The sequence below is a fragment of the Crassostrea angulata genome, chromosome 7, assembly GCF_025612915.1.
Source record: "Crassostrea angulata isolate pt1a10 chromosome 7, ASM2561291v2, whole genome shotgun sequence".
NCBI classification, from domain to species: domain Eukaryota; kingdom Metazoa; phylum Mollusca; class Bivalvia; order Ostreida; family Ostreidae; genus Magallana; species Magallana angulata.
In genome coordinates this window covers 29,993,927-30,118,292 of record NC_069117.1, presented here as the reverse complement: position 1 = coordinate 30,118,292, position 124,366 = coordinate 29,993,927, and the positions used below count along the sequence as shown (strand labels likewise).

Sequence of the window (124,366 nt, the reverse complement as noted above, 5' to 3'; positions counted from 1 at the left end):
AGTAATGTTCACTGCTCAGGCTGTCCCTAGCCTAGTGAGCGGTGTTCACTGATCTGGCTGTCCCTAGCCTAGTGAGTAATGTTCACTGATCAGGCTGTCCCTAGCCTAGTGAGTAATGTTCACTGATCAGGCTGCCTTAGCCTAGTAAGTAATGTTCACTGATCAGGCTGTCCCTAGCCCAGTGAGCGGTGTTCACTGATCTGGCTGTCCCTAGCCTAGTGAGTAATGTTCACTGATCAGGCTGTCCCTAGCCTAGTGAGTAATGTTCACTGATCAGGCTGTCCCTAGCCTAGTGAGTAATGTTCACTGATCAAGCTGTCCCTAGTCTAGTGAGTAATGTTCACTGATCAGGCTCTCCCTAGCCTAGCGAGCAGTGTTCATATCTGGATGTCTCTAGCCTAATGAGTAGTGTTTACCGATCGGGCTGTCCCTAGCCTAGTGAATAGTATTCACTGATTGGGATATCCATAACCTAGAAAATAGTGTTCACCAATTGGGTCTGCCTGGCCTATGTGGGTGTCCCTAGCCTATAGAAAGTAGTGTTTAACAATCGACTGTCAAAAGCTACCGGTAAATGACTTTCAACAAGTTGACAGATACTAGCGGGCGTTGATTGGTCAAATAACTTTTTATTAACATTGGTCATTGAAAAGGACCAGTGAAATCATTCGTGTTATATCATACTTTTGAAGGTGCCAGAAGAAAAATTTTGTATACCGCTCACTTGAATTAAGTAATTTTAAATATACTTGCATGAGAAAAAAAAACAATAAAAGGCTGTTGGTTTGAACATATTTTATTGCATACACATATACAAATGGTTCGAACACAAGTTCTAACAACTTACGAGGTTCTTACCAAGTATAACAATTTACAACCGTGTAGTAGTTTAGAATGGAGAGTACATTGGTATATTACTAAAGAGCTTAAATTATTGAACAAACGTACATGCATTTATCAACAGTTGTGTTTGAATTTGGTCTAGGCAGTAGGACTGAAATTTCGAGAATCTGCCACAATCTCCGATAAGTTTTTGAACAGCTAATAAAATGTTATAATAAGTAGGATTTTTAATTGACTTAGTTAAGCTGAGTTATATATCATAATATTTCTAAATGAAATTTTTACTTGTTAATTATTTACACGCAACCAAACTTTAATGAAAAAAAAAAAATTATGGGCCCAGACTACAGAGACAGGGAAATAATCTGGACCATTGAAAATAAACTATTTTATATACTCTATGCATTAACTAACAAAAAAAACCCGGATGGATGTAGTTATTATCTAAATCAACCTGATTAAAATCGGATCCTTGAAGCTCCTGTTTTAATGATATGTCGCTAAGTATATCATTAAAGCGGGAGAATCGAAAATCTGATTTTAATCAGATTGTATTTTAATAAAAATGATGTCGTCTTTTTTAGTACACGTGCATGCATGTATCCGTGTATAAACAATAAAGAAGTTGTAACTGGATATTAATCTTATACTTTTCATGACGCCTGAAACATTCAATAGCGCTTTAGCCTTATCACCGCTAAAAATCTACTGTTTATCAATTGAGTGTGAAAAGTGCTAGTGCGAGTTTGATATTACTGTTGTAAGGTAAATTGAAGGTGAGGTGTTGCCCTCATGTAATCATTATTAATGAAGGAAAATCAATACATACGAGTACATACGGGGGTGGGGTCCGAGGGGTTATATTTTGTTTGCGAGATGATGGTTATACCTTTTGCCGCGATTTTGTACGTATTTGCTCATTGAGTTTGATATTTCCACGGGGTATGAGGATCTGGACCCCCTCCCCTTCTAGATCTGCGAATGTGACTTACCGGTGTTATCTGTCGACTGATCTTTTTAGCAATTTGAAAGGTTTAAGTAATATTTTTTTATTCATCTTTGGCTACGTGTGATAAATATCCAGATATAAAATTGGTTCACCATGAAATTCTGCACGCATTCTAAAAAAGCATATCGTCGTATGGCTTGTATACATATAGATGTATACATGTAAAGACTCGGTCCACTTTGACCAAAACAAAATGAATACAGCACGATAAGACATGCATACATGATGTACCTATGTGGATGGTTATGATTATTCGACAATAGAAAGTAATAATTTCGATGTATTTAGCTTTGTGACAATTACGGTACATTTGATTATTTTTGCGTTGATCTAATTTTTTTGGTTTCTTTGCGATTTTTAAATTATTATTATGAACTTATGTATTAGACAGGACGGACACACAAACGGTCCTTGAACAAAATGTGACGAAAAGGTTCATTTGAACTTTCAGCTCATGTGAGCCAAAATGGCTTTCATTGTTTATGTAACATGAACCAAACGATACGATACGATATGAATGAATGATACGATAGGAATAATTTCCCATGTCAAAACATTCGGGATGAATTGTTTAGTTTATTCCCACTTAGCCACTTTTTCAAAATGTTGGCCAAGTGGGAAGACACCAATTGTTTTGTTTCATTTTCACGGGGATTCTCAGGTGAGACATTGCATAACAAGTGTTAATTAATTAAGAAGATATCCTCAAACACCTGGCAAATCTTTTGCAGTGATTGGATAAGAAACGACCGTATCACAAGATGCAAAACCGTGGTTCTTTTTTTCCCTCTACATGATGGATAAAGACCAATCCCTTGTCTCAAATCCTAAGACCTACGCAGACTTATATCTACGCATCGTAACACCTTATATCCTGCTAAGCTATTTTACGAGTATAATCTTCGGGATTTTCTTTTTTAAAAGTGGACATTTGCGTCATTTTTAATTTCATAAACTACATGTCCGTCAAAACACACCATCGCAAGCGTAGCCAAGAGTTGACGATATCCTCTTCTTCTCTAGAACAGGAGCAGAATGGATCGTAAACTCTTGGCTACCGAAGATGGTCAAAATAATGAGAGACGTATTTTGGAAAAATCTTTCACACATTTTGTTGGTGTACTGGTAAAGGAGCAAAAATTATACGAGCCGGGAAAAGCAATAATCTGTTTTTTTGTACAAGTTGGTACCCCCCCCCCCCAAAAAAAAAAAATTAAAAAATGATCAGATATGGATATGAGTAGGCGACAAGTAAATATGGAATTTGTAACTGCATGCATTTTAAACTAATTAGCTTGTTCATGATGATAAAAAAAACACAACTTTAAAATCTTAAAAATAGTCTCGATATAATTATGTTGCGGAATTGCGTGCTTAAGTCTATCCATATTTAGAAAAAAAATATCTTTTAAAACATGTAATTTAAATTTTTTTTACGACGATCAATAATAATCTTAATGATAAGTCTAATGAATTGAAATTATTGTGAATTGCAATATTCTTTTTGTTTCTTAGGGAACTGGAAACGTATTATATAAAATAGCGTGTACTATGTTTTGCGGAAAATGAATTTTAACAGTTTAGCATGGATAAAATATAGCGCATTTCTGAATAAACCTATTGATCATTACCTCTGGAACCCATTCTCCAAGTAGTGAGCGGCCAGCGCGTTAACCACTCGACCATCTAGGCATTAGCCCAAAATATCCGACGATTTTGACGATTTCAAAATTTACTTGCCAGTAAAACGTCAGAACCGGCGCCATTACGAAAACTGGAAATCCCCCTCCCCCCCCCCCCAAATCCATCTGGAATCGGCATTCTAGGCTCGAATTTAAAAAGATATGCAATAAACTTAATAGCAAAGATTAAAATTTAATTTTACTGAACATTTTGATAACACCGATAAACAATAATTTTGTTGACCTATTCTCTCGCGAGATATCAAAAACGGAAATCTCAACTGTTCGAGACCTAGAATGTGTTCAATAGTCTGTTTATCGGATGTAACCTGGACACATAAAAGCGATATTAGTGAGCAGTAAAACCATCTATTTATTAATTAGTTGTGATGAAACATTTGATTAAACTCGTAAATATTTAAAATTGAGCCGAGTTTATGCCGCCCCCAACTGTAGTTTTCGTTATAGCGCCGGTTCAGACATTTTCCTGGCATGTAAAATATCAAAATCATTAAAATGGTAAGAAAAACGTCAGACATTTCGGACTATCTAGGCAATTAAAATCTTTATAATACATGTAGTCCTTTAATTACAGTATGACTGTCCATGTGTATGATAAATATACTAGAACGCAATTGTGGCGTTAAACTTCATAATTTTATCAATGTTACTCATATTGCTCTTAGAATTTTAACTTGCTTGGCTACGAAGGCAGAAATCAATACCTTCTTTGATAAAAAAGTTCTTCTGCATTAATACCAACCTTAAAAAACTTTATATTACCATTAACAAATCCTCAAGAAAATTGCAATATTTAATATTTGACTCACTTTTAATAGTCGTAAGATTGTAACAAAAATTAAAAAAAAAAAAACCCACAAAAAACTGCATAATTTGGGGTACCAAACGTTTCAGCTGAATGCAAATAAAGGAGACTACTTGATTAAATTATATAACCTTTAACACTCCTTCATCCATAGTTTTAAAACAAGGGTACATGCACTGCATTTACTATTTTTAGTAAAAAAGATATTTGAGCAGAACGGTCTCTTGATTCAATCAAAATGCTACGGTAGAATAAATTAATACACATATTTTATAAATGAACAAAATGAAAAAGGAAATCGTTATGCATGCCGTTTTAGAGTGATTATTTTCTTTGATGAATGATATCAATATGTATACAATCTTTCCAAGCAAGCTTTTAAGTACGTTGTGAGAATGGCGAACATGGATAAACTACGAACAGTTTAACTTTTTTATCCAACGATTTTTCTTTACGTTTACAAACGTATTATCATTGTGGTCTCCATTTTCTGTTAAAGCAATATGAGCTGCAATTTTCAGGATGAATTCTTTTTTTTTTTTACGAAAAAGTTATTTTCTACTTAAATGACAAAATAATTATTAAGGGTTTTTCATTTCTGTTTGCCCTTTTTTGTGGGTCAAGCCTTTAAAGGGACTTAGACACGATTTGAGATTAAAAAAAAAGAAAGAAAGATACATTTGATTGAAACTTGCACAAATACAACATTTATGTAAAAATGACAATATTCGAGCTTTGTTTACAAAACAAAGAATTACGAACTCTGTATCTTGCGATTGCTTATGTCTTGATATTTGAATTTAAAATTTTGACATAGCATTATAAACTTCAATATTTATCAGTTTAAACATTGAAAATAAAATTTGAAAATTTTAAGTTAAATCGTGTCCAATTGAATTTGTTGTCGTCCTGTATGTATTCCTTACAGGAGAAATCTCTCTTTTAACAAAAATTAATGACTTTTTCAAATCTTATTTATCATAGAAGTTTAAGTCACATGCCGACTTAGCATTCTATCATGTTTTTTGCAGCTAAATAAAATTCTGAAAAATACAGCTCACATTGCTTTAATCGTTCACGCTCGGATTAATATCATGTTACAAAAATATTTTTATTTACTAATAAAATATTTGGTGAGATCGCACACCGCGCCAACCAAATTAAATATCGCTATTTTATAGAGTATGATAATACACAGTTCGCGTCATGCAGAATGGAACCTTCCGCTGGCTATACGGTATCGGGAACTGATATTTAGCTCTTATTGGCAAGAACCGAACGTATTATTTCAGCGCGAGCACTGAATAGGCACGGATCGGAAAAAAATCAAATATAAAGGCAAAATGAACCAAAGTGAAATTGTAAAGACCAGTGGCTACGATTTACCCGTCTATGGCGTGGACAATGGTCAGTTTTTGATTATACACGTGCCTGCTCTTGTGTGCATTTTTCTGAGCTTGATATGCGCGACCTCCGTTTTGGTCCTATCTTTTAAGAAGCGGAGAAAACAAACTTTTTTCACATGGTCAAAAAGTGAGCGTTTTGTGGTATATATGGCCATCTGCGATGGTATGTTCAACATCGCACACAGTTTTGACCATCTCCATATCGTAATATCTCGAAATCACGTTCATCCGAAGGAACTTTGCGAGCTTTACGCTTTCATGTTGGTCGAGTTTATTACCGCTCAGAATCTTATGGTCAACGTTGTAGCGATTAATGCTTTTCTGTTGATTTACTTCAACAAGAACACCAGTTTTGGAAAATACGATTGGAAAATTCTGATCTGGATTTTTGGAGTTCCATTTATTGGGGTCACGTCTGCGGCCATTTCGGGTCAATTGGGCCCAGCGGGGGCATTGTAAGTTATTTTGCATTAAAAAATATCTCTCGTTTCGTTTTTTTTTTTTTATTTCAAATAAAGCATTTTTTTCTGTTAGTTAAATATTAATCTACTTAGTTCCAGAATTTCTTAAGTTAAATTTCTAAAGACATTTATATATCCTTTTTTTTTTTTTTTTAATTTTTGAGGAAAAATTCACATGCAGAAAGAAAAAATATTAAATAGACCCCTTTCCCCCTCGAAAAAGTCGAAAAATTGGTCTAGGTCTTTTTATACCCTTTGCCTTAAATGTCATTAAAATATACTAAGTGATAACGGTACATGTTTAAAAACATAATTATACATAAACTTAAATGTATATATTTGACATTTTAAAGTAATTTAACGAAGGTCACAATTGACGTATCCTTTGCCCTAAATGTCATTAAAATCTATACAAGCTGATAACCGCGCGCATTTAAAAACGTGATCATACATATACGTACATATATATACATGTATTTGACATTTCAAATTAAGGTGGTATTGGACACCTCTATATTGTGACGTATTTCCGATCGAAATAAACAATGAAATCAAGTATAATTTCATTTTTTTTTTCCTTTTACGAAATAGTTACCTAACAGCGCGTTGCACAATTGGTTAGAGCATTAACTACAAATCTTTACACCATGAGTTCGAATCCTGCTGGGGTTTTACAATTTTTACTTTTCCAAAATGTTTTAAAACTTATTTTTTAAGTCAAATATTGTGAAATTGGAAAACTCCTTTTTGATTATTGTGTTCTTTTATCCACAATAATATCAACAGGTATCCCATACCACCTTAATTTATAATAACGAAGTTCACAATGACATGTATTTATTTTCAGTTGCTACTTTGACGGTGTGAAGGGGGTGGTCGCCAACATCTGCTTCACTACGGTACCCCTCACCCTCATCCTGGTCATCAACACCGTCCTCTACCTCCTCACCTGGACACGCATCCGATCCGACTCGCGCAGAATCAAGAAGACGATAGGTCAAAAATCACTCACCATGCGAATGGCCCACAATGCAGCGCGCAACATGACGTTTTTTGTCGCAGCCTTCTTCGTGCAGTGGTGGGCTTTTGCGATATATGGCGTCTGGGCTCTGGTAGACGATGTCCCACAAATTCTGTTTCAGTTGGTCACAATCTTTAACAATCTTGGTGGCGTGGTCAATCTAGGCGTGTACATGTTCATCCGAAAGCACACTCACGTTTCGCCACAGAATCCCAGCAAAGACATCACCGGTGAAACCCCGGCTTAAAGTTAACGCACAGAATCCATCTGTTTTTGTTTCATGTTTACTTTTCAAAAATATTTTTTTTCATTTTTATCATATTACACTATTTTACCTGGGTATTCCAAAGTTTTGACAGAAATCAATAACTCTTTTTTCTAATAACTAAGGATAAGTTGTAATTTTACCCACTTATACCTATCGCCCTTACTATTTTGATGTTGACAATGAGATACAATTTTTTAAATTTTATTTTTCATTCTTATATCAAAGGAACGTTGTTTGTCTTTTGTTAAAATAACTTTTTTCAAAATTGTTGTTATCATGTATTATATGTATTGTTTTGTTTGCAAATATGATGAACAAAACAATAAAAAATAAAACAATGGCAATTAAGTCCTTATATCCTTACACGCCGATAGAAATAATTTATGTTCACCTAGTATCAATCATGACTATTGTAAACTAAGCATGTGAAATTAAGATGCATGGCATTGATTCTGCGCGCGATCAATTAAATAGATACGCTGCGCAGCAACTGTATCTTCGCAAGGCGCTTCAATTAATACAAATTGCAACAACCATCTAAATAACATGAAGGATACATTTGTAAATGCGATGCGTTTAAATACAGACCGCTTCCAAATCAAAGATTTTTTACGGAGGCAGCGTCTCTGAGTATAGCAGTGAAAATTAGTCTCATGTTACATTTGTAAAAAAAAAAAACCCCAGCATTTGAAAAGGGTTTTCTTTGTAGAATAGTTACAGAAAACACACTAAATCTAATTACTGTTTGCAGCATATGTTTGTGAGCACTGTAAAAATCACTTGCATTATGTTATAAAAATGTGTTTTATTCAACATCAAAAATAATAAAAGCGGTATAACGCATTTTCTACGTATATCCCTTACACCAGTGTTTGATTGGAAAGTACCTGTTACCAAAAATAGATACAGGTAACTGTGGTTATGTGATTTTCGAAATCTACGTACTAATCTTATAATGTTGTTTGTAATTTTAATGATGTCGTGTAAGATAATTAACAGTCTTTTGACGTGGTAATTGTATAATTTTCGATTCTTTGATTGCATTTAGCTACATCACTGAATTCAAAGATGAGGCGTCTTGCTTTGTTTTGAAATTAAACATTTGGCGACCTCATATTTACTGTATGCAGACGAGGCGTAGGCATGACAATTTTTATTTAGACTATTTAATCCTTCATAGAAAAAAAGAGCTCTCAATAAATATAAAATTGATAATTAGTCAAATTATCAACATTTGGTTTATGCATAACTTAGTTTATTGCTAGAAAACCGGTATTTAGAATTTTACGGTGCAATTTAACCACCACCGTAAGTTTAGCTGTAGGTTTGTAGCTCCTGGTCCGAAAACAAAAATCGGATGGACGTCCCCTCCATTTTTCTTTTCAGACCGGGAGATGCAGACCTGCAGTTACCGTAAGTTTATTAATGTTGGACGTGATAAACCAACGTTGTAAAATAGAGATCTATAATGGCTACTGTTAATGTAGACTAGATTTCCCATCGAACGCAAGAATGACTGAAAATGACAAGATGACCTAATGCCCGGAAACATTGACAATGGGTATTTTGAGATTTCTCGAGTTGTTAATGGGTTTGCACAGTGCTTCGTAGTTCATTATCAAGACATTTCACAATGTACTTGTGACAAGAAGTAGATTTATTTACGGAACGAGTAATTTTATTAATTAATTTAGTGACATTATTGATGTCTACCATTGAACGGCCTTAATGCAATATTGTAATTCGTCAATAAAATAAAGACTTTGGTAGTAGCCGTTCATTAGTGCTATTCTAAATTCATGCGCTGTACGCGATTTCAGTTCCAGGAGATCTTGCAAACAGACGACGGCATTATCCTCGTTCTGGAACAGTTGCATTTTTCCGCCGTTTTTTTAATAAAAAAAAAATCGTTCGACACTCACTGCGTTTATTCTTATTAAAACTATTCTTACAATATCCTTTGATATAAAATGGAATTGATGCTGGTAATATCCCGGTAAATATACATGTATACCGTACATTTTCATGAATGACATGAAAGATAGCGAATGGCTTATTACGATAATGATTAATTCCTTTTCCTTAATGCACATGACATTTTTCTGGTATGTAATTCAAGGCGAATGAGATTCATCTATAAAAGAATTTTCAAGAAAAACAGCAAGGTATAATTAATATTGATTTTTTGTACGATTAATTAGTACATGTAACTCTGCGATGAAAAAAAAACATGATTAAACCGAAGACATCGATAGCCAAACAATCACTTGTTTTAATCTGGTAAAAACTGTTCGAAACAAATTAATGTCTTTTGAGATATGTCTAAAAATGTCTGCTTGACAAGAAAATTAATTCGAAAACTGTGCTCGAGGAGCACAAAAACAATACGCTTGGCACATAGAGATCACTGTTTGATTTATTTGTTTTGTTTGATTGTTTTTATTCTCTTACTCTGGAAGTTTAATTTCACCACATGCTTTGAAAAACGTATTTTCTGTCTTTTTTTTTTTACACTGAACTATAGCTTGGAGTTAAAACAACTTGTTGTTTCTTTGATGTCTCTGATTAAGTTGTCCATAGGCTAGATTCGTGGGATTATCTAGCATTCGGGCCAAACAGCGTTCTAATAAACAGTATTTGGTTCGTTTCATGTTTTAAGAGATAGGGGACGAAAAAAAAAACCAATTTAGTTATCATCGTAAAATGCTTTGACGGGATTTAACATTTCACTTCAAATTGTTAATTCCTTTTACTAATAACTCACAATTCATTAGTTAGAATGCTGGGGTCGATTTTGTTCCAAAAGAGAAAAAAAGAATCATTATGGAGGAATCGATTTTGTTTCACAAGAGGGAAAGGAAAAATCAGCGTATTCTAAATTTAGCAGGAAAACAAAAATAACAACAATTTCCTTGGGATTTAATTTATATTTATAAGAACAAACGTAGGAAATATCTATTAACATAATGTAAATGAAAAAAAAAATACTTTTAATAACATAATTTTTAGTTTTCTTAGGATTTCAGTTATATAAAAGAGATTATTTTTTTTACTGGAATACCGGTAACATTTTTTAGCGTAAAAATACTAATTAAGTGAATAGTTGAACTACCCTAGAAGGATTACAGAAATGTTGCACGCATCATAACTTTTTGTTAAGTTGAAAATATATATCATCAAAATGACAAGGAGAGTACAGCAATAGCTGCAAAAAAGATTAACACTTTTTCTCCCGTTAAAAAGGGTTTCCTCCTTTATTTCAATACTTTATAATCCACTTCCCATAAGGATGCTTTAAACCAAGTTTAATAAAATTTGGCCAAGTAATTCAGATACGTAAAAAAAGGAAAAAAGTTTACAGACAGACGGACGGATGACGGACAACAGGTGATCTGAAAAGCTCAAACTTCGATTCAGGTGAGTTAATAAACATTTCCAATTTCCTATAGGAATATTGTTTTCCCTATGGGAAAAATTATTTTCCTGTAGGAATTTATTTTTGAAAGGTTAATATCTCTCCTGACAGGTGAGATACAATAATAATAATAAAGGTGGCTGTTAATTTTTTAAGCAAAGGTCTACCATATGGCATATATTGAATTTTTTTTACCAAAAAAACGTCGAAAATAAAAACAGTAATTTGCGCGGACCTCTATTACGTTGTTTTCGGAAACGATTTTAAAAGACGATGGTTACAGCATGTATATTACTATCAAACCTACTTACATGTACATGCCTATACAACTGTAATTTAATTAAATACTAGATGTTATTTTTCATTAGTTTTAAGATTTTTAGAATAAATACATAAACAGCAATAGTTATAAATTAATTGGTAGGACGTACACGTACTGTATAGTTCAATGCAGTCCTCGATATGAAGCTGTCTTAAAATTGGCATGGGATTCAAAAACTTTAAAATATTCTTCAAACTACAAAAAAAAAAAAAAATCAAGTAACATAAACTCAAACTATGGTTTGTCTAATGAATAGGTGTTTAATCTTCATGCATGGTATATTTCAAAATAAAATGCATGATTGAAAATCCACTGAAAATCATCGTCGGCATCTAGATATTAATGTCTTAACAGTCTTCTTTGACAATATTATTCAATATCTCCAAAAGGAAGATTCTTATTAATGAAAAAATATTAATAATCTAAAATAAGAGGTTCAGAAGTTCATAAGCTGATACTCTGTGGTTTTTCTAATAACAGATTCCCAACTAAATAACACTTTACTTCTAAAGAGTGAACGACCAGATAGAACAAATAGTGTAAAGATATTAATTTTTATTTCTTATAAGGATTTTATCTAATCTGTAACCGAGAGGATATTAAAATATTTTCACTTAATACATAGTAATTAAAATATATGATACATAACTCAATAATGTTTTATTTAGAATAAGGTGTTCGATCAATACTAATTACGCGAGCTGTGGGTATAAATACAAACCAAGAGGCCCATCCATATTTCAGGGAAAATGGTGAACAAATAATAATAAAATATATTATAATTCACTGAAAATTCGTGAATATGAGACGAAAAGGCCATAGTGATAAGAAAAGAAGAAAAGTTACAATGGTCTAAATAATATTTCACAAATCCATTATACGATGGAAATTGTCATTTCGTTCAAAACGTGGGAATGCTGGAAAAAGAAGAGACACTTTCAGTTAAAAGACATAGATACGGCTCCGTCACGTTTATAATGAATACACATATATCTGTGAAAATTAATATAATGGAAACAAAAAAGATACAGGTTTCTTTGTTGACATGCTCGCTCGTTAAATCCAAAGAAAATGATAGCATCTATTGTTATATGAACAAGGTGCGATAGATCAAAATACATGCCAATATCTTGTCCATAATCCAGAACCATATTGTGATAAGGGGTTTTTTGATAAACCGATGAAACTTAAACAAATACGGGAGAAAAAAAATTAACGTCTATTAACATTTCTTGCTAACGCAAACAAGTATTTTTTTCTGCAATGTCGCTATCTTCATACCCGAATGATCAAATCACCAAAGAATTTATTTTATTGATTTCAATGAGAGAGAGAAGAGAGAGAGAGAGAGAGAGAGAGAGAGAGAGAGAGAGAGAGAGAGAGAGAGAGGGGGGGATTCTGTAGACATTGAATATCAATTCTTTCAGTTTTTTAAGACAATATCATTTTTTTTCCTTTTAACCAAATTCTGTATCTGCATTCCATTACAACATATTAGAAGTTTAGGATTATGTTTTATTGTGCATTGAAACAGTTTGCTCAGCGTTTAACATACTTTTAAACAACGATACACGATCAAGAATAAAGGCTCCAAGTTTTCCGTTTTGACATTATTTATTGCAAAACTTTTGTGTTTTCACACAGTGGGTAAGAATAAGCATATAAAATAACAAAATGTACGATACTATTTGTAAATTGTGATGCTATGAACAAAGGCATGAGTTGAAAAATGTGAAAATGTCGTAATAGTTTGTTCAAATAATTACTTTCTTCCCAATATCGAAGAAAAGATATGGCGGGCTGGAATAAGAACGTGATCAATGATGTGTACAACACCGTTGGTGGCGCTGATGTCGGCTTTTGTCACGTGAGCACGGTGATTAATAACAACGCCATTAGTACCTGTAATGAAACAAGAAAAAGTTTAAATGACGAGAATCGATTAATCAACTGATTTAGGTTCCGACAATGAAATGGTCTTAATACTTACTGACTCCAAGTCTGATGACGTCATGGTGAGAATCTAGAGTTGCGAGGTGTTCTCGGTTGTACAATCCAGCTGAGTATTCAGTGTGAGGAACGACGTGGTACTCCAGAATTTCTACAAAATTGGCATTCATACTTTATTTGAAATCAAAAATCAAAACTTTTAAAAGTTTTTTGTTCTTGAAAATGGTATACTAGTACCTTTCAGAAGCTGTGGGTTGCTTTTCAGATTGTTTAATACATGACTGCCAAGTCTATTAAATGCAGCGTTGGTTGGTGCAAATACCGTTAGAGCATCTCCTAAACAAAAAAGGGGTTTCTCCATAAGGATACAGATGCAAAAGGAGGTTCGAAATGTACAAGAAGAACACAGGTGAATAGAGTACCCTGTAGTGCCCCGGCCAATCCTGCTGATTGGACCTGAGACAGAAGAGTGCTCAGGTCGCTGTTGCCGGCCACCAAATCCACAATGCTTCCTGAAGGAGGCATCATTACAGTGTCAATCACGTGCACCATACCATTTGAGGCGGTCAGGTCAAAGTGTGTGATTTTGGATCCTTCCACAGTCACCACCTACCAACAGAGTTCTTTTTTATGGGACTTCTATTATCATTCACTTTTTGAGACAAATTGCCTCTACAAATGTAGGAGACACCAAATAGGAACAATTTGAGGCGGTCAGGTCAAAGTGTGTGATTTTGGATCCTTCCACAGTCATCACCTACCAAGTTCTGAGTTCTTTTTTTATGGAACTTCTATTTTCATTCTCTTTTTGAGACAAATTGCCTCTACAAATGTAGGAGACACCAAATAGGAACACTTACGTGATTGTGATTATAGATGTTAAATCTGATTTTGGTTCCAGCCAAAGTCTCCAACTGAAGCTCATTGGATGCATCGGCCTTGTGAATGGAACCTTTGACCACGTGGTATTTCAGTATATTTGCCAAGGCGGCGGTATCTCTCTGTAGACCGTCAAGGACAGACTGGGGAAGTTTGGAGAATGCAGCATTTGTTGGAGCAAATATGGTGTACTCTCCTGTAATAGTAAAACAACTCATATTAGTATTCACTTGGTTCATCTCTTTGTTAAAAATGGAATAACATCATTTATATTGTTTTGTATTTGACAATAATTAGAAAATCAATCACCAGCTCAGTTGTCCTGCTCGTTGACAAAATAATTTAAACAACAATTTTTTGAAATACAAATTAACTATATCATTCAAAATACCTGATAAGAGAGCGTCAGCCAGACCGGCTTGCTTGACAAGAGATATTAAAGTCGTCTCCCCGTCGTTTTGTAAAACCTCTACCAGGTTTCCTCCAAACACACTCTGCACAAACACGGTCAAAGCTACTAAAGCGATCATCATGGGTGGCTTAAAGTTGTGGTGTGTAAGAGAAAAAATGTGAAGACAAAAGCAATTCCGATACATATTTATAGCATTTCAATTTATGTAATCCTTTTTAACATCCGTCATGAAAATGTGTCCATGTTCATTCTCATTCTTTTAAGAATACGAAATATATCAGTGGGTTCCCGACAGGGCATCATATAGAATATAATCTTTGAATAGGTTAAGATTTTATCCAATTCCCAAATTCAGCAGTTTAACTAGGAAAAATAATGTTCAAAGAATTGGTCATTCAATAAATGATGTAGATGATTAACTTATTTGAAATGGATTGTTTTGAAATTTCAACGCTGACCAAGACCTTCCGTGCACCTCTTGAAGTGGAATGGTGTTTCGTAAGGTGAAGACAGTTATCTCTAGAGAAAATGACCACACGTGCATTTACATGACATTCATGATATCAGTCTTGCTGTGTATTCATTGGATAATTGTTTACAACACAAACTAGATTTCAACGTTTTGTTACTCTGAGTAAATAAAGATAGCCATACAATTACGAAACAAAAACAAACACCCATAGAAATTTATCCTGTATTTGTTGATATGAAAAGAACGAGCATATTGAATTTTGCCGTCAGATGCGCAGCGAATATATATATATATATAATTGGCGAGAATCAAAAAGAAAGGACATTTTCAGACCAAGCAACTGTTTAAACAAAAACTGTACGATAGAAAGGGGTTTATTTATACCTTCAGTTTATCGATATTGTTTTTACCCCTAATTCTTTAACTAGAACGAAAACAAAGGGACTAAACTTATTTCGCACCAACTAATAACACTGGTTTGAAAACATTCACAGAATGGCTGTAAGAGCATCCATAAAAGTTTGACTTTTGCGTAGCTAAATCTCAAATTTTGTTCACAAAAATCAAGAATGGACAGATTATGTGAACGCCGACTTCCTAAATTGAAAATAGACGATAAGAAACAAAGAAAACTTGACATGTTTCGTTTATTTTAGGTGTTTAAATATAGAGTCAACGAGACGCGTCAAAAATAAGGTTGCGATAAGTTTGAGATTGCTCCGGATCATTGAACGTAGGCAAGTTTATCAGCTTTTCATTGATGATCTAATGATGTCATGGACAAGAAAGAATTGATACAATTCATCCTTGCTTACTTTCTGTTTCAAGGGCTCAATGATTTCCGAGCATCCATTTATATCATTTTATGATGGAGGGACATGAGTTGATGTTATTTATTTTCTCTGCACGAATATTAAATTTCTTCCAACCTCTCTCTTTAGTTGAAAATATCAAATTGAAATATGAAAAACGCTATCTATTCTAATCATGCTATACGTTTATCCCATTTTCCCATTCAAAAAGTATGGAAAAATACACGCTTCAACTTTCTAGATTTAAAGCAACAATAAAAAAATAAATATTTTTATTTAGATATATGTTGGCTTAAACTTATCGTATCATCAGCCATAGTTACTCCAAAACAAAAATGAACATTTCACACTAGGTCTTTAACACAATTTTTATAGCTCATCGTCGTTATAACAAAGTTCGAAACCCTTGCATGAAGAACATCATTATCATTGCAGCGAACTTTTGTGTTCATGTTATATGATGTCCGTATTTGAGTAAAAAGATCAGTGTTTTTTTCATGATATCGATCAAAATCTCTTTGCAAATCAAGGTTTTGATATGACTTGAATGATAAGAATTAGGCAATAATATTAATCATACGTTGATATGTAAGATTTCCTGGCAATACTTTAATGTAGGATAAAAACAAGAATGTCCATAATTGAGTCCACTGAGCATCATTACGTCAACGTCGTCAGAAACAAACTCAGGTACTATATCCTTTGCCTTAACAGAGGGCATTTTTATGGAGAATTTTATAATCAACCGTTTGTCGTGTTGTTTAAAAACTCGGATGGGTCTGATTTCCAAATAGCATATTTTGCGGGGACAAACATGTCTTTGCTTCTGTTTGTTCAAACTGTCAATTTCAGTTCAAAATTTAAACAGTGAACAATTTTATCATTATTGTCGTGTTCATTGACAATCACATATAATTCCAGATCGTTTTCTGAGAGATGATCGAGCATACATAGTGTATGAAAAATTGACAATAACAAACCGTGAACCATCTCAAATATTCATAAAACGACCTACAAATTCAAAGCAGAGCAACACGGACCTCCATATAGATAGAGGTAGGATCAGGTGCCTAGGAGGAGTGGTTATCCTCTGCTGACCGGTCACACCCGCCGTGTGCTCTTTGTCGTAATTGGGAGAAAAGCCCGGAAAGATCCGTAAGACAATAAGAATTCATAAACGGATTTGCTAACAGTGGGGCACAATTGGTACCCGTGGGAATTCCAACATATTTTCGAAAGACTTGATTTCCAAAAACTACATAGATGTTGTCTATCACAAAACTCAAGCATCTTCTTAATGTCAACTTCAGAGTACTTGTGTGTGCAATCAGAACGGTTTTTAACAAAAAATGTTTAGATTTCCAATGACAACTTAAGCATTTTTACGTATAAAACGAAGTATAACATTAGGTATAAAAATAAATTCCGTAATTGGTACCTCCATTCTGCTACCACAAAGTGATAATTATAAATACTTTCAACAAAATAAATGATACCTATTTATCGATTTAAATGAATCTTCCTTGTTCGAAAACTTATAAACCAAGATATTTTTAAAAAATAAAAATTGGCAAACATAAACGTTTTTCAATGAACGAAATTCAGCATCTCCATTCTTTAACAACATAATAGAAGTTTGGGGTTGATTTTATTGTCCAATGAAACAGTTTGCTCAGCGTTAAACATACTTTTAAACAACGATACGTAATTAAGAATAAAGGCTCCAAGTTTTCCGTTTTGACATTATTTATTGCAAAACATTTGTGTTTTCACTCAGTGGGTAACAATAAGCATATTAAATAACAAAATGTACGATAGCATTTGCAAAGTGTGATGCTATGAACAAAGGCATGAGGTGAAAAATGTGAAAATGTCGTAATGGTTTGTTCAAATAATTACTTTCTTCCCAATATCGAAGAAAAGATATGGCGGGCTGGAATAAGAACGTGATCAATGATGTGTACAACACCGTTGGTGGCGCTAATGTCGGCTTTTGTCACGTGAGCACGGTGATTAATAACAACACCATTAGTACCTGTAATGAAACAAGAAAAAGTTTAAATGACGAGAATCGATTGATCAACTGATTTAGGTTCCGACAATGAAATGGTCTTAATACTTACTGACTCCAAGTCTGATGACGTCATGGTGAGAATCTAGAGTTGCGAGGTGTTCTCGGTTGTACAATCCAGCTGAGTATTCAGTGTGAGGAACGACGTGGTACTCCAGAATTTCTACAAAATTGGCATTCATACTTTATTTGAAATCAAAAATCAAAACTTTTTAAAGTTTTTTGATCTTGAAAATGGTATACTAGTACCTTTCAGAAGCTGTGGGTTGCTTTTCAGATTGTTTAATACATGACTGCCAAGTCTATTAAATGCAGCGTTGGTTGGTGCAAATACCGTTAGAGCATCTCCTAAACAAAAAAGGGGTTTCTCCATAAGGATACAGATGCAAAAGGAGGTTCGAAATGTACAAGAAGAACACAGGTGAATAGAGTACCCTGTAGTGCCCCGGCCAATCCTGCTGATTGGACCTGAGACAGAAGGGTGCTCAGGTCGCTGTTGCCGGCCACCAAATCCACAATGCTTCCTGAAGGAGGCATCATTACAGTGTCAATCACGTGCACCATACCATTTGAGGCGGTCAGGTCAAAGTGTGTGATTTTGGATCCTTCCACAGTCACCACCTACCAACAAAGAGTTCTTTTTTTATGGGACTTCTATTTTCATTCACTTTTTGAGACAAATTGCCTCTACAAATGTAGGAGACACCAAATAGGAACACTTACGTGATTGTGATTATAGATGTTAAATCTGATTTTGGTTCCAGCCAAAGTCTCCAACTGAAGCTCATTGGATGCATCGGCCTTGTGAATGGAACCTTTGACCACGTGGTATTTCAGTATATTTGCCAAGGCGGCGGTATCTCTCTGTAGACCGTCAAGGACAGACTGGGGAAGTTTGGAGAATGCAGCATTTGTTGGAGCAAATATGGTGTACTCTCCTGTAATAGTAAAACAACTCGTATTAGTATTCACTTGGTTCATCTCTTTGTTAAAAATGGAATAACATCATTTATATTGTTTTGTATTTGACAATAATTAGAAAATCAATCACCAGCTCAGTTGTCCTGCTCGTTGACAAAATAATTTAAACAACAATTTTTTGAAATACAAATTAACTATATCATGCAAAATACCTGATAAGAGAGCGTCAGCCAGACCGGCTTGCTTGACAAGAGATATTAAAGTCGTCTCCCCGTCGTTTTGTAAAACCTCTACCAGGTTTCCTCCAAACACACTCTGCACAAACACGGTCAAAGCTACTAAAGCGATCATCATGGGTGGCTTAAAGTTGTGGTGTGTAAGAGAAAAAATGTGAAGACAAAAGCAATTCCGATACATATTTATAGCATTTCAATTTATGTAATCCTTTTTAACATCCGTCATGAAAATGTGTCCATGTTCATTCTCATTCTTTTAAGAATACGAAATATATCAGTGGGTTCCCGACAGGGCATCATATAGAATATAATCTTTGAATAGGTTAAGATTTTATCCAATTCCCAAATTCAGCAGTTTAACTAGGAAAAATAATGTTCAAAGAAATGGTCATTCAATAAATGATGTAGATGATTAACTTATTTGAAATGGATTGTTTTGAAATTTCAACGCTGACCAAGACCTTCCGTGCACCTCTTGAAGTGGAATGGTGTTTCGTAAGGTGAAGACAGTTATCTCTAGAGAAAATGACCACACGTGCATTTACATGACATTCATGATATCAGTCTTGCTGTGTATTCATTGGATAATTGTTTACAACACAAACTAGATTTCAACGTTTTATTACTCTGAGTAAATAAAGATAGCCATACAATTACGAAACAAAAACAAACACCCATAGAAATTTATCCTGTATTTGTTGATATGAAAAGAACGAGCATATTGAATTTTGCCGTCAGATGCGCAGCGAATATATATATATATATATATATATAATTGGCGAGAATCAAAAAGAAAGGACATTTTCAGACCAAGCAACTGTTTAAACAAAAACTGTACGATAGAAAGGGGTTTATTTATACCTTCAGTTTATCGATATTGTTTTTACCCCTAATTCTTTAACTAGAACGAAAACAAAGGGACTAAACTTATTTCGCACCAACTAATAACACTGGTTTGAAAACATTCACAGAATGGCTGTAAGAGCATCCATAAAAGTTTGACTTTTGCGTAGCTAAATCTCAAATTTTGTTCACAAAAATCAAGAATGGACAGATTATGTGAACGCCGACTTCCTAAATTGAAAATAGACGATAAGAAACAAAGAAAACTTGACATGTTTCGTTTATTTTAGGTGTTTAAATATAGAGTCAACGAGACGCGTCAAAATAAGGTTGCGATAAGTTTGAAATTGCTCCGGATCATTGAACGTAGGCAAGTTTATCAGCTTTTCATAGATGATCTAATGATGTCATGGACAAGAAAGAATTGATACAATTCATCCTTGCTTACTTTCTGTTTCAAGGGCTCAATGATTTCCGAGCATCCATTTATATCATTTTATGATGGAGGGACATGAGTTGATGTTATTTATTTTCTCTGCACGAATATTAAATTTCTTCCAACCTCTCTCTTTAGTTGAAAATATCAAATTGAAATATGAAAAACGCTATCTATTCTAATCATGCTATACGTTTATCCCATTTTCCCATTCAAAAAGTATGGAAAAATACACGCTTCAACTTTCTAGATTTAAAGCAACAATAAAAAAATAAATATTTTTATTTAGATATATGTTGGCTTAAACTTATCGTATCATCAGCCATAGTTACTCCAAAACAAAAATGAACATTTCACACTAGGTCTTTAACACAATTTTTATAGCTCATCGTCGTTATAACAAAGTTCGAAACCCTTGCATGAAGAACATCATTATCATTGCAGCGAACTTTTGTGTTCATGTTATATGATGTCCGTATTTGAGTAAAAAGATCAGTGTTTTTTTCATGATATCGATCAAAATCTCTTTGCAAATCAAGGTTTTGATATGACTTGAATGATAAGAATTAGGCAATAATATTAATCATACGTTGATATGTAAGATTTCCTGGCAATACTTTAATGTAGGATAAAAACAAGAATGTCCATAATTGAGTCCACTGAGCACCATTACGTCAACGTCGTCAGAAACAAACTCAGGTACTATATCCTTTGCCTTAACAGAGGGCATTTTTATGGAGAATTTTATAATCAACCGTTTGTCGTGTTGTTCAAAAACTCGGATGGGTCTGATTTTCAAATAGCATATTTTGCGGGGACAAACATGTCTTTGCTTCTGTTTGTTCAAACTTTCAATTTCAGTTCAAAATTTAAAGAGTGAACAATTTTATCATTATTGTCGTGTTCATTGACAATCACATATAATTCCAGATCGTTTTCTGAGAGATGATCGAGCATACATAGTGTATGAAAAATTGACAATAACAAACCGTGAACCATCTCAAATATTCATAAAACGACCTACAAATTCAAAGCAGAGCAACACGGACCTCCATATAGATAGAGGTAGGATCAGGTGCCTAGGAGGAGTGGTTATCCTCTGCTGACCGGTCACACCCGCCGTGTGCTCTTTGTCGTAATTGGGAGAAAAGCCCGGAAAAATCCGTAAGACAATAAGAATTCATAAATAGATTTGCTAACAGTGGGGCACAATTGGTACCCGTGGGAATTCCAACAGGTTTTTCGAAAGACTTGATTTCCAAAAACTACATAGATGTTGTCTATCACAAAACTCAAGCATCTTCTTAATGTCAACTTCAGAGTACTTGTGTGTGCAATCAGAACGGTTTTTAACAAAAAATGTTTAGATTTCCAATGACAACTTAAGCATTTTTACGTATAAAACGAAGTATAACATTAGGTATAAAAATAAATTCCGTAATTGGTACCTCCATTCTGCTACCACAAAGTGATAATTATAAATACTTTCAACAAAATAAATAATACCTATTTATCGATTTAAATGAATCTTCCTTGTTCGAAAACTTATAAACCAAGATATTTTTAAAAAATAAAAATTGGCAAACATAAACGTTTTTCAATGAACGAAATTCAGCATCTCCATTCTTTAACAACATAATAGAAGTTTGGGGTTGATTTTATTGTCCAATGAAACAGTTTGCTCAGCGTTAAACATACTTTTAAACAACGATACGTAATTAAGAATAAAGGCTCCAAGTTTTCCGTTTTGACATTATTTATTGCAAAACATTTGTGTTTTCACTCAGTGGGTAACAATAAGCATATTAAATAACAAAATGTACGATAGCATTTGCAAAGTGTGATGCTATGAACAAAGGCATGAGGTGAAAAATGTGAAAATGTCGTAATGGTTTGTTCAAATAATTACTTTCTTCCCAATATCGAAGAAAAGATATGGCGGGCTGGAATAAGAACGTGATCAATGATGTGTACAACACCGTTGGTGGCGCTAATGTCGGCTTTTGTCACGTGAGCACGGTGATTAATAACAACACCATTAGTACCTGTAATGAAACAAGAAAAAGTTTAAATGACGAGAATCGATTGATCAACTGATTTAGGTTCCGACAATGAAATGGTCTTAATACTTACTGACTCCAAGTCTGATGACGTCATGGTGAGAATCTAGAGTTGCGAGGTGTTCTCGGTTGTACAATCCAGCTGAGTATTCAGTGTGAGGAACGACGTGGTACTCCAGAATTTCTACAAAATTGGCATTCATACTTTATTTGAAATCAAAAATCAAAACTTTTTAAAGTTTTTTGATCTTGAAAATGGTATACTAGTACCTTTCAGAAGCTGTGGGTTGCTTTTCAGATTGTTTAATACATGACTGCCAAGTCTATTAAATGCAGCGTTGGTTGGTGCAAATACCGTTAGAGCATCTCCTAAACAAAAAAGGGGTTTCTCCATAAGGATACAGATGCAAAAGGAGGTTCGAAATGTACAAGAAGAACACAGGTGAATAGAGTACCCTGTAGTGCCCCGGCCAATCCTGCTGATTGGACCTGAGACAGAAGGGTGCTCAGGTCGCTGTTGCCGGCCACCAAATCCACAATGCTTCCTGAAGGAGGCATCATTACAGTGTCAATCACGTGCACCATACCATTTGAGGCGGTCAGGTCAAAGTGTGTGATTTTGGATCCTTCCACAGTCACCACCTACCAACAAAGAGTTCTTTTTTTATGGGACTTCTATTTTCATTCACTTTTTGAGACAAATTGCCTCTACAAATGTAGGAGACACCAAATAGGAACACTTACGTGATTGTGATTATAGATGTTAAATCTGATTTTGGTTCCAGCCAAAGTCTCCAACTGAAGCTCATTGGATGCATCGGCCTTGTGAATGGAACCTTTGACCACGTGGTATTTCAGTATATTTGCCAAGGCGGCGGTATCTCTCTGTAGACCGTCAAGGACAGACTGGGGAAGTTTGGAGAATGCAGCATTTGTTGGAGCAAATATGGTGTACTCTCCTGTAATAGTAAAACAACTCGTATTAGTATTCACTTGGTTCATCTCTTTGTTAAAAATGGAATAACATCATTTATATTGTTTTGTATTTGACAATAATTAGAAAATCAATCACCAGCTCAGTTGTCCTGCTCGTTGACAAAATAATTTAAACAACAATTTTTTGAAATACAAATTAACTATATCATGCAAAATACCTGATAAGAGAGCGTCAGCCAGACCGGCTTGCTTGACAAGAGATATTAAAGTCGTCTCCCCGTCGTTTTGTAAAACCTCTACCAGGTTTCCTCCAAACACACTCTGCACAAACACGGTCAAAGCTACTAAAGCGATCATCATGGGTGGCTTAAAGTTGTGGTGTGTAAGAGAAAAAATGTGAAGACAAAAGCAATTCCGATACATATTTATAGCATTTCAATTTATGTAATCCTTTTTAACATCCGTCATGAAAATGTGTCCATGTTCATTCTCATTCTTTTAAGAATACGAAATATATCAGTGGGTTCCCGACAGGGCATCATATAGAATATAATCTTTGAATAGGTTAAGATTTTATCCAATTCCCAAATTCAGCAGTTTAACTAGGAAAAATAATGTTCAAAGAAATGGTCATTCAATAAATGATGTAGATGATTAACTTATTTGAAATGGATTGTTTTGAAATTTCAACGCTGACCAAGACCTTCCGTGCACCTCTTGAAGTGGAATGGTGTTTCGTAAGGTGAAGACAGTTATCTCTAGAGAAAATGACCACACGTGCATTTACATGACATTCATGATATCAGTCTTGCTGTGTATTCATTGGATAATTGTTTACAACACAAACTAGATTTCAACGTTTTATTACTCTGAGTAAATAAAGATAGCCATACAATTACGAAACAAAAACAAACACCCATAGAAATTTATCCTGTATTTGTTGATATGAAAAGAACGAGCATATTGAATTTTGCCGTCAGATGCGCAGCGAATATATATATATATATATATATATATATAATTGGCGAGAATCAAAAAGAAAGGACATTTTCAGACCAAGCAACTGTTTAAACAAAAACTGTACGATAGAAAGGGGTTTATTTATACCTTCAGTTTATCGATATTGTTTTTACCCCTAATTCTTTAACTAGAACGAAAACAAAGGGACTAAACTTATTTCGCACCAACTAATAACACTGGTTTGAAAACATTCACAGAATGGCTGTAAGAGCATCCATAAAAGTTTGACTTTTGCGTAGCTAAATCTCAAATTTTGTTCACAAAAATCAAGAATGGACAGATTATGTGAACGCCGACTTCCTAAATTGAAAATAGACGATAAGAAACAAAGAAAACTTGACATGTTTCGTTTATTTTAGGTGTTTAAATATAGAGTCAACGAGACGCGTCAAAATAAGGTTGCGATAAGTTTGAAATTGCTCCGGATCATTGAACGTAGGCAAGTTTATCAGCTTTTCATAGATGATCTAATGATGTCATGGACAAGAAAGAATTGATACAATTCATCCTTGCTTACTTTCTGTTTCAAGGGCTCAATGATTTCCGAGCATCCATTTATATCATTTTATGATGGAGGGACATGAGTTGATGTTATTTATTTTCTCTGCACGAATATTAAATTTCTTCCAACCTCTCTCTTTAGTTGAAAATATCAAATTGAAATATGAAAAACGCTATCTATTCTAATCATGCTATACGTTTATCCCATTTTCCCATTCAAAAAGTATGGAAAAATACACGCTTCAACTTTCTAGATTTAAAGCAACAATAAAAAAATAAATATTTTTATTTAGATATATGTTGGCTTAAACTTATCGTATCATCAGCCATAGTTACTCCAAAACAAAAATGAACATTTCACACTAGGTCTTTAACACAATTTTTATAGCTCATCGTCGTTATAACAAAGTTCGAAACCCTTGCATGAAGAACATCATTATCATTGCAGCGAACTTTTGTGTTCATGTTATATGATGTCCGTATTTGAGTAAAAAGATCAGTGTTTTTTTCATGATATCGATCAAAATCTCTTTGCAAATCAAGGTTTTGATATGACTTGAATGATAAGAATTAGGCAATAATATTAATCATACGTTGATATGTAAGATTTCCTGGCAATACTTTAATGTAGGATAAAAACAAGAATGTCCATAATTGAGTCCACTGAGCACCATTACGTCAACGTCGTCAGAAACAAACTCAGGTACTATATCCTTTGCCTTAACAGAGGGCATTTTTATGGAGAATTTTATAATCAACCGTTTGTCGTGTTGTTCAAAAACTCGGATGGGTCTGATTTTCAAATAGCATATTTTGCGGGGACAAACATGTCTTTGCTTCTGTTTGTTCAAACTTTCAATTTCAGTTCAAAATTTAAAGAGTGAACAATTTTATCATTATTGTCGTGTTCATTGACAATCACATATAATTCCAGATCGTTTTCTGAGAGATGATCGAGCATACATAGTGTATGAAAAATTGACAATAACAAACCGTGAACCATCTCAAATATTCATAAAACGACCTACAAATTCAAAGCAGAGCAACACGGACCTCCATATAGATAGAGGTAGGATCAGGTGCCTAGGGGGAGTGGTTATCCTCTGCTGACCGGTCACACCCGCCGTGTGCTCTTTGTCGTAATTGGGAGAAAAGCCCGGAAAAATCCGTAAGACAATAAGAATTCATAAATAGATTTGCTAACAGTGGGGCACAATTGGTACCCGTGGGAATTCCAACAGGTTTTTCGAAAGACTTGATTTCCAAAAACTACATAGATGTTGTCTATCACAAAACTCAAGCATCTTCTTAATGTCAACTTCAGAGTACTTGTGTGTGCAATCAGAACGGTTTTTAACAAAAAATGTTTAGATTTCCAATGACAACTTAAGCATTTTTACGTATAAAACGAAGTATAACATTAGGTATAAAAATAAATTCCGTAATTGGTACCTCCATTCTGCTACCACAAAGTGATAATTATAAATACTTTCAACAAAATAAATAATACCTATTTATCGATTTAAATGAATCTTCCTTGTTCGAAAACTTATAAACCAAGATATTTTTAAAAAATAAAAATTGGCAAACATAAACGTTTTTCAATGAACGAAATTCAGCATCTCCATTCTTTAACAACATAATAGAAGTTTGGGGTTGATTTTATTGTCCAATGAAACAGTTTGCTCAGCGTTAAACATACTTTTAAACAACGATACGTAATTAAGAATAAAGGCTCCAAGTTTTCCGTTTTGACATTATTTATTGCAAAACATTTGTGTTTTCACTCAGTGGGTAACAATAAGCATATTAAATAACAAAATGTACGATAGCATTTGCAAAGTGTGATGCTATGAACAAAGGCATGAGGTGAAAAATGTGAAAATGTCGTAATGGTTTGTTCAAATAATTACTTTCTTCCCAATATCGAAGAAAAGATATGGCGGGCTGGAATAAGAACGTGATCAATGATGTGTACAACACCGTTGGTGGCGCTAATGTCGGCTTTTGTCACGTGAGCACGGTGATTAATAACAACACCATTAGTACCTGTAATGAAACAAGAAAAAGTTTAAATGACGAGAATCGATTGATCAACTGATTTAGGTTCCGACAATGAAATGGTCTTAATACTTACTGACTCCAAGTCTGATGACGTCATGGTGAGAATCTAGAGTTGCGAGGTGTTCTCGGTTGTACAATCCAGCTGAGTATTCAGTGTGAGGAACGACGTGGTACTCCAGAATTTCTACAAAATTGGCATTCATACTTTATTTGAAATCAAAAATCAAAACTTTTTAAAGTTTTTTGATCTTGAAAATGGTATACTAGTACCTTTCAGAAGCTGTGGGTTGCTTTTCAGATTGTTTAATACATGACTGCCAAGTCTATTAAATGCAGCGTTGGTTGGTGCAAATACCGTTAGAGCATCTCCTAAACAAAAAAGGGGTTTCTCCATAAGGATACAGATGCAAAAGGAGGTTCGAAATGTACAAGAAGAACACAGGTGAATAGAGTACCCTGTAGTGCCCCGGCCAATCCTGCTGATTGGACCTGAGACAGAAGGGTGCTCAGGTCGCTGTTGCCGGCCACCAAATCCACAATGCTTCCTGAAGGAGGCATCATTACAGTGTCAATCACGTGCACCATACCATTTGAGGCGGTCAGGTCAAAGTGTGTGATTTTGGATCCTTCCACAGTCACCACCTACCAACAAAGAGTTCTTTTTTTATGGGACTTCTATTTTCATTCACTTTTTGAGACAAATTGCCTCTACAAATGTAGGAGACACCAAATAGGAACACTTACGTGATTGTGATTATAGATGTTAAATCTGATTTTGGTTCCAGCCAAAGTCTCCAACTGAAGCTCATTGGATGCATCGGCCTTGTGAATGGAACCTTTGACCACGTGGTATTTCAGTATATTTGCCAAGGCGGCGGTATCTCTCTGTAGACCGTCAAGGACAGACTGGGGAAGTTTGGAGAATGCAGCATTTGTTGGAGCAAATATGGTGTACTTTCCTGTAATAGTAAAACAACTCGTATTAGTATTCACTTGGTTCATCTCTTTGTTAAAAATGGAATAACATCATTTATATTGTTTTGTATTTGACAATAATTAGAAAATCAATCACCAGCTCAGTTGTCCTGCTCGTTGACAAAATAATTTAAACAACAATTTTTTGAAATACAAATTAACTATATCATGCAAAATACCTGATAAGAGAGCGTCAGCCAGACCGGCTTGCTTGACAAGAGATATTAAAGTCGTCTCCCCGTCGTTTTGTAAAACCTCTACCAGGTTTCCTCCAAACACACTCTGCACAAACACGGTCAAAGCTACTAAAGCGATCATCATGGGTGGCTTAAAGTTGTGGTGTGTAAGAGAAAAAATGTGAAGACAAAAGCAATTCCGATACATATTTATAGCATTTCAATTTATGTAATCCTTTTTAACATCCGTCATGAAAATGTGTCCATGTTCATTCTCATTCTTTTAAGAATACGAAATATATCAGTGGGTTCCCGACAGGGCATCATATAGAATATAATCTTTGAATAGGTTAAGATTTTATCCAATTCCCAAATTCAGCAGTTTAACTAGGAAAAATAATGTTCAAAGAAATGGTCATTCAATAAATGATGTAGATGATTAACTTATTTGAAATGGATTGTTTTGAAATTTCAACGCTGACCAAGACCTTCCGTGCACCTCTTGAAGTGGAATGGTGTTTCGTAAGGTGAAGACAGTTATCTCTAGAGAAAATGACCACACGTGCATTTACATGACATTCATGATATCAGTCTTGCTGTGTATTCATTGGATAATTGTTTACAACACAAACTAGATTTCAACGTTTTATTACTCTGAGTAAATAAAGATAGCCATACAATTACGAAACAAAAACAAACACCCATAGAAATTTATCCTGTATTTGTTGATATGAAAAGAACGAGCATATTGAATTTTGCCGTCAGATGCGCAGCGAATATATATATATATATATATATAATTGGCGAGAATCAAAAAGAAAGGACATTTTCAGACCAAGCAACTGTTTAAACAAAAACTGTACGATAGAAAGGGGTTTATTTATACCTTCAGTTTATCGATATTGTTTTTACCCCTAATTCTTTAACTAGAACGAAAACAAAGGGACTAAACTTATTTCGCACCAACTAATAACACTGGTTTGAAAACATTCACAGAATGGCTGTAAGAGCATCCATAAAAGTTTGACTTTTGCGTAGCTAAATCTCAAATTTTGTTCACAAAAATCAAGAATGGACAGATTATGTGAACGCCGACTTCCTAAATTGAAAATAGACGATAAGAAACAAAGAAAACTTGACATGTTTCGTTTATTTTAGGTGTTTAAATATAGAGTCAACGAGACGCGTCAAAATAAGGTTGCGATAAGTTTGAAATTGCTCCGGATCATTGAACGTAGGCAAGTTTATCAGCTTTTCATAGATGATCTAATGATGTCATGGACAAGAAAGAATTGATACAATTCATCCTTGCTTACTTTCTGTTTCAAGGGCTCAATGATTTCCGAGCATCCATTTATATCATTTTATGATGGAGGGACATGAGTTGATGTTATTTATTTTCTCTGCACGAATATTAAATTTCTTCCAACCTCTCTCTTTAGTTGAAAATATCAAATTGAAATATGAAAAACGCTATCTATTCTAATCATGCTATACGTTTATCCCATTTTCCCATTCAAAAAGTATGGAAAAATACACGCTTCAACTTTCTAGATTTAAAGCAACAATAAAAAAATAAATATTTTTATTTAGATATATGTTGGCTTAAACTTATCGTATCATCAGCCATAGTTACTCCAAAACAAAAATGAACATTTCACACTAGGTCTTTAACACAATTTTTATAGCTCATCGTCGTTATAACAAAGTTCGAAACCCTTGCATGAAGAACATCATTATCATTGCAGCGAACTTTTGTGTTCATGTTATATGATGTCCGTATTTGAGTAAAAAGATCAGTGTTTTTTTCATGATATCGATCAAAATCTCTTTGCAAATCAAGGTTTTGATATGACTTGAATGATAAGAATTAGGCAATAATATTAATCATACGTTGATATGTAAGATTTCCTGGCAATACTTTAATGTAGGATAAAAACAAGAATGTCCATAATTGAGTCCACTGAGCACCATTACGTCAACGTCGTCAGAAACAAACTCAGGTACTATATCCTTTGCCTTAACAGAGGGCATTTTTATGGAGAATTTTATAATCAACCGTTTGTCGTGTTGTTCAAAAACTCGGATGGGTCTGATTTTCAAATAGCATATTTTGCGGGGACAAACATGTCTTTGCTTCTGTTTGTTCAAACTTTCAATTTCAGTTCAAAATTTAAACAGTGAACAATTTTATCATTATTGTCGTGTTCATTGACAATCACATATAATTCCAGATCGTTTTCTGAGAGATGATCGAGCATACATAGTGTATGAAAAATTGACAATAACAAACCGTGAACCATCTCAAATATTCATAAAACGACCTACAAATTCAAAGCAGAGCAACACGGACCTCCATATAGATAGAGGTAGGATCAGGTGCCTAGGAGGAGTGGTTATCCTCTGCTGACCGGTCACACCCGCCGTGTGCTCTTTGTCGTAATTGGGAGAAAAGCCCGGAAAAATCCGTAAGACAATAAGAATTCATAAATAGATTTGCTAACAGTGGGGCACAATTGGTACCCGTGGGAATTCCAACAGGTTTTTCGAAAGACTTGATTTCCAAAAACTACATAGATGTTGTCTATCACAAAACTCAAGCATCTTCTTAATGTCAACTTCAGAGTACTTGTGTGTGCAATCAGAACGGTTTTTAACAAAAAATGTTTAGATTTCCAATGACAACTTAAGCATTTTTACGTATAAAACGAAGTATAACATTAGGTATAAAAATAAATTCCGTAATTGGTACCTCCATTCTGCTACCACAAAGTGATAATTATAAATACTTTCAACAAAATAAATAATACCTATTTATCGATTTAAATGAATCTTCCTTGTTCGAAAACTTATAAACCAAGATATTTTTAAAAAATAAAAATTGGCAAACATAAACGTTTTTCAATGAACGAAATTCAGCATCTCCATTCTTTAACAACATAATAGAAGTTTGGGGTTGATTTTATTGTCCAATGAAACAGTTTGCTCAGCGTTAAACATACTTTTAAACAACGATACGTAATTAAGAATAAAGGCTCCAAGTTTTCCGTTTTGACATTATTTATTGCAAAACATTTGTGTTTTCACTCAGTGGGTAACAATAAGCATATTAAATAACAAAATGTACGATAGCATTTGCAAAGTGTGATGCTATGAACAAAGGCATGAGGTGAAAAATGTGAAAATGTCGTAATGGTTTGTTCAAATAATTACTTTCTTCCCAATATCGAAGAAAAGATATGGCGGGCTGGAATAAGAACGTGATCAATGATGTGTACAACACCGTTGGTGGCGCTAATGTCGGCTTTTGTCACGTGAGCACGGTGATTAATAACAACACCATTAGTACCTGTAATGAAACAAGAAAAAGTTTAAATGACGAGAATCGATTGATCAACTGATTTAGGTTCCGACAATGAAATGGTCTTAATACTTACTGACTCCAAGTCTGATGACGTCATGGTGAGAATCTAGAGTTGCGAGGTGTTCTCGGTTGTACAATCCAGCTGAGTATTCAGTGTGAGGAACGACGTGGTACTCCAGAATTTCTACAAAATTGGCATTCATACTTTATTTGAAATCAAAAATCAAAACTTTTTAAAGTTTTTTGATCTTGAAAATGGTATACTAGTACCTTTCAGAAGCTGTGGGTTGCTTTTCAGATTGTTTAATACATGACTGCCAAGTCTATTAAATGCAGCGTTGGTTGGTGCAAATACCGTTAGAGCATCTCCTAAACAAAAAAGGGGTTTCTCCATAAGGATACAGATGCAAAAGGAGGTTCGAAATGTACAAGAAGAACACAGGTGAATAGAGTACCCTGTAGTGCCCCGGCCAATCCTGCTGATTGGACCTGAGACAGAAGGGTGCTCAGGTCGCTGTTGCCGGCCACCAAATCCACAATGCTTCCTGAAGGAGGCATCATTACAGTGTCAATCACGTGCACCATACCATTTGAGGCGGTCAGGTCAAAGTGTGTGATTTTGGATCCTTCCACAGTCACCACCTACCAACAAAGAGTTCTTTTTTTATGGGACTTCTATTTTCATTCACTTTTTGAGACAAATTGCCTCTACAAATGTAGGAGACACCAAATAGGAACACTTACGTGATTGTGATTATAGATGTTAAATCTGATTTTGGTTCCAGCCAAAGTCTCCAACTGAAGCTCATTGGATGCATCGGCCTTGTGAATGGAACCTTTGACCACGTGGTATTTCAGTATATTTGCCAAGGCGGCGGTATCTCTCTGTAGACCGTCAAGGACAGACTGGGGAAGTTTGGAGAATGCAGCATTTGTTGGAGCAAATATGGTGTACTCTCCTGTAATAGTAAAACAACTCGTATTAGTATTCACTTGGTTCATCTCTTTGTTAAAAATGGAATAACATCATTTATATTGTTTTGTATTTGACAATAATTAGAAAATCAATCACCAGCTCAGTTGTCCTGCTCGTTGACAAAATAATTTAAACAACAATTTTTTGAAATACAAATTAACTATATCATGCAAAATACCTGATAAGAGAGCGTCAGCCAGACCGGCTTGCTTGACAAGAGATATTAAAGTCGTCTCCCCGTCGTTTTGTAAAACCTCTACCAGGTTTCCTCCAAACACACTCTGCACAAACACGGTCAAAGCTACTAAAGCGATCATCATGGGTGGCTTAAAGTTGTGGTGTGTAAGAGAAAAAATGTGAAGACAAAAGCAATTCCGATACATATTTATAGCATTTCAATTTATGTAATCCTTTTTAACATCCGTCATGAAAATGTGTCCATGTTCATTCTCATTCTTTTAAGAATACGAAATATATCAGTGGGTTCCCGACAGGGCATCATATAGAATATAATCTTTGAATAGGTTAAGATTTTATCCAATTCCCAAATTCAGCAGTTTAACTAGGAAAAATAATGTTCAAAGAAATGGTCATTCAATAAATGATGTAGATGATTAACTTATTTGAAATGGATTGTTTTGAAATTTCAACGCTGACCAAGACCTTCCGTGCACCTCTTGAAGTGGAATGGTGTTTCGTAAGGTGAAGACAGTTATCTCTAGAGAAAATGACCACACGTGCATTTACATGACATTCATGATATCAGTCTTGCTGTGTATTCATTGGATAATTGTTTACAACACAAACTAGATTTCAACGTTTTATTACTCTGAGTAAATAAAGATAGCCATACAATTACGAAACAAAAACAAACACCCATAGAAATTTATCCTGTATTTGTTGATATGAAAAGAACGAGCATATTGAATTTTGCCGTCAGATGCGCAGCGAATATATATATATATATATATATATAATTGGCGAGAATCAAAAAGAAAGGACATTTTCAGACCAAGCAACTGTTTAAACAAAAACTGTACGATAGAAAGGGGTTTATTTATACCTTCAGTTTATCGATATTGTTTTTACCCCTAATTCTTTAACTAGAACGAAAACAAAGGGACTAAACTTATTTCGCACCAACTAATAACACTGGTTTGAAAACATTCACAGAATGGCTGTAAGAGCATCCATAAAAGTTTGACTTTTGCGTAGCTAAATCTCAAATTTTGTTCACAAAAATCAAGAATGGACAGATTATGTGAACGCCGACTTCCTAAATTGAAAATAGACGATAAGAAACAAAGAAAACTTGACATGTTTCGTTTATTTTAGGTGTTTAAATATAGAGTCAACGAGACGCGTCAAAATAAGGTTGCGATAAGTTTGAAATTGCTCCGGATCATTGAACGTAGGCAAGTTTATCAGCTTTTCATAGATGATCTAATGATGTCATGGACAAGAAAGAATTGATACAATTCATCCTTGCTTACTTTCTGTTTCAAGGGCTCAATGATTTCCGAGCATCCATTTATATCATTTTATGATGGAGGGACATGAGTTGATGTTATTTATTTTCTCTGCACGAATATTAAATTTCTTCCAACCTCTCTCTTTAGTTGAAAATATCAAATTGAAATATGAAAAACGCTATCTATTCTAATCATGCTATACGTTTATCCCATTTTCCCATTCAAAAAGTATGGAAAAATACACGCTTCAACTTTCTAGATTTAAAGCAACAATAAAAAAATAAATATTTTTATTTAGATATATGTTGGCTTAAACTTATCGTATCATCAGCCATAGTTACTCCAAAACAAAAATGAACATTTCACACTAGGTCTTTAACACAATTTTTATAGCTCATCGTCGTTATAACAAAGTTCGAAACCCTTGCATGAAGAACATCATTATCATTGCAGCGAACTTTTGTGTTCATGTTATATGATGTCCGTATTTGAGTAAAAAGATCAGTGTTTTTTTCATGATATCGATCAAAATCTCTTTGCAAATCAAGGTTTTGATATGACTTGAATGATAAGAATTAGGCAATAATATTAATCATACGTTGATATGTAAGATTTCCTGGCAATACTTTAATGTAGGATAAAAACAAGAATGTCCATAATTGAGTCCACTGAGCACCATTACGTCAACGTCGTCAGAAACAAACTCAGGTACTATATCCTTTGCCTTAACAGAGGGCATTTTTATGGAGAATTTTATAATCAACCGTTTGTCGTGTTGTTCAAAAACTCGGATGGGTCTGATTTTCAAATAGCATATTTTGCGGGGACAAACATGTCTTTGCTTCTGTTTGTTCAAACTTTCAATTTCAGTTCAAAATTTAAAGAGTGAACAATTTTATCATTATTGTCGTGTTCATTGACAATCACATATAATTCCAGATCGTTTTCTGAGAGATGATCGAGCATACATAGTGTATGAAAAATTGACAATAACAAACCGTGAACCATCTCAAATATTCATAAAACGACCTACAAATTCAAAGCAGAGCAACACGGACCTCCATATAGATAGAGGTAGGATCAGGTGCCTAGGAGGAGTGGTTATCCTCTGCTGACCGGTCACACCCGCCGTGTGCTCTTTGTCGTAATTGGGAGAAAAGCCCGGAAAAATCCGTAAGACAATAAGAATTCATAAATAGATTTGCTAACAGTGGGGCACAATTGGTACCCGTGGGAATTCCAACAGGTTTTTCGAAAGACTTGATTTCCAAAAACTACATAGATGTTGTCTATCACAAAACTCAAGCATCTTCTTAATGTCAACTTCAGAGTACTTGTGTGTGCAATCAGAACGGTTTTTAACAAAAAATGTTTAGATTTCCAATGACAACTTAAGCATTTTTACGTATAAAACGAAGTATAACATTAGGTATAAAAATAAATTCCGTAATTGGTACCTCCATTCTGCTACCACAAAGTGATAATTATAAATACTTTCAACAAAATAAATAATACCTATTTATCGATTTAAATGAATCTTCCTTGTTCGAAAACTTATAAACCAAGATATTTTTAAAAAATAAAAATTGGCAAACATAAACGTTTTTCAATGAACGAAATTCAGCATCTCCATTCTTTAACAACATAATAGAAGTTTGGGGTTGATTTTATTGTCCAATGAAACAGTTTGCTCAGCGTTAAACATACTTTTAAACAACGATACGTAATTAAGAATAAAGGCTCCAAGTTTTCCGTTTTGACATTATTTATTGCAAAACATTTGTGTTTTCACTCAGTGGGTAACAATAAGCATATTAAATAACAAAATGTACGATAGCATTTGCAAAGTGTGATGCTATGAACAAAGGCATGAGGTGAAAAATGTGAAAATGTCGTAATGGTTTGTTCAAATAATTACTTTCTTCCCAATATCGAAGAAAAGATATGGCGGGCTGGAATAAGAACGTGATCAATGATGTGTACAACACCGTTGGTGGCGCTAATGTCGGCTTTTGTCACGTGAGCACGGTGATTAATAACAACACCATTAGTACCTGTAATGAAACAAGAAAAAGTTTAAATGACGAGAATCGATTGATCAACTGATTTAGGTTCCGACAATGAAATGGTCTTAATACTTACTGACTCCAAGTCTGATGACGTCATGGTGAGAATCTAGAGTTGCGAGGTGTTCTCGGTTGTACAATCCAGCTGAGTATTCAGTGTGAGGAACGACGTGGTACTCCAGAATTTCTACAAAATTGGCATTCATACTTTATTTGAAATCAAAAATCAAAACTTTTTAAAGTTTTTTGATCTTGAAAATGGTATACTAGTACCTTTCAGAAGCTGTGGGTTGCTTTTCAGATTGTTTAATACATGACTGCCAAGTCTATTAAATGCAGCGTTGGTTGGTGCAAATACCGTTAGAGCATCTCCTAAACAAAAAAGGGGTTTCTCCATAAGGATACAGATGCAAAAGGAGGTTCGAAATGTACAAGAAGAACACAGGTGAATAGAGTACCCTGTAGTGCCCCGGCCAATCCTGCTGATTGGACCTGAGACAGAAGGGTGCTCAGGTCGCTGTTGCCGGCCACCAAATCCACAATGCTTCCTGAAGGAGGCATCATTACAGTGTCAATCACGTGCACCATACCATTTGAGGCGGTCAGGTCAAAGTGTGTGATTTTGGATCCTTCCACAGTCACCACCTACCAACAAAGAGTTCTTTTTTTATGGGACTTCTATTTTCATTCACTTTTTGAGACAAATTGCCTCTACAAATGTAGGAGACACCAAATAGGAACACTTACGTGATTGTGATTATAGATGTTAAATCTGATTTTGGTTCCAGCCAAAGTCTCCAACTGAAGCTCATTGGATGCATCGGCCTTGTGAATGGAACCTTTGACCACGTGGTATTTCAGTATATTTGCCAAGGCGGCGGTATCTCTCTGTAGACCGTCAAGGACAGACTGGGGAAGTTTGGAGAATGCAGCATTTGTTGGAGCAAATATGGTGTACTCTCCTGTAATAGTAAAACAACTCGTATTAGTATTCACTTGGTTCATCTCTTTGTTAAAAATGGAATAACATCATTTATATTGTTTTGTATTTGACAATAATTAGAAAATCAATCACCAGCTCAGTTGTCCTGCTCGTTGACAAAATAATTTAAACAACAATTTTTTGAAATACAAATTAACTATATCATGCAAAATACCTGATAAGAGAGCGTCAGCCAGACCGGCTTGCTTGACAAGAGATATTAAAGTCGTCTCCCCGTCGTTTTGTAAAACCTCTACCAGGTTTCCTCCAAACACACTCTGCACAAACACGGTCAAAGCTACTAAAGCGATCATCATGGGTGGCTTAAAGTTGTGGTGTGTAAGAGAAAAAATGTGAAGACAAAAGCAATTCCGATACATATTTATAGCATTTCAATTTATGTAATCCTTTTTAACATCCGTCATGAAAATGTGTCCATGTTCATTCTCATTCTTTTAAGAATACGAAATATATCAGTGGGTTCCCGACAGGGCATCATATAGAATATAATCTTTGAATAGGTTAAGATTTTATCCAATTCCCAAATTCAGCAGTTTAACTAGGAAAAATAATGTTCAAAGAAATGGTCATTCAATAAATGATGTAGATGATTAACTTATTTGAAATGGATTGTTTTGAAATTTCAACGCTGACCAAGACCTTCCGTGCACCTCTTGAAGTGGAATGGTGTTTCGTAAGGTGAAGACAGTTATCTCTAGAGAAAATGACCACACGTGCATTTACATGACATTCATGATATCAGTCTTGCTGTGTATTCATTGGATAATTGTTTACAACACAAACTAGATTTCAACGTTTTATTACTCTGAGTAAATAAAGATAGCCATACAATTACGAAACAAAAACAAACACCCATAGAAATTTATCCTGTATTTGTTGATATGAAAAGAACGAGCATATTGAATTTTGCCGTCAGATGCGCAGCGAATATATATATATATATATATAATTGGCGAGAATCAAAAAGAAAGGACATTTTCAGACCAAGCAACTGTTTAAACAAAAACTGTACGATAGAAAGGGGTTTATTTATACCTTTAGTTTATCGATATTGTTTTTACCCCTAATTCTTTAACTAGAACGAAAACAAAGGGACTAAACTTATTTCGCACCAACTAATAACACTGGTTTGAAAACATTCACAGAATGGCTGTAAGAGCATCCATAAAAGTTTGACTTTTGCGTAGCTAAATCTCAAATTTTGTTCACAAAAATCAAGAATGGACAGATTATGTGAACGCCGACTTCCTAAATTGAAAATAGACGATAAGAAACAAAGAAAACTTGACATGTTTCGTTTATTTTAGGTGTTTAAATATAGAGTCAACGAGACGCGTCAAAATAAGGTTGCGATAAGTTTGAAATTGCTCCGGATCATTGAACGTAGGCAAGTTTATCAGCTTTTCATAGATGATCTAATGATGTCATGGACAAGAAAGAATTGATACAATTCATCCTTGCTTACTTTCTGTTTCAAGGGCTCAATGATTTCCGAGCATCCATTTATATCATTTTATGATGGAGGGACATGAGTTGATGTTATTTATTTTCTCTGCACGAATATTAAATTTCTTCCAACCTCTCTCTTTAGTTGAAAATATCAAATTGAAATATGAAAAACGCTATCTATTCTAATCATGCTATACGTTTATCCCATTTTCCCATTCAAAAAGTATGGAAAAATACACGCTTCAACTTTCTAGATTTAAAGCAACAATAAAAAAATAAATATTTTTATTTAGATATATGTTGGCTTAAACTTATCGTATCATCAGCCATAGTTACTCCAAAACAAAAATGAACATTTCACACTAGGTCTTTAACACAATTTTTATAGCTCATCGTCGTTATAACAAAGTTCGAAACCCTTGCATGAAGAACATCATTATCATTGCAGCGAACTTTTGTGTTCATGTTATATGATGTCCGTATTTGAGTAAAAAGATCAGTGTTTTTTTCATGATATCGATCAAAATCTCTTTGCAAATCAAGGTTTTGATATGACTTGAATGATAAGAATTAGGCAATAATATTAATCATACGTTGATATGTAAGATTTCCTGGCAATACTTTAATGTAGGATAAAAACAAGAATGTCCATAATTGAGTCCACTGAGCACCATTACGTCAACGTCGTCAGAAACAAACTCAGGTACTATATCCTTTGCCTTAACAGAGGGCATTTTTATGGAGAATTTTATAATCAACCGTTTGTCGTGTTGTTCAAAAACTCGGATGGGTCTGATTTTCAAATAGCATATTTTGCGGGGACAAACATGTCTTTGCTTCTGTTTGTTCAAACTTTCAATTTCAGTTCAAAATTTAAACAGTGAACAATTTTATCATTATTGTCGTGTTCATTGACAATCACATATAATTCCAGATCGTTTTCTGAGAGATGATCGAGCATACATAGTGTATGAAAAATTGACAATAACAAACCGTGAACCATCTCAAATATTCATAAAACGACCTACAAATTCAAAGCAGAGCAACACGGACCTCCATATAGATAGAGGTAGGATCAGGTGCCTAGGAGGAGTGGTTATCCTCTGCTGACCGGTCACACCCGCCGTGTGCTCTTTGTCGTAATTGGGAGAAAAGCCCGGAAAAATCCGTAAGACAATAAGAATTCATAAATAGATTTGCTAACAGTGGGGCACAATTGGTACCCGTGGGAATTCCAACAGATTTTCGAAAGACTTGATTTCCAAAAACTACATAGATGTTGTCTATCACAAAACTCAAGCATCTTCTTAATGTCAACTTCAGAGTACTTGTGTGTGCAATCAGAACGGTTTTTAACAAAAAATGTTTAGATTTCCAATGACAACTTAAGCATTTTTACGTATAAAACGAAGTATAACATTAGGTATAAAAATAAATTCCGTAATTGGTACCTCCATTCTGCTACCACAAAGTGATAATTATAAATACTTTCAACAAAATAAATAATACCTATTTATCGATTTAAATGAATCTTCCTTGTTCGAAAACTTATAAACCAAGATATTTTTAAAAAATAAAAATTGGCAAACATAAACGTTTTTCAATGAACGAAATTCAGCATCTCCATTCTTTAACAACATAATAGAAGTTTGGGGTTGATTTTATTGTCCAATGAAACAGTTTGCTCAGCGTTAAACATACTTTTAAACAACGATACGTAATTAAGAATAAAGGCTCCAAGTTTTCCGTTTTGACATTATTTATTGCAAAACATTTGTGTTTTCACTCAGTGGGTAACAATAAGCATATTAAATAACAAAATGTACGATAGCATTTGCAAAGTGTGATGCTATGAACAAAGGCATGAGGTGAAAAATGTGAAAATGTCGTAATGGTTTGTTCAAATAATTACTTTCTTCCCAATATCGAAGAAAAGATATGGCGGGCTGGAATAAGAACGTGATCAATGATGTGTACAACACCGTTGGTGGCGCTAATGTCGGCTTTTGTCACGTGAGCACGGTGATTAATAACAACACCATTAGTACCTGTAATGAAACAAGAAAAAGTTTAAATGACGAGAATCGATTGATCAACTGATTTAGGTTCCGACAATGAAATGGTCTTAATACTTACTGACTCCAAGTCTGATGACGTCATGGTGAGAATCTAGAGTTGCGAGGTGTTCTCGGTTGTACAATCCAGCTGAGTATTCAGTGTGAGGAACGACGTGGTACTCCAGAATTTCTACAAAATTGGCATTCATACTTTATTTGAAATCAAAAATCAAAACTTTTTAAAGTTTTTTGATCTTGAAAATGGTATACTAGTACCTTTCAGAAGCTGTGGGTTGCTTTTCAGATTGTTTAATACATGACTGCCAAGTCTATTAAATGCAGCGTTGGTTGGTGCAAATACCGTTAGAGCATCTCCTAAACAAAAAAGGGGTTTCTCCATAAGGATACAGATGCAAAAGGAGGTTCGAAATGTACAAGAAGAACACAGGTGAATAGAGTACCCTGTAGTGCCCCGGCCAATCCTGCTGATTGGACCTGAGACAGAAGGGTGCTCAGGTCGCTGTTGCCGGCCACCAAATCCACAATGCTTCCTGAAGGAGGCATCATTACAGTGTCAATCACGTGCACCATACCATTTGAGGCGGTCAGGTCAAAGTGTGTGATTTTGGATCCTTCCACAGTCACCACCTACCAACAAAGAGTTCTTTTTTTATGGGACTTCTATTTTCATTCACTTTTTGAGACAAATTGCCTCTACAAATGTAGGAGACACCAAATAGGAACACTTACGTGATTGTGATTATAGATGTTAAATCTGATTTTGGTTCCAGCCAAAGTCTCCAACTGAAGCTCATTGGATGCATCGGCCTTGTGAATGGAACCTTTGACCACGTGGTATTTCAGTATATTTGCCAAGGCGGCGGTATCTCTCTGTAGACCGTCAAGGACAGACTGGGGAAGTTTGGAGAATGCAGCATTTGTTGGAGCAAATATGGTGTACTCTCCTGTAATAGTAAAACAACTCGTATTAGTATTCACTTGGTTCATCTCTTTGTTAAAAATGGAATAACATCATTTATATTGTTTTGTATTTGACAATAATTAGAAAATCAATCACCAGCTCAGTTGTCCTGCTCGTTGACAAAATAATTTAAACAACAATTTTTTGAAATACAAATTAACTATATCATGCAAAATACCTGATAAGAGAGCGTCAGCCAGACCGGCTTGCTTGACAAGAGATATTAAAGTCGTCTCCCCGTCGTTTTGTAAAACCTCTACCAGGTTTCCTCCAAACACACTCTGCACAAACACGGTCAAAGCTACTAAAGCGATCATCATGGGTGGCTTAAAGTTGTGGTGTGTAAGAGAAAAAATGTGAAGACAAAAGCAATTCCGATACATATTTATAGCATTTCAATTTATGTAATCCTTTTTAACATCCGTCATGAAAATGTGTCCATGTTCATTCTCATTCTTTTAAGAATACGAAATATATCAGTGGGTTCCCGACAGGGCATCATATAAAATATAATCTTTGAATAGGTTAAGATTTTATCCAATTCCCAAATTCAGCAGTTTAACTAGGAAAAATAATGTTCAAAGAAATGGTCATTCAATAAATGATGTAGATGATTAACTTATTTGAAATGGATTGTTTTGAAATTTCAACGCTGACCAAGACCTTCCGTGCACCTCTTGAAGTGGAATGGTGTTTCGTAAGGTGAAGACAGTTATCTCTAGAGAAAATGACCACACGTGCATTTACATGACATTCATGATATCAGTCTTGCTGTGTATTCATTGGATAATTGTTTACAACACAAACTAGATTTCAACGTTTTATTACTCTGAGTAAATAAAGATAGCCATACAATTACGAAACAAAAACAAACACCCATAGAAATTTATCCTGTATTTGTTGATATGAAAAGAACGAGCATATTGAATTTTGCCGTCAGATGCGCAGCGAATATATATATATATATATAATTGGCGAGAATCAAAAAGAAAGGACATTTTCAGACCAAGCAACTGTTTAAACAAAAACTGTACGATAGAAAGGGGTTTATTTATACCTTCAGTTTATCGATATTGTTTTTACCCCTAATTCTTTAACTAGAACGAAAACAAAGGGACTAAACTTATTTCGCACCAACTAATAACACTGGTTTGAAAACATTCACAGAATGGCTGTAAGAGCATCCATAAAAGTTTGACTTTTGCGTAGCTAAATCTCAAATTTTGTTCACAAAAATCAAGAATGGACAGATTATGTGAACGCCGACTTCCTAAATTGAAAATAGACGATAAGAAACAAAGAAAACTTGACATGTTTCGTTTATTTTAGGTGTTTAAATATAGAGTCAACGAGACGCGTCAAAATAAGGTTGCGATAAGTTTGAAATTGCTCCGGATCATTGAACGTAGGCAAGTTTATCAGCTTTTCATAGATGATCTAATGATGTCATGGACAAGAAAGAATTGATACAATTCATCCTTGCTTACTTTCTGTTTCAAGGGCTCAATGATTTCCGAGCATCCATTTATATCATTTTATGATGGAGGGACATGAGTTGATGTTATTTATTTTCTCTGCACGAATATTAAATTTCTTCCAACCTCTCTCTTTAGTTGAAAATATCAAATTGAAATATGAAAAACGCTATCTATTCTAATCATGCTATACGTTTATCCCATTTTCCCATTCAAAAAGTATGGAAAAATACACGCTTCAACTTTCTAGATTTAAAGCAACAATAAAAAAATAAATATTTTTATTTAGATATATGTTGGCTTAAACTTATCGTATCATCAGCCATAGTTACTCCAAAACAAAAATGAACATTTCACACTAGGTCTTTAACACAATTTTTATAGCTCATCGTCGTTATAACAAAGTTCGAAACCCTTGCATGAAGAACATCATTATCATTGCAGCGAACTTTTGTGTTCATGTTATATGATGTCCGTATTTGAGTAAAAAGATCAGTGTTTTTTTCATGATATCGATCAAAATCTCTTTGCAAATCAAGGTTTTGATATGACTTGAATGATAAGAATTAGGCAATAATATTAATCATACGTTGATATGTAAGATTTCCTGGCAATACTTTAATGTAGGATAAAAACAAGAATGTCCATAATTGAGTCCACTGAGCACCATTACGTCAACGTCGTCAGAAACAAACTCAGGTACTATATCCTTTGCCTTAACAGAGGGCATTTTTATGGAGAATTTTATAATCAACCGTTTGTCGTGTTGTTCAAAAACTCGGATGGGTCTGATTTTCAAATAGCATATTTTGCGGGGACAAACATGTCTTTGCTTCTGTTTGTTCAAACTTTCAATTTCAGTTCAAAATTTAAACAGTGAACAATTTTATCATTATTGTCGTGTTCATTGACAATCACATATAATTCCAGATCGTTTTCTGAGAGATGATCGAGCATACATAGTGTATGAAAAATTGACAATAACAAACCGTGAACCATCTCAAATATTCATAAAACGACCTACAAATTCAAAGCAGAGCAACACGGACCTCCATATAGATAGAGGTAGGATCAGGTGCCTAGGAGGAGTGGTTATCCTCTGCTGACCGGTCACACCCGCCGTGTGCTCTTTGTCGTAATTGGGAGAAAAGCCCGAAAAAATCCGTAAGACAATAAGAATTCATAAATAGATTTGCTAACAGTGGGGCACAATTGGTACCCGTGGGAATTCCAACAGATTTTCGAAAGACTTGATTTCCAAAAACTACATAGATGTTGTCTATCACAAAACTCAAGCATCTTCTTAATGTCAACTTCAGAGTACTTGTGTGTGCAATCAGAACGGTTTTTAACAAAAAATGTTTAGATTTCCAATGACAACTTAAGCATTTTTACGTATAAAACGAAGTATAACATTAGGTATAAAAATAAATTCCGTAATTGGTACCTCCATTCTGCTACCACAAAGTGATAATTATAAATACTTTCAACAAAATAAATAATACCTATTTATCGATTTAAATGAATCTTCCTTGTTCGAAAACTTATAAACCAAGATATTTTTAAAAAATAAAAATTGGCAAACATAAACGTTTTTCAATGAACGAAATTCAGCATCTCCATTCTTTAACAACATAATAGAAGTTTGGGGTTGATTTTATTGTCCAATGAAACAGTTTGCTCAGCGTTAAACATACTTTTAAACAACGATACGTAATTAAGAATAAAGGCTCCAAGTTTTCCGTTTTGACATTATTTATTGCAAAACATTTGTGTTTTCACTCAGTGGGTAACAATAAGCATATTAAATAACAAAATGTACGATAGCATTTGCAAAGTGTGATGCTATGAACAAAGGCATGAGGTGAAAAATGTGAAAATGTCGTAATGGTTTGTTCAAATAATTACTTTCTTCCCAATATCGAAGAAAAGATATGGCGGGCTGGAATAAGAACGTGATCAATGATGTGTACAACACCGTTGGTGGCGCTAATGTCGGCTTTTGTCACGTGAGCACGGTGATTAATAACAACACCATTAGTACCTGTAATGAAACAAGAAAAAGTTTAAATGACGAGAATCGATTGATCAACTGATTTAGGTTCCGACAATGAAATGGTCTTAATACTTACTGACTCCAAGTCTGATGACGTCATGGTGAGAATCTAGAGTTGCGAGGTGTTCTCGGTTGTACAATCCAGCTGAGTATTCAGTGTGAGGAACGACGTGGTACTCCAGAATTTCTACAAAATTGGCATTCATACTTTATTTGAAATCAAAAATCAAAACTTTTTAAAGTTTTTTGATCTTGAAAATGGTATACTAGTACCTTTCAGAAGCTGTGGGTTGCTTTTCAGATTGTTTAATACATGACTGCCAAGTCTATTAAATGCAGCGTTGGTTGGTGCAAATACCGTTAGAGCATCTCCTAAACAAAAAAGGGGTTTCTCCATAAGGATACAGATGCAAAAGGAGGTTCGAAATGTACAAGAAGAACACAGGTGAATAGAGTACCCTGTAGTGCCCCGGCCAATCCTGCTGATTGGACCTGAGACAGAAGGGTGCTCAGGTCGCTGTTGCCGGCCACCAAATCCACAATGCTTCCTGAAGGAGGCATCATTACAGTGTCAATCACGTGCACCATACCATTTGAGGCGGTCAGGTCAAAGTGTGTGATTTTGGATCCTTCCACAGTCACCACCTACCAACAAAGAGTTCTTTTTTTATGGGACTTCTATTTTCATTCACTTTTTGAGACAAATTGCCTCTACAAATGTAGGAGACACCAAATAGGAACACTTACGTGATTGTGATTATAGATGTTAAATCTGATTTTGGTTCCAGCCAAAGTCTCCAACTGAAGCTCATTGGATGCATCGGCCTTGTGAATGGAACCTTTGACCACGTGGTATTTCAGTATATTTGCCAAGGCGGCGGTATCTCTCTGTAGACCGTCAAGGACAGACTGGGGAAGTTTGGAGAATGCAGCATTTGTTGGAGCAAATATGGTGTACTCTCCTGTAATAGTAAAACAACTCGTATTAGTATTCACTTGGTTCATCTCTTTGTTAAAAATGGAATAACATCATTTATATTGTTTTGTATTTGACAATAATTAGAAAATCAATCACCAGCTCAGTTGTCCTGCTCGTTGACAAAATAATTTAAACAACAATTTTTTGAAATACAAATTAACTATATCATGCAAAATACCTGATAAGAGAGCGTCAGCCAGACCGGCTTGCTTGACAAGAGATATTAAAGTCGTCTCCCCGTCGTTTTGTAAAACCTCTACCAGGTTTCCTCCAAACACACTCTGCACAAACACGGTCAAAGCTACTAAAGCGATCATCATGGGTGGCTTAAAGTTGTGGTGTGTAAGAGAAAAAATGTGAAGACAAAAACAATTCCGATACATATTTATAGCATTTCAATTTATGTAATCCTTTTTAACATCCGTCATGAAAATGTGTCCATGTTCATTCTCATTCTTTTAAGAATACGAAATATATCAGTGGGTTCCCGACAGGGCATCATATAGAATATAATCTTTGAATAGGTTAAGATTTTATCCAATTCCCAAATTCAGCAGTTTAACTAGGAAAAATAATGTTCAAAGAAATGGTCATTCAGTAATGATGTAGATGATTAACTTATTTGAAATGGATTGTTTTGAAATTTCAACGCTGACCAAGACCTTCCGTGCACCTCTTGAAGTGGAATGGTGTTTCGTAAGGTGAAGACAGTTATCTCTAGAGAAAATGACCACACGTGCATTTACATGACATTCATGATATCAGTCTTGCTGTGTATTCATTGGATAATTGTTTACAACACAAACTAGATTTCAACGTTTTATTACTCTGAGTAAATAAAGATAGCCATACAATTACGAAACAAAAACAAACACCCATAGAAATTTATCCTGTATTTGTTGATATGAAAAGAACGAGCATATTGAATTTTGCCGTCAGATGGGCAGCGAATATATATATATATATATAATTGGCGAGAATCAAAAAGAAAGGACATTTTCAGACCAAGCAACTGTTTAAACAAAAACTGTACGATAGAAAGGGGTTTATTTATACCTTCAGTTTATCGATATTGTTTTTACCCCTAATTCTTTAACTAGAACGAAAACAAAGGGACTAAACTTATTTCGCACCAACTAATAACACTGGTTTGAAAACATTCACAGAATGGCTGTAAGAGCATCCATAAAAGTTTGACTTTTGCGTAGCTAAATCTCAAATTTTGTTCACAAAAATCAAGAATGGACAGATTATGTGAACGCCGACTTCCTAAATTGAAAATAGACGATAAGAAACAAAGAAAACTTGACATGTTTCGTTTATTTTAGGTGTTTAAATATAGAGTCAACGAGACGCGTCAAAATAAGGTTGCGATAAGTTTGAAATTGCTCCGGATCATTGAACGTAGGCAAGTTTATCAGCTTTTCATAGATGATCTAATGATGTCATGGACAAGAAAGAATTGATACAATTCATCCTTGCTTACTTTCTGTTTCAAGGGCTCAATGATTTCCGAGCATCCATTTATATCATTTTATGATGGAGGGACATGAGTTGATGTTATTTATTTTCTCTGCACGAATATTAAATTTCTTCCAACCTCTCTCTTTAGTTGAAAATATCAAATTGAAATATGAAAAACGCTATCTATTCTAATCATGCTATACGTTTATCCCATTTTCCCATTCAAAAAGTATGGAAAAATACACGCTTCAACTTTCTAGATTTAAAGCAACAATAAAAAAATAAATATTTTTATTTAGATATATGTTGGCTTAAACTTATCGTATCATCAGCCATAGTTACTCCAAAACAAAAATGAACATTTCACACTAGGTCTTTAACACAATTTTTATAGCTCATCGTCGTTATAACAAAGTTCGAAACCCTTGCATGAAGAACATCATTATCATTGCAGCGAACTTTTGTGTTCATGTTATATGATGTTCGTATTTGAGTAAAAAGATCAGTGTTTTTTTCATGATATCGATCAAAATCTCTTTGCAAATCAAGGTTTTGATATGACTTGAATGATAAGAATTAGGCAATAATATTAATCATACGTTGATATGTAAGATTTCCTGGCAATACTTTAATGTAGGATAAAAACAAGAATGTCCATAATTGAGTCCACTGAGCACCATTACGTCAACGTCGTCAGAAACAAACTCAGGTACTATATCCTTTGCCTTAACAGAGGGCATTTTTATGGAGAATTTTATAATCAACCGTTTGTCGTGTTGTTCAAAAACTCGGATGGGTCTGATTTTCAAATAGCATATTTTGCGGGGACAAACATGTCTTTGCTTCTGTTTGTTCAAACTTTCAATTTCAGTTCAAAATTTAAACAGTGAACAATTTTATCATTATTGTCGTGTTCATTGACAATCACATATAATTCCAGATCGTTTTCTGAGAGATGATCGAGCATACATAGTGTATGAAAAATTGACAATAACAAACCGTGAACCATCTCAAATATTCATAAAACGACCTACAAATTCAAAGCAGAGCAACACGGACCTCCATATAGATAGAGGTAGGATCAGGTGCCTAGGAGGAGTGGTTATCCTCTGCTGACCGGTCACACCCGCCGTGTGCTCTTTGTCGTAATTGGGAGAAAAGCCCGAAAAAATCCGTAAGACAATAAGAATTCATAAATAGATTTGCTAACAGTGGGGCACAATTGGTACCCGTGGGAATTCCAACAGATTTTCGAAAGACTTGATTTCCAAAAACTACATAGATGTTGTCTATCACAAAACTCAAGCATCTTCTTAATGTCAACTTCAGAGTACTTGTGTGTGCAATCAGAACGGTTTTTAACAAAAAATGTTTAGATTTCCAATGACAACTTAAGCATTTTTACGTATAAAACGAAGTATAACATTAGGTATAAAAATAAATTCCGTAATTGGTACCTCCATTCTGCTACCACAAAGTGATAATTATAAATACTTTCAACAAAATAAATAATACCTATTTATCGATTTAAATGAATCTTCCTTGTTCGAAAACTTATAAACCAAGATATTTTTAAAAAATAAAAATTGGCAAACATAAACGTTTTTCAATGAACGAAATTCAGCATCTCCATTCTTCAACAACATAATAGAAGTTTGGGGTTGATTTTATTGTCCAATGAAACAGTTTGCTCAGCGTTAAACATACTTTTAAACAACGATACGTAATTAAGAATAAAGGCTCCAAGTTTTCCGTTTTGACATTATTTATTGCAAAACATTTGTGTTTTCACTCAGTGGGTAACAATAAGCATATTAAATAACAAAATGTACGATAGCATTTGCAAAGTGTGATGCTATGAACAAAGGCATGAGGTGAAAAATGTGAAAATGTCGTAATGGTTTGTTCAAATAATTACTTTCTTCCCAATATCGAAGAAAAGATATGGCGGGCTGGAATAAGAACGTGATCAATGATGTGTACAACACCGTTGGTGGCGCTAATGTCGGCTTTTGTCACGTGAGCACGGTGATTAATAACAACACCATTAGTACCTGTAATGAAACAAGAAAAAGTTTAAATGACGAGAATCGATTGATCAACTGATTTAGGTTCCGACAATGAAATGGTCTTAATACTTACTGACTCCAAGTCTGATGACGTCATGGTGAGAATCTAGAGTTGCGAGGTGTTCTCGGTTGTACAATCCAGCTGAGTATTCAGTGTGAGGAACGACGTGGTACTCCAGAATTTCTACAAAATTGGCATTCATACTTTATTTGAAATCAAAAATCAAAACTTTTTAAAGTTTTTTGATCTTGAAAATGGTATACTAGTACCTTTCAGAAGCTGTGGGTTGCTTTTCAGATTGTTTAATACATGACTGCCAAGTCTATTAAATGCAGCGTTGGTTGGTGCAAATACCGTTAGAGCATCTCCTAAACAAAAAAGGGGTTTCTCCATAAGGATACAGATGCAAAAGGAGGTTCGAAATGTACAAGAAGAACACAGGTGAATAGAGTACCCTGTAGTGCCCCGGCCAATCCTGCTGATTGGACCTGAGACAGAAGGGTGCTCAGGTCGCTGTTGCCGGCCACCAAATCCACAATGCTTCCTGAAGGAGGCATCATTACAGTGTCAATCACGTGCACCATACCATTTGAGGCGGTCAGGTCAAAGTGTGTGATTTTGGATCCTTCCACAGTCACCACCTACCAACAAAGAGTTCTTTTTTTATGGGACTTCTATTTTCATTCACTTTTTGAGACAAATTGCCTCTACAAATGTAGGAGACACCAAATAGGAACACTTACGTGATTGTGATTATAGATGTTAAATCTGATTTTGGTTCCAGCCAAAGTCTCCAACTGAAGCTCATTGGATGCATCGGCCTTGTGAATGGAACCTTTGACCACGTGGTATTTCAGTATATTTGCCAAGGCGGCGGTATCTCTCTGTAGACCGTCAAGGACAGACTGGGGAAGTTTGGAGAATGCAGCATTTGTTGGAGCAAATATGGTGTACTCTCCTGTAATAGTAAAACAACTCGTATTAGTATTCACTTGGTTCATCTCTTTGTTAAAAATGGAATAACATCATTTATATTGTTTTGTATTTGACAATAATTAGAAAATCAATCACCAGCTCAGTTGTCCTGCTCGTTGACAAAATAATTTAAACAACAATTTTTTGAAATACAAATTAACTATATCATGCAAAATACCTGATAAGAGAGCGTCAGCCAGACCGGCTTGCTTGACAAGAGATATTAAAGTCGTCTCCCCGTCGTTTTGTAAAACCTCTACCAGGTTTCCTCCAAACACACTCTGCACAAACACGGTCAAAGCTACTAAAGCGATCATCATGGGTGGCTTAAAGTTGTGGTGTGTAAGAGAAAAAATGTGAAGACAAAAACAATTCCGATACATATTTATAGCATTTCAATTTATGTAATCCTTTTTAACATCCGTCATGAAAATGTGTCCATGTTCATTCTCATTCTTTTAAGAATACGAAATATATCAGTGGGTTCCCGACAGGGCATCATATAGAATATAATCTTTGAATAGGTTAAGATTTTATCCAATTCCCAAATTCAGCAGTTTAACTAGGAAAAATAATGTTCAAAGAAATGGTCATTCAATAAATGATGTAGATGATTAACTTATTTGAAATGGATTGTTTTGAAATTTCAACGCTGACCAAGACCTTCCGTGCACCTCTTGAAGTGGAATGGTGTTTCGTAAGGTGAAGACAGTTATCTCTAGAGAAAATGACCACACGTGCATTTACATGACATTCATGATATCAGTCTTGCTGTGTATTCATTGGATAATTGTTTACAACACAAACTAGATTTCAACGTTTTATTACTCTGAGTAAATAAAGATAGCCATACAATTACGAAACAAAAACAAACACCCATAGAAATTTATCCTGTATTTGTTGATATGAAAAGAACGAGCATATTGAATTTTGCCGTCAGATGCGCAGCGAATATATATATATATATATAATTGGCGAGAATCAAAAAGAAAGGACATTTTCAGACCAAGCAACTGTTTAAACAAAAACTGTACGATAGAAAGGGGTTTATTTATACCTTCAGTTTATCGATATTGTTTTTACCCCTAATTCTTTAACTAGAACGAAAACAAAGGGACTAAACTTATTTCGCACCAACTAATAACACTGGTTTGAAAACATTCACAGAATGGCTGTAAGAGCATCCATAAAAGTTTGACTTTTGCGTAGCTAAATCTCAAATTTTGTTCACAAAAATCAAGAATGGACAGATTATGTGAATGCCGACTTCCTAAATTGAAAATAGACGATAAGAAACAAAGAAAACTTGACATGTTTCGTTTATTTTAGGTGTTTAAATATAGAGTCAACGAGACGCGTCAAAATAAGGTTGCGATAAGTTTGAAATTGCTCCGGATCATTGAACGTAGGCAAGTTTATCAGCTTTTCATAGATGATCTAATGATGTCATGGACAAGAAAGAATTGATACAATTCATCCTTGCTTACTTTCTGTTTCAAGGGCTCAATGATTTCCGAGCATCCATTTATATCATTTTATGATGGAGGGACATGAGTTGATGTTATTTATTTTCTCTGCACGAATATTAAATTTCTTCCAACCTCTCTCTTTAGTTGAAAATATCAAATTGAAATATGAAAAACGCTATCTATTCTAATCATGCTATACGTTTATCCCATTTTCCCATTCAAAAAGTATGGAAAAATACACGCTTCAACTTTCTAGATTTAAAGCAACAATAAAAAAATAAATATTTTTATTTAGATATATGTTGGCTTAAACTTATCGTATCATCAGCCATAGTTACTCCAAAACAAAAATGAACATTTCACACTAGGTCTTTAACACAATTTTTATAGCTCATCGTCGTTATAACAAAGTTCGAAACCCTTGCATGAAGAACATCATTATCATTGCAGCGAACTTTTGTGTTCATGTTATATGATGTCCGTATTTGAGTAAAAAGATCAGTGTTTTTTTCATGATATCGATCAAAATCTCTTTGCAAATCAAGGTTTTGATATGACTTGAATGATAAGAATTAGGCAATAATATTAATCATACGTTGATATGTAAGATTTCCTGGCAATACTTTAATGTAGGATAAAAACAAGAATGTCCATAATTGAGTCCACTGAGCACCATTACGTCAACGTCGTCAGAAACAAACTCAGGTACTATATCCTTTGCCTTAACAGAGGGCATTTTTATGGAGAATTTTATAATCAACCGTTTGTCGTGTTGTTCAAAAACTCGGATGGGTCTGATTTTCAAATAGCATATTTTGCGGGGACAAACATGTCTTTGCTTCTGTTTGTTCAAACTTTCAATTTCAGTTCAAAATTTAAACAGTGAACAATTTTATCATTATTGTCGTGTTCATTGACAATCACATATAATTCCAGATCGTTTTCTGAGAGATGATCGAGCATACATAGTGTATGAAAAATTGACAATAACAAACCGTGAACCATCTCAAATATTCATAAAACGACCTACAAATTCAAAGCAGAGCAACACGGACCTCCATATAGATAGAGGTAGGATCAGGTGCCTAAGAGGAGTGGTTATCCTCTGCTGACCGGTCACACCCGCCGTGTGCTCTTTGTCGTAATTGGGAGAAAAGCCCGGAAAAATCCGTAAGACAATAAGAATTCATAAATAGATTTGCTAACAGTGGGGCACAATTGGTACCCGTGGGAATTCCAACAGATTTTCGAAAGACTTGATTTCCAAAAACTACATAGATGTTGTCTATCACAAAACTCAAGCATCTTCTTAATGTCAACTTCAGAGTACTTGTGTGTGCAATCAGAACGGTTTTTAACAAAAAATGTTTAGATTTCCAATGACAACTTAAGCATTTTTACGTATAAAACGAAGTATAACATTAGGTATAAAAATAAATTCCGTAATTGGTACCTCCATTCTGCTACCACAAAGTGATAATTATAAATACTTTCAACAAAATAAATAATACCTATTTATCGATTTAAATGAATCTTCCTTGTTCGAAAACTTATAAACCAAGATATTTTTAAAAAATAAAAATTGGCAAACATAAACGTTTTTCAATGAACGAAATTCAGCATCTCCATTCTTTAACAACATAATAGAGGTTTGGGTTTGATTTTATTGTCCAATGAAACAGTTTGCTCAGCGTTAAACATACTTTTAAACAACGATACGTAATTAAGAATAAAGGCTCCAAGTTTTCCGTTTTGACATTATTTATTGCAAAACATTTGTGTTTTCACTCAGTGGGTAACAATAAGCATATTAAATAACAAAATGTACGATAGCATTTGCAAAGTGTGATGCTATGAACAAAGGCATGAGGTGAAAAATGTGAAAATGTCGTAATGGTTTGTTCAAATAATTACTTTCTTCCCAATATCGAAGAAAAGATATGGCGGGCTGGAATAAGAACGTGATCAATGATGTGTACAACACCGTTGGTGGCGCTAATGTCGGCTTTTGTCACGTGAGCACGGTGATTAATAACAACACCATTAGTACCTGTAATGAAACAAGAAAAAGTTTAAATGACGAGAATCGATTGATCAACTGATTTAGGTTCCGACAATGAAATGGTCTTAATACTTACTGACTCCAAGTCTGATGACGTCATGGTGAGAATCTAGAGTTGCGAGGTGTTCTCGGTTGTACAATCCAGCTGAGTATTCAGTGTGAGGAACGACGTGGTACTCCAGAATTTCTACAAAATTGGCATTCATACTTTATTTGAAATCAAAAATCAAAACTTTTTAAAGTTTTTTGATCTTGAAAATGGTATACTAGTACCTTTCAGAAGCTGTGGGTTGCTTTTCAGATTGTTTAATACATGACTGCCAAGTCTATTAAATGCAGCGTTGGTTGGTGCAAATACCGTTAGAGCATTTCCTAAACAAAAAAGGGGTTTCTCCATAAGGATACAGATGCAAAAGGAGGTTCGAAATGTACAAGAAGAACACAGGTGAATAGAGTACCCTGTAGTGCCCCGGCCAATCCTGCTGATTGGACCTGAGACAGAAGGGTGCTCAGGTCGCTGTTGCCGGCCACCAAATCCACAATGCTTCCTGAAGGAGGCATCATTACAGTGTCAATCACGTGCACCATACCATTTGAGGCGGTCAGGTCAAAGTGTGTGATTTTGGATCCTTCCACAGTCACCACCTACCAACAAAGAGTTCTTTTTTTATGGGACTTCTATTTTCATTCACTTTTTGAGACAAATTGCCTCTACAAATGTAGGAGACACCAAATAGGAACACTTACGTGATTGTGATTATAGATGTTAAATCTGATTTTGGTTCCAGCCAAAGTCTCCAACTGAAGCTCATTGGATGCATCGGCCTTGTGAATGGAACCTTTGACCACGTGGTATTTCAGTATATTTGCCAAGGCGGCGGTATCTCTCTGTAGACCGTCAAGGACAGACTGGGGAAGTTTGGAGAATGCAGCATTTGTTGGAGCAAATATGGTGTACTCTCCTGTAATAGTAAAACAACTCGTATTAGTATTCACTTGGTTCATCTCTTTGTTAAAAATGGAATAACATCATTTATATTGTTTTGTATTTGACAATAATTAGAAAATCAATCACCAGCTCAGTTGTCCTGCTCGTTGACAAAATAATTTAAACAACAATTTTTTGAAATACAAATTAACTATATCATGCAAAATACCTGATAAGAGAGCGTCAGCCAGACCGGCTTGCTTGACAAGAGATATTAAAGTCGTCTCCCCGTCGTTTTGTAAAACCTCTACCAGGTTTCCTCCAAACACACTCTGCACAAACACGGTCAAAGCTACTAAAGCGATCATCATGGGTGGCTTAAAGTTGTGGTGTGTAAGAGAAAAAATGTGAAGACAAAAGCAATTCCGATACATATTTATAGCATTTCAATTTATGTAATCCTTTTTAACATCCGTCATGAAAATGTGTCCATGTTCATTCTCATTCTTTTAAGAATACGAAATATATCAGTGGGTTCCCGACAGGGCATCATATAGAATATAATCTTTGAATAGGTTAAGATTTTATCCAATTCCCAAATTCAGCAGTTTAACTAGGAAAAATAATGTTCAAAGAAATGGTCATTCAATAAATGATGTAGATGATTAACTTATTTGAAATGGATTGTTTTGAAATTTCAACGCTGACCAAGACCTTCCGTGCACCTCTTGAAGTGGAATGGTGTTTCGTAAGGTGAAGACAGTTATCTCTAGAGAAAATGACCACACGTGCATTTACATGACATTCATGATATCAGTCTTGCTGTGTATTCATTGGATAATTGTTTACAACACAAACTAGATTTCAACGTTTTATTACTCTGAGTAAATAAAGATAGCCATACAATTACGAAACAAAAACAAACACCCATAGAAATTTATCCTGTATTTGTTGATATGAAAAGAACGAGCATATTGAATTTTGCCGTCAGATGCGCAGCGAATATATATATCAAATTGGCGAGAATAAAAAAGAAAGGACATTTTCAGACCAAGCAACTGTTTAAACAAAAACTGTACGATAGAAAGGGGTTTATTTATACCTTCAGTTTATCGATATTGTTTTTACCCCTAATTCTTTAACTAGAACGAAAACAAAGGGACTAAACTTATTTCGCACCAACTAATAACACTGGTTTGAAAACATTCACAGAATGGCTGTAAGAGCATCCATAAAAGTTTGACTTTTGCGTAGCTAAATCTCAAATTTTGTTCACAAAAATCAAGAATGGACAGATTATGTGAACGCCGACTTCCTAAATTGAAAATAGACGATAAGAAACAAAGAAAACTTGACATGTTTCGTTTATTTTAGGTGTTTAAATATAGAGTCAACGAGACGCGTCAAAATAAGGTTGCGATAAGTTTGAAATTGCTCCGGATCATTGAACGTAGGCAAGTTTATCAGCTTTTCATAGATGATCTAATGATGTCATGGACAAGAAAGAATTGATACAATTCATCCTTGCTTACTTTCTGTTTCAAGGGCTCAATGATTTCCGAGCATCCATTTATATCATTTTATGATGGAGGGACATGAGTTGATGTTATTTATTTTCTCTGCACGAATATTAAATTTCTTCCAACCTCTCTCTTTAGTTGAAAATATCAAATTGAAATATGAAAAACGCTATCTATTCTAATCATGCTATACGTTTATCCCATTTTCCCATTCAAAAAGTGTGGAAAAATACACGCTTCAACTTTCTAGATTTAAAGCAACAGTAAAAAAATAAATATTTTTATTTAGATATATGTTGGCTTAAACTTATCGTATCATCAGCCATAGTTACTCCAAAACAAAAATGAACATTTCACACTAGGTCTTTAACACAATTTTTATAGCTCATCGTCGTTATAACAAAGTTCGAAACCCTTGCATGAAGAACAGCATTATCATTGCAGCGAACTTTTGTGTTCATGTTATATGATGTCCGTATTTGAGTAAAAAGATCAGTGTTTTTTTCATGATATCGATCAAAATCTCTTTGCAAATCAAGGTTTTGATATGACTTGAATGATAAGAATTAGGCAATAATATTAATCATACGTTGATATGTAAGATTTCCTGGCAATACTTTAATGTAGGATAAAAACAAGAATGTCCATAATTGAGTCCACTGAGCACCATTACGTCAACGTCGTCAGAAACAAACTCAGGTACTATATCCTTTGCCTTAACAGAGGGCATTTTTATGGAGAATTTTATAATCAACCGTTTGTCGTGTTGTTTAAAAACTCGGATGGGTCTGATTTTCAAATAGCATATTTTGCGGGGACAAACATGTCTTTGCTTCTGTTTGTTCAAACTTTCAATTTCAGTTCAAAATTTAAACAGTGAACAATTTTATCATTATTGTCGTGTTCATTGACAATCACATATAATTCCAGATCGTTTTCTGAGAGATGATCAAGCATACATAGTGTATGAAAAATTGACAATAACAAACCGTGAACCATCTCAAATATTCATAAAACGACCTACAAATTCAAAGCAGAGCAACACGGACCTCCATATAGATAGAGGTAGGATCAGGTGCCTAGGAGGAGTGGTTATCCTCTGCTGACCGGTCACACCCGCCGTGTGCTCTTTGTCGTAATTGGGAGAAAAGCCCGGAAAAATCCGTAAGACAATAAGAATTCATAAATGGATTTGCTAACAGTGGGGCACAATTGGTACCCGTGGGAACTCCAACAGATTTTCGAAAGACTTGATTTCCAAAAACTACATAGATGTTGTCTATCACAAAACTCAAGCATCTTCTTAATGTCAACTTCAGAGTACTTGTGTGTGCAATCAGAACGGTTTTTAACAAAAAATGTTTAGATTTCCAATGACAACTTAAGCATTTTTACGTATAAAACGAAGTATAACATTAGGTATAAAAATAAATTCCGTAATTGGTACCTCCATTCTGCTATCACAAAGTGATAATTATAAATACTTTCAACAAAATAAATAATACCTATTTATCGATTTAAATGAATCTTCCTCGTTCGAAAACTTATAAACCAAGATATTTTTAAAATATAAAAATTGGCAAACATAAACGTTTTTCAATGAACGAAATTCAGCATCTCCATTCTTTAACAACATAATAGAAGTTTGGGGTTGATTTTATTGTCCAATGAAACAGTTTGCTCAGCGTTAAACATACTTTTAAATAACGATACGTAATTAAGAATAAAGGCTCCAAGTTTTCCGTTTTGACATTATTTATTGCAAAACATTTGTGTTTTCACTCAGTGGGTAACAATAAGCATATTAAATAACAAAATGTACGATAGCATTTGCAAAGTGTGATGCTATGAACAAAGGCATGAGGTGAAAAATGTGAAAATGTCGTAATGGTTTGTTCAAATAATTACTTTCTTCCCAATATCGAAGAAAAGATATGGCGGGCTGGAATAAGAACGTGATCAATGATGTGTACAACACCGTTGGTGGCGCTAATGTCGGCTTTTGTCACGTGAGCACGGTGATTAATAACAACACCATTAGTACCTGTAATGAAACAAGAAAAAGTTAAATGACGAGAATCGATTGATCAACTGATTTAGGTTCCGACAATGAAATGGTCTTAATACTTACTGACTCCAAGTCTGATGACGTCATGGTGAGAATCTAGAGTTGCGAGGTGTTCTCGGTTGTACAATCCAGCTGAGTATTCAGTGTGAGGAACGACGTGGTACTCCAGAATTTCTACAAAATTGGCATTCATACTTTATTTGAAATCAAAAATCAAAACTTTTTAAAGTTTTTTGATCTTGAAAATGGTATACTAGTACCTTTCAGAAGCTGTGGGTTGCTTTTCAGGTTGTTTAATACATGACTGCCAAGTCTATTAAATGCAGCGTTGGTTGGTGCAAATACCGTTAGAGCATCTCCTAAACAAAAAAGGGGTTTCTCCATAAGGATACAGATGCAAAAGGAGGTTCGAAATGTACAAGAAGAACACAGGTGAATAGAGTACCCTGTAGTGCCCCGGCCAATCCTGCTGATTGGACCTGAGACAGAAGAGTGCTCAGGTCGCTGTTGCCGGCCACCAAATCCACAATGCTTCCTGAAGGAGGCATCATTACAGTGTCAATCACGTGCACCATACCATTTGAGGCGGTCAGGTCAAAGTGTGTGATTTTGGATCCTTCCACAGTCACCACCTACCAACAAAGAGTTCTTTTTTTATGGGACTTCTATTTTCATTCACTTTTTGAGACAAATTGCCTCTACAAATGTAGGAGACACCAAATAGGAACACTAACGTGATTGTGATTATAGATGTTAAATCTGATTTTGGTTCCAGCCAAAGTCTCCAACTGAAGCTCATTGGATGCATCGGCCTTGTGAATGGAACCTTTGACCACGTGGTATTTCAGTATATTTGCCAAGGCGGCGGTATCTCTCTGTAGACCGTCAAGGACAGACTGGGGAAGTTTGGAGAATGCAGCATTTGTTGGAGCAAATATGGTGTACTCTCCTGTAATAGTAAAACAACTCATATTAGTATTCACTTGGTTCATCTCTTTGTTAAAAATGGAATAACATCATTTATATTGTTTTGTATTTGACAATAATTAGAAAATCAATCACCAGCTCAGTTGTCCTGCTCGTTGACAAAATAATTTAAACAACAATTTTTTGAAATACAAATTAACTATATCATGCAAAATACCTGATAAGAGAGCGTCAGCCAGACCGGCTTGCTTGACAAGAGATATTAAAGTCGTCTCCCCGTCGTTTTGTAAAACCTCTACCAGGTTTCCTCCAAACACACTCTGCACAAACACGGTCAAAGCTACTAAAGCGATCATCATGGGTGGCTTAAAGTTGTGGTGTGTAAGAGAAAAAATGTGAAGACAAAAGCAATTCCGATACATATTTATAGCATTTCAATTTATGTAATCCTTTTTAACATCCGTCATGAAAATGTGTCCATGTTCATTCTCATTCTTTTAAGAATACGAAATATATCAGTGGGTTCCCGACAGGGCATCATATAGAATATAATCTTTGAATAGGTTAAGATTTTATCCAATTCCCAAATTCAGCAGTTTAACTAGGAAAAATAATGTTTTAAGAAATGGTCATTCAATAAATGATGTAGATGATTAACTTATTTGAAATGGATTGTTTTGAAATTTCAACGCTGACCAAGACCTTCCGTGCACCTCTTGAAGTGGAATGGTGTTTCGTAAGGTGAAGACAGTTATCTCTAGGGAAAATGACCACACGTGCATTTACATGACATTCATGATATCAGTCTTGCTGTGTATTCATTGGATAATTGTTTACAACACAAACTAGATTTCAACGTTTTATTACTCTGAGTAAATAAAGATAGCCATACAATTACGAAACAAAAACAAACACCCATAGAAATTTATCCTGTATTTGTTGATATGAAAAGAACGAGCATATTGAATTTTGCCGTCAGATGCGCAGCGAATATATATATCAAATTGGCGAGAATCAAAAAGAAAGGACATTTTCAGACCAAGCAACTGTTTAAACAAAAACTGTACGATAGAAAGGGGTTTATTTATACCTTCAGTTTATCGATATTGTTTTTACCCCTAATTCTTTAACTAGAACGAAAACAAAGGGACTAAACTTATTTCGCACCAACTAATAACACTGGTTTGAAAACATTCACAGAATGGCTGTAAGAGCATCCATAAAAGTTTGACTTTTGCGTAGCTAAATCTCAAATTTTGTTCACAAAAATCAAGAATGGACAGATTATGTGAACGCCGACTTCCTAAATTGAAAATAGACGATAAGAAACAAAGAAAACTTGACATGTTTCGTTTATTTTAGGTGTTTAAATATAGAGTCAACGAGACGCGTCAAAATAAGGTTGCGATAAGTTTGAGATTGCTCCGGATCATTGAACGTAGGCAAGTTTATCAGCTTTTCATAGATGATCTAATGATGTCATGGACAAGAAAGAATTGATACAATTCATCCTTGCTTACTTTCTGTTTCAAGGGCTCAATGATTTCCGAGCATCCATTTATATCATTTTATGATGGAGGGACATGAGTTGATGTTATTTATTTTCTCTGCACGAATATTAAATTTCTTCCAACCTCTCTCTTTAGTCGAAAATATCAAATTGAAATATGAAAAACGCTATCTATTCTAATCATGCTATACGTTTATCCCATTTTCCCATTCAAAAAGTATGGAAAAATACACGCTTCAACTTTCTAGATTTAAAGCAACAATAAAAAAATAAATATTTTTATTTAGATATATGTTGGCTTAAACTTATCGTATCATCAGCCATAGTTACTCCAAAACAAAAATGAACATTTCACACTAGGTCTTTAACACAATTTTTATAGCTCATCGTCGTTATAACAAAGTTCGAAACCCTTGCATGAAGAACATCATTATCATTGCAGCGAACTTTTGTGTTCATGTTATATAATGTCCGTATTTGAGTAAAAAGATCAGTGTTTTTTTTTCATGATATCGATCAAAATCTCTTTGCAAATCAAGGTTTTGATATGACTTGAATGATAAGAATTAGGCAATAATATTAATCATACGTTGATATGTAAGATTTCCTGGCAATACTTTAATGTAGGATAAAAACAAGAATGTCCATAATTGAGTCCACTGAGCACCATTACGTCAACGTCGTCAGAAACAAACTCAGGTACTATATCCTTTGCCTTAACAGAGGGCATTTTTATGGAGAATTTTATAATCAACCGTTTGTCGTGTTGTTCAAAAACTCGGATGGGTCTGATTTTCAAATAGCATATTTTGCGGGGACAAACATGTCTTTGCTTCTGTTTGTTCAAACTTTCAATTTCAGTTCAAAATTTAAACAGTGAACAATTTTATCATTATTGTCGTGTTCATTGACAATCACATATAATTCCAGATCGTTTTCTGAGAGATGATCGAGCATACATAGTGTATGAAAAATTGACAATAACAAACCGTGAACCATCTCAAATATTCATAAAACGACCTACAAATTCAAAGCAGAGCAACACGGACCTCCATATAGATAGAGGTAGGATCAGGTGCCTAAGAGGAGTGGTTATCCTCTGCTGACCGGTCACACCCGCCGTGTGCTCTTTGTCGTAATTGGGAGAAAAGCCCGGAAAAATCCGTAAGACAATAAGAATTCATAAATAGATTTGCTAACAGTGGGGCACAATTGGTACCCGTGGGAATTCCAACAGATTTTCGAAAGACTTGATTTCCAAAAACTACATAGATGTTGTCTATCACAAAACTCAAGCATCTTCTTAATGTCAACTTCAGAGTACTTGTGTGTGCAATCAGAACGGTTTTTAACAAAAAATGTTTAGATTTCCAATGACAACTTAAGCATTTTTACGTATAAAACGAAGTATAACATTAGGTATAAAAATAAATTCCGTAATTGGTACCTCCATTCTGCTACCACAAAGTGATAATTATAAATACTTTCAACAAAATAAATAATACCTATTTATCGATTTAAATGAATCTTCCTTGTTCGAAAACTTATAAACCAAGATATTTTTAAAAAATAAAAATTGGCAAACATAAACGTTTTTCAATGAACGAAATTCAGCATCTCCATTCTTTAACAACATAATAGAGGTTTGGGTTTGATTTTATTGTCCAATGAAACAGTTTGCTCAGCGTTAAACATACTTTTAAACAACGATACGTAATTAAGAATAAAGGCTCCAAGTTTTCCGTTTTGACATTATTTATTGCAAAACATTTGTGTTTTCACTCAGTGGGTAACAATAAGCATATTAAATAACAAAATGTACGATAGCATTTGCAAAGTGTGATGCTATGAACAAAGGCATGAGGTGAAAAATGTGAAAATGTCGTAATGGTTTGTTCAAATAATTACTTTCTTCCCAATATCGAAGAAAAGATATGGCGGGCTGGAATAAGAACGTGATCAATGATGTGTACAACACCGTTGGTGGCGCTAATGTCGGCTTTTGTCACGTGAGCACGGTGATTAATAACAACACCATTAGTACCTGTAATGAAACAAGAAAAAGTTTAAATGACGAGAATCGATTGATCAACTGATTTAGGTTCCGACAATGAAATGGTCTTAATACTTACTGACTCCAAGTCTGATGACGTCATGGTGAGAATCTAGAGTTGCGAGGTGTTCTCGGTTGTACAATCCAGCTGAGTATTCAGTGTGAGGAACGACGTGGTACTCCAGAATTTCTACAAAATTGGCATTCATACTTTATTTGAAATCAAAAATCAAAACTTTTTAAAGTTTTTTGATCTTGAAAATGGTATACTAGTACCTTTCAGAAGCTGTGGGTTGCTTTTCAGATTGTTTAATACATGACTGCCAAGTCTATTAAATGCAGCGTTGGTTGGTGCAAATACCGTTAGAGCATTTCCTAAACAAAAAAGGGGTTTCTCCATAAGGATACAGATGCAAAAGGAGGTTCGAAATGTACAAGAAGAACACAGGTGAATAGAGTACCCTGTAGTGCCCCGGCCAATCCTGCTGATTGGACCTGAGACAGAAGGGTGCTCAGGTCGCTGTTGCCGGCCACCAAATCCACAATGCTTCCTGAAGGAGGCATCATTACAGTGTCAATCACGTGCACCATACCATTTGAGGCGGTCAGGTCAAAGTGTGTGATTTTGGATCCTTCCACAGTCACCACCTACCAACAAAGAGTTCTTTTTTTATGGGACTTCTATTTTCATTCACTTTTTGAGACAAATTGCCTCTACAAATGTAGGAGACACCAAATAGGAACACTTACGTGATTGTGATTATAGATGTTAAATCTGATTTTGGTTCCAGCCAAAGTCTCCAACTGAAGCTCATTGGATGCATCGGCCTTGTGAATGGAACCTTTGACCACGTGGTATTTCAGTATATTTGCCAAGGCGGCGGTATCTCTCTGTAGACCGTCAAGGACAGACTGGGGAAGTTTGGAGAATGCAGCATTTGTTGGAGCAAATATGGTGTACTCTCCTGTAATAGTAAAACAACTCGTATTAGTATTCACTTGGTTCATCTCTTTGTTAAAAATGGAATAACATCATTTATATTGTTTTGTATTTGACAATAATTAGAAAATCAATCACCAGCTCAGTTGTCCTGCTCGTTGACAAAATAATTTAAACAACAATTTTTTGAAATACAAATTAACTATATCATGCAAAATACCTGATAAGAGAGCGTCAGCCAGACCGGCTTGCTTGACAAGAGATATTAAAGTCGTCTCCCCGTCGTTTTGTAAAACCTCTACCAGGTTTCCTCCAAACACACTCTGCACAAACACGGTCAAAGCTACTAAAGCGATCATCATGGGTGGCTTAAAGTTGTGGTGTGTAAGAGAAAAAATGTGAAGACAAAAGCAATTCCGATACATATTTATAGCATTTCAATTTATGTAATCCTTTTTAACATCCGTCATGAAAATGTGTCCATGTTCATTCTCATTCTTTTAAGAATACGAAATATATCAGTGGGTTCCCGACAGGGCATCATATAGAATATAATCTTTGAATAGGTTAAGATTTTATCCAATTCCCAAATTCAGCAGTTTAACTAGGAAAAATAATGTTCAAAGAAATGGTCATTCAATAAATGATGTAGATGATTAACTTATTTGAAATGGATTGTTTTGAAATTTCAACGCTGACCAAGACCTTCCGTGCACCTCTTGAAGTGGAATGGTGTTTCGTAAGGTGAAGACAGTTATCTCTAGAGAAAATGACCACACGTGCATTTACATGACATTCATGATATCAGTCTTGCTGTGTATTCATTGGATAATTGTTTACAACACAAACTAGATTTCAACGTTTTATTACTCTGAGTAAATAAAGATAGCCATACAATTACGAAACAAAAACAAACACCCATAGAAATTTATCCTGTATTTGTTGATATGAAAAGAACGAGCATATTGAATTTTGCCGTCAGATGCGCAGCGAATATATATATCAAATTGGCGAGAATAAAAAAGAAAGGACATTTTCAGACCAAGCAACTGTTTAAACAAAAACTGTACGATAGAAAGGGGTTTATTTATACCTTCAGTTTATCGATATTGTTTTTACCCCTAATTCTTTAACTAGAACGAAAACAAAGGGACTAAACTTATTTCGCACCAACTAATAACACTGGTTTGAAAACATTCACAGAATGGCTGTAAGAGCATCCATAAAAGTTTGACTTTTGCGTAGCTAAATCTCAAATTTTGTTCACAAAAATCAAGAATGGACAGATTATGTGAACGCCGACTTCCTAAATTGAAAATAGACGATAAGAAACAAAGAAAACTTGACATGTTTCGTTTATTTTAGGTGTTTAAATATAGAGTCAACGAGACGCGTCAAAATAAGGTTGCGATAAGTTTGAAATTGCTCCGGATCATTGAACGTAGGCAAGTTTATCAGCTTTTCATAGATGATCTAATGATGTCATGGACAAGAAAGAATTGATACAATTCATCCTTGCTTACTTTCTGTTTCAAGGGCTCAATGATTTCCGAGCATCCATTTATATCATTTTATGATGGAGGGACATGAGTTGATGTTATTTATTTTCTCTGCACGAATATTAAATTTCTTCCAACCTCTCTCTTTAGTTGAAAATATCAAATTGAAATATGAAAAACGCTATCTATTCTAATCATGCTATACGTTTATCCCATTTTCCCATTCAAAAAGTGTGGAAAAATACACGCTTCAACTTTCTAGATTTAAAGCAACAGTAAAAAAATAAATATTTTTATTTAGATATATGTTGGCTTAAACTTATCGTATCATCAGCCATAGTTACTCCAAAACAAAAATGAACATTTCACACTAGGTCTTTAACACAATTTTTATAGCTCATCGTCGTTATAACAAAGTTCGAAACCCTTGCATGAAGAACAGCATTATCATTGCAGCGAACTTTTGTGTTCATGTTATATGATGTCCGTATTTGAGTAAAAAGATCAGTGTTTTTTTCATGATATCGATCAAAATCTCTTTGCAAATCAAGGTTTTGATATGACTTGAATGATAAGAATTAGGCAATAATATTAATCATACGTTGATATGTAAGATTTCCTGGCAATACTTTAATGTAGGATAAAAACAAGAATGTCCATAATTGAGTCCACTGAGCACCATTACGTCAACGTCGTCAGAAACAAACTCAGGTACTATATCCTTTGCCTTAACAGAGGGCATTTTTATGGAGAATTTTATAATCAACCGTTTGTCGTGTTGTTTAAAAACTCGGATGGGTCTGATTTTCAAATAGCATATTTTGCGGGGACAAACATGTCTTTGCTTCTGTTTGTTCAAACTTTCAATTTCAGTTCAAAATTTAAACAGTGAACAATTTTATCATTATTGTCGTGTTCATTGACAATCACATATAATTCCAGATCGTTTTCTGAGAGATGATCAAGCATACATAGTGTATGAAAAATTGACAATAACAAACCGTGAACCATCTCAAATATTCATAAAACGACCTACAAATTCAAAGCAGAGCAACACGGACCTCCATATAGATAGAGGTAGGATCAGGTGCCTAGGAGGAGTGGTTATCCTCTGCTGACCGGTCACACCCGCCGTGTGCTCTTTGTCGTAATTGGGAGAAAAGCCCGGAAAAATCCGTAAGACAATAAGAATTCATAAATGGATTTGCTAACAGTGGGGCACAATTGGTACCCGTGGGAACTCCAACAGATTTTCGAAAGACTTGATTTCCAAAAACTACATAGATGTTGTCTATCACAAAACTCAAGCATCTTCTTAATGTCAACTTCAGAGTACTTGTGTGTGCAATCAGAACGGTTTTTAACAAAAAATGTTTAGATTTCCAATGACAACTTAAGCATTTTTACGTATAAAACGAAGTATAACATTAGGTATAAAAATAAATTCCGTAATTGGTACCTCCATTCTGCTATCACAAAGTGATAATTATAAATACTTTCAACAAAATAAATAATACCTATTTATCGATTTAAATGAATCTTCCTCGTTCGAAAACTTATAAACCAAGATATTTTTAAAATATAAAAATTGGCAAACATAAACGTTTTTCAATGAACGAAATTCAGCATCTCCATTCTTTAACAACATAATAGAAGTTTGGGGTTGATTTTATTGTCCAATGAAACAGTTTGCTCAGCGTTAAACATACTTTTAAATAACGATACGTAATTAAGAATAAAGGCTCCAAGTTTTCCGTTTTGACATTATTTATTGCAAAACATTTGTGTTTTCACTCAGTGGGTAACAATAAGCATATTAAATAACAAAATGTACGATAGCATTTGCAAAGTGTGATGCTATGAACAAAGGCATGAGGTGAAAAATGTGAAAATGTCGTAATGGTTTGTTCAAATAATTACTTTCTTCCCAATATCGAAGAAAAGATATGGCGGGCTGGAATAAGAACGTGATCAATGATGTGTACAACACCGTTGGTGGCGCTAATGTCGGCTTTTGTCACGTGAGCACGGTGATTAATAACAACACCATTAGTACCTGTAATGAAACAAGAAAAAGTTAAATGACGAGAATCGATTGATCAACTGATTTAGGTTCCGACAATGAAATGGTCTTAATACTTACTGACTCCAAGTCTGATGACGTCATGGTGAGAATCTAGAGTTGCGAGGTGTTCTCGGTTGTACAATCCAGCTGAGTATTCAGTGTGAGGAACGACGTGGTACTCCAGAATTTCTACAAAATTGGCATTCATACTTTATTTGAAATCAAAAATCAAAACTTTTTAAAGTTTTTTGATCTTGAAAATGGTATACTAGTACCTTTCAGAAGCTGTGGGTTGCTTTTCAGGTTGTTTAATACATGACTGCCAAGTCTATTAAATGCAGCGTTGGTTGGTGCAAATACCGTTAGAGCATCTCCTAAACAAAAAAGGGGTTTCTCCATAAGGATACAGATGCAAAAGGAGGTTCGAAATGTACAAGAAGAACACAGGTGAATAGAGTACCCTGTAGTGCCCCGGCCAATCCTGCTGATTGGACCTGAGACAGAAGAGTGCTCAGGTCGCTGTTGCCGGCCACCAAATCCACAATGCTTCCTGAAGGAGGCATCATTACAGTGTCAATCACGTGCACCATACCATTTGAGGCGGTCAGGTCAAAGTGTGTGATTTTGGATCCTTCCACAGTCACCACCTACCAACAAAGAGTTCTTTTTTTATGGGACTTCTATTTTCATTCACTTTTTGAGACAAATTGCCTCTACAAATGTAGGAGACACCAAATAGGAACACTAACGTGATTGTGATTATAGATGTTAAATCTGATTTTGGTTCCAGCCAAAGTCTCCAACTGAAGCTCATTGGATGCATCGGCCTTGTGAATGGAACCTTTGACCACGTGGTATTTCAGTATATTTGCCAAGGCGGCGGTATCTCTCTGTAGACCGTCAAGGACAGACTGGGGAAGTTTGGAGAATGCAGCATTTGTTGGAGCAAATATGGTGTACTCTCCTGTAATAGTAAAACAACTCATATTAGTATTCACTTGGTTCATCTCTTTGTTAAAAATGGAATAACATCATTTATATTGTTTTGTATTTGACAATAATTAGAAAATCAATCACCAGCTCAGTTGTCCTGCTCGTTGACAAAATAATTTAAACAACAATTTTTTGAAATACAAATTAACTATATCATGCAAAATACCTGATAAGAGAGCGTCAGCCAGACCGGCTTGCTTGACAAGAGATATTAAAGTCGTCTCCCCGTCGTTTTGTAAAACCTCTACCAGGTTTCCTCCAAACACACTCTGCACAAACACGGTCAAAGCTACTAAAGCGATCATCATGGGTGGCTTAAAGTTGTGGTGTGTAAGAGAAAAAATGTGAAGACAAAAGCAATTCCGATACATATTTATAGCATTTCAATTTATGTAATCCTTTTTAACATCCGTCATGAAAATGTGTCCATGTTCATTCTCATTCTTTTAAGAATACGAAATATATCAGTGGGTTCCCGACAGGGCATCATATAGAATATAATCTTTGAATAGGTTAAGATTTTATCCAATTCCCAAATTCAGCAGTTTAACTAGGAAAAATAATGTTCAAAGAAATGGTCATTCAATAAATGATGTAGATGATTAACTTATTTGAAATGGATTGTTTTGAAATTTCAACGCTGACCAAGACCTTCCGTGCACCTCTTGAAGTGGAATGGTGTTTCGTAAGGTGAAGACAGTTATCTCTAGAGAAAATGACCACACGTGCATTTACATGACATTCATGATATCAGTCTTGCTGTGTATTCATTGGATAATTGTTTACAACACAAACTAGATTTCAAAGTTTTATTACTCTGAGTAAATAAATATAGCCATACAATTACGAAACAAAAACAAACACCCATAGAAATTTATCCTGTATTTGTTGATATGAAAAGAACGAGCATATTGAATTTTGCCGTCAGATGCGCAGCGAATATATATATATATAATTGGCGAGAATCAAAAAGAAAGGACATTTTCAGACCAAGCAACTGTTTAAACAAAAACTGTACGATAGAAAGGGGTTTATTTATACCTTTAGTTTATCGATATTGTTTTTACCCCTAATTCTTTAACTAGAACGAAAACAAAGGGACTAAACTTATTTCGCACCAACTAATAACACTGGTTTGAAAACATTCACCGAATGGCTGTAAGAGCATCCATAAAAGTTTGACTTTTGCGTAGCTAAATCTCAAATTTTGTTCACAAAAATCAAGAATGGACAGATTATGTGAACGCCGACTTCCTAAATTGAAAATAGACGATAAGGAACAAAGAAAACTTTACATGTTTCGTTTATTTTAGGTGTTTAAATATAGAATCAACGAGACGCGTCAAAATAAGGTTGCGATAAGTTTGAGATTGCTCCGGATCATTGAACGTAGGCAAGTTTATCAGCTTTTCATAGATGATCTAATGATGTCATGGACAAGAAAGAATTGATACAATTCATCCTTGCTTACTTTCTGTTTCAAGGGCTCAATGATTTCCGAGCATCCATTTATATCATTTTATGATGGAGGGACATGAGTTGATGTTATTTATTTTCTCTGCACGAATATTAAATTTCTTCCAACCTCTCTCTTTAGTTGAAAATATCAATTTGAAATATGAAAAACGCTATCTATTCTAATCATGCTATACGTTTATCCCATTTTCCCATTCAAAAAGTATGGAAAAATACACGCTTCAACTTTCTAGATTTAAAGCAACAATAAAAAAATAAATATTTTTATTTAGATATATGTTGGCTTAAACTTATCGTATCATCAGCCATAGTTACTCCAAAACAAAAATGAACATTTCACACTAGGTCTTTAACACAATTTTTATAGCTCATCGTCGTTATAACAAAGTTCGAAACCCTTGCATGAAGACCATCATTATCATTGCAGCGAACTTTTGTGTTCATGTTATATAATGTCCGTATTTGAGTAAAAAGATCAGTGTTTTTTTCATGATATCGATCAAAATCTCTTTGCAAATCAAGGTTTTGATATGACTTGAATGATAAGAATTAGGCAATAATATTAATCATACGTTGATATGTAAGATTTCCTGGCAATACTTTAATGTAGGATAAAAACAAGAATGTCCATAATTGAGTCCACTGAGCACCATTACGTCAACGTCGTCAGAAACAAACTCAGGTACTATATCCTTTGCCTTAACAGAGGGCATTTTTATGGAGAATTTTATAATCAACCGTTTGTCGTGTTGTTTAAAAACTCGGATGGCTCTGATTTTCAAATAGCATATTTTGCGGGGACAAACATGTCTTTGCTTCTGTTTGTTCAAACTTTCAATTTCAGTTCAAAATTTAAACAGTGAACAATTTTATCATTATTGTCGTGTTCATTGACAATCACATATAATTCCAGATCGTTTTCTGAGAGATGATCGAGCATACATAGTGTATGAAAAATTGACAATAACAAACCGTGAACCATCTCAAATATTCATAAAACGACCTACAAATTCAAAGCAGAGCAACACGGACCTCCATATAGATAGAGGTAGGATCAGGTGCCTAGGAGGAGTGGTTATCCTCTGCTGACCGGTCACACCCGCCGTGTGCTCTTTGTCGTAATTGGGAGGAAAGCCCGGAAAGATCCGTAAGACAATAAGAATTCATAAACAGATTTGCTAACAGTGGGGCACAATTGGTACCCGTGGGAATTCCAACAGATTTTCGAAAGACTTGATTTCCAAAAACTACATAGATGTTGTCTATCACAAAACTCAAGCATCTTCTTAATGTCAACTTCAGAGTACTTGTGTGTGCAATCAGAACGGTTTTTAACAAAAAATGTTTAGATTTCCAATGACAACTTAAGCATTTTTACGTATAAAACGAAGTATAACATTAGGTATAAAAATAAATTCCGTAATTGGTACCTCCATTCTGCTACCACAAAGTGATAATTATAAATACTCTCAACAAAATAAATAATACCTATTTATCGATTTAAATGAATCTTCCTTGTTCGAAAACTTATAAACCAAGATATTTTTAAAAAATAAAAATTGGCAAACATAAACGTTTTTCAATGAACGAAATTCAGCATCTCCATTCTTTAACAACATAATAGAAGTTTGGGGTTGATTTTATTGTCCAATGAAACAGTTTGCTCAGCGTTAAACATACTTTTAAACAACGATACGTAATTAAGAATAAAGGCTCCAAGTTTTCCGTTTTGACATTATTTATTGCAAAACATTTGTGTTTTCACTCAGTGGGTAACAATAAGCATATTAAATAACAAAATGTACGATAGCATTTGCAAAGTGTGATGCTATGAACAAAGGCATGAGGTGAAAAATGTGAAAATGTCGTAATGGTTTGTTCAAATAATTACTTTCTTCCCAATATCGAAGAAAAGATATGGCGGGCTGGAATAAGAACGTGATCAATGATGTGTACAACACCGTTGGTGGCGCTAATGTCGGCTTTTGTCACGTGAGCACGGTGATTAATAACAACACCATTAGTACCTGTAATGAAAGAAGAAAAAGTTTAAATGACGAGAATCGATTGATCAACTGATTTAGGTTCCGACAATGAAATGGTCTTAATACTTACTGACTCCAAGTCTGATGACGTCATGGTGAGAATCTAGAGTTGCGAGGTGTTCTCGGTTGTACAATCCAGCTGAGTATTCAGTGTGAGGAACGACGTGGTACTCCAGAATTTCTACAAAATTGGCATTCATACTTTATTTGAAATCAAAAATCAAAACTTTTTAAAGTTTTTTGATCTTGAAAATGGTATACTAGTACCTTTCAGAAGCTGTGGGTTGCTTTTCAGATTGTTTAATACATGACTGCCAAGTCTATTAAATGCAGCGTTGGTTGGTGCAAATACCGTTAGAGCATCTCCTAAACAAAAAAGGGGTTTCTCCATAAGGATACAGATGCAAAAGGAGGTTCGAAATGTACAAGAAAAACACAGGTGAATAGAGTACCCTGTAGTGCCCCGGCCAATCCTGCTGATTGGACCTGAGACAGAAGAGTGCTCAGGTCGCTGTTGCCGGCCACCAAATCCACAATGCTTCCTGAAGGAGGCATCATTACAGTGTCAATCACGTGCACCATACCATTTGAGGCGGTCAGGTCAAAGTGTGTGATTTTGGATCCTTCCACAGTCACCACCTACCAACAAAGAGTTCTTTTTTTATGGGACTTCTATTTTCATTCACTTTTTGATACAAATTGCCTCTACAAATGTAGGAGACACCAAATAGGAACACTTACGTGATTGTGATTATAGATGTTAAATCTGATTTTGGTTCCAGCCAAAGTCTCCAACTGAAGCTCATTGGATGCATCGGCCTTGTGAATGGAACCTTTGACCACGTGGTATTTCAGTATATTTGCCAAGGCGGCGGTATCTCTCTGTAGACCGTCAAGGACAGACTGGGGAAGTTTGGAGAATGCAGCATTTGTTGGAGCAAATATGGTGTACTCTCCTGTAATAGTAAAACAACTCATATTAGTATTCACTTGGTTCATCTCTTTGTTAAAAATGGAATAACATCATTTATATTGTTTTGTATTTGACAATAATTAGAAAATCAATCACCAGCTCAGTTGTCCTGCTCGTTGACAAAATAATTTAAACAACAATTTTTTGAAATACAAATTAACTATATCATGCAAAATACCTGATAAGAGAGCGTCAGCCAGACCGGCTTGCTTGACAAGAGATATTAAAGTCGTCTCCCCGTCGTTTTGTAAAACCTCTACCAGGTTTCCTCCAAACACACTCTGCACAAACACGGTCAAAGCTACTAAAGCGATCATCATGGGTGGCTTAAAGTTGTGGTGTGTAAGAGAAAAAATGTGAAGACAAAAGCAATTCCGATACATATTTATAGCATTTCAATTTATGTAATCCTTTTTAACATCCGTCATGAAAATGTGTCCATGTTCATTCTCATTCTTTTAAGAATACGAAATATATCAGTGGGTTCCCGACAGGGCATCATATAGAATATAATCTTTGAATAGGTTAAGATTTTATCCAATTCCCAAATTCAGCAGTTTAACTAGGAAAAATAATGTTCAAAGAAATGGTCATTCAATAAATGATGTAGATGATTAACTTATTTGAAATGGATTGTTTTGAAATTTCAACGCTGACCAAGACCTTCCGTGCACCTCTTGAAGTGGAATGGTGTTTCGTAAGGTGAAGACAGTTATCTCTAGAGAAAATGACCACACGTGCATTTACATGACATTCATGATATCAGTCTTGCTGTGTATTCATTGGATAATTGTTTACAACACAAACTAGATTTCAAAGTTTTATTACTCTGAGTAAATAAATATAGCCATACAATTACGAAACAAAAACAAACACCCATAGAAATTTATCCTGTATTTGTTGATATGAAAAGAACGAGCATATTGAATTTTGCCGTCAGATGCGCAGCGAATATATATATATATAATTGGCGAGAATCAAAAAGAAAGGACATTTTCAGACCAAGCAACTGTTTAAACAAAAACTGTACGATAGAAAGGGGTTTATTTATACCTTTAGTTTATCGATATTGTTTTTACCCCTAATTCTTTAACTAGAACGAAAACAAAGGGACTATACTTATTTCGCACCAACTAATAACACTGGTTTGAAAACATTCACAGAATGGCTGTAAGAGCATCCATAAAAGTTTGACTTTTGCGTAGCTAAATCTCAAATTTTGTTCACAAAAATCAAGAATGGACAGATTATGTGAACGCCGACTTCCTAAATTGAAAATAGACGATAAGGAACAAAGAAAACTTTACATGTTTCGTTTATTTTAGGTGTTTAAATATAGAATCAACGAGACGCGTCAAAATAAGGTTGCGATAAGTTTGAGATTGCTCCGGATCATTGAACGTAGGCAAGTTTATCAGCTTTTCATAGATGATCTAATGATGTCATGGACAAGAAAGAATTGATACAATTTATCCTTGCTTACTTTCTGTTTCAAGGGCTCAATGATTTCCGAGCATCCATTTATATCATTTTATGATGGAGGGACATGAGTTGATGTTATTTATTTTCTCTGCACGACTATTAAATTTCTTCCAACCTCTCTCTTTAGTTGAAAATATCAATTTGAAATATGAAAAACGCTATCTATTCTAATCATGCTATACGTTTATCCCATTTTCCCATTCAAAAAGTATGGAAAAATACACGCTTCAACTTTCTAGATTTAAAGCAACAATAAAAAAATAAATATTTTTATTTAGATATATGTTGGCTTAAACTTATCGTATCATCAGCCATAGTTACTCCAAAACAAAAATGAACATTTCACACTAGGTCTTTAACACAATTTTTATAGCTCATCGTCGTTATAACAAAGTTCGAAACCCTTGCATGAAGACCATCATTATCATTGCAGCGAACTTTTGTGTTCATGTTATATAATGTCCGTATTTGAGTAAAAAGATCAGTGTTTTTTTCATGATATCGATCAAAATCTCTTTGCAAATCAAGGTTTTGATATGACTTGAATGATAAGAATTAGGCAATAATATTAATCATACGTTGATATGTAAGATTTCCTGGCAATACTTTAATGTAGGATAAAAACAAGAATGTCCATAATTGAGTCCACTGAGCACCATTACGTCAACGTCGTCAGAAACAAACTCAGGTACTATATCCTTTGCCTTAACAGAGGGCATTTTTATGGAGAATTTTATAATCAACCGTTTGTCGTGTTGTTTAAAAACTCGGATGGCTCTGATTTTCAAATAGCATATTTTGCGGGGACAAACATGTCTTTGCTTCTGTTTGTTCAAACTTTCAATTTCAGTTCAAAATTTAAACAGTGAACAATTTTATCATTATTGTCGTGTTCATTGACAATCACATATAATTCCAGATCGTTTTCTGAGAGATGATCGAGCATACATAGTGTATGAAAAATTGACAATAACAAACCGTGAACCATCTCAAATATTCATAAAACGACCTACAAATTCAAAGCAGAGCAACACGGACCTCCATATAGATAGAGGTAGGATCAGGTGCCTAGGAGGAGTGGTTATCCTCTGCTGACCGGTCACACCCGCCGTGTGCTCTTTGTCGTAATTGGGAGGAAAGCCCGGAAAGATCCGTAAGACAATAAGAATTCATAAACAGATTTGCTAACAGTGGGGCACAATTGGTACCCGTGGGAATTCCAACAGATTTTCGAAAGACTTGATTTCCAAAAACTACATAGATGTTGTCTATCACAAAACTCAAGCATCTTCTTAATGTCAACTTCAGAGTACTTGTGTGTGCAATCAGAACGGTTTTTAACAAAAAATGTTTAGATTTCCAATGACAACTTAAGCATTTTTACGTATAAAACGAAGTATAACATTAGGTATAAAAATAAATTCCGTAATTGGTACCTCCATTCTGCTACCACAAAGTGATAATTATAAATACTCTCAACAAAATAAATAATACCTATTTATCGATTTAAATGAATCTTCCTTGTTCGAAAACTTATAAACCAAGATATTTTTAAAAAATAAAAATTGGCAAACATAAACGTTTTTCAATGAACGAAATTCAGCATCTCCATTCTTTAACAACATAATAGAAGTTTGGGGTTGATTTTATTGTCCAATGAAAAAGTTTGCTCAGCGTTAAACATACTTTTAAACAACGATACGTAATTAAGAATAAAGGCTCCAAGTTTTCCGTTTTGACATTATTTATTGCAAAACATTTGTGTTTTCACTCAGTGGGTAACAATAAGCATATTAAATAACAAAATGTACGATAGCATTTGCAAAGTGTGATGCTATGAACAAAGGCATGAGGTGAAAAATGTGAAAATGTCGTAATGGTTTGTTCAAATAATTACTTTCTTCCCAATATCGAAGAAAAGATATGGCGGGCTGGAATAAGAACGTGATCAATGATGTGTACAACACCGTTGGTGGCGCTAATGTCGGCTTTTGTCACGTGAGCACGGTGATTAATAACAACACCATTAGTACCTGTAATGAAAGAAGAAAAAGTTTAAATGACGAGAATCGATTAATCAACTGATTTAGGTTCCGACAATGAAATGGTCTTAATACTTACTGACTCCAAGTCTGATGACGTCATGGTGAGAATCTAGAGTTGCGAGGTGTTCTCGGTTGTACAATCCAGCTGAGTATTCAGTGTGAGGAACGACGTGGTACTCCAGAATTTCTACAAAATTGGCATTCATACTTTATTTGAAATCAAAAATCAAAACTTTTTAAAGTTTTTTGTTCTGAAAATGGTATACTAGTACCTTTCAGAAGCTGTGGGTTGCTTTTCAGATTGTTTAATACATGACTGCCAAGTCTATTAAATGCAGCGTTGGTTGGTGCAAATACCGTTAGAGCATCTCCTAAACAAAAAAGGGGTTTCTCCATAAGGATACAGATGCAAAAGGAGGTTCGAAATGTACAAGAAGAACACAGGTGAATAGAGTACCCTGTAGTGCCCCGGCCAATCCTGCTGATTGGACCTGAGACAGAAGAGTGCTCAGGTCGCTGTTGCCGGCCACCAAATCCACAATGCTTCCTGAAGGAGGCATCATCACAGTGTCAATCACGTGCACCATACCATTTGAGGCGGTCAGGTCAAAGTGTGTGATTTTGGATCCTTCCACAGTCACCACCTACCAACAAAGAGTTCTTTTTTATGGAACTTCTATTTTCATTCACTTTTTGAGACAAATTATCTCTACAAATGTAGGAGACTCCAAATAGGAACACTTACGTGATTGTGATTATAGATGTTAAATCTGATTTTGGTTCCAGCCAAAGTCTCCAACTGAAGCTCATTGGATGCATCGGCCTTGTGAATGGAACCTTTGACCACGTGGTATTTCAGTATATTTGCCAAAGCAGTGGTATCTCTCTGTAGACCGTCAAGGACAGACTGGGGAAGTTTGGAGAATGCAGCATTTGTTGGAGCAAATATGGTGTACTCTCCTGTAATAGTAAAACAACTCATATTAGTATTCACTTGGTTCATCTCTTTGTTAAAAATGGAATAGCATCATTTATATTGTTTTGTATTTGACAATAATTAGAAAATTAATCACCAGCTCAGTTGTCCTGCTCGTTGACAAAATAATTTAAACAACAATTGTTTGAAACACAAATAAACCATATCATGCAAAATACCTGATAAGAGAGCGTCAGCCAGACCGGCTTGCTTGACAAGAGATATTAAAGTCGTCTCCCCGTCGTTTTGTAAAACCTCTACCAGGTTTCCTCCAAACACACTCTGTACAAACACGGTCAAAGCTACAAAAGCGATCATCATGGGTGGCTTAAAGTTGTGGTGTGTAAAAAAGAAAAATGTGAAGACAAAAGCAATTCCGATACATATATATAGCATTTCAATTTATGTAATCGTTTTTAACATCCGTCATGAAAATGTGTCCATGCTCATTCTCATTCTTTTAAGAATACATAATATCATTGGGTTCCCGACAGGGCATCATATAGAATATAATCTTTGAATAGCTTAAGATTTTATCCAATTCCCAAATTCAGCAGTTAAACTAGGAAAAATAATGTTCAAAGAAATGGTCATTCATTAAATGATGTAGATGATTAATTTATTTGAAATGGTTTGTTTTGAAATTTCAACGCTGACCAAGACCTTCCGTGCACCTCTTGAAGTGGAATGGTGTTTCGTAAGGTGAAGACAGTTATCTCTAGAGAAAATGACCACACGTGCATTTACATGACATTCATGATATCAGTCTTGCTGTGTATTCATTGGATAATTGTTTACAACACACACTAGATTTCAACTCTTTATTACTCTAAGTAAATAAAGATATATATCCATATATATATCAAATTGGCGAGAATCAAAAAGAAAAAACATTTTCAGACCAAGCAAATGTTTAAACAAAAACTGTACGATAGAAAGGAGTTTATTTCTACCTTCAGTTTATCGTTTCTACCCCTAATTCTTTAACTAGAACGAAAACAAAGGGACTAAACTTATTTCGCACCAACTAATAACATTGGTTTGAAAACATTCACAGAATGGCTGTAAGAGACATCCATTAAAGTTTGACTTTTGGGTAGCTAAATCTCAAATTTTGTTCACAAAAATCAAGAATGGACAGATTATGTGAACGCCGACTTCCTAAATTGAAAATAGACTATAAGAAACAAAGAAAACTTTACGTGTTTCGTTCATTTTAGGTGTTTAAATATAGAATCAACGAGACGCGTCAAAATAAGGTTGCGATAAGTTTGAGATTGCTCCGGATCATTGAACGTAGGCAAGTTTATCAGTTTTTCATAGATGATCTAATGATGTCATGGACAAGAAAGAATTGATACAATTCATCCTTGCTTACTTTATGTTTAATTTTCAAAGGATTATCTTTTTTTTCCAAGGAAAAAGGATTAAGGGCTCAATTATTTCCGAACATCCATTTATATCATTTTATGATGGAGGGACATGAGTTTATGTTATTCATTTTCTCTGCACGAATATTAAATTTCTTCCAACGTCTCTCTTTTGTTGAAAATATCAAATTGAAATATGAAACGCTATCTATTCTAATCATGCTATACGTTTATCCCATTTTCCCATTCAAAAAGTATGGAAAAATACACGCTTCAACTTTCTAGATTTAAAGCTAACAAAAAAAAATATCTTTATTTAGATATATGTTGGCTTAAACTTATCGTATCATCAGCCATAGTTACTACATAGCAAAAATGAACATTTCTCACTATGTTTTTAACAATATTTTTATAGCTTATCGTCGTAAAAACGAAGTTAGAAACCCTTGCATGAAGAACATCAGTATCATTTCAGCGAAATTTTGTGTTATTTATTGTCAGTGATTGAGTAAAGAGATCAGTGGTTGTTTTTCATGATGGCGATCAAAATGTCTTTGCAAATCAAAATTTAATAAGACTTGAATGAACAGAATTAGGCAATAATCATACGTTGATATGAAAGATTTCCTGGCAATACATTAATGTGAAAAAAAAACCCTAAGAATGTTCATAATTAAGTCCTGTGAGCACCATTACGTCAATGTTGTCAGAAACAGACTCATGTAGTATGTTCCTCGCTTTATCAGAAGGCTTCGTTTATGGAGAAAGTGAATTCTATATCAACTGTTACATTTATGTTAAAACCCCTTCTTTATTTTTCAAGGCAACATTGACGCTTGTTTGTGTCCATTTGAATAAAGACAGTAACACCTCTTGATTGTTAAAATATTGTCATTTATTTAAAAATGACGCAAAAATTATAGAACATATAAACATAAACAAAAGTGGCTAGAAGATCCACAAACATTTGAATAGAAAACAAATTGGAGAGTATAGAACAAAAGGGGTCTCCCAGCCGCAAAATTGCTAAAACTAGTTCACATGCTAAAAAACTACCATTAGTGAAATACAATGGAAACAAAAGTGGTGCATAAAAAAGGCCAACCATACAACCAGACAACCTGAAAGGTTGAAGCACCACTCAAAATGTTGCCTTGGTAAAATATTGAGTACCATTGTAAAAAGTTAATACATACAGCACCAAAAATATATACGAGTAGCAAAGCCAGACAGACAATTGCTGAATCTGACACCTATGGAAAACAATGACCGATGGAAAGCAAATTACAACAATGGCATACATCAGAAATGTAAGGAATATAAAATAAATAGTTTCCTAGCCATCTTGAAAACTGATTAAAACATCAAATTGTAAGCAGATTATTTTTCTTAAAATTGTAGACTAGGCTTTTACAACTAACCACAGATATTATAACCTGAAATCTGATGCAGGCAATTGCTGAACATGATATATAAACATAGATAATTAAAAAAAAAAGCAGCTGCATTGAACTGACAGACACACAATTAAGGTAAAAAACAAGTCAATAGTTTGATGCAGACAATTGCTGAACATGATATACAGGAACTACAATGGATTGAAAGATACACAATTAAGGTATAAACAAGTCAAATACTTTGATGCAGACAATTGCTGAACATCAAAAACACAAATCACAATTGGATTGGACGGCAAGTCAGCAACCTAAATGAACACTGGAATAGGACAAAGAAACTAACAAAGTAGGGAATTAATGCGAATATATTTTTGTACAGCATCTGATTTCCACCTACCAAGTTTTTGAATTTTAATTTGTGAAAGTCCTCGCTTAGCTGCCTCAGTGGCTGCCCCTATTCGAAAACCGTGGCCTTTGTACCATTGTGAATTAAGGCCTATAAACTTCACAGTGTTTTGAAGGTTAGTTGACAGAAATTGATAAGATACCGGGGAACCTAAATGAAATTGAAATAAGGGTCCATTTCTGTGTTTGTGAGCTGACAAATATAGTTGGAGGGTTGTGACTGGGCAAACTTGTGGTGGGGATACTTTAGAGAGAGATATGGTTATAGGGTGGGTATTATGCATGGTTTTTGATTGTCTCAATATTATTTCAACTGAAGACAACATAAATGTAACAGGTGATATAGAATTCAACTGTTACATTTATGCGGGATAAAAGCAAGAATGTCCATAGTTGAGTCCAGTGATTACCATTATGTCAATGTCTTCAGAAATAGACTCATGTACAATATTCTTCGCTTTTTCAGTGGGCTTTTTTAATGGAGAAAGTGAATTCTATATCAACCGTTTGTTTAAAAACCCGATGGGTCTTTTTTTCAAACAGCATATTTTGCGGGAACAAACTTTTCCTTGCTTCTATTTGTTCCAAGTTTTAATTTAAGTTTAAAATTTAGACAGTGAACAATTTTATCATTATTATTATGTTCATTGACAATCACATATAATCCCAGATCGATTTCTGAGAGATTATCGAGAATATGTAGTGTATAAAAATAAATTCCGTAATTGGTACCTCCATTCTGTCACAATATGACTGGAAATCAGAAATAAGTTTTAATGTCCATAAAAACCATCTTGCTTCGCAAAATTCATACATTTAAAGAAATAATAGACAATCAACAAAAAAACCATTAGTGTAATTTTTTATTTGCATTTTGAAGTTATTATCATATTTTTTTTTAAATTAAAGACTTAAATTAAAATTAAAATTTAACAATTAAAGAATAAAAAAAAATACTCAAATTAAAACTTAAAAATTAAAGAATAAAAATAAATACTCAAAATCAATTCCACGACGCATCTCTCATGCATGAGATTGCATTATTTCAATACTAACATAATATAGACATAAGTATTTTAAAAATTTCTATGGGTTGTAACTCAAAACAAAGAAGACTTCGATAACGGTACACAATATTATATTAGCATGAAAAATAGGGTAGGTCATTGACCTAGTCATTTGAAAGTGAAATATGGCACTACAATAGAAGGGCCTACAATAAACAAGAATGTTTTGTTTTATAAGTAGGATTTTAGTGCTCTGGAATAAAATTAAGTCAAAGATTCCTTTATGTCCCTAGAGGTTAATTCATTTCAAATTTTTTTGTCAAGTATAACCGACTAATAACAATGTCAAGTATTTGACTTTTTTCTACATGTCGGTGCGATCTAATGTCAAAGGTCTTTTAAAAGTCAATAGGTAAGAGTTTACAAATTCCATACATTTATTTGCATCTGTAAGGTGTGATAACATGAACATATGGCATAAGTTGAACATGTCAAAATGGTTTGTTCAAATGATTACTTTTTTCCAAATATCGATAAAATAGTCTATGGGTGGAATAAGTACTTCATCAATTATATGTATAACACCATAAATCAAATTTAGAGAATTTAAAAAATTCCTTATTTTTTATACATGCAAACCAACGAAGTACAGACAGTTATATTTTATTCACTTCTTACTGCTAACTCCAAATTTGATAGCCAAATTTAGAGGATGAAGAGTTCTCAGGTATTCCTGGCTGTACAATCCAGCTGATAATTCAGTGAAAGGAACTACGTGGTACTTCAGAGGTTCTACCAAAACACCTCAGGACATCACCTACATAACTAGCTAAAACTCAAAAATGGAAACGTCCGAGAGATCGTTCTTAAAAATGTGTACCCTTAAGAAGATGAAGGTTTCCGGTAAGATCGTCTTAAACATGAGTGCTTAGATTATCAAACGCAGCATTGGTTGGTTCGAACAATGTTAGACGATCTTCTGATAAAAAAAAAAGTGTTTTCTCATATGAACAAGTGTAAAAATTGAAATGTCAAAGTTAAAAAAATTGAGAGGGACAAGGTACCCTGTAATGTCCCTGCTAGACGATCAAGAACGGACTCAGGAAGTTCGGAGAAGGCAGCGTTGGTTGGAGTAAATATTGTGTAGTCGCCTGTTTATTTAAGAAAACTCGAATTAAAAACCACATCCTGTCTATTTTTAAATTATATTTTATTTCACTTCAACAATAATACCCATTTACAAATGCCAGATATCCTGGGTACTAGGAAAGCCGGCATCAATTATTATGAAATTATGAGGACAAAAGTAGTTAACAAGTAACAGCTTTCTAAAAAGCTTGCCTGGCTAAACAAAATTATACAATGGAAGCTTGCATGTATCAATTAGGCTATTTCATAAGAAATGAAATTTTATTTTCTCCTCTGATCATGAATTCAAAACCGGAACGTGCAGATTTCAGCAGATATTTTAGTCTTTTCTTCGATCTAATTCATGAACATGTGTATTACTAGAAGTTAAATTATTTCATTCAAATTATTTTTAGAATGTACAAATATCAGATAATGACATGTATTAAGCCTGAAAGCGGTAGATAAAAGAGGCAAATTGTTAAATTGTATTTATCATATCAAGATGCAAAATCAACTGAAAAGCATAATATTATATCTTATAATACAATTCCGATACCTATGGCCTAGATTCAGCATTAATGCCTTTCGTGTGCATATTGCGATTGTACGCCACACCATCTACTCAACTTTGGTAAAGTTAGAACACTAGTAACTTAGAAATGGCTATCAAAGGGCATCTGCTCTCAAAACTTCAAACTGTTTTATAAACCCTAAACTAACTCCAGCATCTGAAATTCATGGCCCTGATTAGGCATTCAAGTCTTTAAAGTCCGTAAGTATATCCAGATGCATCATCCATGCAAGTTTGGTGAAGTTAGGACAAGTAATAACTTAGATACAGGACATGCAACAAAAACTTTAACCAGGTCCAGACGTCGACGCCGATGCCGGTGGTATAGTGTAAGCCCCCCCCCCCCCGACTTTGTCTCGGTGAAATAAAAAGGGTGAACGATTAAAATCACGAAAGAAATTCCTAATTCTAAACCCAATACAATTCAATTAAAATTTCTTATTTTCAGTTTCTTTTATTACATGCTCTAATTAAAATCAAGGGGGGGGGATCCATGATGTTTTCATTTTTTATATGTAAATTTTGCAGCAAAAAAGTGGTGGGAGACAACGCCTCCCTCCAATGCTACGTGCCTATAATATTTACATGGTATGCTCCGGAGTATTCTCTTGATCCCAATTGGACTCGTCAACTAATCGACTCGCAAAAACTATGAATGAGACCTTTTATGGCGCGTAGTCCTGCTTTCCCATACACGCATCGACTGAAGTATCAATCCAAAGGTTTGAAGACCTCATCCTTTGGCATTAGATCCATGGAGAGGGGGTTAAATGCATGTTTTGACAATTGTTTTGTAGCAAATACATATATTATACTTTGGTTCGAAGGTTTTGGAAGAAATGTATCAAATAAGCACACATACTTGACTAGCAATTGTTTAATGTACATTTAGTAAGACACAAGTTGAACAAAATCGCCCAGTCGATAAAAATTCGGGTAACATCCCGCTTTGGCGATTTATAATAAGTCCCTCAAGTAGATAAAGTAGATTTTTCCAGCTATATGAATATATATTTGTTTTAATCCAAAGTGATGATTCGTTGGTAATAATGATAATCCAACACCAATTATTACTTACATTGTACCGTAATAGACAGTATGTAATAACTTATTGCGATCACCCCCACCACCTTTTTTAATTCTTAAGATTGGATTTGTGTAAAAAACTTATACCCATGTAATAAAGCTATCCCTAAAATCATTTTTTAAGAACGTGAAAAAATACTCCATCCCAACGAATCAAGCGCTTTTTCAAAATCTGTCAATAAAAGAATACCATCATTTGCATGTTCAATGCAATATACATAGATATGTAAAACAAATCTAGAATTATTCCAATAAATCACTCTTTGGCGTATGCAGAGTTCTCTTTGCTTTATAATTTATCAGTAAATTATTGTTATTGTCTTGTAAATATGAAGGCTATAATTTGCATATTATTTATGCATACTTTACTTATGTGCATGTTAAATTTAACGGTTTATAGCTTTTTAAAATCGTGATTATCTCCTTTCTTGAATGAGAGGGTAATAGAAATATAGTAAAATCCTTTGTTTTATATTATTTATTATTGTTTTGCAAAATTTAAAGATAAGTCTTATAGATTTTTACTTTATAAAGTTTCCATCTTTAAATTGAATCTAATGATTTATTAAATTCATTGAATATATCAATGATTATTTTTTTATATTAATAATCACATCCAGTTTCAATTCGTTTCCATGAGAAATTGAACATGGAGTTTTTACAGGAACCATAATCATCATAAGCAATAAATTAGCAATCGTAAAATAAGAATAGAGAATGTACACTTTCATTCACTACTAAGAAGATAAACAATTATAAGATGTATAGCTGGTTCGCGTCGAGAAATATTTATATGTTAATCAAAAGAACTTCTAGTCATTTAATCACTGATCAAAACTGATTGTTTTTAAGTAATCAGCGCTTAGACAAAATAAAGTTAAAAATAAATACTCATTAAAATAAATTGTAAACCAATTTTTATTGGCGTGCGAGAATTCGCGTGGTTCACGGGTATCTCATCTTTGTGCCTATTTCTCGCAACAAAGCGGTCACCAACCGTCGATGGTACATCAATGTCTAGATAATCTTCAATTAAGGACTAACAAATAAAAGTAGGTTTACAGTAAATTAGCAATATAAAAGTTAAATACCTGAAAGTAGAACGTCGGCCAGACCTGCTTATTTAACAAGAGCTAATAAAGTTGTTTCTCCGTCATTTTGTAGAACCTGTACCAAGCTTTCCCCCAAAACAATCTCCACAAATGCGGTTAAAGCTATAAAAGCGATCATCATTGGTGGCTTTGAGCTTTGTTACCAAAGGCTTGGGGATAGAAAACACACAACTCGTTAGATAAAAATCAAATACCATCGCAAATCATGAGAGATTATATATATATATATATATATATATATATATATATATATATATATATATATATATATATATATATATATATATATGATATTACCATTCACTGGATAAATAACTTTATCATGATTACTATATTTTCTCATATCAAAGATATATCAATTAATTTTATTTGACCTTTCTTATTTGTACGGGCTCAACTCAAGTTTCCTATACTATAATATGTACTTCTGACATCTAGACATGTTAATAACAATATCCTGTGTTACTCAAGTAAACATAAATCTGCCATTTGTTTTTATGCAACGGGTAAATACCCAAAAACCTTGAAAATACGCCGCTGGTTATTTTAAGATTTGGTAAGAAAGTGAGAAGATGAGACTTATTTATTTTAAAACCGTCTTATTTCAAAATGTTGCTTATTATTAAAACAAAAACCCCGTTATCAAAAAGAGCACAATCAGGGATTCTTATTGAAACATTAAAACTGCTATCCATCAATTATATACCACTTGTTTGTTCTAGAAATGGAATTTCCATGAAAACATCTGTAAGAGTTAAATGAAAAGTGATCAAGTGTCTTTAGTTCAGTGTTATTTCTAAATATTAAAATATTTATCCACTCTGACCACTGTTTCTTGCATCTTTTAAGTTTTAGCAAGTGTATTCGCCTATTTGTAACCATCCACCTTGACTAGTTGCGTGGTCAATGTCTGTTAAACGATTTTCGGCGTCAGAGACATATACATAACCCCTATCGGACTTCATATATAACTTGAGTGCAGGACAATAAGCAATGATTATGATTTGATTCAGAAAAATTATGTACTTTAATTAGAAATAATTTAAACAAATTAGCAGATAGAAATATTTGCTCGAATAAGGTTATCTTAAACTGGTAAATTATGCTAATTTTAACATGAACATTACATGGACCTTGCCTACAAAATAAAGAATTCTGAGTTCTGTATCTTGCTAATGACTCTTACGATTGGCACTCAAATTTTAATTGGTCGTTTAAACAGCATATACTTTGTAAACAATAAAAAATAACAAAATAAAATTTGATCAAATTCGTTACCGTGCCTTTCTAAATCTCAATAGCAGTAGTCAACAATTAGAACAATATTCTCTGTTCTGTCAATGTTTATTGCAGATTTTAGTCAATAGGTGACAACAAACTATTCGATAACAAACACATGTACATTCATTCACAACATATATATGAAAAAATATATAAGTGATATTTTACCATTTATTGATAGAAATACATGAAATTGCATAACAACTTCTGAGTAATTATAATTCTAAATAATTGTAACAAAGACTTTTTTCCCGAATCATTTCGGTTAGGATTCAGTGTTAATTATTACCTATGCACTAGTTTAAACTATTATCTTTAGTTCAAACTCTGAAATTAAAATTCATATTAACAGTATCTTGTTCAAATACCGAATTTCCATTCCCTTTTTTTTCTGCACAAGCTTTGAGAAATAATATCTAACCACTTCTAGATATATATTATGAGCACAAAACGAGTGTCTTGGAAATTGTAAAACCAAATTTTTTCAAAAGTCGTAATATAACTTATGTGCTCATGAATACTGGTAAGCTAAACCCTACATTGCTGTTGAATAGAATCTGAAGCAGTTCTGTTCTGCTACTACCTTGATTTAAAAAAAAAACAATGGCTTGTGTGAAATCATTTATTAACAATGCCAGATGAAGTTATACTGAATATAAACATAAAGATGTGAGACAGCATACATTCAGTAATTTATCAACAATGCAGCAGAAGGTGGGTCCAAAAAATACCCCACACTTTTACAAAAGGAAATTATCCATTCAGCTCAAATAAACAAATAACTTATAGTAGAGAGGATAGAAGAGGTGAAGGGCAAAACTTCCGAAGCACACCGATTTGGAGCCCAATTTGATATATTTAGGATCCTGCCAATAGCCCAAAAATGCTTTGAGTGGGAGTATGAAAACACCAAAAGACCCTATGATACCTTATACTATCATAATATGAATAAAAGATTGTAATATAATAAAAACATAATTCATAAAACTGTCAGTATTTCGATCATATGAATTCCTTTATATACATGTACATGAATACACTTGTTTTTGGTGAATCAAACAGATATTGTACGACAATATTTTCACGTTAGCAGACATAAGTCTAGCTTTGCTCCATCAAAAATATGGCAATTTCATTTTCATATTTGGTACGTGGAGCTTAAATGTTTTGTTACTATGAAGATATTCCTAAAACGCATTACTATAAATATTTTAAAAAATAACGAATTTTCGTCGGCTTAAATACATATACGTGCTTATTTATTGAATGTTTCTTAAAAAAGTTACACTTTGGCAATATTCGAAGCAATTTTGATACCTATTGATAATATTTAAATAGCTTTAAAAGCATATGTTTCATTAAACAGCTATTTGCAGACTTAAGCTTTTGTTCATAGCCTTATGGTCCGATTTGCTGAAGTAGATTGACGTGTAACTCTACTTTTGCTTTCTTAGAAACGATTGTTTTAAAATTTTGAAAAAAAGTGTTTGAAACAATATATGAAAAAACGACCCAATACAATTTGACTAAGAATCCTGATATATGTAGTCTTTCACGGTATGTTAGGAAGAAATGGATACACAGTGTAGTTATGAGTGCATTCATTTGGAAGGAAAGGCAGTGTTCATGTCTTGGATTAATTTGTTGATGTGCTAATCAAGCCCTTTTACTCCACTAAGACAAGATAAATGAAAAACACTTAATAAAGTCAATGTGGGGTTTGTGTCAATGTCATTTCCTCTGTGTGCTTTTATTTGTATTTGTTGATTTTACTTGCCATTACTGTGATGATGTTTGTAATGCCAATAGATACAAACAATTTTAATTACCTCCTTTACATGACAAATTTTCAGTAAGATTTGACCAAGGTTTAATGTATAATGCATAAAAAGCAATGTTTATAATTGTTTATTCACATACCTGTATTCAAGTAACATAAATTGGTCACGGGACCTCTCCCCTTTTCGGCAAACAATCTCCCGGATCCCTTTCCTGCGAAAAATATATCAGTAGTAACATGTAATATGATTGACATTGATAATGCTTCTTTATGTACAATGAATATTAAGAATATAATATTCGGATAAGAAATCATTATAATTTTTGTGACCCTAAAGGGGCATGGTCACGATTTTGGTCAAATTCTATTTTTCTGTTTTTTTTTTAATTTACAATGGTTTAAAATTGCATTTATAATGATCAAATAAAATTTGAGAGTCATCCAAAGAGTTATAAGCAAGATACGGGGCTCACAATTCTTTGTAATGTAGGCGATTGAAAAAAGGCTCGTGCCCTGTTTATGTTTACTTAGGTTCAATATACAGTAAAAAATCTTTTTCCAGCATATTTGTCTATCTTTTTATTCATTTTTAGCACAGATAAACAGTTTCTACTGTTAAACCGATTCATTTAAGGTCTAAACCTGGAATTTTTACTTCATCGTTCAAAATGTAAACAAACGCTTTGTTTACATAACAAAGAACTTCAGGCTCCGTAACTCGCTTTTAACTCAACAAATGACACTCAAATTTCGGTTGCCTATTAAAAATGCCTTATTGAAGCATCGTAAATAATAAAATCAGAAAAATATTTTTTGATTAAAATCCTGACCATGCCCCTTTAAAATATAGCAACAATGATTAATAAATAGAAATATAGTCAATATGAAATTGACTCTACACCTTTTAATGGATCAGTTATAGTGAAAACAATAGCGTCAGTACTTTTCAGTACTTGTCAGTACTTCTCAAAGCTTTTCAGTACCGTCAGTAAATTATGTCAGTAAATGTCTGAGTTTCCCAGTACTCTCTAAGTTTCTCAGTACTTTTCTAAGTTTATCAGCACCGTCAGTAAAAACATAGGTATTTGTCTAAGTCTTCAAGTAATGGCAGTACATTTATACGTACTAAGAGTTATGGTATAAGAACACATACGTGATTGTGATTATAGATGTTAAATCTGATTTTGGTTCCTGCCAAAGTCTCTAACTGAAGCTCATTGGATGCATCGGCCTTGTGAATGGAGCCTTTGACCACGTGGTACTTTAGGATATTTGCCAAAGCGGTGGTATCTCTCTGTAGACCATCAAGGACGGACTGGGGAAGTTTGGAGAAAGCAGCATTTGTTGGAGCAAATATGGTGTATTCTCCTATAACGTAAACGTAACTCGATTTGGTATGGACTTTCAATCGAAATTGAAATTATGATCGTTGATTTCATCATGATTTTTTTATTTTCTAAATTTAAAAATACATTATGATATTTCGAATAAATAAAGATGAAATTGAAATGTATAGTAATACAATAGCGTCAGTACTTTTCAGTACTTGTCAGTACTTCTCAAAGCTTTTCAGTACCGTCAGTAAATTATGTCAGTAAATGTCTGAGTTTCCCAGTACTCTCTAAGTTTCTCAGTACTTTTCTAAGTTTATCAGCACCGTCAGTAAAAACATAGGTATTTGTCTAAGTCTTCAAGTAATGGCAGTACATTGTCAGTAAATGGCAAAGTTTTATTAGTACAAAATGGGAATATCAGTACTTTTCTAGCGTGGAAAGGTGCACTGCCTTTTTAAATCTCAATACCAGAAGTCAACAACCAAAACAATATTTTCTGTTTTGTTAATGTTTATTGCAGATTTATAGCGTTTTCAGTCAATACGTAACAACAAGCTATTCGATGACAAACACATTTACATTCATTCACAACATGTAATAAATTAAAAGAGACAGTAGTTCCAAAATGTTCATTTGGTTTGTTCAGATTACTTTCTTCCTAATATCGAAGAAAAATGATGACGAGCTGGAATAAGAACGTGATCTATGATGTGTACGACACCATTGGTGGCGCTGATGTCGGCTTGTGTCACATGAGATTTGTGGTTAAGAACAACACCATTAGTACCTGAAGGTGAAGAAACACCGATCACATTAAAAGAATTGAAAAGTACTCATAAATTTGATACATTGAAGCCAATGAAGTTAAAAGATTGATGTTATTCTCAGTACTTACTACTGACTCCTAGTCTGATGATGTCATGGTGAGAATCAAGAGTTCTGAGGTGTTCCCGGTTGTACAATCCAGCTGAGTATTCAGTGTGAGGAACGACGTGGTACTCCAGAATTTCTACAAAAAGTGCGAGTTATTTTGTTTTGCAGTTTGAAGTGGAAATATTTAAAATAAAATTTTTAAATATATGTTTACCTTTAAGAAGCTGTGGGTGACTTTTAAGATTGTCCAAAACATGAGTGTCGAGTTTATTGAATGCAGCATCGGTTGGTGCGAACACTGTTAGACTATCTCCTGATAAAAGTGTTTTTGCATTAAAGGAAAGACATAAAAGAGAAATCTCAAAGCTTAGCAAGAAATCACGAGGTAGATAACCAACCTTGTAATGCCCCTGCCAATCCTGCTGATTGCACCAGAGACAATAGAGTACTCAGGTGGCTGTTGCCGGCCACCAAATCCACAATGCTTCCTGTAGGAGGCATCATCACAGTGTCAATCACGTGCACCATTCCATTTGAGGCGGTCAGGTCAAAGTGTGTGATTTTGGATCCTTCTACTGTCACCACCTACAAAAAGATTTCTTTTGAGCTCATTCCTTATATATAGATTTAATTCCAACTAAATATTTGCATAAATATTTTTTTCACCGGACTAAGAGTTATGGTATAAGAACACATACGTGATTGTGATTATAGATGTTGAATCTGATTTTGGTTCCTGCCAAAGTCTCTAACTGAAGCTCATTGGATGCATCGGCCTTGTGAATGGAGCCTTTGACCACGTGGTACTTTAGGATATTTGCCAAAGCGGTGGTATCTCTCTGTAGACCATCAAGGACGGACTGGGGAAGTTTGGAGAAAGCAGCATTTGTTGGAGCAAATATGGTGTATTCTCCTATAACGTAAACGTAACTCGATTTGGTATGGACTTTCAATCGAAATTGAAATTATGATCGTTGATTTCATCATGATTTTTTTATTTTCTAAATTTAAAAATACATTATGATATTTCGAATAAATAAAGATGAAATTGAAATGTATAGTAATACGAATTCATTCACACAAATGTATTCACAAATGTTAAAGTGTACCATAAATGAATACTTGAATCCAAATAGTTTGATCAAAGAATTTCCTATTGATCTGGCAATTGAATTTACTGATGCTTAAAGATCCTAAGCTTAATCGGAACAATTGTGGTGATCAACGAGAATTATTTTTTTTTACCACCAAGCCATTGTAATAGAATTACCTGACAGCAGAGCATCAGCCAGACCTGCTTGTTTCACAAGTGAAATCAACGTCGTCTCACCATTGTGCTGTAAAACATCCACCAGGTTACCTGCAAACACGCTCTGTACAAACACGGTCAAAGTTACAAAGGCGATCATCATTTGTTGCTACAATCGTTCGTTTTGTTCGAAAAGTTTTGTGAAGACATTAGCGATTTCCATATATTTATAGTAGTTCACTTTATGTAAACTATTTCAACATCAGTCACAGAAATGTGCCCTTGACTGTTTTCATAACAATACAGGATGCTTCTAAGGCTTCTCAGAGGATCAACTTTGTATTCATCTTTGAACTATTCTATTTCTAATTCGATACAAACATTCAGTCTGTCAATTAAAAATAAAAAGTTTCATTCATTTGATATGATTAATTAAAAGAAATTTGATATCGAGTGTTTTCAATTTTTTTGAATTGACAGAAACCCCTCGATGACCTCTGGAAGTGTGTAATGGTCTTTCGTAAACTGAATACAGTTATCTCTAGAAGATTTGACCACACGTGTACTTACTCATGGTATCATTCACGCTCTGAATTCCGTCAGATTCTTCGTATTCTTCCATGTAAAATACTTCACATTTATAGGTAAATAAAAGTGTTATTTTATCATTTATTGAAATAAGTATATGGTATTGCATAAAAACTTCACAGTAATTCTAAATGATTGTAATGAAAATGATTGTTTTTATCATTTAGATTAAGATTCAGTTTTATTTATTATATGTCCTTTTACTTAAACTATTCATCTTTCGTGACAACTCTTAATTTGAAATACACATTAACAGTATCTTGTTTAATTATCGAACTTTCATTTCGTCAGTTTCCGCACAAGCGATGAGATATTATATCTAACCACTTTTAGATGTATATTATGAACGCAAAACGAGTTTTCTGGAAATTGTAAAACAAAATTTTTTCAAAAGTCGTAATAAAACTTATTCTTGATAAATTAAACATATATTGTTCGACAATATTTTAACAATAGAAGACATAAGTCTAATTTTGCCTTATCAAAAAATGGCAATTTTACATAATTGTAACGTGGAGTTTGAATATTTTGTCACTTTGAAAATATTCTTAAGACGCAGTACAATCAGCATGTATGAAGGATACTAAATTTTCGTTGGCTTATATATACATGTATATATTCGTGCTTATTTATTAAATGTTTCTTAAAAGACTTACACTTGCAATATTCAAAGCAATTTTGATACCTCCCTCTAATATTTAAACATTTTTAAAAGCATAGTTAGATAACCAACTTTTTTCAGACTTAAGCTTTAGTTTTTATAGCAATATGGTCCGATTTGCTGAGGTAGATTGAAGCGTAAAACTACTCTTGCTTTCTTAGAAACGATTATTTTCAAATTTAATTTAGAATCCTGATCTATGAAGTCTTTCAAGGTATGTTAGGAAGAAAAATATACACGGTGTAAATATTAAAGCATTCATTTGGAAGGAAAGGTGGTGTTCATGTCTGGGGTAATTTGTTGATGTGCTAATCAAGCCCTTTTTGTCCATTTGGATAAGATAAATGATGAACACTTAATAAAGTCAATGTGGAGTTTGTGTTCAATGCCATTTCCTCTTTTTGCTTTTATTTTTATTCTTTGATTTTACTTACCATTAATTTGAAGATACGTGTATTTGTAATGCCCATAGTTACCTTAAAAAACACATTCTTAGTTAGATTTGACCAAGATTTTAATGTATAAAGCATAAACGGTTATAAATATTTTATCTTTAAAAAAAATGATCGACTTGTCGATATCCGTAATGAATTATTGTCAACTTTGTTCACAGACTTGATACTTAAATCTTCAAGTTAAATTGAAGATGGGTTGCAGAGTTGTTTTTGTCATCAATTTCTGAATGCAATTTAGACCACTCGTGTGGCCATTCTGTGTACATTCGTTTATGACGTCATGACTGAGTCATCTCAAGATTTCTCGATCATTCTCTTCTCTAATGACAAATGTTTGTGGTGATAATAAAGTTAAACTGATACCTCTATTTTAAGGATAACTCCACATAAAGTTTTCAAGATAGGAAGTTCTGTTTTTGCACATCAATTGTACATATAGTAGAGATATGCATAATGCTCCGCTTTTGATTTCTGATCATGAATAAAAAAACCCACCAGCACACTTCGTCAGTGTTTGGCCATATATTTCATATGGATCCTCCATTTTTCTGGATATGGTTAAGTAGTGATTTTCAATTCAGGGTTGACATGGATTATGGATACAGTTCATAAAAAGGAAGACCTGGTCTGCTTTCTCATTACCAGCTTTTCACTTGTATCTGTGGTGTTTTATGGATCGTTAGAGGACCATTTCTGAAACATGATAACCTTGTTTAAAAGGGATATATGCTCTTATATTTATATCATTCTAATATAAGTATATATGATATGTAAACGGTGTGACCGTTGGACCGAGCACAGATTCAACAAGTAAAATTAATTGTAAACCAATTTTTATTGGCGTGCGAGAATTTATATTAAAACCGTCTTATTTCAAATCGTTGCTTATTATTAAAACAAAAACCCCGTTACCAAATAGAGCATAATCAGGGCGTTTTATTGAAACATTAAATTGCTATCCATCGATTGTATACAACTTGTTTGTTCTAGAGATGGAATTTCCATGAAAACTTCTGTAAGAGTTAAATGAAAAGTGATCAAGTGTTTTTAGTTCAGTGTTATTTCTAAATATTGGAATTATATTTATCCATTCTGACCACTGTTCCTTGCATCTTTTAAGTTTAAGCAAGTGTATTCGCCTATTTGTAACCATCCACATTGACTCGTCGCGTGGCCAATGTCTGTTAAACGATTTCCACCGTCGGAGACATGTACATAACCCCTATCGGACTTCATAGTTTACTAGAGTGCAGGACGATAAGCAATGATTATGATTTGATTCAGAAAAATTATGTACTTTAATTAGAAATAATTTAAACAAATTAGCAAGTAGAAATATTTGCTCGATTAAGGTTATCTTAAACTGGTAAATTAAGCTAATTTTAACATGAACATTACATGGACCTTGCCTACAAAATAAAGAATTCTGAGTTCTGTATCTTGCTAATGACTCTTACGATTGGCACTCAATTTTTAATTGGTCGTTTAAGCGGCATATACTTTGTAAACAATAAAAAATAACAAAATAAAATTTGATCAAATTCGTTACCGTGCCTTTCTAAATCTCAATAGCAGTAGTCAACAATTAGAACAATTATTCTCTGTTCTGTCAATGTTTATTGCAGATTTTAGTCAATAGGTGACAACAAGCTATTCGATAACAAACACATGTACATTCATTCACAACATATATCTATATGAATAAAGACATTGACTTTAAAAAGACATTTAAAAAATTGACAGAAACCCCTCGATGACCTCTTGAGTCTTTCGTAAACTGAAAACAGTTATCTTTGGAAGATTTGACCACACGTGTACTTACTCATGATAACATTCACGCTCTGAATTTTGTCAAATCCTTGCATTTTTCCATGTTAAATACTTCATATTCTGAGGTTAATAAAAGTGATATTTTACCATTTATTGATAGATATACATTTCGGTTGAGATTCAGTGTTAATTATTACCTGTGCACTTGTTTAAACTATTATCTTTAGTTCAAACTCTGAAATTAAGATTCATATTAACAGTATCTTGTTCAAATATCGAATTTCCATTCCCTTTTTTTTTTTTTAGATATATATTATGAACACAAAACGAGTGTGTTGGAAATTGTAAAACAAAACTTTTTTCAAAAGTAATATAACTTATGTGCTCATAAATACTGGTAAACTAAACCCTACATTGCTATTGAATAGAATCTGAAGCAGCTCAGTTCTGCTGCTACCTTGATTTAAAAGAAACCAATGGCTTGTGTGAAATCATTTATTAACAATGCCAGATGAAATTATACTGAATATAAACATAAAGATGTGAGACAGCATACATTCAGTAATTTATCAACAATGCAGCAGAAGGTGGGTCCAAAAAATACCCCACACCTTTTGCAAAAGGAAATTATCTATTCAACTCAAATAAACAAATAACTTATAGTAGAGAGGAAAGAAGAGGTGAAGGGCAAAACTTCCGAAGCACACCGATTTGGAGCCTAATTTGATATATTTAGGATCCTGCCATGACCCAAAAATGCTTTGAGTGGGAGTATGAAAACACCCAAAGACCCTATGATACCTTATACTATCATAATATGAATAAAAGATTGTAATATAATAAAAACATAATTCATAAAACTGTCAGTATTTCGATCATATGAATGTTTTTGATGAATCAAACAGATATTGTACGACAATATTTTCACGTTAGCAGACATAAGTCTAGCTTTGCTCCATCAAAAATATGGCAATTTCATTTTCATATTTGGTACGTGGAGCTTAAATGTTTTGTTACTATGAAGATATTCCTAAAACGCATTACTATAAATATTTAAAAAAAATAACGAATTTTCGTCGGCTTAAATACATATACGTGTTTACATGTATTTATTGAATGTTTCTTAAAAAACTTACACTTTGGCAATATTCGAAGCAATTTTGATACCTATTGATAATATTTAAATAGCTTTAAAAGCATATGTTTCATTAAACAGCTATTTGCAGACTTAAGCTTTTGTTCATAGCCTTATGGTCCGATTTGCTGAAGTAGATTGACTGTAACTCTACTCTTGCCTTCTTAGAAACGATTAGTTTAAAATTGTGAAAAAAAGTGTTTGAAACAATATATGAAAAAACGACCCAATACAATTTGACTAAGAATCCTGATATATGTAGTCTTTCACGGTATGTTAGGAAGAAATGGATACATAGTTTAGTTATGAGTGCATTCATTTGGAAGGAAAGGCAGTGTTCATGTCTTGGATTAATTTGTTGATGTGCTAATCAAGCCCTTTTAGTCCACTAAGATAAATGAAAAACACTTAAAGTCAATGTGGGGTTTGTGTCAATGTCATTTCCTCTGTTTGCTTTTATTTGTATTTGTTGATTTTTCTTGCCATTACTGTGATGATGTTTGTAATGCCAATAGATACAAACAATTTTAATTACCTCCTTTACATGACAAATTTTCAGTCAGATTTGACCAAGGTTTTAATGTATAATGCATAAAAAGCAATGTTTATAATTGTTTATTCACATACCTGTATTCAAGTTACATAAATTGGTCACGGGACCTCTCCCCTTTTCGGCAAACAATCTCCCGGATCCCTTTCCTGCGAAAAACATATCAGTAGTTAATATGATTGACATTGATAATGCTTCTTTATGTACAATGAATATTAAGAATATAATATTCGGATAAGAAATCATTATAATTTTTGTGACCCTTAAGGGGCATGGTCACGATTTTGGTCAAATTCTATTTTTCTGTTTTTTTGAATTTACAATGGTTTAAAATTGCATTTATAATGTCAAATAAAATTTGAGAGTCATCCTTGGAGTTAAAAGCAAGATACGGGGCTCACAATTCTTTGTAATGTAGGCGATTGAAAAAAGGCTCGTGCCCTGTTTATGTTTACTTAGGTTCAATATACAGTAAAAAATCTTTTTCCAGCATATTTGTCTATCTTTTTATTCATTTTTAGCACAGATAAACAGTTTCTACTGTTTAACCGATTCATTTAAGGTCTAAACCTGGAATTTTTACTTCATCGTTCAAAATGTAAACAAACGCTTTGTTTACATAGCAAAGAACTTCAAGCTCCGTAACTCGCTTATAACTCAACAAATGACACTCAAATTTCGGTTGCCTATCAAAAATGCCTTATTGAAGCATCGTAAATAATAAAATCAGAAAAATATTTTTTGATCAAAATCGTGACCATGCCCCTTTAAAATATAGCAACAATGATTAATAAATAGAAATATAGTCAATATAAAATTGACTGTACACCTTTTAATGGATCAGTTACAGTGAAAACAATAGCGTCAGTACTTTTCGGTACTTGTCAGTACTTCTCAAAGCTTTTCAGTACCGTCAGTAAATTATGTCAGTAAATGTCTGAGTTTCCCAGTACTCTCTAAGTTTCTCAGTACTTTTCTAAGTTTATCAGTACCGTCAGTAAAAACATAGGTATTTGTCTAAGTCTTCAAGTACATTGTCAGTAAATGGCAAAGTTTATTAGTACAAAATGGGAATATCAGTACTTTTCTAGCGTGGAAAGGTGCACTGCCTTTTTAAATCTCAATACCAGAAGTCAACAACCAAAACAATATTTTCTGTTTTGTTAATGTTTATTGCAGATTTATAGCGTTTTCAGTCAATACGTAACAACAAGCTATTCGATGACAAACACATTTACATTCATTCACAACATGTAATAAATTAAAAGAGACATTAGTTCCAAAATGTTCATTTGGTTTGTTCAGATTACTTTCTTCCTAATATCGAAGAAAAATGATGACGAGCTGGAATAAGAACGTGATCTATGATGTGTACGACACCATTGGTGGCGCTGATGTCGGCTTGTGTCACATGAGATTTGTGGTTAAGAACAACACCATTAGTACCTGAAGTGGAAGAAACGCCGTTCACATTAAAAGAATTGAAAAGTACTCATAAATTTGGTACATTGAAGCCAACGAAGTTAAAAGATTAATGTTATTCTCAGTACTTACTACTGACTCCTAGTCTGATGATGTCATGGTGAGAATCAAGAGTTCTGAGGTGTTCCCGGTTGTACAATCCAGCTGAGTATTCAGTGTGAGGAACGACGTGGTACTCCAGAATTTCTACAAAAAGTGCGAGTTATTTTGTTTTGCAGTTTGAAGTGGAAATATTTAAAATAAAACTTTTAAATATATCTTTACATGTACCTTTAAGAAGCTGTGGGTGACTTTTAAGATTGTCCAAAACATGAGTGTCGAGTTTATTGAATGCAGCATCGGTTGGTGCGAACACTGTTAGACCATCTCCTGATAAAAGTGTTTTTGCTTTAAAGAAAAGACATAAAAGAGAAATCTCAAAGCTTAACAAGAAATCACGAGGTAGATAACCAACCTTGTAATGCCCCTGCCAATCCTGCTGATTGCACCAGAGACAATAGAGTACTCAGGTGGCTGTTGCCGGCCACCAAATCCACAATGCTTCCTGTAGGAGGCATCATCACAGTGTCAATCACGTGCACCATTCCATTTGAGGCGGTCAGGTCAAAGTGTGTGATTTTGGATCCTTCTACTGTCACCACCTACAAAAAGATTTCTTTTGAGCTCATTCCTTTTATATAGATTTAATTCCAACTAAATATTTGCATAAATACTTTTTTCACCGGACTAAGAGTTATGGTATAAGAACACATACGTGATTGTGATTATAGATGTTAAATCTGATTTTGGTTCCTGCCAAAGTCTCTAACTGAAGCTCATTGGATGCATCGGCCTTGTGAATGGAGCCTTTGACCACGTGGTACTTTAGGATATTTGCCAAAGCGGTGGTATCCCTCTGTAAACCATCAAGGATGGACTGGGGAAGTTTGGAGAAAGCAGCATTTGTTGGAGCAAATATGGTGTATTCTCCTATAACGTAAACGTAACTCGATTTGGTATGGACTTTCAATCGAAATTGAAATTATGATCGTTGATTTCATCATGATTTTTTTCATTTTCTAAATTTAAAAATACATTGTGATATTTCGAATAAATAAAGTTGAAATTGAAATGTATAGTAATACGAATTCATTCACACAAATGTATTCACAAATGTTAAAGTGTACCATAAATGAATACTTGAATCCAAATAGTTTGATCAAAGAATTTCCTATTGATCTGGCAATTGAATTTACTGATGCTTAAAGATCCTAAGCTTAATCGGAACAATTGTGGTGATCAACGAGAATTATTTTTTTTTTACCACCAAGCCATTGTAATAGAATTACCTGACAGCAGAGCATCAGCCAGACCTGCTTGTTTCACAAGTGAAATCAACGTCGTCTCACCATTGTGCTGTAAAACATCCACCAGGTTACCTGCAAACACGCTCTGTACAAACACGGTCAAAGCTACAAAGGCGATCATCATTTGTTGCTACAATCGTTCGTTTTGTTCGAAAAGGTTTGTGAAGACATTAGCGATTTTCATATATTTATAGTAGTTCACTTTATGTAAACTATTTCAACATCAGTCACAGAAATGTACCCTTGACTGTTTTCATAACAATACAGGATACTTCTAAGGCTTCTCAGAGGATCAAATTTGTATTCATCTTTGAACTATTCTATTTCTAATTCGATACTAACATTCAGTCTGTCAATTAAAAATAAAAAGTTTCATTCATTTGATATGATTAATTAAAAGAAATTTGATATCGAGTGTTTTCAATTTTTTTTGATTTGACAGAAACCCCTCGATGACCTCTGGAAGTGTGTAATGGTCTTTCGTAAACTGAATACAGTTATCTCTAGAAGATTTGACCACACGTGTACTTACTCATGGTATCATTCACGCTCTGAATTCCGTCAGATTCTTCGTATTCTTCCATGTAAAATACTTCACATTTATAAATAAATAAAAGTGTTATTTTATCATTTATTGAAATAAGTATATGGTATTGAATAAAAACTTCACAGTAATTCTAAATGATTGTAATGAAAACGATTGTTTTTATCATTTAGGTTAAGATTCAGTTTTATTTATTATATGTCCTTTTACTTAAACTATTCATCTTTCGTGAAAACTCTTAATTTGAAATACACATTAACAGTATCTTGTTTAATTATCGAACTTTCATTTCCTCTGTTTCCGCACAAGCGATGAGAAATAATATCTAACCACTTTTAGATGTATATTATGAACGCAAAACGAGTTTTGTGGAAATTGTAAAACAACATTTTTTCAAAAGTCGTAATATAACTTATTCTTGATAAATTAAACATATATTGTTCGACAATATTTTAACATTAGAAGACATAGGTCTAATTTTGCTCTATCAAAAAATGGCAATTTTACATAATTGTAACGTGGAGTTTGAATATTTTGTCACTTTGATAATATTTTTAAGACGCAGTCGATCAACATATATGAAGGATACTAAATTTTCGTTGGCTAAAATATATATTCGTGCTTATTTATGAAATATTTCTTAAAAGGCTTACATTTGCAATATTCAAAGCAATTCTGATACCTCCCTCTAATATTTAAACATTTTTAAAAGTATAGTTAGATTACCAAGTTTTTTTCAGACTTAAGCTTTAGTTTTTATAGCAATATGGTCCGATTTGCTGAGGTAGATTGAAGCGTAAAACTACTCTTGCTTTCTTAAAAACGATTATTTTCAAATTTAATTAAGAATCCTGATCTATGAAGTCTTTCAAGGTATGTTAGGAAGTGCCATTTCCTCTTTTTGCTTTTATTTGTATTCTTTGATTTTACTTACCATTAATTTGAAGATACATGTATTTGTAATGCCCATAGTTACCTTAAATAACACATTCTTACTTAGATTTGACCAAGATTTTAATGTATAAAGCATAAACGGTTATAAATATTTTATCTTTAAAAAAAATGATCGACTTGTCGATATCCGTAATAAATTATTGTCAACTTTGTTCACAGACTTGCTGTTATACACTGGATTTTTTTGATACTTAAATCTTCAAGTTAAAATGAAGGTGGGCTGCAGAGTTGTTTTTGTCATCAATTTCTGAATGCAATTTAGACCACTCGTGTGGCCATTCTGTGTACATTCGTTTATGACGTCATTCCATATAAAAGAAAACCCGGTTTGCTTTCTCATAACCAGCTTTTCACTTGTATCTGTGGTGTTTTATGGATCGTTAGAGGACCGTTTCTGAACCATGATTACGTTGTTTAAATGGGATATATGCTCTTATATTTATATCATTCTAATATAAGTACATGTATAATATGTAAACGGTGTGACCGTTGGACCGAGCGCAGATTCAACATACTACTAGTGCAATTTGATTTTTGTAGAACAAAATTTATTTATAACGCACACAGTAGGATCCGCCTGGGTGCCTATTCAGATCATTAGCCAAAGTTTAACTAAACGTCGCATGCTCAGTCTTTATGATGACGTCGTGTTTCAGACGTAAGACGTACACGTTTTGTCTTCGGAAATAGTCGAAGTGAGTTACGTTTTTCCGAACTTTTTTAATTTCTTCTTTCATTGTTTATCAACTTAATTCATATAAATATCGCGATAATAAAATCAAATACTTTATTCAGTATCTTAAAGATCAGTTCCTTGATCATGATTTAATGTTTTTATTTTCCATCTGATAATTTAATAAGACATACAAAGAACTAGTCGTATTTCTTGATTAAAGAACTATATTGAATCTTATCTGGTGTCCTCTTTTATTTCTTTTAACTAGACTTTGACCCTTTCGTGCACGGGTTGACATTTCATATGATATTGAACATTTACGAAATAGATACGTCGACGCACCGTATTGTAATGTTGACATTTACATAATTAAGCCCCAAGCATACAATAATGCTATTAATTTCACTACACTCTGCTTTGTTAGAATAATCTAACTGTGTCACGGGAAAGGCCTTCACCGAGGTTAAAATGCCTCCCATATACCCGTAATGTAGCAAAAAATTACAGAATAGCTCCGAAACGATTTTAGAGAAAATTAATGATGCTGCATTGAAAATAAGGTCAAATTATCCATAACAAACCATTTTGAAGCTGTAAATACCTTTCATCTAAAAATGTAATTCATATTATTGAATAATTCAACGCTTTTCACCAAATTCGCTTCGAATTTACACATCATGTTGACATTTGGAACTCTCGTGATTTTTTATATTAAATGTACTGAAGCAGAATTATCTCCCGTATTTCCTTAAAATTCTCAATGAAAATTTACACGTTTTTGTAATATCTTTTCTGAGTTTATCCATGCAAATGTGATATTGTGGAAACAACAGCTGAAGAACCTCTCGTGAATGTAATGAGCATGCACAAGATTGTAAAATTTAAAAAACCCCAGATGATTTCCGGATTTTTTAAAGGAATTTTTGTTAATTATTGATTAGCGAAGTCTGATTGAGACAAAAATAAAAACAAATTGGTGATCTTCAAGTACCAATGATGTGTTAAATAAGTAAAACAAAAGTCAGTATTCTTCCGATTTCTCGGTATTAAAGCCCAAAAATTAGAGTCAATTATCTCAATATATATTAGTATAGATTGAAATTGCCTTCTATTGAAACACTGGAACATTTTAATTCGAGTTTAGGGGCAATAGACATCGATAAGTACCAGTCAATAAATGATCGAACTAACTTTTTAAAAACAAAATGGCTCCTAATATGGCGGCGCCCAGGGCTGGAGAAAATTTTGTTTTGTTTTAAATATACGTGTTAGCATTAATCCTCGCTTCGCAAAGCGGGCCTTGCCCGCCTCTCGCTGCGCTCGATATAAAATTGATATACAATTTTATTCGAATTTTTACAATAAAATGGAAAAATTGTTTGGTTGTTAATAACACACTGTAGAGTTGAACTTTTGGTGTGAACAAATGCATTAAATAAATATTTAATCATATCTAGTTATCTCGATGTAAAACGTTTTATTTCTTAAATAAAAAAGTTCATTCTCACAATTAAAAGCATCTTTAGTTCACATCTCTTTAACCTATGGATGCAATCTTTTAAAGAATAACGTATAATACAATCTGCACTAAAGTGATTTTGTGCCGTTATTCTTTAACACCATCATGGCCATACACAGAAATTAAAATTTGAAATGTTTTCTGAAGTCGTATTGCTTCGTGTAAATCTCAAAACCAGTAGTCAACAACAAGAAAAATAGTTTCTTTTTTGTCAATGTTTATTGCAGTTTATAACGTTTTCAGTCAATAAAAATAACAAGCATATTCAATAACAAGTACATACAATTACAATGTGTGATCAAATGGAGACATGACTTCAAAAATATCAAAGTGCTTTGCTCAGATGATTACTTTTTCCCCAATATCGCAGAGAAAAGATAACGGGACGGAATAAGTACGTGATCTATGATGTGTACAACACCGTTGGTAGCGCTGATGTCGGCTTGTGTCACGTAAGAACGGTGACTGATAACAACACCAGTACCTGGAATAATACAAAATATTGTATAATGATATTAAACGATGCGCAAATTTATAATATAAAGATAAAAGGTAATTGGGACAAGTAAATGATATTAAAAACTTACTGCTGACTCCAAGTCTGATGACGTCATGGTGAATATCAAGAGTTCTGAGGTATTCTCGGTTGTACAATCCAGCTGAGTATTCAGTGTGAGGAACGACATGGTACTCCAGAATTTCTAAAAGGAAATAGCAAGATCTTTCTTGCATTTTAAAGTTAACTTGTAATGGTAAGGAAATAAGATATTTATCGAGAAAGGCATACCTTTAAGAAGCTGTGGGTTTCTTCTAAGATTGTCCAAAACATGACTGCCAAGTCTATTGAACGCAGCATTGGTTGGTGCAAACACTGTGAGAGCATCGCCTGTAAAAAATAGTGGGAATGTAAAGTATTCATTTTATAAGCAATGGTAAAAAAGAAAATTGGAAAAACATCTATAAAACACAAGCATAATAACTGACCCTGTAGTGCCCCGGCCAATCCTGCTGATTGGACCTGAGACAGAAGAGTGCCCAGGTTGCTGTTGCCGGCCACCAAATCCACAATGCTTCCTGCAGGAGGCATCATCACAATGTCAATCACGTGCACCATACCATTAGAGGCGGTCAGGTCGAAGTGTGTGATTTTGGATCCTTCCACTGTAACAACCTACATGTACAAACAAAAAATGTCTATGTACTTTGATTGATTGTATGCGAGAAGATAGATTTAATAAATTTGGTTATCATAAAAAAGAGATCAAACACTTACGTGATTGTGATTATAGATGTTAAATCTGATTTTGGTTCCCGCCAAAGTCTCCAATTGAAGCTCATTGGATGCATCGGCCTTGTGAATGGAGCCTTTGACCACGTGGTATTTCAGTATATTTGCCAAAGCGGTGGTATCTCTCTGTAGACCATCAAGGACAGACTGGGGAAGTTTGGAGAATGCAGCGTTTGTTGGAGCAAATATGGTGTACTCTCCTGTAATAGTAACCGTTACTCAAATTATCAATTACTTCCTGTTAAGATTAAGCACGTTGTTATGAGCTACGACTTAAAAGTTTGTAGTTATAAGCAAGTTTATGATATTTTGGATTCTCATGATAGATCATGACTAACTATTTGGATTGGAAATCAATTATATAATATATAATATATTTTGTAAAAGGTAAAATGTCACGAATAATCACTGTGACACTAGAATGGCCAATGATGTGTAACATCGTAAAAGTTTATACAAAGTGCATAATTATGAATGAGCAACTGCAAGTTTTTGTTTTTTATAGGCAAAAAATACTACATCCCCCGAATTGATATTGTTTGATATTTTGAACAAATGACCCCAATTATTTAATTGAAAGAATTCCTGGATTTCGTTGCTGGATTTATGTTGCGGGTTAGGTTTGCCAGGAAAGGTTATGTGAAGACAAGTAAATTTTCAATACATTTATAGTATTTCAATTTATGTAACCATTTTAGCACCCGTCATTGAAATGTGTCCATGAATGTTTTCATAATTCTAAAGGAGACCATGTGGGTTCCTATTGGGCCTAAAATGATTTAGTTCTGATCAAATAACAAAATTCAGACAAGGATTGATATTGCATGTCCATAAATAAGCATATATTTTATATTCATAGGAAAATGATTTTATTTGAGATTGAGTATCTTTAATATATCAAATCTGATAAAAATCCCCCAGGACCTCTGACGGTGGAATGGTCTTTCGTAAGTTGAAGACATTTATCTCACAAAGAAATGACCTCACATGCTCCTTACTCAAGTTCATGATATCATTCTCGCCCTGAATTTACTCACTTATTCTTGTTAATGAGCATTTAAAAGCGATATACTGAGGCTATCAATATTTGTTTAATTGTACTGTTATTAATTTTCTCTCTCTCTCTCTCTCTCTCTCTCTCTCTCTCTCTCTCTCTCTCTCTCTCAAAATCGAAATATGAAAATGAAATAGATATGTTTCTTGTTTTACTACCAAATTTCATTCTTTACATTCAAAAAAAAAATTTATAGAAAACTTTTGGAAAATCCAATATGGTGTAGAGGATCCAACAAGTGTAATTTAGAAACATGGTCGTTTGATTAATATACAGTGACACTGTAGATTGCATTACAATGAGTTATTGTTTAAAAAAAAATAAGAATCACGTTGCAACTTAAAATTCATTATTGTTAAACATTTTCTTTAAAAAACTTATTGAATTTTTGGTTGCGAACAGAAAATTAAGTTGATCTTGAAAGGAAATACGTGCATATCATTACATCTAACAATATGAACTAATTGTTTTGTAATGAAAGATGAAAAAGCTATCAACATACCTATCAAATAGTCATTATTATATGAAATGTGATAATGCGATTTGCAGAAATGGCAATTACTAATATCACACTGTAATTTTTTTTAACGAAATTTGTTTCAATATGCAATTATTGTGGAAAATGTAAAAAAAAAAAAAGTTCATGATTCGGGAAATTAAAGGTAACTAATACTTTATTTAGAGATACTTTTAGCCATTGTAATCATATTTGCCTGACACACGTTTGCCGACACACTTTAAGCGTTTTGCTTTATCGCTGAGATTGGATTTCTTCACGTACTTGGAATGTAGAGAACAAAATTCTGCTTATAATCCGGGGGTCCGGGGGGGGGGGGGTGCACGAGAGTTGGGAGTAGTTAAATAAAGGGACCTATCCCCCTCACTTGTTTAAGCAGGACGAAAATAACTGTAGGCAAAATAAACATTATCATAATTTTAGTTACTATGCCCCTCATCAACAACCCCCCCCCTCCCATCACGGACTAAGTATTTATTTTTTGTTAAAACATATTAATGTTGTAATGAAATGTCTTAAAGTACTTAAATTTAAAGTTCTCGTGGAATCAAACTTTCAAAAAGGACGTCGTTTGAGAAAACTAAAACAAAGTAAAACTGAACTTGTTTGTGCATTATTTGCCTTAGAATAATTAAAATAAATACATTGAAAAATATCTTTTAATGGCGCTTTTCCTCAAAATCAGATTGTTTTATATTTAGGCACAGTTGCCATTCCAAAAATCGGTTTTAAATGTGTATATGATGACGTTTGCTGATATAAAAATAAAGATGTATCTTGATTAATAACATAATAATAGCCTTGAAAATTAAACTGTTTACAATTACTTTAAAAATAAACCAAGGGAAACTTTTCACCGAATGAAATTCTTAGGCACGAAAAATAGAATGCAACTTTAATTATTAAAAAACTAATAATGTTTGCCTTTTAAAGAAAATGCTTCATAATAATCTTCAGAACATAATGTGTATGAAAAAAACCATACATACTGAGTTATAAGCAAGATAGAAAGTTTGATATTGAACTCCATCTTTGTTATTGTTAATAAAATTTATTTGCTTAATTGGTATAACGTTCAAATAAATGTTGCTTTCTTTTGTTAGTAACATTATTTATGAGCATATTGAAACAGTTTCCTTACTTTGCCACTAGTCATTTTAGAAAAGAAATGGTTATTCCATGCTGTACCTTACTGGTAAACAAATAAAAGACTAAGGCGTTGTTTAAATAACAATGAACAATCGACAAAAAAAAATAGATCTGGCCGTTTAACTATTAGCGCACGAGAAGAAGCGACAAACAAAATTGCGCGACCATAAAATTTAGATTTGAATCGTAAACTGCTGTCAAAATGCTGCATAGAGTGTTATTTCAGCCACGTGTTAATTTCGCTCTTCTTGGAGAGAAAACAGCTTCGCTCTGTCTTGAATTCGCCGATACAATCCGGACTAACAATGAGGACGACCGTTGTATGATGAAAACGTATTTTAAAAATCTTAAGATATGTCTTGCGTCTATATGCAATATGGATAATTTAGCTAATATAACGAACTCACTGTCATGACTTCAAGAAGTGATATCATTAAAAATATTGTCAACTTTATTGATAGCATTTTACTATAAAAGCTATTTTGTCGTCTGTGTTTTATTTTCGTAAAATTGTCGATTGGTCAATTTCCGTTATAAATATTGAGTGTTGCTAATTTTGTTATTTGGCTTCTTTTTTCTTAATTTTTTTAAAGGCTACATTAATACCATAAAAAGAGGGTGTCCTTCGAATTATGAAAAGATACCAATAAAAAAAACAAATTATCAAATTGTGCTTTGGTGGGTGGGATGTTGAAAAATTATTATAAATAACTTTAAAAGTTAAGATTTGTCTCGATTTCTATTATTTTTTCAAACAATGAAGCTTTAAGTCAAACCGTTAAAGTTTATACATTATTGAAACTAAAGCATTGCAAAATATTTTTATGTAGTGGAATTGACTTGAACTAAACTATTGACAATGTAAGATATATCTACTTCTTAAAAACAATTTACATTTCTGGCTGAGATAATTATTGCAACCCATGTACTTGTCAAACAAAAAATAACCGCTTGTAACATTTAATTTAGATCAGTCTTAACTAATACTGGCCAAATTGAGAGGAATTTAAATTTCAACTATAATAATTGGTAAACTAGTATTCGTGGTGGCTTCTTTTTCTAAAAATAAAGTATCAAAATCATTTTGATAGAAAATTTAACAAAATAACAGATTATGCAATTTGCGTTGAAGTGATGAATTCGTGCCGTTACTCTTGAACACCATTATAGCCATACGTAGCTATTAAAATTAATTTTTTTTATAAAATTCCTTTATTCAATGTTAATCATATTACCAGTAATAAACAACTAGAATAATATTTCTTTTTTGTCAATGTTTATTGCAGATTTATAACGTTTTCAGTCAATAAAAAATAACAAGCATATTCAATAACAAGTAAATACAATTATATTGTGTGATTAAATGGAGAAATGACTTCAGAAGTGACAAAATTGTTTGTTCATATGATTACTTTTTCCCCAATATGGCAGAGAAAAGATAACGGGATGGAATAAGTACGTGATCTATGATGTGTACAACACCGTTGGTAGCGCTGATGTCGGCTTGTGTCACGTGAGAACGATGATTAATAACAACGCCAGTATCTGGAATAATACAAAATATTGTATTATGTTATCACAGGAAGCACGGATTTATAATACAAAGATGAAAAGTAATTGAGAAATGTAAATAAGCTTAAAATCTTACTGCTGACTCCAAGTCTGATGACGTCATGGTGAGTATCAAGAGTTCTGAGGTATTCTCGATTGTACAATCCAGCTGAGTATTCAGTGTGAGGAACGACATGGTACTCCAGAATTTCTAAAGAGAAAAAGAAAAATCTTTCTTGCATTTTAAAGTTAACTTGTAATGGTTAGGAAATAAGATATTTATTGAGAAATGCATACCTTTAAGAAGCTGTGGGTTTCTTCTAAGATTGTCCAAAACATGACTGCCAAGTCTATTGAACGCAGCATTGGTTGGTGCAAACACTGTGAGAGCATCGCCTGCATAAAATAGTGGGAATATAAAGTATTCATTTTATAAGCAATGCTAAAAAATAAAATTGGAAAAACATCTATAAAAACACAAGCATAATAACTGACCCTGTAGTGCCCCGGCTAATCCAGCTGACTGCACCTTAGATAAAAGAGTGCTCAGGTCACTGTTGCCGGCCACCAAATCCACAATGCTTCCTGCAGGAGGCATCATCACAGTGTCAATCACGTGCACCATACCATTAGAGGCGGTCAGGTCGAAGTGTGTGATTTTGGATCCTTCCACTGTAACAACCTACATGTTCAAACAAAAAATGTCTATGTACTTTGATTGATTGTATGCGAGAAGATAGATTTGATTAATTTGGGTATCATAAAAAAGAAATAAAACACTTACGTGATTGTGATTATAGATGTTAAATCTGATTTTGGTTCCAGCCAAAGTCTCCAACTGAAGCTCATTGGATGCATCGGCCTTGTGAATGGAGCCTTTGACCACGTGGTATTTCAGTATATTTGCCAAAGCGGTGGTATCTCTCTGTAGACCGTCAAGGACAGACTGGGGAAGTTTGGAGAATGCAGCATTTGTTGGAGCAAATATGGTATACTCTCCTGTAATAGTAAACAGAAGTCAAATTATCAATCACTTTCCGTTCAGATTATATTGTTATCAGAGATTGAGCACGAAGTTAAATTATGACTTCAAGTTTCTTTTAAATCCAGGTGAACTATCTCGAATATATTTATTGCTTGAATTTTATACGTTATTATCATGATCATTTTTTTTTTAAAACACGTAAAAGTGAATTTGGTTGGCAAGGCGATTGGTCTTGGGTTTTGGGTTTATTTTGGCATAAATAATGCGTACAAAAACTGTCTTTCTTTAAATCATGTGTAACATATACCTTTTCTAACTGCAGTCAACGTTTACTGTTATTAGAGATTTAGAGTATACATGTGGTCATAAAATTATTTAATGAGATTCTGAAATTCGCATAGATCATGATTAACATTTTTTGTTTCAATATAGTTACATGATTTATTTGGTAATAAATAAAAATGTCACAAATATGTATTATGTTTTAGTAATAATGACCAATGGTTTGGTTAAACGTAATGGTGTGTACATAGAGTATTTTGAATGATGAATTGCAAAGTTCCATCATTTTGAAGGCAAATTGGTTAAACATTTCTCAAATTCATATCGTTTATTATTTTGAATTTTTAAATTAAAAACAAAACTCCCCCCCCCCTTGACTAACGCCACCATAGTTTTCTAGTTATTTCGCATAGAAGAAAAAATTTAATCAATAAATTGTCTAATACATGTATATAATAAAATTATTGGAAACAACATACCTGACAGGAGAGCATCGGCCAGACCAGCTTGTTTAACAAGAGCTATCAAAGTCGTCTCCCCGTCGTTTTGTAGAACCTCTACTAGGTTTCCCCCTAAAACACTCTGCACAAACACGGTCAAAGCTACAAAAGCAAGCATCGTTAGTGGCTATAAGTGTGGTTTAGGTTTGTCAGGAAGGTTATGTGAAGACAAGTAAATTTTCGATACATTTATAGTATTCTAATTTATGTAACCATTTTAGCACCCGTCGTTGAAATGTGTCCATGGATGTTTTCATAATTCTAAAGGAGACCCAGTGGGTTCCGATAGGGCCTTAAATGATTTTATTTCATATCAAATAACAAAATTCAGACATTTGAGTATGGATATTGCATGTTCATAACAAAAACAAGTTATATGTATGTAATTATCAATTATTTCATTTGATTTCGATTTTTTTTAAATTTCAAATTTGACATATATCCCACGATGACCTCTTCAGGTGGCATGGTCTTTCGTAAGTAGAGGACATTTATCTCCAGAAGAATTGACCGCACATGCACCTACCTTGCGTTCATGATATCATGTTCGCCCTGAATTCATACAGCAGGTTTTTTTAGACCACTTATTTTTAAGTAGGATTTGTCTATTTGGAAAGGTAATCATGTCATCAATTTTAAAAAAATCAGTAACTAATTCTTGTTAATGGACATCAATAAAAGATAGACTGAGGGTATAATTTCTTGATAGTATGGTACTTCTCTCATTCTCTCGCTCTTTCTCACTCTCTCTCTCTCTCATTCCAAGTATGAAAATGAAATATATAAATAAGTTTCTTGTTCTACTACATGGATCACTTGTTACATACTAAAATTATCAATGATTCAAAAGTATGGAAATTATAATATGGTGTAGATAAACCAATAAGTGTTATTTAGAAAAAAATGTCGTTTAATTGATAATGATTGCACTGAATGCGTAAATATTTTTGAACAATTAACATTTAAGAATCATCTTGTTATCCCAAACATTGATTATTGTGAAACATTTTCTAAAAAAGTTATTTATCTTTCATGTGAACAGAAAATCAAGATGATCTTTAGAGGACACAGGTACAATATTTTTAACAAGTTTGATAAATTACTCTATAATAAAAGCATGAAAAAAATATCAAGATAACAAATCAAAAAGTCATTATGATATCAAATGTGATAAGATGTTTAGCATGCAGTCAAATACTACTATCATATTACAGTGGGGTTTTTGTGAAAAACAAACTGTTCAGGATCCGTGATATTACAAGTAACTAATACTTTCATTAGAGATACGAGTAGCATCTGTAATCACATTTTCACGTTTACCGGCACACGTTAAACGTTTTACGTTTTGCTTTATCGCATGAATTGGATTCCTTCACGTTTCTGGAATGTAGTGGTCAAAATTCCTAATCTCTTATACCTAGCATTTCGGGGGGGGGGGGTGATTTTTAGCAATTGGCGCATGATCAAAAGTAACAATGTATTTTTGTGACCGTTAAATTTAGATTTCAATCGTAAAATGCTGCCAAAATATTGTAATAGGGCTTATTTTTGTCCCGTATTAATTTTCCTTGTCTTGCCTTGCAAATTAAACGCTTTTGCACTGTTCTGAATATTCCAAAACAAAGCTGTATTGAAAGAGAGATACGTTTAAGACATTGAAATTCGCACAGATCTAAATTTCATGGTTGACAACGACGGCAAAAAGCGTGGAAGTAAATCGAGGAAAATATTTCCTGTATACGGTAATCACATATGAAAAAGTATTCGTGATAAGTTTGTTCGATTTAGAGCACGACCATTGTAAGATGCAAATGTTTGAAATCTTGCTGTATGTCTTGCGTCTATGTGCAACTCTTGTACACTAAAAGTGATTGTTGTGATATTATGTGATAGGATTGTGCGAGTGATCAAGTGTTCGGACGAATGAACGGGTGCCAAAGCCATTGGACATGTGGCGTTCATTCCATCAAGCTTTCAATTATACGAGTTTTTTTTGTGTGAGCCAGATGGGGTAACGTTTATACCGATCGGTTCCGACGTTTTTATTTTATATTTTTTATAACCATTAAACAATCATAAATTGTGAAAAAAATTATATCTTTTAGAAACTTGATATCTGAATGTCATAAGTATGTAGGTGTATGCGGAAGAAATGGAAAAAGTCGCTAATGCATTGCGAAATAGGCAGTGTGCATGACAAGAAGTATTTTGCTGATGACCTAATCAGACCGTTTCCTCTTTTACGATAAAATAATTGAATTTTCGAAGTTAATGTAAAGTCAGTGTTAACAACCACTTATTTTCTGTTTGCTTTTATTCGTTTTCTTTGATTTTACTTCGCAACACTTTGAAAATGTATTGCCTGTAAATATAATCAATTTTAACTACAACCTTCTTCATGAGAAATCCTTTGGTAGATTTGGCTTGGATTTGTTTGAATGATGCACCACCAGAAACAATTATACATGTAAAAGTTTTGTAATTTTTTCCATCCTTGAATTAAGGAAAGACATATTAGAAGTTAATCGCAAATGAATCAGTATTTGTTTTTCTTCTATAAAACATTTTCTAGTCCACAACATCACATTTACTATTCCTACATTTAAACCTAGACAAAGAAACATTTATGGAAGAACCCCTCCTCCCTTTGAACGCAGCAAGGAAGGAATTGATTCTAGTAATAGCATTGAAAATCGGTTTATTTACTTTTAAAGATCATTTTTTTTTTCTGTTGTGCTACTGTGATAGTTCTAAATTACTACGTTGCACGAACGTTGTTTTGTCTTTTATTTCACGGATAATTTAGCGAATATAACGATGTCACTGTCATATCTTCAAAAACTGTTATCTTTGAAATTTTGTCAACTTCATTGACCTCATTTTACAATCAACGTTAATTTTGACGTCTGTGTTTATTTTCGTAAAATTATTGATTGGTCAATTTCAGTTATACATAAAAATCGTCGCCAATTTTGTTATAAATATATTTTTTTCCTAAAAATTACATGTTCAAGTTAAGATTTATACAATAGAAAAAAAGGTGTTGTTCGAATCATTAAAAAAGACTAACTAAAAAAAATATGGTTTTTTAGAGTGTTTGGTTGAAAAAGTAAATGATTAAAAAAAGGTTATCCATATGATAATTTTTTTAAGGTTTGTCTCGATTTATGTTCTTTTTTAATTCAATAAAGCTATAAATCACGTCATGTAAGTTTAAACCTTCATGAAACTAAAGCATTGCAAAATATTTTTAGGGTTAGTAAATAGACTGCAGCTAAACGAAATAAATGATAAAGTAAGATATATCTACTTTTTAATAATCAGTTACATTTGAAGCTTAGACAATAGTTCCAACCCGCGTACTTGTCGAATTAGAAAAAAGCGCTTGTAACATTTAATTTAGATATGTTATAGCCAATACTGGCCAAAAAAGCCGAAAGGAAAAGTGTAAAAGAAATAACATAACTATAATTTGGGTTTGTTATCTGCGTGTATCAATAGAGATAATGATCAAATGCCATATGTTATAATATTAAACAAAATATATTTGTTTTAAATACAACCTTTTTCATATCTTAATTTAAAAAACTACATTGTTTGGCTACAAAATGAGTGTTAAATTGAGAGGAATTTTAAGTATAAGAATCTGTAAAATAATGTTCGTGGTGGTTTCTTTTTCGAACAATCAAAAATAAAACTCATTTTGATGGAAAAGTGAACAAAACTATTCAATAGATTATACAATTTGCACTGAAGTGATTTTATGTCGTTATAATAATTCTTAAACACCATTAGAGCCAAATATAGGTATTTATGTTGAAATGTTTCATGAAATCATTTTCCTCAATGTAAATCTCAGTACCAGTAGTCAACAACCAGAACATTAGTTTCTTTTTCGTCAATGTTTATTGCAGATTTATAACGTTTTCAGTCAATAAAAATAACAAGCATATTCAATAACAAGTATATACAATTAAAATGTGTGATCAAATGGAGACATGACTTCAAAAATGCCAAAATGGTTTGTTCAGATGATTATTTTTTCCCCAATATCGCAGAGAAAAGATAACGGGATGGAATAAGTACGTGATCAATGATGTGTACAACACCGTTGGTGGCGCTGATGTCGGCTTGTGTCACGTGAGATCGATGATTAATAACAACACCATTAGTACCTGGAATGAGAAAAAGTTATTGTATTATTTTATTTAACGATGCACATATTTCTACAATAACAATAAAGGTGATTGATACAATAACATAAGCTTGAATACTTACTGCTGACTCCAAGTCTGATGACGTCATGATGAGTATCAAGAGTTCTGAGGTATTCTCGGTTGTACAATCCAGCTGAGTATTCAGTGTGAGGCACGACGTGGTACTCCAGAATTTCTAATGAGAAAAAGAGAGATCTTACTTGCATTTTAAATTTGAGTTTTAATCATAAGTAAATAAGATATCAATTGAGAAATGCATACATGTACCTTTAAGAAGCTGTGGGTTTCTTCTAAGGTTGTCCAAAACATGACTGCCAAGTCTATTGAAAGCAGCATTGGTTGGTGCAAACACTGTTAGAGCATCTCCTGTATAAAGTAGTTGGAATATTAAATATTCATTTTTTAAACAAACCTTGGAAAAAAATAATAAAAAATAATAATAAAACAAGCATAATAACAAACCCTGTAGTGCCCCGGCTAATCCAGCTGACTGGACCTTAGATAAAAGAGTGCTCAAGTCGCTGTTGCCGGCCACCAAATCTACAATGCTTCCTGCAGGAGGCATCATCACAGTGTCGATTACGTGCACCATTCCATTAGAGGCGGTTAGGTCGAAATGTGTGATTTTCGATCCTTCCACTGTAACAACCTGCATGTTCAAATAAAAAATGTCTATAGTTTGAGCAATTGTATGCGAGAAGATAGGTTTGACAAATTTGGGTAACACAAAAACGAAAACTTTAAAACACTTACGTGATTGTGATTATAGATGTTAAATCTGATTTTGGTTCCAGCCAAAGTCTCCAACTGAAGTTCATTGGATGCATCGGCCTTGTGAATGGAGCCTTTGACCACGTGGTACTTCAGTATATTTGCCAAAGCGGTGGTATCTCTCTGTAGACCATCAAGGACGGACTGGGGAAGTTTGGAGAAAGCAGCGTTTGTTGGAGCAAATATGGTGTACTCTCCTGTGATAGTAAACAGAAAATTAAAAATAGTAATCATTAGTAGAGATTGAATGCATTGTTAAATCCGGACTTAAAGTTTCTTTTAAATCCAGGTGAAATATCTCGAATCTGTTTGTTGCTTGAATTTCATGCATTATAATCGGGATCATTTATTTAAAAATTTAAAAGTGAATTTTGTTTGCAGATCAAATTCAGGAAGCTGATCGGATCGTCTTTTTTTTTTTTTTTTTTTTTTGTTATTTGTTTTGGAGAAATAATACCTAGAAAACCCTCTATACTTTAACCATTTGTAATAGAAATCATTTCTATCTTCAGTCAGCGTTTACTGTTATTAGAGATTTAGTTTAGGGTCTACATGTAATCATAAAATGATGTAATGAGATTTTGAAATTCGCATAGATTATGATTCACTTTTTTGGATTCAATTGAGTTATATCATTTATTTGGTAATATGTTAAATGTCACGAATATGTATTGTTTTTAAGGCAGTGGTTTGGAAAAACCTAAATAGTGTTTACATATTGTTTTATTTTATTTTTGAATGACGATTTGCAAGGTCCAGTCATTTTGAGAGCAAATGGGTGAAACATGTCTCGAATTGATATCATTTATTATTTTGAATATTTGAATTAAAAACAAAATTAAAACTCCTCTTGACCTACACCACTTAAGTTTTCTAGTAATTCCGCTTAGACAAAACAATTCAATAATTTAATCGTCTAATATATAATTTATTATTGAAATCAGCATACCTGACAGTAGAGCGTCGGCCAGACCCGCTTGTTTAACAAGAGCTATCAAAGTCGTCTCCCCATCGTTTTGTAGAACCTCTACCAGGTTTCCTCCAAACACACTCTGCACAAACACGGTCAAAGCTAGAAAGGCGAGCATCGTTAGTGGCTATAAGTTGTGGTTTAGGTTTGTCAGGAAGGTTATGTGAAGACAAGTAAATTTTCGATACATTTATAGTATTCCAATTTATGTTACCATTTTAGCATCCGTCGTTGAAATGTGTCCATGGATGTTTTCATAATTCTTAAGGACACCCTGTGGGTTCCGATAGAGCCTTAAATGATTTCATTTCATATAAAATAACAAATTTCAGACATTTAATATGAATATTGCATGTTTATAACAAACACAAGTTTTATTTATGTAATTGTCAATTAAAGCATTTAAGATCGAGTGTTTTTAAATTTCAAATTTGACAGAAATCCCCCCGAGGACCTCTTTAGGTGGCATGGTCTTTCGTAAGTTGGGGACATTTATCTCTAGAAGAATTGACTACACATTCACCTATCTTGAGTTCATGATATCAATTTCGCCCTAAATTCATACAGCAGATTTTTTCTGAGACCATTTATTTTTAAGTAGGATTTGTCTATTTTGAAAGGTTATCATGTCATTAACTGAAAAAAAAATTATTAACTAATTCTTGTTAATGGACATCAATAAAAGACTTAGGATATGATTTTTTAATAGTATGGTATTTCTCTCTCTCTCTCTCTCTCATTTTCTCTCTCTCTCATTTTCTCTCTCTTTCAGTCAATGTATGAAAATAAAATATATAAATAAGTTTCTTGTTCTACTTCATGGATCATTCTTATTTGTTACGCACTAAAATAATCAATGATTCAAACGTATGGAAATTATAATATGGTGTAGATGAACCAATAAGTGTGATTCAGAAAAATTGTTGTTTAATTGATAATGATTGCACTGAATGCGTAAATATTTTTGAACAATAAACATTTAAGAATCATCTTGCAAGTTATCCCAAACATTGATTATTGTGAAACATTTTCTAAAACAATTATTAATCTTTCATGTGAACAGAAGATCAAAATGATCTTTAGAGGACACAGGTACAATATTTTTAACAAGTTTAATAAATTACTCTATAATAAAAGCATGAAAAAGATATAAGTATAACAAATCAAAAAGTCATTATGATATCAAATGTGATAAGATGTCTAGCAAATACAACTATCATATAACAGTGGGGGTTTTGTGAAAAACAAACTGTTCAGGATCCATGATATTACAAGTAACTAATACCTTCATTAGAGATACGAGTAGCATCTGTAATCACATTTTCACGTTTAGCGGCACACGTTAAACGTTTTACGTTTTGCTTTATCGCATAGATGGGATTCCTTCACGTTTTTTGAATGTAGAGGTCAAAATTCCTTATCTCTTATACCTAGCATTTCGGGAGGGGGGGGGGGTTGATTTTAGCAATTGGCGATTGATTAAAAATAAGAATGTATTTGTGTGACCGTTAAATTTGGATTTCAATCGTAAAATGCTGCCAAAATATTGTAATAGGGCTTATTTTTGTTCCGTATTATTTTTCCTCGTCTTGACTTGCAGATTAAACGCTTTTGCACTGTTCTGAATATTCCAAAACAAAGCTTTATTGAAAGGGAGATACGTTTAAGACATTGAAATTCGCACAGACCTAAATTTCATGGTTGACAACGACGGCAAAAAGCGCGGAAGTAAATCGAGGAAAATATTTCCTGTATACGGTAATCACATCTGAAAAAGTATTCGTGATAAGTTTGTTCGATATAGAGCGCGACCGTTGTAAGATGCAAATGTTTGAAATCTTGCTGTATGTCTTGCATCTATGTGCAACTCTTGTACACTGAAAGTGATTGTAATTAGATTAGGTGATAGGATTGCGCGAGTGATAAAGTGTTCGGACGAATGAACGGGTGCCATGGCCATTGGACATGTGGCGTTCATTCCATTAAGCTTTCAATTATACGAGGGGTTTTTTTTGTGAGTCAGCTGGGGTAACGTTTATACCAACCGTTTCCGACGTTTTTATTTTTTTTTTATAAGCATTGAACAATCTCAAATTGTGAAAAAAAATTATATCTTTTAGAAACTTGATATCTAAAATGTCATAAGTATGTAGGTGTATGCGGAAGAAATGGAAATAGTCGCTAATGCATTGCGAAAAAGGCAGTGTGCATGACAAGAAGTATTTTGCTGATGAGATATTCAGACCTTATCCTCTTTTACGATAAAATAATTGAATTTTCGAAGTTAATGTTAAGTCAGTGTTAACAACCACTTATTTTCTGTTTGCTTTTATTCGTTTTCTTTGATTTTACTTCGCAACACTTTGAAAATGTAATGCCTGTAAATACAATAAATTTTAACTACAACCTTCTTCATGAGAAATCCTTTGGTAGATTTGGCTTGGATTTGTTTGAATGGTCCACTACCAGTAACGATTATACATGTAAAGGTTTGTAACTTTTTTTCATCCTTGAATGAAGGAAAGACAAATTACAATTTAATCGTGAATAAATCAGAATATGTTTTACTCCTATCAAACATTTACTTATCAACAATATTGCATTTACTATACCTACATGAAAATCTTAGAAGAAGAAACATTTATGGAACATCCCCCCCCCCCCTTTGAAAGCAGCAAGGAAGGAATTTATCCTAGTACATGTAATAGCATTAAAAATCGATTGATTTACTTCTGAAGATCATTTGTTTTACTGTTGCGCTATTGTGACATATCTAAATTACTATGTTGTGAACGCTGTTTTGTCTTATTTCACGGATAATTTAGCAAAAATAACCATGTCATGTCATAACTTCAAGAACTGTTATCTTTAAAATTTCTTCAACTTCATTGACCACATTTCACAATTAAAGCAAATTTTGACCTCTGTGTTTATTTTCCTAAAACTATTGATTTGTCATTTTCCGTTATACATATGAATCGTCGCCAATTTTGTTATTTGGCTTGTTTTTTTTTTTTTTGTTTTTTTTTCTAAAAACTACATGTTCAAGTAAAGATTGATACAATAGAAAAAAGTGTCTCCTTCGAATCATTAAAAAAAACTATACCATCCTGAAACTACAGCATTGCAAAATATTTTAGGGATTGTAGATAGACTGGAGCTAAACTAATGATAAAGTAAGATGTATCTACTTCTTAATAATCACTTACATTTGAGGCTTAGACAATTGTTCCAACCTCCGTACTTGCCGAATTAAAAACAAATTTAACATTTAATTTAGATATTTCTTGGCCAATACTGGCCAAAAAAGCCAAAAAGAAATGTGTAAAAGAATTTATTATAACGTTGTCAGATAAAATTGATGTGGAATAAAATAACTATAGCTTGTGTTATAGTTATTTTGTGGAATAAAATAACTATAGCTTGTGTTAGTTATCTGAGTGTGTCAATAGAAATAATGATCAAATGTCATTTGTTATTACTCTCTAAAAATATTTGTTTTAAATGCATCCTTTCTCATATCTTAATTTTAAAAACAAAAACATTTTTCATTTTTGTTTTCGCTATAGAATTCGTGTTAATTTGAAAACAAATTCATTTCAAAGGAATTCAAATTTTTAGTATAATGATTGGTAAAATAATATTCTTGATGGTTTCTTTCTCAAACATTAAAGAATCAAACTTATTTTGATGAAATATTTAACAAAACAATTACAGATTATTCAATTTGCGTTGAAGTGATTTTGTGCCGTTATTCTTAAAAATCATTATAGCCATATATAGGTATTCAAGTTAAAATTTTCATGAAATCGTTTTGCTCAGTGTAAATCAAGTCACCAGTAGTGAACAACCAGAAAAATATTTTCACTTTTTGTCAATGTTTATTGCAAAATTAATACGTTTTCACTCAATAAAAATAACAAGCATATTCAATAACAAGTATATACAATTAAAATGTGTGATTCAATGGAGACATGGCTTCAAAAATGTCAAAATGGTTTGTTCAGATGATTACTTTTTCCCCAATATCGCAGAGAAAAGATAACGGGATGGAATAAGTACGTGATCTATGATGTGTACAACACCGTTGGTGGCGCTGATGTCGGCTTGTGTCACGTGAGAACGATGATTAATAACAACACCATTAGTACCTGGAATGAGGAAAATTTATTGTATTATTTAATTTAACGAAGCACAGATATCTAAAAAAAAACAATAAAGGTGACAATAACATAAGCTTGAATACTTACTGCTGACTCCAAGTCTAATGACGTCATGGTGAGTATCAAGGGTTCTGAGGTATTCTCGGTTGTACAATCCAGCTGAGTATTCAGTGTGAGGAACGACGTGGTACTCCAGAATTTCTAAAGAGAAAAGAGAGATCTTACTCGCATTTTAAATTTGAGTTGTAATCATCAGTAAATAAGATATCAATTGAGAAATGCATACCTTTAAGAAGCTGTGGGTTTCTTCTAAGGTTGTCCAAAACATGACTACCAAGTCTATTGAAAGCAGCATTGGTTGGTGCAAACACTGTTAGAGCATCTCCTGTATAAAATAGTGGGAATATCAAATATTCATTTTTTAAACAATGCTAAAAAAAATAAAATTGGAAAAATAATAATAATAAAACAAGCAGAATAATTAACCTTGTAGTGCCCCGGCCAATCCAGCTGACTGGACCTTAGATAAAAGAGTGCTCAAGTCGCTGTTGCCGGCCACCAAATCCACAATGCTTCCTGAAGGAGGCATCATCACAGTGTCAATCACGTGCACCATTCCATTAGAGGCGGTTAGGTCGAAATGTGTGATTTTGGATCCTTCCACTGTAACAACCTGCATGTACAAGCAAAAATGTCTTTGTAGTTTGAGCGATTGTAGGCGAGAAGATAGGTTTGACGAATTTGGGTATCACAAAAACGAAAACTTTAAAACACTTACGTGATTGTGATTATAGATGTTAAATCTGATTTTGGTTCCAGCCAAAGTCTCCAACTGAAGTTCATTGGATGCATCGGCCTTGTGAATGGAACCTTTGACCACGTGGTATTTCAGTATATTTGCCAAAGCGGTGGTATCTCTCTGTAGACCGTCAAGGACAGACTGGGGAAGTTTGGAGAATGCAGCATTTGTTGGAGCAAATATGGTGTACTCTCCTGTGATAGTAAACAGAAAATTAAAATTAGTAATCAGTAGTAGAGATTGAATGCATTGTTAAATCAGGACTTAAAGTTTCTTTTAAGTCCAGGTGAAATATGTCGAATCTGTTTTTTTGCTTGAATTTCATGCATTATAATCGTGATCAAAATTTAAAAATTTAAAAGTGAATTTTGTTTGCAGATCAAATTCAGGAGGCCGATGGGATTGTCTTTTTTTTTGTTATTTGTTTTGGAGAAATAATACCTAGAAAAACCCTCTATACTTTAATCATTTGTAATAGAAATCATTTCTATCTTCAGTCAGCGTTTACTGTTATTAGAGATTTAGTTTAGGGTCTACATGTAGTCATAAAATGATGTAATGAGATTTTGAAATTTGCATAGATTATGATTCACTTTTTTGGTTTCAATTGAGTAATATCATTTATTTGGTAATAGGTTAAATGTCACGAATATGTATTTTTTTTTAAGGCAGTGGTTTGGAAAAACTTTATAGTGTTTACATATTGTTTTATTTTGAATGACGATTTGCAAGGTCCAGTCATTTTGAGAGCAAACGGGTGAACCATTTCTCGAATTGAAATCATTTATTATTTTGAATATTTGAATTAAAAACCAAATTAAAACTCCTCTTGACCTACACCACTTGAGTTTTCTAGTAATTCCGCTTAGACAAAACAATTCAATCATTAAATCGTCTAATATATAATTAATTATTGAAAACAGCATACCTGACAGTAGAGCGTCGGCCAGACCCGCTTGTTTAACAAGAGCTATCAAAGTCGTCTCCCCATCATTTTGTAGAACCTCTACCAGGTTTCCTCCAAACACACTCTGCACAAACACGGTCAAAGCTACAAAGGCGAGCATCGTAAGTGGCTATAAAGTTGTGGTTTAGGTTTGTCAGGAAGGTTATGTGAAGACAAGTAAATTTTCGATACATTTATAGTATTCCAATTTATGTAACCATTTAAGCACCCGTCGTTGAAATGTGTCCATGGACGTTTTCATAATTCTTAAGGACACCCTGTGGGTTCCGACAGAGCCTTAAATGATTTCATTTCATATCAAATAACAAAATTCAGACATTTAAGTATGAATATTGCATGTTTATAACAAACACAAGTTTTATTTATGTACTTGTCAATTATAGCATTTAATATCGAGTTTTTTTAAATTTCAAATTTGACAGAAATCCCCCCGAGGACCTCTTTAGGTGGCATGGTCTTTCGTAAGTTGGGGACATTTATCTCCAGAAAAATTGACTACACATTCACCTATCTTGAGTTCATGATATCATTTTCGCCCTAAATTCATACAGCATATTTTTTCTGAGACCATTTATTTTTAAGTAGGATTTGTCTATTTTGAACGGTAATCATGTCATTAATTGAAAAAAAAAATCATTAACTAATTCTTGTTAATGGACATCAATCAAAGATAGACTTAGGATATAATTTTTTAATGGTATGGTATTTCTCTCTCTCTCTCTCTCTCCCTCTCTCTCTTTCAGTCAAAGTATGAAAATGAAATATATAAATAAGTTTCTTGTTCTACTTCATGGATCACTTGTATTTGTTACGCACTAAAATAATCAATGATTTAAACGTATGGAAATTATAATATGGTGTAGATGAACCAATAAGTTTGATTTAGAAAAATTGTCGTTTAATTGATAATGATTGCACTGAATGCGTAAATATTTTTGAACAATAAACATTTAAGAATCATCTTGCAAGTTATCTCAAACATTGATTATTGTGAAACATTTTCTAAAACAATTATTAATCTTTTATGTGAACAGAAAATCAAAATGATCTTTAGAGGACACAGGTACAATATTGTTAACAAGTTTAATAAATTACTCTATAATAAAAGCATGAAAAAGATATCAAGATAACAAATCAAAAAGTCATTATGATATTAAATGTGATAAGATGTCTAGCAAATACAACTATCAGATTACAGTGGGGTTTTTGTGAAAAACAAACTGTTCAGTATCCGTGATATTACAAGTAACTAATACTTTCATTAGAGATACGAGTAACATCTGTAATAACATTTTCACGTTTAGCGGCACACGTTAAACGTTTTACGTTTTGCTTTATCGCAAAGATTGGATTCCTTCACGTTTTTGGAATGTAGAGGTCAAAATTCCTTATCTCTTATACCTAGCATTTCGGGAGGGGGGGTGTTTTAGCAATTGGCGCA

At 33.7% G+C, this 124,366-nt stretch overlaps 9 protein-coding genes and 2 pseudogenes across 9 annotated transcripts; 1 reads left to right on the top strand and 10 right to left on the bottom strand.

The window, feature by feature from the left end:
- The first annotated feature begins 5,589 nt into the window (after nucleotides 1–5,589).
- LOC128155770 (uncharacterized) lies at nucleotides 5,590–8,379 on the top strand. The gene is made up of 2 exons (XM_052817621.1): nucleotides 5,590–6,221; nucleotides 7,075–8,379. The coding sequence occupies exons 1-2, from the start codon at nucleotides 5,704–5,706 to the stop codon at nucleotides 7,493–7,495; spliced, it is 939 nt and encodes a 312-aa protein (XP_052673581.1). The 5' UTR covers nucleotides 5,590–5,703; the 3' UTR covers nucleotides 7,496–8,379.
- Nucleotides 8,380–12,848: 4,469 nt separating this feature from the next.
- LOC128156495 (transforming growth factor-beta-induced protein ig-h3-like) lies at nucleotides 12,849–19,304 on the bottom strand. Its single transcript, XM_052818666.1, has 12 exons — nucleotides 18,926–19,304; nucleotides 18,573–18,820; nucleotides 18,284–18,470; nucleotides 18,099–18,197; nucleotides 17,902–18,012; nucleotides 17,725–17,813; nucleotides 14,474–14,621; nucleotides 14,064–14,278; nucleotides 13,626–13,812; nucleotides 13,441–13,539; nucleotides 13,244–13,354; nucleotides 12,849–13,155 (listed from the first exon to the last, which is right to left on the bottom strand). Exons 1-12 carry the CDS (start codon nucleotides 19,185–19,187, stop codon nucleotides 13,016–13,018), a joined length of 1,896 nt encoding a protein of 631 aa, XP_052674626.1. The 5' UTR covers nucleotides 19,188–19,304; the 3' UTR covers nucleotides 12,849–13,015.
- Nucleotides 19,305–22,023: 2,719 nt separating this feature from the next.
- Nucleotides 22,024–28,342, bottom strand: LOC128156402 (transforming growth factor-beta-induced protein ig-h3-like). The gene is made up of 12 exons (XM_052818514.1): nucleotides 27,964–28,342; nucleotides 27,611–27,858; nucleotides 27,322–27,508; nucleotides 27,137–27,235; nucleotides 26,940–27,050; nucleotides 26,763–26,851; nucleotides 23,500–23,647; nucleotides 23,090–23,304; nucleotides 22,801–22,987; nucleotides 22,616–22,714; nucleotides 22,419–22,529; nucleotides 22,024–22,330 (listed from the first exon to the last, which is right to left on the bottom strand). The coding sequence occupies exons 1-12, from the start codon at nucleotides 28,223–28,225 to the stop codon at nucleotides 22,191–22,193; spliced, it is 1,896 nt and encodes a 631-aa protein (XP_052674474.1). The 5' UTR covers nucleotides 28,226–28,342; the 3' UTR covers nucleotides 22,024–22,190.
- A 2,717-nt stretch (nucleotides 28,343–31,059) lies between these two features.
- LOC128156381 (transforming growth factor-beta-induced protein ig-h3-like) lies at nucleotides 31,060–37,374 on the bottom strand. Its single transcript, XM_052818491.1, has 12 exons — nucleotides 36,996–37,374; nucleotides 36,643–36,890; nucleotides 36,354–36,540; nucleotides 36,169–36,267; nucleotides 35,972–36,082; nucleotides 35,795–35,883; nucleotides 32,536–32,683; nucleotides 32,126–32,340; nucleotides 31,837–32,023; nucleotides 31,652–31,750; nucleotides 31,455–31,565; nucleotides 31,060–31,366 (listed from the first exon to the last, which is right to left on the bottom strand). The coding sequence occupies exons 1-12, from the start codon at nucleotides 37,255–37,257 to the stop codon at nucleotides 31,227–31,229; spliced, it is 1,896 nt and encodes a 631-aa protein (XP_052674451.1). The 5' UTR covers nucleotides 37,258–37,374; the 3' UTR covers nucleotides 31,060–31,226.
- A 2,714-nt stretch (nucleotides 37,375–40,088) lies between these two features.
- On the bottom strand, nucleotides 40,089–46,228 carry LOC128156462 (transforming growth factor-beta-induced protein ig-h3-like). The gene is made up of 12 exons (XM_052818626.1): nucleotides 46,018–46,228; nucleotides 45,665–45,912; nucleotides 45,376–45,562; nucleotides 45,191–45,289; nucleotides 44,994–45,104; nucleotides 44,817–44,905; nucleotides 41,565–41,712; nucleotides 41,155–41,369; nucleotides 40,866–41,052; nucleotides 40,681–40,779; nucleotides 40,484–40,594; nucleotides 40,089–40,395 (listed from the first exon to the last, which is right to left on the bottom strand). The coding sequence occupies exons 1-12, from the start codon at nucleotides 46,214–46,216 to the stop codon at nucleotides 40,256–40,258; spliced, it is 1,833 nt and encodes a 610-aa protein (XP_052674586.1). The 5' UTR covers nucleotides 46,217–46,228; the 3' UTR covers nucleotides 40,089–40,255.
- Nucleotides 46,229–49,107: 2,879 nt separating this feature from the next.
- LOC128191290 (uncharacterized) lies at nucleotides 49,108–64,424 on the bottom strand. Its single transcript, XM_052863373.1, has 24 exons — nucleotides 64,046–64,424; nucleotides 63,693–63,940; nucleotides 63,404–63,590; nucleotides 63,219–63,317; nucleotides 63,022–63,132; nucleotides 62,845–62,933; nucleotides 59,597–59,744; nucleotides 59,187–59,401; nucleotides 58,898–59,084; nucleotides 58,713–58,811; nucleotides 58,516–58,626; nucleotides 58,293–58,428; nucleotides 55,037–55,281; nucleotides 54,684–54,931; nucleotides 54,395–54,581; nucleotides 54,210–54,308; nucleotides 54,013–54,123; nucleotides 53,836–53,924; nucleotides 50,584–50,731; nucleotides 50,174–50,388; nucleotides 49,885–50,071; nucleotides 49,700–49,798; nucleotides 49,503–49,613; nucleotides 49,108–49,414 (listed from the first exon to the last, which is right to left on the bottom strand). The coding sequence occupies exons 1-24, from the start codon at nucleotides 64,305–64,307 to the stop codon at nucleotides 49,275–49,277; spliced, it is 3,771 nt and encodes a 1,256-aa protein (XP_052719333.1). The 5' UTR covers nucleotides 64,308–64,424; the 3' UTR covers nucleotides 49,108–49,274.
- A 2,706-nt stretch (nucleotides 64,425–67,130) lies between these two features.
- Nucleotides 67,131–73,433, bottom strand: LOC128156414 (transforming growth factor-beta-induced protein ig-h3-like). Its single transcript, XM_052818565.1, has 12 exons — nucleotides 73,034–73,433; nucleotides 72,702–72,949; nucleotides 72,413–72,599; nucleotides 72,228–72,326; nucleotides 72,031–72,141; nucleotides 71,854–71,942; nucleotides 68,606–68,753; nucleotides 68,196–68,410; nucleotides 67,907–68,093; nucleotides 67,722–67,820; nucleotides 67,525–67,635; nucleotides 67,131–67,437 (listed from the first exon to the last, which is right to left on the bottom strand). The coding sequence occupies exons 1-12, from the start codon at nucleotides 73,314–73,316 to the stop codon at nucleotides 67,298–67,300; spliced, it is 1,917 nt and encodes a 638-aa protein (XP_052674525.1). The 5' UTR covers nucleotides 73,317–73,433; the 3' UTR covers nucleotides 67,131–67,297.
- A 2,708-nt stretch (nucleotides 73,434–76,141) lies between these two features.
- On the bottom strand, nucleotides 76,142–77,757 carry LOC128193170 (transforming growth factor-beta-induced protein ig-h3-like; annotated as a pseudogene).
- Nucleotides 77,758–90,402: 12,645 nt separating this feature from the next.
- Nucleotides 90,403–100,163, bottom strand: LOC128193172 (transforming growth factor-beta-induced protein ig-h3-like). The gene is made up of 12 exons (XM_052866481.1): nucleotides 100,002–100,163; nucleotides 99,428–99,642; nucleotides 99,128–99,314; nucleotides 98,944–99,042; nucleotides 98,746–98,859; nucleotides 98,549–98,637; nucleotides 92,054–92,201; nucleotides 91,482–91,696; nucleotides 91,182–91,368; nucleotides 90,998–91,096; nucleotides 90,806–90,919; nucleotides 90,403–90,697 (listed from the first exon to the last, which is right to left on the bottom strand). The coding sequence occupies exons 1-12, from the start codon at nucleotides 100,141–100,143 to the stop codon at nucleotides 90,558–90,560; spliced, it is 1,749 nt and encodes a 582-aa protein (XP_052722441.1). The 5' UTR covers nucleotides 100,144–100,163; the 3' UTR covers nucleotides 90,403–90,557.
- Nucleotides 100,164–103,934: 3,771 nt separating this feature from the next.
- On the bottom strand, nucleotides 103,935–106,752 carry LOC128191289 (transforming growth factor-beta-induced protein ig-h3-like). The gene is made up of 6 exons (XM_052863372.1): nucleotides 106,743–106,752; nucleotides 104,986–105,200; nucleotides 104,697–104,883; nucleotides 104,500–104,598; nucleotides 104,300–104,413; nucleotides 103,935–104,196 (listed from the first exon to the last, which is right to left on the bottom strand). The coding sequence occupies exons 1-6, from the start codon at nucleotides 106,750–106,752 to the stop codon at nucleotides 104,060–104,062; spliced, it is 762 nt and encodes a 253-aa protein (XP_052719332.1). The 3' UTR covers nucleotides 103,935–104,059.
- Nucleotides 106,753–108,979: 2,227 nt separating this feature from the next.
- On the bottom strand, nucleotides 108,980–123,158 carry LOC128191288 (transforming growth factor-beta-induced protein ig-h3-like; annotated as a pseudogene).
- Between the last annotated feature and the right edge of the window lie 1,208 nt (nucleotides 123,159–124,366).

Bases quoted from the DNA above. Each gene is read 5' to 3' on its own strand.
- LOC128155770 (XM_052817621.1), top strand. From the start codon at position 5,704: ATGAACCAAAGTGAAATTGTAAAGACCAGTGGCTACGATTTACCCGTC. The intron at 6,222-7,074 runs GTAAGTTATTTT...ATTTATTTTCAG, and splicing joins TTGGGCCCAGCGGGGGCATT to TTGCTACTTTGACGGTGTGA.
- LOC128156495 (XM_052818666.1), bottom strand. From the start codon at position 19,187: ATGTATCGGAATTGCTTTTGTCTTCACATTTTTTCTCTTACACACCAC. The intron at 17,814-17,901 runs GTAAGTATTAAG...GTTTCATTACAG, and splicing joins CGTCATCAGACTTGGAGTCA to GTACTAATGGTGTTGTTATT. The intron at 14,279-14,473 runs GTATTTTGAATG...TTACTATTACAG, and splicing joins GGCTGACGCTCTCTTATCAG to GAGAGTACACCATATTTGCT.
- LOC128156402 (XM_052818514.1), bottom strand. From the start codon at position 28,225: ATGTATCGGAATTGCTTTTGTCTTCACATTTTTTCTCTTACACACCAC. The intron at 27,509-27,610 runs GTAAGTGTTCCT...CTTTGTTGGTAG, and splicing joins ACATCTATAATCACAATCAC to GTGGTGACTGTGGAAGGATC. The intron at 22,715-22,800 runs GTACTCTATTCA...TTTTTTGTTTAG, and splicing joins ATTGGCCGGGGCACTACAGG to GAGATGCTCTAACGGTATTT.
- LOC128156381 (XM_052818491.1), bottom strand. From the start codon at position 37,257: ATGTATCGGAATTGCTTTTGTCTTCACATTTTTTCTCTTACACACCAC. The intron at 36,891-36,995 runs GTCAACGAGCAG...AGATGAACCAAG, and splicing joins ATTGTTGTTTAAATTATTTT to TGAATACTAATACGAGTTGT. The intron at 36,268-36,353 runs GTACTCTATTCA...TTTTTTGTTTAG, and splicing joins ATTGGCCGGGGCACTACAGG to GAGATGCTCTAACGGTATTT.
- LOC128156462 (XM_052818626.1), bottom strand. From the start codon at position 46,216: ATGATGATCGCTTTAGTAGCTTTGACCGTGTTTGTGCAGAGTGTGTTT. The intron at 45,290-45,375 runs GTACTCTATTCA...TTTTTTGTTTAG, and splicing joins ATTGGCCGGGGCACTACAGG to GAGATGCTCTAACGGTATTT. The intron at 45,105-45,190 runs GTACTAGTATAC...CCAATTTTGTAG, and splicing joins CAACCCACAGCTTCTGAAAG to AAATTCTGGAGTACCACGTC.
- LOC128191290 (XM_052863373.1), bottom strand. From the start codon at position 64,307: ATGTATCGGAATTGCTTTTGTCTTCACATTTTTTCTCTTACACACCAC. The intron at 63,318-63,403 runs GTACTCTATTCA...TTTTTTGTTTAG, and splicing joins ATTGGCCGGGGCACTACAGG to GAAATGCTCTAACGGTATTT. The intron at 49,415-49,502 runs GTAAGTATTAAG...GTTTCATTACAG, and splicing joins CGTCATCAGACTTGGAGTCA to GTACTAATGGTGTTGTTATT.
- LOC128156414 (XM_052818565.1), bottom strand. From the start codon at position 73,316: ATGTATCGGAATTGCTTTTGTCTTCACATTTTTTCTCTTACACACCAC. The intron at 72,600-72,701 runs GTAAGTGTTCCT...CTTTGTTGGTAG, and splicing joins ACATCTATAATCACAATCAC to GTGGTGACTGTGGAAGGATC. The intron at 67,821-67,906 runs GTACTCTATTCA...TTTTTTGTTTAG, and splicing joins ATTGGCCGGGGCACTACAGG to GAGATGCTCTAACGGTATTT.
- LOC128193172 (XM_052866481.1), bottom strand. From the start codon at position 100,143: ATGATGATCGCCTTTGTAGCTTTGACCGTGTTTGTACAGAGCGTGTTT. The intron at 92,202-98,548 runs GTTCTTATTCCA...GAACGATTGTAG, and splicing joins TCGTACACATCATAGATCAC to CAACAAATGATGATCGCCTT. The intron at 91,697-92,053 runs GTAATTCTATTA...TTTACGTTATAG, and splicing joins GGCTGATGCTCTGCTGTCAG to GAGAATACACCATATTTGCT.
- LOC128191289 (XM_052863372.1), bottom strand. The intron at 104,414-104,499 runs GTATGCCTTTCT...ATTTCCTTTTAG, and splicing joins AAACCCACAGCTTCTTAAAG to AAATTCTGGAGTACCATGTC. The intron at 104,197-104,299 runs GTAAGTTTTTAA...GTATTATTCCAG, and splicing joins CATCAGACTTGGAGTCAGCA to GTACTGGTGTTGTTATCAGT.